This window comes from Cnephaeus nilssonii, assembly GCF_951640355.1.
Source record: "Cnephaeus nilssonii genome assembly, chromosome: 21".
Classification (NCBI taxonomy): Eukaryota; Metazoa; Chordata; class Mammalia; order Chiroptera; family Vespertilionidae; genus Cnephaeus; species Cnephaeus nilssonii.
Window position 1 is genome coordinate 525,008 of NC_137092.1, and position 134,197 is coordinate 659,204.

The 134,197-nt window shown below is 52.9% G+C and overlaps 26 protein-coding genes across 26 annotated transcripts in view; 12 read left to right on the forward strand and 14 right to left on the reverse strand.

Moving 5' to 3' along the window:
• The first annotated feature begins 21,393 nt into the window (after positions 1 to 21,393).
• Positions 21,394 to 22,104, forward strand: LOC307092818 (histone H4). Its single transcript, XM_079760309.1, has one exon. It carries the CDS (start codon positions 21,433 to 21,435, stop codon positions 21,742 to 21,744), a length of 312 nt encoding a protein of 103 aa, XP_079616435.1. The 5' UTR covers positions 21,394 to 21,432; the 3' UTR covers positions 21,745 to 22,104.
• Positions 22,105 to 26,775: 4,671 nt separating this feature from the next.
• On the reverse strand, positions 26,776 to 27,234 carry LOC307092899 (histone H2B type 1-C/E/F/G/I). Its single transcript, XM_079760452.1, has one exon. The coding sequence runs from the start codon at positions 27,199 to 27,201 to the stop codon at positions 26,821 to 26,823; it is 381 nt and encodes a 126-aa protein (XP_079616578.1). The 5' UTR covers positions 27,202 to 27,234; the 3' UTR covers positions 26,776 to 26,820.
• Positions 27,235 to 27,474: 240 nt separating this feature from the next.
• LOC307093516 (histone H2A type 1) lies at positions 27,475 to 27,973 on the forward strand. The gene has a single exon (XM_079761684.1). The coding sequence runs from the start codon at positions 27,526 to 27,528 to the stop codon at positions 27,916 to 27,918; it is 393 nt and encodes a 130-aa protein (XP_079617810.1). The 5' UTR covers positions 27,475 to 27,525; the 3' UTR covers positions 27,919 to 27,973.
• Positions 27,974 to 29,206: 1,233 nt separating this feature from the next.
• LOC307093853 (histone H3.1) lies at positions 29,207 to 29,720 on the forward strand. The gene has a single exon (XM_079762149.1). It carries the CDS (start codon positions 29,259 to 29,261, stop codon positions 29,667 to 29,669), a length of 411 nt encoding a protein of 136 aa, XP_079618275.1. The 5' UTR covers positions 29,207 to 29,258; the 3' UTR covers positions 29,670 to 29,720.
• Positions 29,721 to 34,926: 5,206 nt separating this feature from the next.
• On the reverse strand, positions 34,927 to 35,395 carry LOC307093858 (histone H2B type 1-C/E/F/G/I-like). The gene has a single exon (XM_079762154.1). The coding sequence runs from the start codon at positions 35,347 to 35,349 to the stop codon at positions 34,969 to 34,971; it is 381 nt and encodes a 126-aa protein (XP_079618280.1). The 5' UTR covers positions 35,350 to 35,395; the 3' UTR covers positions 34,927 to 34,968.
• Positions 35,396 to 36,348: 953 nt separating this feature from the next.
• On the forward strand, positions 36,349 to 36,850 carry LOC307093184 (histone H3.1). The gene has a single exon (XM_079761048.1). The coding sequence runs from the start codon at positions 36,393 to 36,395 to the stop codon at positions 36,801 to 36,803; it is 411 nt and encodes a 136-aa protein (XP_079617174.1). The 5' UTR covers positions 36,349 to 36,392; the 3' UTR covers positions 36,804 to 36,850.
• Positions 36,851 to 41,793: 4,943 nt separating this feature from the next.
• Positions 41,794 to 42,365, forward strand: LOC307092857 (histone H4). Its single transcript, XM_079760358.1, has one exon. The coding sequence runs from the start codon at positions 41,809 to 41,811 to the stop codon at positions 42,118 to 42,120; it is 312 nt and encodes a 103-aa protein (XP_079616484.1). The 5' UTR covers positions 41,794 to 41,808; the 3' UTR covers positions 42,121 to 42,365.
• Positions 42,366 to 47,355: 4,990 nt separating this feature from the next.
• On the reverse strand, positions 47,356 to 47,766 carry LOC307092856 (histone H4). Its single transcript, XM_079760357.1, has one exon. It carries the CDS (start codon positions 47,743 to 47,745, stop codon positions 47,434 to 47,436), a length of 312 nt encoding a protein of 103 aa, XP_079616483.1. The 5' UTR covers positions 47,746 to 47,766; the 3' UTR covers positions 47,356 to 47,433.
• Positions 47,767 to 53,113: 5,347 nt separating this feature from the next.
• LOC307093538 (histone H1.3-like) lies at positions 53,114 to 53,959 on the forward strand. The gene has a single exon (XM_079761708.1). It carries the CDS (start codon positions 53,177 to 53,179, stop codon positions 53,840 to 53,842), a length of 666 nt encoding a protein of 221 aa, XP_079617834.1. The 5' UTR covers positions 53,114 to 53,176; the 3' UTR covers positions 53,843 to 53,959.
• Positions 53,960 to 56,927: 2,968 nt separating this feature from the next.
• On the reverse strand, positions 56,928 to 57,381 carry LOC307093697 (histone H3.1). The gene has a single exon (XM_079761984.1). It carries the CDS (start codon positions 57,367 to 57,369, stop codon positions 56,959 to 56,961), a length of 411 nt encoding a protein of 136 aa, XP_079618110.1. The 5' UTR covers positions 57,370 to 57,381; the 3' UTR covers positions 56,928 to 56,958.
• Positions 57,382 to 59,290: 1,909 nt separating this feature from the next.
• Positions 59,291 to 59,679, reverse strand: LOC307093831 (histone H4). The gene has a single exon (XM_079762104.1). The coding sequence runs from the start codon at positions 59,646 to 59,648 to the stop codon at positions 59,337 to 59,339; it is 312 nt and encodes a 103-aa protein (XP_079618230.1). The 5' UTR covers positions 59,649 to 59,679; the 3' UTR covers positions 59,291 to 59,336.
• Positions 59,680 to 63,046: 3,367 nt separating this feature from the next.
• On the reverse strand, positions 63,047 to 66,095 carry LOC307092913 (histone H2A type 1-D). The gene has a single exon (XM_079760468.1). It carries the CDS (start codon positions 66,056 to 66,058, stop codon positions 65,666 to 65,668), a length of 393 nt encoding a protein of 130 aa, XP_079616594.1. The 5' UTR covers positions 66,059 to 66,095; the 3' UTR covers positions 63,047 to 65,665.
• Positions 66,096 to 66,327: 232 nt separating this feature from the next.
• LOC307092952 (histone H2B type 1-C/E/F/G/I) lies at positions 66,328 to 67,073 on the forward strand. Its single transcript, XM_079760548.1, has one exon. It carries the CDS (start codon positions 66,391 to 66,393, stop codon positions 66,769 to 66,771), a length of 381 nt encoding a protein of 126 aa, XP_079616674.1. The 5' UTR covers positions 66,328 to 66,390; the 3' UTR covers positions 66,772 to 67,073.
• A 5,187-nt stretch (positions 67,074 to 72,260) lies between these two features.
• LOC307093859 (histone H2B type 1-C/E/F/G/I) lies at positions 72,261 to 72,746 on the reverse strand. The gene has a single exon (XM_079762155.1). It carries the CDS (start codon positions 72,699 to 72,701, stop codon positions 72,321 to 72,323), a length of 381 nt encoding a protein of 126 aa, XP_079618281.1. The 5' UTR covers positions 72,702 to 72,746; the 3' UTR covers positions 72,261 to 72,320.
• Positions 72,747 to 72,870: 124 nt separating this feature from the next.
• On the forward strand, positions 72,871 to 73,897 carry LOC307093856 (histone H2A type 1). Its single transcript, XM_079762152.1, has one exon. It carries the CDS (start codon positions 72,990 to 72,992, stop codon positions 73,380 to 73,382), a length of 393 nt encoding a protein of 130 aa, XP_079618278.1. The 5' UTR covers positions 72,871 to 72,989; the 3' UTR covers positions 73,383 to 73,897.
• A 637-nt stretch (positions 73,898 to 74,534) lies between these two features.
• On the forward strand, positions 74,535 to 75,385 carry LOC307093855 (histone H3.1). The gene has a single exon (XM_079762151.1). It carries the CDS (start codon positions 74,690 to 74,692, stop codon positions 75,098 to 75,100), a length of 411 nt encoding a protein of 136 aa, XP_079618277.1. The 5' UTR covers positions 74,535 to 74,689; the 3' UTR covers positions 75,101 to 75,385.
• Positions 75,386 to 75,515: 130 nt separating this feature from the next.
• LOC307093852 (histone H1.3-like) lies at positions 75,516 to 76,539 on the reverse strand. The gene has a single exon (XM_079762148.1). It carries the CDS (start codon positions 76,467 to 76,469, stop codon positions 75,828 to 75,830), a length of 642 nt encoding a protein of 213 aa, XP_079618274.1. The 5' UTR covers positions 76,470 to 76,539; the 3' UTR covers positions 75,516 to 75,827.
• Positions 76,540 to 80,880: 4,341 nt separating this feature from the next.
• LOC307093033 (histone H4) lies at positions 80,881 to 81,257 on the forward strand. Its single transcript, XM_079760713.1, has one exon. It carries the CDS (start codon positions 80,901 to 80,903, stop codon positions 81,210 to 81,212), a length of 312 nt encoding a protein of 103 aa, XP_079616839.1. The 5' UTR covers positions 80,881 to 80,900; the 3' UTR covers positions 81,213 to 81,257.
• Positions 81,258 to 82,576: 1,319 nt separating this feature from the next.
• On the reverse strand, positions 82,577 to 83,061 carry LOC307093032 (histone H2B type 1-C/E/F/G/I-like). Its single transcript, XM_079760712.1, has one exon. The coding sequence runs from the start codon at positions 83,002 to 83,004 to the stop codon at positions 82,624 to 82,626; it is 381 nt and encodes a 126-aa protein (XP_079616838.1). The 5' UTR covers positions 83,005 to 83,061; the 3' UTR covers positions 82,577 to 82,623.
• A 12,416-nt stretch (positions 83,062 to 95,477) lies between these two features.
• Positions 95,478 to 95,912, reverse strand: LOC307093381 (histone H2B type 1-M). Its single transcript, XM_079761442.1, has one exon. The coding sequence runs from the start codon at positions 95,895 to 95,897 to the stop codon at positions 95,517 to 95,519; it is 381 nt and encodes a 126-aa protein (XP_079617568.1). The 5' UTR covers positions 95,898 to 95,912; the 3' UTR covers positions 95,478 to 95,516.
• Positions 95,913 to 97,005: 1,093 nt separating this feature from the next.
• Positions 97,006 to 97,784, reverse strand: H1-4 (H1.4 linker histone, cluster member). Its single transcript, XM_079761441.1, has one exon. It carries the CDS (start codon positions 97,736 to 97,738, stop codon positions 97,082 to 97,084), a length of 657 nt encoding a protein of 218 aa, XP_079617567.1. The 5' UTR covers positions 97,739 to 97,784; the 3' UTR covers positions 97,006 to 97,081.
• Positions 97,785 to 114,369: 16,585 nt separating this feature from the next.
• On the reverse strand, positions 114,370 to 115,652 carry LOC307093860 (histone H2A type 1). Its single transcript, XM_079762156.1, has one exon. It carries the CDS (start codon positions 115,545 to 115,547, stop codon positions 115,155 to 115,157), a length of 393 nt encoding a protein of 130 aa, XP_079618282.1. The 5' UTR covers positions 115,548 to 115,652; the 3' UTR covers positions 114,370 to 115,154.
• A 220-nt stretch (positions 115,653 to 115,872) lies between these two features.
• LOC307093496 (histone H2B type 1-C/E/F/G/I-like) lies at positions 115,873 to 116,785 on the forward strand. The gene has a single exon (XM_079761662.1). The coding sequence runs from the start codon at positions 115,886 to 115,888 to the stop codon at positions 116,264 to 116,266; it is 381 nt and encodes a 126-aa protein (XP_079617788.1). The 5' UTR covers positions 115,873 to 115,885; the 3' UTR covers positions 116,267 to 116,785.
• Positions 116,786 to 124,278: 7,493 nt separating this feature from the next.
• Positions 124,279 to 124,911, forward strand: H1-6 (H1.6 linker histone, cluster member; the record flags this gene model as incomplete). Its single annotated transcript, XM_079761834.1, has 1 exon — positions 124,279 to 124,911. One exon carries the CDS (start codon positions 124,279 to 124,281, stop codon positions 124,909 to 124,911), a length of 633 nt encoding a protein of 210 aa, XP_079617960.1.
• A 3,392-nt stretch (positions 124,912 to 128,303) lies between these two features.
• LOC307093832 (histone H4) lies at positions 128,304 to 128,693 on the reverse strand (the record flags this gene model as incomplete). The annotated part of the gene is made up of 1 exon (XM_079762105.1): positions 128,304 to 128,693. The coding sequence occupies one exon, from the start codon at positions 128,691 to 128,693 to the stop codon at positions 128,382 to 128,384; it is 312 nt and encodes a 103-aa protein (XP_079618231.1). The 3' UTR covers positions 128,304 to 128,381.
• A 3,666-nt stretch (positions 128,694 to 132,359) lies between these two features.
• The window catches only part of HFE (homeostatic iron regulator), a 7,165-nt gene continuing 5,327 nt past the window's right edge, over positions 132,360 to 134,197 (reverse strand). The window contains exon 6 of the mRNA XM_079761685.1: positions 132,360 to 134,197. This exon is cut by the window's right edge and continues 621 nt beyond it. The gene's annotated coding sequence lies outside the window, so the exon portion shown is untranslated.

Sequence of the window (134,197 nt, forward strand, 5' to 3'; positions counted from 1 at the left end):
AGCGGGAGCCGGGAGCGGGAGCCGGAGCCGGGAGCGGGAGCCGGGAGCCAGGAGCCGGGAGCGGGAGCCGGGAGCCAGGAGCCGGGAGCCAAGAGCGGGAGCCGGGAGCGGGAGCCGGGAGCGGGAGCGGGAGCGGGAGCCGAGAGCGGGAGCCGGGAGCCGGGAGCCGGGAGCCAAGAGCGGGTGCTGGGAGCCGGGAGCCGGGAGCCGGGAGCCAAGAGCGGGAGCCGGGAGCGGGAGCGGGAGCGGGGAGCCGGGAGCGGGAGCCGGAGCCGGGAGCGGGAGCCGGGAGCCAGGAGCCGGGAGCCAAGAGCGGGAGCCGGGAGCGGGAGCCGGGAGCGGGAGCGGGAGCGGGAGCCGAGAGCGGGAGCCGGGAGCCGGGAGCCGGGAGCCAAGAGCGGGTGCTGGGAGCCGGGAGCCGGGAGCCGGGAGCCAAGAGCGGGAGCCGGGAGCGGGAGCGGGAGCGGGGAGCCGGGAGCGGGAGCGGGAGCCGGGAGCCGGGAGCCAAGAGCGGGAGCCGGGAGCCGGGAGCCAGGAGCCAAGAGCGGGAGCCGGGAGCCGGGAGCCAGGAGCCAAGAGCGGGAGCCGGGAGCGGGAGCGGGAGCCGGGAGCCAAGAGCGGGAGCCGGGAGCGGGAGCGGGAGCGGGAGCCGAGAGCGGGAGCGGGAGCCGGGAGCCGGGAGCGGGAGCGGGAGCCGAGAGCGGGAGCCGAGAGCGGGAACGGGAGCCGGGAGCCGGGAGCCGGGAGCGGGAGCGGGAGCCGAGAGCGGGAGCCGAGAGCGGGAGCGGGAGCCGGTAGCCGGGAGCCGGGAGCCAGAGCCGAGAGCGGGAGCCGAGAGCGGGAGCCGGGAGCCGGGAGCGGGAGCGGGAGCCGGGAGCCGGGAGCTGGAGCCGGGAGCCGGGGGCGGGAGCCGGGAGCGGGAGCCGGGAGCCGGGAGCCGGGAGCGGGAGCCGGGAGCGGGAGCGGGAGCCGGGAGCGGGAGCCGGGAGCCAAGAGCGGGAGCCGAGAGCGGGAGCGGGAGCCGAGAGCGGGAGCCGAGAGCGGGAGCCGGGAGCCGGGAGCCAGGAGCCGGGAGCCAAGAGCGGGAGCCGGGAGCCGGGAGTGGGAGCGGGAGCCGAGAGCGGGAGCGGGAGCCGGGAGCCGGGAGCTGGAGCCGGGAGCCGGGGGCGGGAGCCGGGAGCCGGGAGCGGGAGCGGGAGCCGGGAGCCGGGAGCCAAGAGCGGGAGCCGGGAGCCGGGAGCCAAGAGCGGGAGCCGGGAGCGGGAGCCGGAGCCGGGAGCGGGAGCCGGGAGCCAGGAGCCGGGAGCGGGAGCCGGGAGCCAGGAGCCGGGAGCCAAGAGCGGGAGCCGGGAGCGGGAGCCGGGAGCGGGAGCGGGAGCGGGAGCCGAGAGCGGGAGCCGGGAGCCGGGAGCCGGGAGCCAAGAGCGGGTGCTGGGAGCCGGGAGCCGGGAGCCGGGAGCCAAGAGCGGGAGCCGGGAGCGGGAGCGGGAGCGGGGAGCCGGGAGCGGGAGCCGGAGCCGGGAGCGGGAGCCGGGAGCCAGGAGCCGGGAGCCAAGAGCGGGAGCCGGGAGCGGGAGCCGGGAGCGGGAGCGGGAGCGGGAGCCGAGAGCGGGAGCCGGGAGCCGGGAGCCGGGAGCCAAGAGCGGGTGCTGGGAGCCGGGAGCCGGGAGCCGGGAGCCAAGAGCGGGAGCCGGGAGCGGGAGCGGGAGCGGGGAGCCGGGAGCGGGAGCGGGAGCCGGGAGCCGGGAGCCAAGAGCGGGAGCCGGGAGCCGGGAGCCAGGAGCCAAGAGCGGGAGCCGGGAGCCGGGAGCCAGGAGCCAAGAGCGGGAGCCGGGAGCGGGAGCGGGAGCCGGGAGCCAAGAGCGGGAGCCGGGAGCGGGAGCGGGAGCGGGAGCCGAGAGCGGGAGCGGGAGCCGGGAGCCGGGAGCGGGAGCGGGAGCCGAGAGCGGGAGCCGAGAGCGGGAACGGGAGCCGGGAGCCGGGAGCCGGGAGCGGGAGCGGGAGCCGAGAGCGGGAGCCGAGAGCGGGAGCGGGAGCCGGTAGCCGGGAGCCGGGAGCCAGAGCCGAGAGCGGGAGCCGAGAGCGGGAGCCGGGAGCCGGGAGCGGGAGCGGGAGCCGGGAGCCGGGAGCGGGAGCGGGAGCCGAGAGCGGGAGCCGGGAGCGGGAGCCGGGAGCCGGGAGCGGGAGCGGGAGCCGGGAGCCGGAGCCGGGAGCCGGGGGCGGGAGCCGGGAGCCGGGAGCGGGAGCGGGAGCCGGGAGCCGGGAGCCGGGAGTGGGAGCGGGAGCCAGTAGCCGGGGGCGGGAGCCGGGAGCCGGGAGCGGGAGCGGGAGCCGGGAGCCGGGAGCCGGGAGCCAAGAGCGGGAGCCGGGAGCGGGAGCGGGAGCCGAGAGCGGGAGCGGGAGCCGGGAGCCGGGAGCTGGGAGCCGGGAGCCGGGAGTGGGAGCCGGGAGCCAGGAGCCGGGAGCCAGGAGCCGGGAGCGGGAGCCGGGAGCCGGGAGCGGGAGCGGGAGCCGGGAGCCGGGAGCCAAGAGCGGGAGCCGGGAGCGGGAGCGGGAGCGGGAGCCAAGAGCGGGAGCCGGGAGCCGGGAGCCGGGAGCCGGGAGCCAAGAGCGGGAGCCGGGAGCGGGAGCGGGAGCTGGGAGCCGGGAGCCGGGAGCCAAGAGCGGGAGCCGGGAGCGGGAGCGGGAGCGGGAGCCGAGAGCGGGAGCGGGAGCCGGGAGCCGGGAGCGGGAGCGGGAGCCGAGAGCGGGAGCGGGAGCCGGGAGCCGGGAGCTGGAGCCGGGAGCCGGGGGCGGGAGCCGGGAGCCGGGAGCGGGAGCGGGAGCCGGGAGCCGGGAGCCGGGAGCCAAGATGGGAGCCGGGAGCGGGAGCGGGAGCCGAGAGCCGGGAGCCAAGAGCGGGAGCCGGGAGCCGGGAGCCGGGAGCCAAGAGCGGGAGCCGGGAGCGGGAGCCGGAGCCGGGAGCCGGGAGCGGGAGCCGGGAGCGGGAGCGGGAGCCGGTAGCCGGGAGCCGGGAGCCAGAGCCGAGAGCGGGAGCCGAGAGCGGGAGCCGGGAGCCGGGAGCGGGAGCGGGAGCCGGGAGCCGGGAGCGGGAGCGGGAGCCGAGAGCGGGAGCCGGGAGCGGGAGCCGGGAGCCGGGAGCGGGAGCGGGAGCCGGGAGCCGGAGCCGGGAGCCGGGGGCGGGAGCCGGGAGCCGGGAGCGGGAGCGGGAGCCGGGAGCCGGGAGCCGGGAGTGGGAGCGGGAGCCAGTAGCCGGGGGCGGGAGCCGGGAGCCGGGAGCGGGAGCGGGAGCCGGGAGCCGGGAGCCGGGAGCCAAGAGCGGGAGCCGGGAGCGGGAGCGGGAGCGGGAGCCGAGAGCGGGAGCGGGAGCCGGGAGCCGGGAGCTGGGAGCCGGGAGCCGGGAGTGGGAGCCGGGAGCCAGGAGCCGGGAGCGGGAGCCGGGAGCCGGGAGCGGGAGCGGGAGCCGGGAGCCGGGAGCGGGAGCCGGGAGCCGGGAGCGGGAGCGTGAGCCGGGCGCCGGGAGCCGGGAGCCGGGAGCCGGGAGCCAAGAGCGGGAGCCGGGAGCGGGAGCGGGAGCCGGGAGCCGGGAGCTGGAGCCGGGAGCCGGGGGCGGGAGCCGGGAGCGGGAGCGGGAGCCGGGAGCCGGGAGCCGGGAGCCAAGATGGGAGCCGGGAGCGGGAGCGGGAGCCGGGAGCCGGGAGCCGGGAGCGGGAGCGGGAGCCGGGAGCCGGGAGCCAAGAGCGGGAGCCAAGAGCGGGAGCCGGGAGCGGGAGCGGGAGCGGGAGCCGGTAGCCGGGAGCCGGGAGCCAGAGCCGAGAGCGGGAGCCGAGAGCGGGAGCCGGGAGCCGGGAGCCGGGAGCGGGAGCCGGGAGCCGGGAGCGGCAGCCGGGAGCGGGAGCGGGAGCCGGGAGCGGGAGCCGGGAGCCAAGAGCGGGAGCCGAGAGCGGGAGCGGGAGCCGGGAGCCAGGAGCGGGAGCCAAGAGCGGGAGCCGGGAGCCGGGAGCCGGGAGCCAAGAGCGGGAGCCGGGAGCGGGAGCGGGAGCTGGGAGCCGGGAGCCGGGAGCCAAGAGCGGGAGCCGGGAGCGGGAGCGGGAGCGGGAGCCGAGAGCGGGAGCGGGAGCCGGGAGCCGGGAGCGGGAGCGGGAGCCGAGAGCGGGAGCGGGAGCCGGGAGCCGGGAGCTGGAGCCGGGAGCCGGGGGCGGGAGCCGGGAGCCGGGAGCGGGAGCGGGAGCCGGGAGCCGGGAGCCGGGAGCCAAGATGGGAGCCGGGAGCGGGAGCGGGAGCCGAGAGCCGGGAGCCAAGAGCGGGAGCCGGGAGCCGGGAGCCGGGAGCCAAGAGCGGGAGCCGGGAGCGGGAGCCGGAGCCGGGAGCCGGGAGCGGGAGCCGGGAGCGGGAGCGGGAGCCGGTAGCCGGGAGCCGGGAGCCAGAGCCGAGAGCGGGAGCCGAGAGCGGGAGCCGGGAGCCGGGAGCGGGAGCGGGAGCCGGGAGCCGGGAGCGGGAGCGGGAGCCGAGAGCGGGAGCCGGGAGCGGGAGCCGGGAGCCGGGAGCGGGAGCGGGAGCCGGGAGCCGGAGCCGGGAGCCGGGGGCGGGAGCCGGGAGCCGGGAGCGGGAGCCGGGAGCCGGGAGCCGGGAGTGGGAGCGGGAGCCAGTAGCCGGGGCGGGAGCCGGGAGCCGGGAGCGGGAGCGGGAGCCGGGAGCCGGGAGCCGGGAGCCAAGAGCGGGAGCCGGGAGCGGGAGCGGGAGCGGGAGCCGAGAGCGGGAGCGGGAGCCGGGAGCCGGGAGCTGGGAGCCGGGAGCCGGGAGTGGGAGCCGGGAGCCAGGAGCCGGGAGCGGGAGCCGGGAGCCGGGAGCGGGAGCGGGAGCCGGGAGCCGGGAGCGGGAGCCGGGAGCCGGGAGCGGGAGCGGGAGCCGGGCGCCGGGAGCCGGGAGCCGGGAGCCGGGAGCCAAGAGCGGGAGCCGGGAGCGGGAGCGGGAGCCGGGAGCCGGGAGCTGGAGCCGGGAGCCGGGGGCGGGAGCCGGGAGCGGGAGCGGGAGCCGGGAGCCGGGAGCTGGAGCCGGGAGCCGGGGGCGGGAGCCGGGAGCGGGAGCCGGGAGCCGGGAGCCGGGAGCGGGAGCGGGAGCCGGGAGCGGGAGCCGGGAGCCAAGAGCGGGAGCCGAGAGCGGGAGCGGGAGCCGAGAGCGGGAGCCGAGAGCGGGAGCCGGGAGCCGGGAGCCAGGAGCCGGGAGCCAAGAGCGGGAGCCGGGAGCCGGGAGTGGGAGCGGGAGCCGAGAGCGGGAGCGGGAGCCGGGAGCCGGGAGCTGGAGCCGGGAGCCGGGGGCGGGAGCCGGGAGCCGGGAGCGGGAGCGGGAGCCGGGAGCCGGGAGCCAAGAGCGGGAGCCGGGAGCCGGGAGCCAAGAGCGGGAGCCGGGAGCGGGAGCCGGAGCCGGGAGCGGGAGCCGGGAGCCAGGAGCCGGGAGCGGGAGCCGGGAGCCAGGAGCCGGGAGCCAAGAGCGGGAGCCGGGAGCGGGAGCCGGGAGCGGGAGCAGGAGCGGGAGCCGAGAGCGGGAGCCGGGAGCCGGGAGCCGGGAGCCAAGAGCGGGAGCCGAGAGCGGGAGCGGGAGCCGGGAGCCAGGAGCGGGAGCGGGAGCCGAGAGCGGGAGCCGAGAGCGGGAGCCGGAAGCCGGGAGCCAGGAGCCGGGAGCCAAGAGCGGCAGCCGGGAGCCGGGAGCCGGGAGCGGGAGCGGGAGCCGAGAGCGGGAGCGGGAGCCGGGAGCCGGGAGCTGGAGCCGGGAGCCGGGGGCGGGAGCCGGGAGCCGGGAGCGGGAGCGGGAGCCGGGAGCCGGGAGCCGGGAGCCAAGATGGGAGCCGGGAGCGGGAGCGGGAGCCGAGAGCCGGGAGCCAAGAGCGGGAGCCGGGAGCCGGGAGCCAAGAGCGGGAGCCGGGAGCGGGAGCCGGAGCCGGGAGCGGGAGCCGGGAGCCAGGAGCCGGGAGCCAAGAGCGGGAGCCGGGAGCCAGAGCCGGGAGCCGGGAGCCGGGAGCCGGGAGCCAAGAGCGGGAGCCGGGAGCGGGAGCCGGAGCCGGGAGCGGGAGCCGGGAGCCAGGAGCCGGGAGCCAAGAGCGGGAGCCGGGAGCCGGAGCCGGGAGCGGGAGCCGGAGCCGGGAGCGGGAGCCGGGAGCCAGGAGCCGGGAGCCAAGAGCGGGAGCCGGGAGCGGGAGCGGGAGCCGGGAGCCGGGAGCCAGAGCCGAGAGCGGGAGCCGAGAGCGGGAGCCGGGAGCCGGGAGCGGGAGCGGGAGCCGGGAGCCGGGAGCGGGAGCGGGAGCCGAGAGCGGGAGCCGGGAGCGGGAGCCGGGAGCCGGGAGCGGGAGCGGGAGCCGGGAGCCGGAGCCGGGAGCCGGGGGCGGGAGCCGGGAGCCGGGAGCGGGAGCGGGAGCCGGGAGCCGGGAGCGGGAGCGGGAGCCGGGAGCCGGAGCCGGGAGCCGGGGGCGGGAGCCGGGAGCCGGGAGCCGGAGCCGGGAGCCGGGGGCGGGAGCCGGGAGCCGGGAGCCGGGAGCGGGAGCGGGAGCCGGTAGCCGGGAGCCGGGAGCCAGAGCCGAGAGCGGGAGCCGAGAGCGGGAGCCGGGAGCCGGGAGCGGGAGCGGGAGCCGGGAGCCGGGAGCGGGAGCGGGAGCCGAGAGCGGGAGCCGGGAGCGGGAGCCGGGAGCCGGGAGCGGGAGCGGGAGCCGGGAGCCGGAGCCGGGAGCCGGGGGCGGGAGCCGGGAGCCGGGAGCGGGAGCGGGAGCCGGGAGCCGGGAGCGGGAGCGGGAGCCGGGAGCCGGAGCCGGGAGCCGGGGGCGGGAGCCGGGAGCCGGGAGCGGGAGCGGGAGCCGGGAGCCGGGAGCCGGGAGTGGGAGCGGGAGCCAGTAGCCGGGAGCCGGGAGCCGGAGCCGAGAGCGGGAGCCGGGAGCCGGGAGCTGGAGCCGGGAGCCGGGGGCGGGAGCCGGGAGCCGGGAGCGGGAGCGGGAGCCGGGAGCCGGGAGCCGGGAGCCAAGAGCGGGAGCCGGGAGCGGGAGCGGGAGCGGGAGCCGAGAGCGGGAGCGGGAGCCGGGAGCCGGGAGCCGGGAGTGGGAGCCGGGAGCCGGAGCCGGGAGCCGGAGCCGGGAGCCGGGAGCCAAGAGCGGGAGCCGGGAGCGGGAGCCGGAAGCCGGGAGCCGGGAGCGGGAGCGGGAGCGGGAGCCGGGAGCCGGGAGCGGGAGCGGGAGCCAGTAGCCGGGAGCCGGGAGCCAAGAGCGGGAGCCGGGAGCGGGAGCGGGAGCCGGGAGCCAGGAGCCGGGAGCCGGGAGCCAAGAGCGGGAGCCGGGAGCCGGGAGCCGGGAGCCGGGAGCCAAGAGCGGGAGCCGGGAGCGGGAGCGGGAGCCGGGAGCCGGGAGCCGGGAGCCAAGAGCGGGAGCCGGGAGCGGGAGCGGGAGCGGGAGCCGAGAGCGGGAGCGGGAGCCGGGAGCCGGGAGCGGGAGCGGGAGCCGAGAGCGGGAGCCGAGAGCGGGAGCGGGAGCCGGGAGCCGGGAGCGGGAGCCGGGAGCCGGAGCCGGAAGCGGGAGCCGGGAGCGGGAGCCGGGAGCCGGAGCCGGGAGCGGGAGCGGGAGCCGGGAGCCGGGAGCCGGGAGCGGGAGCGGGAGCCGGGAGCCGGGAGCGGGAGCCGGGAGCCGGGAGCCGGGAGCGGGAGCCGGGAGCCGGAGCCGGGAGCCGGAGCCGGGAGCGGGAGCGGGAGCCGGGAGCCGGGAGCGGGAGCGGGAGCCGGGAGCCGGGAGCCGGGAGCGGGAGCCGGGAGCCGGAGCCGGGAGCCGGAGCCGGAAGCCGGGAGCGGGAGCGGGAGCCGGGAGCCGGGAGCGGGAGCGGGAGCCGGGAGCCCTCCTGCACCCTCCCTCCGCCCCATTTCCCATTCCGGTAGGGGTTCCGCCGAGTTTCGTTCCTAACGTCCCATCGCATGAGGCCCCTTCCGATGACCACGGCCCCTGCATCTCCTGACACCCCCTGTTTGTGACCGAACAGCCCACCGGGCTGGTGACCCTCTGGGGAGGGCCTCCTTCCGCTTCTCCAGTGCAAGTCTCTCCAGCCCTCCCCTTCGTAAGCGATGCTGCCCTCGTCCCAGCTGGATCCAGACCCTCCTCCCCGGGGGCAGCCCCACGGACCCCCCCCCCCAGGCCTTTCTTCCACCTGCAGACCAGGCCCTCGGGGGGCACGCCCCCCAGCGCCACTTCCAGGCACGTCCCGCACCCACACCCACCCCCACACTCCCACCCCCACACCCACCTCCACCTCACACCCACACCTCACCCACCCACCTCCACCCCACACCTCCACCCCACACCCACCTCCACCCCCCACCCACCCCCACCTCCACCCCACACCCACCCCCACACCCACCTCCACCCCCCACCCACCCCCACCTCCACCCCACACCTCTACCCCACACCTCCACCCCACACCCACCTCCACCCCACACCCACCCCCACCTCCACCCCACACCCACCCCCATACCCACCTCCACCCCCCACCCACCCCCACCTCCACCCCACACCTCTACCCCACACCTCCACCCCACACCCACCTCCACCCCCCACCCACCCCCACCTCCACCCCACACCTCTACCCCACACCTCCACCCCACACCCACCTCCACCCCCCACCCACCCCCACCTCCACCCCACACCCACCCCACACCCACCTCCACCCCACATCCACCCCACACCCACCCCCACATCCACCCCCACACCCACACCCACTCCCGCAAAGGCTGCTGGTGAACAAAGTTTACCCATTGATTGGGACCCTCAGAATGGAGGTCTCCCCAGGGCCCGGCCCACATCACAGATCTACACCCAGGTCAGCTTGAACTATCCGGAAACTGGATCTGACAGCAAGTGATAGCTGAAATGAGCTTTTAGTTAAAATGACCCGATTAACCTTCCTAAGAGTCGTAGCTGCATTGTTATGGAGCCACTAGTGACCCGGTGCACGAAATTCGTGCACATTAAAAGGGGATTAATTAGAGGAAATAATTTAATATTGCTATTTGCCCTTTCTCTATAATAGAAGTGTCAGAGATGAAAGAAAATTAGTAAAATGTATATGAAAACCTTCCTCCTGTCAGAGTCTGGGGCTCACCACGGGACCCAGAGTCAAGTCCCTGCCCATCCACATGCACCTAAAAATCGCGTGAGACCCAGATCCTGCTGGCTCCCCGCATTGGGCTAGATCCAGACCCGGCCAGTCCCACCCTTGTCAAGCCCTGCTGGGCAGGGGGCATAGCCTCGGGGGGGGGCATGCCTTGAGGTCCTCCATCAAGCCCCACCAGGTGGGGGACACGGCCTGAGGTCCCCTGTCAAGCCCCACGGGGCGGGGGAGGGCATAGGCTCAGGTCCCTGCTGATTGCTCGTTAAGGCTCCTGATGGGAACTTGGCCTCAGCTGTGGGTGCAGCCATCTTTGTGACGGAGTGATGGTCAATTAGCACATTCCCTCTTTATTAGGTAGGTAGGATGGTCAGCAGCCTGGAGGCCACCTGGAAGGCAAGGTTGAGGGAAGAAAGTAAAGGTGGACTTCGCTGAAGGCACAGACGAAGGAAGACTGTTAAGCACAGGGTGCAGAGCTCTGCTTGGTGCTTGTTTTTCTGTTCTTAAGGCAGCATCCCTGACTCACAATCCTAACATGCCTGGCAGGGAAGGCCGCCTGGCCACAGCCGGGGAGGCCCCTCGGGATGCGGCCAAGAGCTGAGGAAGTCCGATGGAAGCAATGACTGAAGGCTGCACCAGACCTGACAACCAGCCGCCAGGACCGGACCTCTGACTCAGGATTAGCCGTGATGTGTTGCCTTTAACCCCTTCCCCCATTGTCGTTATCAGGGAGCCCCGGTTTTGGGGTGGTAGCTTCCGGTTCTCCTGTCGTGGAGCCCTGCAATAAAGGGGCTCTCAGCCCCCCAGTTCTGCGTGTGCAGCGTTTGGCTCTGCTGTGCGCCGGGCTGCCCAGCTGTGAAGGGAAACTGGCACCAACGGGCATCTTCCCGCTCAGCGCAGCGAGCTCACCCAGCCTGCCCTGCGGGAGAAGAACGCTAAAAGCACCGACCCAGGCAGAAAGGCCCAACTAGTGTTCTGATTAGGAGACAAAAGCTAGGAGCATTGATGAGCAAGGGAAGGTGAACAATTACATCAACAGAAGGAAGGCATTGCTATTGGTGCAGAGGGCATAGCATAACATAACATAACATAACATAACATAACATAACATAACATAACATAACATAACAAACATAACGTAACGTAACGTAACATAACGTAACATAACATAACATTACTAGTATAACAAAGACACTGCTTTTAATTTTCAATCCAGTAGTCATCAGTCCAGTAGTCATAATATCTGCTTTCTTGTTAGCCTTGCAAACAGTTTTTTGGGGTACAAGGTTACTTTAGGCCAAATCCGAAGTTTATTTTACCTTGTTTTAACTCCCAAAGGTTGTTTTTGTGGTTTTTTTTTTTAAAATTGAAAGTCATAAGATTTTTTTTAAACTTTAAATTCTTTATTGTTTAAAGTATTAGATATGTCTTCTTTTTCCCCCATTGACCTCTCCCCCGCAGCTCCCACCCCCCAGCACATGCCCTCACCCCCCCCTCTACAGTCCGTGTCCATTGGTTATGCTGATATGCGTGCATACAAGGCCTTTGGTTGATCTCTTACCCCCCCACCGCTCCCCTGCCTTCCCTCTGAGGTTGGACGGTCTGTTACACCCAAAGGTGTGAGACATAAAACGGGCAAGGCAGTTCCTCTGTGAAGGCAGCTCCAGTTCCATTTTAAAATGCCTACATGTATATCATCATCATCATCATCATCATCATCATCATCACTACAAATGTAAATGTCTCTTACAAAAAGGTAACTTCTACTTGGTTTTTGGATCTTCTTCTGTGTCTGCTGTTTCTAAAAAATAATCAGCCTAAAATAATTATGTCAAAGAGCCATATTTCGGGGTGGTAAGTTCTGCTCCCCTTCATCTGTTACTCTTCCAGAGTTACCTGTCTCCCTGGGCCTCTCCCTTGTGTACATGACATATACATGTTAACAAACTTCTGCTTTAGTTGCAGGGATTCCAACCAAGAATTTAGGGTGAGAAAATTATTTTTTATTTTTCTACACCAACTTCCCTCTCAGAAGGGAAGATGAGAGTTGCTTCAGGGGACAGGATTTATGACAAGTGAATTCTTTTGGAAGGACCTCTGCTCTCAGAGAAGGGATTTTAGAAACTCAAATGTCTTTAGCTCAAAATAATATATATATATTTTTTGCCACAGTGGTGGCTTATTCTGGATCCCTTCAGCATGAGAAATGTACTGATCAAAGTGGATGGGATTTAAGAAAATCCTAAAGGGCGAAAAAACCACGCAATCTTGTTTTAACGTGACAATGTAACTATGTTTACATAAGGATAAAAAAAGGCCAGCTTTCCTGTGCGGCATTGGTGGTTCAGTGGTAGAATTCTCGCCTGCCACGCGGGAGGCCCGGGTTCGATTCCCGGCCAATGCAACTTCCTTTTTTTTCCTTCCCACTGGTGCAGGGCAACATATCACTGAACAGTCAAAAAATATGATGGGTGCGAGATTTATCGGGACTAATATTATAATATATGTCAACTGTGATTAAAAAATAAAAATGATTTTTAAAAATTGAAAAACAAAACCCTAAAGTAGCGATGTTTCTGACATCTGGGAATGGCTGAGCTGAGAAAGACCAGTTAGCCTTCCTTTTGTAATTTCATCTTAAATTATGCCAAGTAGCATGTGCTTGGTTTTCCAATAACCTGAAACGTCATTCTGTCAGAGCCCGAGTAAACGCGGATCTGAGGATTGGCGTCTTTAGGGGTTACTCTAAGCCGCTAGTATTTGGAGTTGGAGTGTAGCCACGTATGGATATCGATGTATGTACTCTTTCTACTCTTATTGGCAGCCAAAATATTCACCGATTACTTAGAAGTCAGGAAAATGCCAGATCTTATTTTTTTAGCAGTAATTGAAAGGGTGCCCCACGTGCCCTAGCAGAGTGGCGCAGCGGAAGCGTGCTGGGCCCATAACCCAGAGGTCGATGGATCGAAACCATCCTCTGCTATCTGCACTTGTGTTTTTGATACAAATTTAAATTTTAGGAAAGGGGATTGAATTCAGTTTATCACGGACTATCAGGTAGGGCCTGGGGACCAGTACTGCAGGTGTTCTGTGTTCCGTCTCCAACTTCGGTAAAAGCTAGTCATTAGTCTGGCAATTCTGGCGATTCAGTATCTCAGGTTGGGGGGTATGCACACCTGGTACAGATCGGAATGTGCATCTCATAGTCAAACTGTTACAATTTGTAATAATTTATGATCGACATCTCGATCTTCCCAGTCTTGTGTTTACCATGATGACAGACATTTCAAAACAGGTGCCGAACAGAAACACCAAGGCAGGACAGGAAAGGTCATATTCCTCTTGGGAATTTATCTAGGCAGCGGTTGGAGTCTTGTAGTCGTGGCCGAGTGGTTAAGGCGATGGACTTGAAATCCATTGGGGTCTCCCCGCGCAGGTTCGAATCCTGCCGACTACGCAGTTGCACTTTTTCTTCCCCAGTACTCCCTTCATCTGCTGGACCAACTGTGGAAATGCAAACACACACTAGGAAAACACGAGACACCGTTTTATTTCCCCGTAACACTGGAAGCAGCTATTACGAGTCTCTTAGTGTAACTGTCGCCAGAGAAAAATCTTTGAAAATGATTGTGGGATTACATAGAGATTTCTCAGCCTACATAGAGATTGCTCAGGCTCCAATTCTCTATGAATTGCTGTCTCCCTATCGGCAGTCCATCTCAGGTCTGAGTTCTGAAACCTCGCCTGCCTAAAACTTCTTCCACTTGATGTTCTCCCCCAAAATGTGGGCACGTCAGTGCATCAGTCTTCTCCTGTGAACATGTTTGATGATTAGGAAACATTTCAAAAAGAATTTTCCAACCGTTCCTCCTTCTGGAGCTCTCTTATCGTTCCACCTCGGAGACCAGAATTAGAGAGGAAGTACCACAAAGGTAATTCTCAAAGCTGCTTTCAGCTAAATCTTATTATTTTTTATGAAAAAATCGTTTTGCTCGCTAACTCTTTCTAATGCATACACTTAATTGTATATGTAACATAGAAAAGAGTAAACATAACAAAAATTATCTTTTATTATACTTGCATTCTATTAGGAAAGGCAGAAAGGAAGTAAAAAGACTTAAAGAGGGAAAAGTTTTTTCGTAATCTCTGAAATTGCCCAGAAATACAGTTTTGATTTTGCAAAGAGCGCTGTTGCAGGAGGAAAATTCCAAGCAAAAGTGAGCTCTGCTTAGCTTCGCTTTTTCTCCCAGGACCCACGGAACGTTCAGGAAAGGAGTCACCCCACTGAAAGGTACAGGACGCACTGCCAACGCCTTTGGAAAAGCTTGCCAGGCAGCTTGTGGCTGTTGGCCCCATGGTGTAATGGTTAGCACTCTGGACTTTGAATCCAGCGATCCGAGTTCAAATCTCGGTGGGACCTGCTGTGTTTTTAGTGCCTTCGTTTACCTTCAGATCACCTTTGCACCTGGAGGGACACCCCTCCCATCTCACTGTTTTGACCAGCATTCTCACGCCTTCTTCTTGGTTCCACACCTGCCTTCTCCTGTCCCTCCGCCTTCATTGGGCCAGAGTCCCCTTCAGAGCTTGGGAAAATACATTTTCTTCAAGGTGTCTAAGTATTCGCGTTTCACATCTGGGACCTCAGTTCTGGGTTCGGGTTCTATCCATTTCTAACACGCACTCCATCTTGAGAAGTTCCTGGTGCTTGTGAGCCCAGGTCTTCCTGTGCATTTTGTAGTCTCTGCTGAGCGTGATATACATATATAGCTGATTTTAAATTTAACAAATATGTTTTAAACTAAAACAATAATTCACAAAATAGTAAGAATGACAAACTCTGCAAGAAATATTTATAGGTATTTCAGGCTTGTCTTGGGAGGCCCCATGGTGTAATGGTTAGCACTCTGGACTTTGAATCCAGTGATCCGAGTTCAAATCTCGGTGGGGCCTTCTGCGGTCCTGTTATCTTTTTCCCCCATCACTGGTGCATCCTGGTCCCAAACCAAGAGTGCACTCTGGCCTGTAAAACACTCCCTCACACTTGAACTTCGCGCCCCCCACCCCCATCAACATTCAGTGCCTCGCTGTTCCCTCTGGCTGCTAAATATTGCTCGGCCAGGGGACTCTTCTGTTGAACAAAAACAGGCTCACAGAACAGGGGCATCAGACAAGGGCGTTCATTCTCTGATCCCAAATGAAAGAAGACAGAAACAGCAAACAAACAACAAAACGTTTTATAATCTCGTCTAAGAACAGACAATAAAAGCTCACTCTGCAAACCACACACCAATACCAAACATCCCCTTTCATCTAATACGAGGGACCACGAGTTTCACAGCTTTGGTTTCATTATGTTCTTACCTTCGTCCCAACCACAGAATTCCTCACAGCATCCAACCCAGAACAAAGCCGGGTTTCCTTGCGCCCCCCTCAATCACCTAACATCAGACAGGTGCTACAAAAAGGACTTTAAAACGAAGAGATATAAATGATATACAACATTGTGTGAGTTTAACGTGTGCAACGTCTTGATTGGATACGTTTGTGTATTACAGTGTGATCATCACAGTAGCATTCCATCACATCCCATAATTATTTCTCTTTTGTGGTGAGAACATTTAAGACACAGTCTCCTAGCAACTTTGAAGTCTGTAACACAGCCCTGCTGCTTATCCTCGGTGTGCTGTGCATCTCCAGAACGGGCTCTCCTTCTAACAGTAAGTTTTGCATTCTTTGACCCACGTCTCCCCAGTTTCCCACCCACAAGCAAATCCCTTATAACCACTCTCTGTTCCTGTGAGTTCTGCTTTTTAGACTCCACATTTCTCTTTGGAAGTGTACTTTGTCATTTTCATTCAAGTTCACATCCTCACCCTACCCCTCCATTTCGGGACTGTAGGCTCTTCTTTATTTTTCTTCCTTTGTCAAAGCAAGAGGGACATCCAGACAAACAAATACATCATGTTCATGAATGAAGACTTGCGATAACGTAAGAGAAAGTACCAAGCAATTCAGTTGAATGAAGAAATACAGTATTTACGAAAGGGCTTTACGTAGCTGACGAGGTGGCCGAGTGGTTAAGGCGATGGACTGCTAATCCATTGTGCTCTGCACGCGTGGGTTCGAATCCCATCCTCGTCGCTCAGGGCTCCACGCTGTGGTGGGCGCTAGGTTTTAGCGCGTGTTAACGACAAGGGGCTGTTTTGGTGCTTCCTGAGCCGTCATTGGTGTGTAAATAAGGCACAGAAACTGCGCGCTGAGCGCTGAGTCAGAATCTCCGGGGCAGGGTCCAGGGCTCCCTGTGCTGCCGTTGGTCCCTGTCTTCCCTCAGTGCCCTGTGGGCAGTGTTTGCCTCATATTCTTTTCCTTTTAAATCTCAGGCACGTTTCCAAGTCCAAGGTTCTCTGTCTGGACACCTTATCAGTACCTGCCCTCCCAACTTCCCCATCAAACTCCACCTTTGCCCCTTAGGGGTAGAAACTGCCCACAGGCTGTGCCTTTGCTCATGTGGTTCCTTCCGCCCGGAGAGTCTCTGCTCCCTTCTGGTAAAATCCATTGTCAAGACCCAGGTCAAGTGTCCCTTTCCCGTGGATCTGCAAAGGAAAGTATGCTTCTCCTCTTTGTATTTTAGTTGAATTAATTTAAATCGAAGATCTTTCTCCAGCCCTCCAGCTTGTATTTATTTCTCCGTTCTTTGATTCTATTCTGCCATGGACATCTTAATTTTAGCACGTTCTCCCATAAAAATCTCACCTGTCGCCTGTTTTCACCTTAGACTAAACTATAGCAAGTGGCCAGGCACACAGGAACACAGTTGGAGGGGAAGGTAGAGAGTAATCTCTCTGAAACTCCCCCCTCTATCCCCTGTCTCTATCCTACAGATGAGGAAAGAGCAGACAAACCCAGTCTTTCCTTTTGAGGTTCATGGAAACCAAGTGGTGTTTTTTGTTTGTTTGTTTGTTTTTGTTTGTTTGTTTTGTGTGTGTGTGTGTGGAGGGGGGTTTGCTTTTTTTTTGTTTTTTGTTTTGTTTTTGTTTTTGTTTTTTTAGATCAAGTGGTTGAGGTGATGAGGTCTTTCCAACAAGTTCAAGTCCCAGGACTGGGATTGCAACTTTTGAGACCTGGAAACTTCTGAAGTACACGTGTCAGAAGTCAGCGGACTCCCAAGGCCTCATGAAGATTGAGACCTAAGAAGCGTGGAGTTTTAAAGCAATACCTGTGCTTGAATTTCACCTAACAATAGATGGCTTAGAGAGACTATGGTTCAAAGATGGCTTACACACTATGACCCATTTAATCTTGGAAATGAAAGCTCAGGAAGTGATGATCCTGATTGCAAGCCGAAGGGGAGTTTTCAGGAATTGGGTCAGACATGATATGCTTTCCGTATATGTTGCTTTTTCTCCAACAAAGAACCAGAGGTAATTATTGACGCGAGGGATGCCTGAGCAGTCTTACCCCTGGTGCCACAACCTCCCCACTTTACCTTCTGCGAGAATAAGGTTTTCAGGGTGTGCCCCAGCCTTTTAAATCCTGTTTCTTTAAGTTCGTAAACATTCAACAGATAGTTGTAAAACAGACACTTAAAGGCATGTTGTGTGTGTGGTGGTGGCAGGGGGAGGGATTGAAACTTCATCCAAGCAGAAGTTAGACCTGGGGTAGGTGTCACTCCTTTTAATTCACATTAAAGGACTGTTTTAAACGTGGCCATCTCTTGTACTGTCCCAAAGTAAGGAGGTAGATCGGGGGCAATTTTGCCTCTGCCCATCACCTTTCTCAAACCCAAAGGCTTTGTTTTTCTCCCTAAGTACTAAAGAGGGAAGGAAAGAAGAATGAATACATTAACACATTAAGTACAAAAGGGGGAAGCCTCTTTGTTCTCTGTACAATCTGGACTTCACAGAGGACTAGTGGAAACCAGTCAGGCAGGAGCTCTAAGAAACAGGCTGGGAAAGAAAGGGCCCATAGCTACCTTGTTGTTGTTTTCTACCTTGTTTTAATTATTCATTGCTTTGGCCTGACAAGAGCACTCATGGCCCCCACGTTTGAACCAATATTTAGATCCAAAACCAAAGACCATGTTTCACCAGAAAATTACCTTCTCTTCATATACATTATTATTAAAATCAGTTATGTAGGCACAAAAATGTCTGCTTGTATATTTTGCACAGCTACCTTCTCTGTCTTTCTGTTGCATGCACCCTTCTGTAAACACCTGGGCTCTTTTAATGACCTTAATATCTCTGCTCTGTAATTTAGGTCGGAATCCAGGCTGTTCTCATCCGTTTGATGAGGATACAACGGAAGGAAGAAAGGAAGGTGGAACAGGAGGGGAAGAGTGAAAAACAGTAACATAGACTCCACAGCAGCCAGGACTTAAAAAAAAAAAAAAAGAGAGAAAGAAAAGAATGTGAAAAAAAAAAATGGTGAGAGTGCTCACTCCTGCCCCTTTTTTATGGTTCAAGGCAGTCTGTTGGCCAAGTAATACGCAGGAGCTAAAGTTAACCACGAAGGGATTCGAACCCTCAATCTTCTGATCCGAAGTCAGACGCCTTATCCGTTAGGCCACGTGGTCGCCGACAACTCAGGGTTGCTAGAATATTTAAAAGCAGAATAAGCTTTCTTCCAGTCCTTCAAGTCACGTCATGATGCAAAGGCTTTGTCGCCTGGGCTTTCTCGCCTTTAAAAAGATGGAAATTCTAGACGCTGTGGGGTCATTTGGGGCCACGGAGTCGGGATTGGGGAAAGGTTGAAACTGACAGTCGTTTAAGTCTTGTGGCATATGGGGGACTCCATGGAAAGAAAGGTCATTTAGTCTACCCCTGCTGAGCAGAAAACTGGAGTTTTGGGCACCTAAGAGATGCCAAAGTATTGCATATTGTCTGCATCAAGGGATATTTTCTAATAAGCGAACTTATTATTTCTTCCTTATCAACTCACCCACATTCACTATGTTCAGTCTCTAGAGACTGGGGTCAGCTGTCTGGAGAGTTGTCATGGTAACCGCACCCGTAAGGGGGACTTACTTTCAGGAAGCATCTGCACGAGTGTCCCTCTAGCCACCCTGCGTGGGCACCTGCCCTTCCCCCTTCCCAGGCTCTTCTGGTCCTTTCTCTGATTTTTTTTTCATTAAAAACATTTTTTAAAATTGTTGTTAGTATTACAGATGTCTCCGATTGTCCGCCCCCCGCTTTCTCTCCCTCCTCCAGCCCCCCCGCCCCCGGTCTTCACTACCCAATTGCCCGTGATTGTTATAATGTGAGATTAGAGCACTTTCACACGATGTCTCTATCCATTTGAAGAAAAGAATGTGTTTCTCAGCGTTTCTCAGGGGTTTAAAGAGGTCCGGGCCGTTACTATTTTTTTTGAGGCGTCCGTATATTAATAAATTAAAGTAACCCACTATGGCAGGAGTACAAAAATTTTGTTAACAACATTTACACTTAATACACACATCTACACAATACACGTGTTTCAATAGCTCATTCGATGGACAAGGTATTTACAGACTTTATAATGTCCCGTGGGGTGTTTGGCCCAATGATATTGATGAAAGATTGTGTTTGGAAGGGCTCCTTTCGCGCTTGTTAGCGCGAGTCGGTGACCTCAGGCACCTCGTTGGAAGGTAAAGTCAGCACTGCACGCAGAAGGCATTTCCTTACTTTTCTTAAATCGCACACCCTGGGAGTATTGGCCCTACTGGCTCCTTTGTTTTGGCTTTTCTTGTTTTCTTTCCTTATTGTGAACATAAACTGCAGAACTTTAAAAGGGGAAAAAAATAATAAAGTAAAAAGATGCTTAGCAGAGGATGGTTTCGATCCATCGACCTCTGGGTTATGGGCCCAGCACGCTTCCGCTGCGCCACTCTGCTCCACGCTCCGCAGCTTCCCTAACTACATACTTAACTCTGTTCCAGAGCGAGTGACGTTCATTTCTAAAAATAGCTCGTGGGAGGGCACCTATTTATTTATTCCAAATACTTTCACTTCCACAAGTTGCCAATTCTGTTTGGAATAATGTCGCTACCAGAATCAAAGAGAAGACAAAACTGGGAACAGAGAAGTAAACATTAACACACACAAGTGACCGGGCGCCGAGGTGAGGGTGGCTAGATAGCGAAATGAGAATCACAGGTTTTATACTCAGGGAAGAAAAAATAACCTCGCCGCGAAGGCACCCGGGCTTCCGCGGCCCCACCTTCGGGCAGAACAGCCTTTTGGTCGGATTTCCCTGGTTTGGGTGTGTTTAGGGGGAGTGCGGGGGGGGGGGGGGAGGGCGAGGGGGAAGTGACAGTTTTTATTATTTTTATTATTTTTTTAATTTTTGTATGGAAGTGACAGTTTTTAGACTCCAGCCCGGGCTGAGGTGGGGGGAGGGTGGGGGTTGGTTGGAAAGGCTTCGCCCCGAGAACAGTGGAAACCTGAACGGTGAGCCGAGGTTTTTCCTCCCGGGGCCGTAGCTCGCGATGCCGAAGACTGAGCACCGTGATCAGAAGATTTAAGTAAAACCGTGGAGATGTTACTACAAGCAGGTTCGGAGCGGGGCCACGAAGCTGGAAGTAACCGGTGCTGCAGGCTGCTCGGTCTCCGTGTCCCCGCCTGGTTGACCCCTCAGGTTCCTGCCCGGCAACCACCTGAGCGCTCCTGCTCCCGGGTGTCAGGTCCCCGGCGGCTACCGGCCTCCCCGTCTCCCGTGCCGCCCACTCGGCGTCCAAACCGTCCTGCTATTTGTCCGGTTGGTCTCGGTGATGCGGCTGCTCTGACCTCCCGGTCTGCCCGCCGGCTCCTCCGGCCTTTGTTTCCCACGGGACCTCCCTGTCGGCCGGCGAGGCCAGCGAACTCCGCTCCACAGGAGTGTCCAGGCGCCAACTCCTGGGGCAGGTGCGACTCTGACGATCTCTAACCGGTGAACGTGGGAAGGGAAAAGGGTCGGTGATAAATTCATGAACGGAAGTAACCTCCCGGGAGATGGGACCACAGACTCCACCTGAGTAGGTCTGGGTGGGGAGCCAAGCCCGGTCTTACAATTCACTGAGGTTATCTTGCCTTAAGCGAGCCCTGCCCTTCGTCCTTGTGCCTCTGGGTTATCACCCCCGAACCCCCTATGGTGCCCACCCCTCCAGGGTGCAGCTCTCCTCGGCACCTCGTTCCCCCGCGTTGGTGTAATCCGCCCGCAGTGCAAGTGCGAGAAAGAAGCTACAAAACTCCTCCTGAGCATTTGCGATCTTGTCCCCTCGCATGTCGTCAGTTTGACTCTAATCCTATCTAACAAAGAGGGAATGTGCTAATTGACCATCACTCTGTCACAAAGATGGCTGCACCCACAGCTGAGGCCAAGCTCCCATCAGGAGCCTTAACAGCAATCAGCAGGGACCTGAGGCTATGCCCTCTCCACCCCCGTAGGGCTTGACAGGAGACCTCAGGCCGTGCCCCCCACCTGGTGGGGCTTGACGGGGAACCTCAAGGTGCACCCCCAGTGCTGGGTCCGGGGAACTCAGGCATTGACCCCGCCCAGCAGGACTTTACAGGGGACCTGAGACTGGGCCCCCTCCCCGCCTGGCAGGGCTTGACGGGGACCTCAGGCCATGCCCTCCACCCAGCTGGGCTTGACGGAGGAACTCAAGGCACACCCCACCCCAGAATGGGCTGGGGGACCTCAGGCCACCCCCCCTCCCATCCTGGCACTGGGCCAGGGGACCTGAGGCTACGTCCCATGCTGGGCAGGGCTTGACAAGGGTGGGACTGGCCTGGTCTGGATCTAGCCCAATGGTGGGGGTGGAGGGCAGCCAGGTCTGGGTCTCCCGCGATTTTGAGGTGCATGTGGGTGGGTGGGGACTTGACTTTGGGTCCCATGGTGTGCCCCAGACTCTGACAGAAGGAAGGTTTTCATATACATTTTACTAATTTTCTTTCATCTCTGACACTTCTATTATAGAGAAAGGATAAATAGCAATATTATTTCCTCTAATTAATTCCCCTTTAATGTGCACCAATTTCGTGCACCGGGTCACTAGTAAATTTATAAAATTCTCTACTGTCTTCTGTGTTTCTACAGGGAAAAATGGTCAGTTTCTTTAGTTTTCAGCAGTCAATTGCAGAAATCCTCATCCGGGGACCCACACTAGCGCGGGAGGCGGGACTCCATTCACGGTGACGTAACCTGGCGCGAGGTCGCGAGGCATGGGCCCTACATCCGGCGGAAGTTCCTGCGTGCCTTCTGTTTTCAATTAGGTCCGCACTCCGCGTATATAAGTGGGCTGCCTTTGTGGCTCAGCCTGTTCAGAGTCTGTCTGAGCGCTATCACCATGTCCGGTCGCGGCAAAGGCGGGAAGGGCCTGGGCAAGGGCGGCGCCAAGCGCCACCGCAAGGTGCTGCGCGACAACATCCAGGGCATCACCAAGCCCGCCATCCGGCGCCTGGCGCGGCGCGGCGGCGTCAAGCGCATCTCCGGGCTCATCTACGAGGAGACGCGCGGGGTGCTCAAGGTGTTCCTGGAGAACGTGATCCGCGACGCCGTCACCTACACGGAGCACGCCAAGCGCAAGACGGTCACGGCCATGGACGTGGTGTACGCGCTCAAGCGCCAGGGCCGCACCCTCTACGGCTTCGGCGGCTGAGCCCCACCGACTGGCTCCCGCCCCAGAACCAAAGGCCCTTTTCAGGGCCGCCCACCCCCTCTCGGAAGAGCTGAGCGCGGATATTCGTGCTTTGTTCCGTGTGTGTGACCTGGGTGAGTGCAAGGCCGGTCTCCGCCACGCCACCCCTAGTGGAGGGTGTTCCCCTGGAATCCGTTCCCTGGCGGGTACCTTGTGCTCCCTTGTTCCCTTCAAATCTCATTGATTGTCGAGGACAACTCACTGGCGGCGCCCGGCGCTCCGCCAAGCTGGTTTTGACTTGTTCGGCGAGAGTTCAAATTAATGTACAAGTTGCGAGAACGTGAGCCTGCAACCTCTCCCCATAAGAACTTGGGTCGATTAAAAAGTTCCCAGTAAAATTGCTTGTGTGTTGGACCTGGGCCGGCGGGTAGATCTGTGTCACTTTCACCCTCAATGGCCGGCGCTCTGGCTCGGGGCCTAACAGCCTGGCGGCCTCGCCGTCTCCCTCCCGGGGCCACCGGTTCTGCCTCCTCCCTCCCCCTCCCCCTCCCTCCTCCCAGCTCCCGGCGGGGACGGGCTGCGCGCTCGGACTCCTGCGGTTTCGGGGCGAAGTCGCCCATTTTCAGCAACTTTCCTCCACAAAAGGCCTGTTTCAGCTCCGCTCCCCCTACATTTCCTTAAACGCGAGCAGCCCCTTCAGCTGTTACACGCGCGTTAAAGCTGCCATCAGCCGCCTTGGGTTTCACGCTCCGGGTTTGATTCAGGCGGAGAGTTTGTTGGCGGCACCGGAGGCCCCGCCCGCCGCCCTCGGAGCCCGGGGGCGCGGGGAGGGACCAGAGAGGCTCAGCGCCCCTCGTGGTGACCCGTCGCTTGGTCGTCCTGGTCGTCACGGACACTGGCTTTTTATATGTTTTACATGCATTATATATAGATGTATTTCAGAATTTCAAAATAGTATCTTTCAGATTAATTCGGGTGCTCCAACTATCATAAGTCCCCCCATCACTTTTAGGTCAGAAAAATCAATGTTATCATTTTAAATCTCATCTATTTTAAAGATATGGACTCCAGTACTTAAATAGGAAAATCATCAGATGTTATTGGAGCTAAGGCACGGGTTTGAGGAGATAAACTTATACGAGAACGTTAATTTAACAAACAAAAAGATTGAGCATATAGCATGAAGCAGACACGAATTACATATACTCCGGGAATTATAACAGTGAGCGAAATGTTCCTGTAGACATAGAGCTAACAGTTTATTGGGGGGAACCAACAAAACAAGACAAAGTGCGTCAGATGTGCTCGGTGCTATGAAGATCACTGAACCACGGACAGGTGATCTTTTTATTTTATTTATTTATTTACTTCTGGATAGGTGACATTTGTAAATGGTATGGCCATGGAAGGCCTTGCCGATAAGGTGATGAGTGGGGAAGAAAATGGAGAAAGTAAAGTGCCAAGTAGAAGGGAGACCAGGACGGAGAGCCGGGAGGGAGGTGGCCAGGAGGTGCCTGGCTCCGCCCGGGGAGCAGAGGGAGCAGAGGGGAGCAGTTCCCTTCGGGGCCTGCAGACCAACGTCTAACTGAACACAGTGGGTTCGCTGTTTGGAGTAACAGAACCAAAGAAACACAAGTCTTTTTAAAGAAAACCGTTTTATTATTTATTATTTATTTATTTATTTATTTATTTATTTATTTATTTTATTGATTTTTCACAGAGAGGAAGGGAGAGGGAGAGAGTTAGAAACATCGACCAGCTGCCTCCTGCACACGCCCTACTGGGGATGTGCCCGCAACCAAGGTACATGCCCTTGACCAGAATCGAACCCGGGACCCTTCAGTCCGCAGGCCGACGCTCTGTCCACTGAGCCACACCGGTCAGGGACCATTTTATTTTTTACTTGTGACAAGTGCAGGGGGCAGGCCAGTCATTTCCAAAGCTGTGCCTCCCGGAAGGGAGGCTTGGCGGGCGCTTGTGTACTCTGTTTTGCCAATTGCATGTTGCTTCCTAAGCCCGGTGAACTAAATGCCGATTTCTTCCTTGTGGTGGGCTAACCTCCTCCACACCATGCGGCATTCTCACGTTTAGCAAGAATGACATGCAGTGAGAGCTGCCCAGACCGAGAGACCCGTGTTCTCTCTGACAGTTTCTCCCTGAGAAGTTTGCAGAACACGCAGAAGAACTATTTATCCTTGTTGGCAGATGGGGAAATGCCCTCCGTAAGGAGTAGGCGATAAAATGGGAACTTCCACCCAAGGAAGGAGTGGAAGTTCGAGCCGTGGGCAGATCGCTCTGGGGACCCGGTGATGGATGCCATGTCCTCCCCAGATGCACCCACGCACCTCCCATGCTTCACGTACGACTCCAGGGGTTCCCAGGCTCCTGGAACCCACGCGGGGAACTCCGCTTCAGAGCCCCGTGTCCCAAGCTGGCTCCCCAGCTTCTGATTTGAGAAGATGGACCCCGAGAACACAGATCACGGCCTAATTCTGTTTTGGAAAAATTTACAAGTGGGCGGCCAACACCATCTCATCCAGGAGGCACCTGCTCTTTACAGCAGCACCCAGCCCGTTATCTGTACTCTGGTCCCGGGTGCCCCCAGGCACCCGCTCTCGGCGACCCCCCCCAGCCCCCACACACATGACTTGTAACCTGTAGTGAGTATCCCAGGCCTGTAATTCCTACTTCCCCACGTAATCTTTGCCCTTCTGCCCGATACGAACAGCTGGCTCATGGTGGGGGCAGAGCAGACTTTTGTGGATGACCAGCTGCGCTCCCAGACGGCCTGCGGGATTGGAATAAGCGCTCAGATAGCATGCAGCCCTCTTCCTGCTGAATGGGCTGACGTGGTGACAGGCAGCTCGGACCCCTTGGTGGTCCGGTTACAGAAGGAAGGGGTTTGCGCTGTTCACGCTGCCAGACAAGGAACCCTAATTGATGTCAAATGTTAGGAGGCTTTTTGGCCTCCTGCCCTGTTCCAGGCCTCGGGGCTCTGAGATCCAGTGGGACCACAGGCTGTAGCCACAGCTAATATCCGGGAGGACTCTGCCCTAAGACACTGTCCCGAGCTTTACCGGAAATCTTTTATTGATCACCCCAGCAAGGCCACGTGGTAGTTACTCATTTTATTCCCATTTTAGACGGAAGGTGATGCTCACAGAGGGTTGAAATAATTTGCCGGAACTTGGCATTCAAAGAGGCAGATGGGGCTGTGTCCTGCCTGGGGCATTTCCCCGTAGTCCATGCTTGTTCTTGTTGAATACTTCTGTTTTATTTACTACTAGTGGCCCGGTGCATGAAATTAATGCACATTAAAAGGGAATTAATTAGAGGAAATAATTTAATATTGCTACTTGCCCTTTCTCTATAATAGAAATGTCAGAAATGAAAGAAAATTAGTAAAACGTATATGAAAATCTTCCTCCTGTCAGAGTCTGTGGCATGCTGTGGGACCCAGAGCCAGCTGTCTGCCCACCTGCGTGCACCTCGAAATCGTGTGAGACCCAGACCCGGCTGGCACCACCCCTGTCAAGTCCCCCCGGGAGGGGGGGCACAGCCTCAGGTCCCCTGGCACACGCCGGGGCCTGAGGTCCCCCATGAAACCCCACCAAGGGGGGGATGTCCCTCCTGATTGCTCATTTCGGCTCATTACGGGATCCCTGCCTCCGCTGTGGGTGCAGCCATCTTGTGATGGTGTGATGGAGTGAGAGTCAATTTGCATATTACCTCTTTCTTACATAGGATTTTTGAAAAAAATTAAAAGCTATCCTGGCTTTTTTTTTTTTTAATAGACTAAAGTAAGAAAGGGATGAGGTCACTCACAACAGGCAAATGTTCTGTGAGCACAAAGTGTTTATCCTGGAAAGAGGCACACAATCAACATGTTGCCTGACAACAAGCATGTTTCCAAGCCTCTCGCTGAAAAGCAAACGCATCTCACAATGTGAACATATTCTCTTTTTACCGTGAATAAAGCAAGGACTCAGTTTTTTGTTTCTTTTTATGAACACCGTTTTTAAAAAATGTATTTTAAACATGCTTTGGAGGGGAAGAAATAAATGCCTTCATAACATGTGGGCCCCAGGGAGCTTTCTTCACAAAGTCCATTACAAACCCGAGTCATTACTGCATGTTCATAGGAATGTGCAATGGAGGCATTTGAAGGAAAGAGACGTGAAGCTCCAAGTTGCTCATAAGTAGAAAGTGAGCTCTTTAAGCTCGAATTCCCTCTGCCGTCGGCCACAATTCCTCCTTCACATCTGAGTTCTGAGGTTCGACTGGCTGCCAGGCGATCCTACATCCCCACCGTGATGTCTACTTTAAAGAAACTTTAGTCGGCCAGGCCACGTCTACTTTCCTTATTCTACCCATGTACTTCCCTTCCACGGTTTCCCCATTCCTGATATCCAGCCTCTTCCCTGAGAAAAAGCCTGACAAACACTGTGGAAACAATCCTCACAACTCGACCGATGAGCAAGGGGCCAGTACTCAACCCGAAATGGGAGATCCCGTCTGTGGTGATTGTAGGACAAGATCAGTGACAGGCTGGAACACACAAATGTTAAATCCTGTGAAACCTTAGAATAAAGTCCTAGGAGATGAAAACTTAAGGGAAAAAAAGCTCTGGACAAGGGTTAGGAACGCTGGGAGCCCTTAGGGCTTGAATGACACTGATCTGATCCAGAGAGGCAATCCAGGCGCCGCCCTGCAGGGGAATTCCAGGTAGTTGGAAAATTTACAAAAAACAGGAACTTCCTCCCCGCCCTCAGCAACTGCCGCGGTTCCTTACACCCTTGGATACTAACAGAATTTAAAACTCTACAGGATGCCAGACAATTCTGGACCTTCCCAAGACGAGCTATTTAGCTGCTAGAAACAACCCAGGAGTATTTTCTGTGAAAAACCAGACCTAGGCCACCTTTCCTTTGCAGTCTGCCACAGTAGCCAACATCCCAGTTGCCTAGATCACTTTTGCCCATAGGACAGGGGAGAAGCAAGTTTCTTGCCTTTGCACCGACTTTGGCGTTACAGATCTTTGAGACTTTGTGGGTGGCTCTGAAAAGAGCCTTTGGGTTCGACAGGGGCCACAGCGCCTCACTTGGAGCTGGTGTACTTGGTGACGGCCTTGGTGCCCTCGGACACGGCGTGCTTGGCCAGCTCGCCGGGCAGCAGCAGGCGCACGGCCGTCTGGATCTCCCGGGACGTGATGGTCGAGCGCTTGTTGTAATGCGCCAGGCGCGACGCCTCGCCCGCGATGCGCTCGAAGATGTCGTTGACGAAGGAGTTCATGATGCCCATGGCCTTGGACGAGATGCCGGTGTCGGGGTGCACCTGCTTGAGCACCTTGTACACGTACACCGAGTAGCTCTCCTTGCGGCTGCGCTTGCGCTTCTTGCCGTCCTTCTTCTGCGCCTTGGTCACCGCCTTCTTGGAGCCCTTCTTCGGGGCGGGGGCGGACTTCGCGGGCTCGGGCATGGTCGGGAGGAAGGACTCCTAAAACACTTAGGAAAGTAGAGAAACAATAAGACTGGGACGCACCGTGTCCCTTTTATATAGAGCCTCGTATGCAAATAAGGTGATACATTACAGTTCTGTGTCTGATTGGTGGCTATTCACAACAACGTCAAAAAAAAATGAGCTCTGTCCAATCAGAACGAAAGAATGCCAAATTTGCATTTTGACTGGTTAGGGTGAGGCCGCAGTCTTGAGCTGTGACACAGATATTTCGCGCCCAACAATGTTTATAAAAAGGGCCGCCCCTACTCTCTCACTACTTCCTGGGAAGTTTGAAAGCGCATCATGTCCGGACGCGGAAAGCAGGGCGGCAAGGCGCGCGCCAAGGCCAAGACGCGGTCGTCGCGGGCCGGGCTGCAGTTCCCCGTGGGCCGCGTGCACCGCCTGCTCCGCAAGGGCAACTACGCCGAGCGGGTCGGGGCGGGCGCGCCCGTGTACCTGGCGGCCGTGCTGGAGTACCTGACGGCCGAGATCCTGGAGCTGGCGGGCAACGCGGCCCGCGACAACAAGAAGACGCGCATCATCCCGCGCCACCTGCAGCTGGCCATCCGCAACGACGAGGAGCTCAACAAGCTGCTGGGCAAGGTGACCATCGCGCAGGGCGGCGTGCTGCCCAACATCCAGGCCGTGCTGCTGCCCAAGAAGACCGAGAGCCACCACAAGGCCAAGGGCAAGTAAACCAAGTGCTCACAACCTACTGCCTTTTGTTTTACCCAAAGGCTCTTTTCAGAGCCACCCACCTTCTCACTGAAAGGGCTTGCATTTGCTTTTTATTTAAAAATCTGCTTGAAAGTGGCTTTTACCGTGTTTCCTCAGTAGATGTCGGCAAACACCCCATAAGAGCGAAATTAACCAACCATTGAAAAGATACATTAAACGGACAAGTTAGCAGCCAAGTGGAAACAAAAGGTGTCAGGTTTCAGGTAATTAAGACAATCGGTGTAGCAATACCTCGAGGTTAAGACAAGAAATACATTGTATACAAAGACAATGTTTGGTGAAAGGTGACTAATTAAGTGCAAATGTAGTTAATGACCCGCCGCAATAAAACCACCTTTTCAGTCTCTTGTTGGGTAGTTTTGCATCTTAATAGGACAAATCACCTGTAGGTCTGTCTGCAACCCCGCTGGGCCTTAACCATTTGCAAATAGGAAAACAATATGTGGCCATAGTCATGCACTTTTCTTTTTAATTTTTCTTGTTTATAATATTACAGATACCCTTTTTCCGTTTCCACCCTCCTCATGTCCTTAGGCAGAACTTAACACAAGCTTCAGCGTTACTTTAAAAAGGCTCTTAGTAATCTTTGCATCATTTATACATTTGAGTATTTTTTAACTTTTATTTTATACAAGCCTTAGGTAAAAGTGTAAAACGTAGTGGAATGCTTTCTGTGAGGATGCTGATTAGTGGGTAATACATATATTAATGTAGTTACAACAGAAAATAAAATCACTTCAATTAATGGTCTTGTCTTGTTGCATTTAGGAAAAGTATATGAAAACAGGAAATGTAAAAATCTCCAAGTTCGGGGGTGGGGGAGGGACAGTCTAAGGTCAAATGTGGAAGTCAAGCAATTTATGTTGAAATCCGACTTCCTAAACTTGAATGAGGCAAAAACATGTCACTTAGCCAATCACATCTAGCGCGCGCCTTTTCAAACGGAACGTAGGAAAGGCAGGCTAAGCGCCAAAATTTACAATTCTTATCAAGCGAACAACATATGTCACTGTTGCCGGGATAACGCCAAAATATTGTGCAAGAGACGGTGTAAAGACGATAGAGGCGAAAGACGGTAGAAAATACTCTACTGAAAGTGTGCTTGGGAGGAAAAAGTTAATGTTCGGTCTTAATCACCGGAAGTCCCACCTATCCGGAAGTGTTTGCCGCTTGCAGTAACTTTAGTCTGAGACTTGATGGACAGATAACTGGTCCAATCAGAGCGGGTCTTGCCTTATATATAGTGTTGAGCTCCAGCTTTCTCACTCTTCCTCCAGGTTAACTTCTCGTCCTTTGCAATGGCTCGTACGAAGCAGACGGCGCGCAAGTCCACGGGCGGGAAGGCGCCCCGCAAGCAGCTGGCCACCAAGGCGGCCCGCAAGAGCGCGCCGGCCACGGGCGGCGTGAAGAAGCCGCACCGCTACCGGCCCGGCACCGTGGCGCTGCGCGAGATCCGGCGCTACCAGAAGTCCACGGAGCTGCTGATCCGCAAGCTGCCGTTCCAGCGCCTGGTGCGCGAGATCGCGCAGGACTTCAAGACCGACCTGCGCTTCCAGAGCTCGGCCGTGATGGCGCTGCAGGAGGCGTGCGAGGCCTACCTGGTGGGGCTGTTCGAGGACACCAACCTGTGCGCCATCCACGCCAAGCGCGTCACCATCATGCCCAAGGACATCCAGCTGGCGCGCCGCATCCGCGGGGAGAGGGCGTGAGCTCCATCCCACCCGCTTACACGGAAACCCAAAGGCTCTTTTCAGAGCCGCCTAGAGTCTCAATTGGAAGCGCTGTGGCCCAGGGGTTGGAATGTTAAGTTAGTTCCTGCCAGTTGTGCAGAACGCGTCTGTAGGCTCCGAATCCCCACCCTGCGCAGGTGAAACACTAATTAGGTGGTAATCTTAACGGGACGGTCAGACAATAGGTCCTCCCACAGAGGCCGGTCCCTAAGTCCCTGGGGCGATGCAGGGTTTGTGGCGTCGGTCCGGTTTCGCTCACATTAGCAATGGGGGCTCCTTGCCCGAGGCAACTGGGGAACAATGGCCTCTTCAGCGGGTAAGTAAGGAGCTTTGCACATCAAGGGAAACCCAGGTTCCAGGCCTCACCACGGAACTGGCTTCCCCGGAACTGACTTCACCCCCGACTCACAGGCTCTTTAGAGCTACCCATTTACTTAATCTTTTAAAACCCATTTCTATATATTAAGTTATATTCTTAATGTGTCTTGAGGTTTTTAAAATTGTTTGATTTGGGACATTGAGGTGATCTGTTTTCATGAGGGACTGGGCACACTTGCTCAGCTTGTCTACTGGGGGTGACGTGGGACTGTGGTTTTAGTTTCCTCTGATGTTTCAGATGCCCCCCCCCCCAGGCCTCTCTGGGGCTGCTTTGTACCCCACAAGTGAGTGGGTTGTGTGCAAAAGTTGTCCCTTGCTGGCTAGCGGGAAAGAGGATGTAAATGTGTTTCAGGTGTCCCAAGGGTGCGTGGCGATGGACCGAGTTGTTTCCTTGTGTTTTAAGATTGGAAGGGGCAGAAATAGTACGTGAAATTCGGATGATAGGGACACACATTGTGAAAGGCGAGGTTCTTGACCCACCAAACGTTGGATGGGGGGGGGGGGGGTGTGCTTTTTCCGTTGACCCCTCCTACAGCTTTGTTCCCATATGTTTGGTCATTGATCATTGGGAAACATGCTATCGGGACACCTTTGATCTTTGCTTTTTTAAAAAATATTTTTATTTCAGAGAGGAAGGGAGAGGGAGAAAGATAGAAACATCAATGATGAGAGAATCATTGCACAGCTACCTCCTGCACGCTCCCTATTGGGGATCAAGCCCACAATCAGGGCATGTGCCCCTGACACGAATTAAACCTGGGACCTTTCCTTCCACAGGCCAATGCTCTATCCACTGAAGAAAACCAGCTAGGGCTGATCTTTGCTTAAAAAAAAATGTTTTTATTGATTTCAGCAAGGCAGGGAGAGGGAGAGATAGAAATATCAACGATGAGAGAGAATCATTGATCCGCTGCCTCCTGCACACCCCACACCAGGGACCAAGCCCACAATCTGGGCATTTGCCCCAACCAGGAATTGAACCGTGACCTCCCGGTTCCCAGGCGGAGGCTCTATCACTGAGCTGCAGCAGCTGGGGTGAACCTTTGCTTTTTTTTTTTTTTTTTTATGTCGTTCCCATCTCAATGTACAGTTAGAAGTGAGGCAGCTTTGGTTTTCCTGTGAAATATTTAATATTTATCCTTTATTTGTCCTTTTTCACACAGAAAAATGAGGTCGTTGTTTATGCCCGTTGACAACCTGGATTTCTAATGAGCCTATTGGTGGCAGAACGGAAGGCTCTGTTGACAGTCTGGGGGAACATAGCAGCTTGGGCAATGCTTGGATCTTGCTAGAAATGTGGTCTCAGACCCACCCAGGCCCCTCAATGAACACGGTCCCCAGTTCTCCTGGGGTGATTCTCATGAATGCGTTTTAGGAACCTGTTCTTTAAATTGGTGCTTTTGGTCTCTTTGAGAAAGGCAGCCTTCTGTGAACTCTCAGCAGGAGTAAGCATTTGCAAATTGTATGTTTATTCCCGGCATAGAATGAGCTATTCTCTAAAGCAGTGACCCACAACAACGTGCACCTAAGGCAGTTTGACTTTATTACAGATCTGAGGTCTCAATGCTGACTGCTCATTAGAACTTGGTTTGTCTTCTTAAATGAGCTGAGGGAAAAAAAAAAGAAAGACAGGCTCGAGGCAGATAGGACTGGAGCTTCTGTATCAGATTGTTATACTTGGAAAGTATGTTAAAACAGTAGCGTGTTTTAATCACTACTTCGACTCCAAACTCAGTCTGACCCTGTCCACAGAAGGCATTGAGTCTGACCTTTCATTCTCATGCTGACTGCACCCAGCTGCGTATGCTCTCTAGCACTATTTACCGCAAAATGATAATTTAATTTTAACAAGAGTTGTATTATCTTACTTCCTCTCCCACAGAAACAAATCTTGTTGGTATTTATAATCCACTAGTGACCCGGTGCATGAAATTCATGCACATTAAGAGATTAATTAGAGGAAATATTTTAATATTGCTATTTGCCCTTTCTTTATAATAGAAGTATCAGAAATGAAAGAAAATTAGTAAAATGTATAGGAAAACCTTCCTCCTGTCAGAGTCTGGGGCTCACCACGGGACCCAAAGTCAAGTCCCTGCCCTCCTGCAGCGCCTCAAAATCTGGGGAGACCCAGACCCGGCCAGGTCCCCCACATTGGGCTAGATCCAGACGGAGCCAGTCCCACCCTTGTCAAGGCCTGACGGCGGGGGATATAGCCTCGGGTCTCCTGATGGGGGGCGTGGCCTGAGGTCCTCCATCAAGCCCCACCAGGTGAGGGGTGCAGCCTCAGGTTCCCCGACCCAGCACTGGGACAGGGGCACAGCCTCAGGTCTCCCATCAAGCCCCGCTGGGCGGGGGCACACCCTGAGTTCCCCTGACCCAGGACTAGGGGTGCACCTTGAGGTCCCCATCAAGCCCCGCTGGGTGTGGGGCACAGCCTAAGGTCAACTGTCAAGCCCCATGGGGGCGGGGCAAGGCATAGCCCAGGTCCCTGCTGATTGCTTGTTAAGGCTCCTTATGGGAATTTCCTGCATGGAATTCCCCCTTGCCGCAGCTGTGGGTGCAGCCATCTTTGTGACTGAGTGATGTTTAATTTGCATATTCCCTCTTTATTATATACTAGTGGCCTGGTGCATGAAATTCGTGCACATTAAAAGGGGATTAATTAGAGGAAATAATTTAATATTGCTATTTGCCCTTTTTCTATAATAGAAGTGTCAGAGATGAAAGAAAATTAGTAAAATGTATATGAAAACCTTCCTCCTGTCAGAGTCTGGGGCTCACTATGGGACCCAGAGTCAAGTGCCCGCCCACCCACATGCACCTCAAAATCACGTGAGACCCAGACCCGGCCGTGCCCTCCCCTCATTGGGCTCGATCCAGACCTGGCCAGTCCCACCCTTGTCCTGTCCCGCTGGGCAGGGGGCGTAGCCTCAGGTCCCCCAGCCTGGTGCCAGGATGGGGGGCATGGCCTGAGGTCCCCCAGCCAGACCAGGGCAGGGGATGTGCCTTGAGGTCCCCCGTCAAACCCTGCTGGGTGGGGGGCATGGCCTGAGGTCCTCCATCAAGCTCCGCCAGGTGGGGGGGGGGCGCAGACTCAGGTCCCCTACCAAGCCCGCTGGGCAGGGGGCGCGGCCTGAGTTCCCCTGACCCAGCACTGGGGGTGTACCTTGAGGTACCCTGTCAAGCTCCATTGGGGGGGGCATGGCCTGAGGTGCCCTGTCAACCCCCACGGGGGCTATGGGTGCAGCCATCTTTGTGACGGAGTGATGGTCAATTAGCATATTCCCTCTTTATTAGATAGGAGGATTTGCGTTGTACTGGAAAGTGTCCTTCTGAAGACTTAAGAATTCCCCAATGTTCCCTTTTGCCTTTAAACATGACCTGTGCTATGTCCCCTGACATTTATTTTATTTTCATTTCTTGTTTAGTAATTAAACCCCCCAACCTTCCTTTGCAGCGCGGTATGGCCATTATTTTTGGTCAATGGTATCTTATACCATCCCTCGGGGTTTCAAAAAAAAAATGGTGGGGGTATTCTCTTGCCCTTTTTTCTTCCTTCAAGACAATCTGAATGTGAGGGAGGGCTGTAGCTGGTGCCAACATCTTGGTCAGGGCAAGTGAAGAATGCCGAGAACCACAGGTGGGAGATCACCTTAATGCAATGGTGGCCTCAGAACCCACTGCCAGGCCGGCCATTTCCAAGGTGACGGAACAGAAAGGGTCACAGATCAATGGAAGTTCCCCGAGTTCCATGACTTAATCGCACTGAATGAATTTTAAAGGGACAGCCATAAAAAAGGGGAAAGAGATTGAGCAAGTTAACACATTTCAGATAAATTATACATTTGCAGCCACACTACTTGAATCCTTGGTTTCATGTTCCACATCTTTCTCCCTCCGTTTCCCTTGGACTGGAGAACCAGAGTTGAGGGAAGGGGCCTAGCTGACGGGAGGCTGTGCACTTGGCCCGGCATCTCTCCCAGAGCCAACATATTGCACCAAATAACCTCCATCTGTCCACTCCAGCCCATGCACTGAAATCTGCACTCTATACACTCTTTTGGTTAATCCCCCTCTCTGACTGTCTTCCTTTGTCATCTCTCTTACTCCATCTCCCAGAACTGCCTCCAGGGAACTAGGAAATGTAAGGTGAAGTCATGTCCGCTTTCGGCAACGCTACCCCCTTGTCTGGTCACCTTAAATGTCCAAATGAGATAGCGAGCCCGTTGAGGACACTGCTCTCTTCCTATTATCTGTCACTTTCTGAAACTGAATAGGGTCTCAAAGAAGTGAACTCAGTTTCCTAGTTTCTCCACGCAGCGCTCCAATGAGGGAAGGATCCCAGGCAGTCAGATCAGCACCAAGCCCACCTCACCCCCGTGACCCTACAGGAGAGCCCAACATTTCGGGTGTCTGTGTACTTGTTAATGGAGACGGGGCTGAAATTCCGCAGCTGAAACAGCATTGATTCTCAGCCCGTTCTACCAACAGGCCTTGTTCTTGGCCTGTTCCAGGTTTCCTTCTCATCTCCTTCCTCTTGTAAAACCTATTTCAACTTCAAAGTGTAAGTGGCCTATCACATAGCTACAGTTTCAAGTCCTCTTTAAAAAGACCTTCCTTTGGTTCCATAGCCCCCAGCCAATTCGTTATATGCCAGAAACTAACCTTAATCTCATCAAGCTGTACAGGATCTTAACAGCACAAACAATGACTTACAGAGTCGAAAAGCACACGACCCCTAAAAGAGGTTGCTTTATAGATGTTAACGTTCAATTTGTCCCATAATCTGTATGGAATTTCCTTAGAGATGAGAACAGTGCCCCGCATTAGAGCTCTTTATGTGAAAGTGTGGGTGGCTCTGAAAAGAGCCTTTGGGTTGGACAGGGGCCGCGGCGCCTCACTTGGAGCTGGTGTACTTGGTGACGGCCTTGGTGCCCTCGGACACGGCGTGCTTGGCCAGCTCGCCGGGCAGCAGCAGGCGCACGGCCGTCTGGATCTCCCGGGACGTGATGGTCGAGCGCTTGTTGTAATGCGCCAGGCGCGACGCCTCGCCCGCGATGCGCTCGAAGATGTCGTTGACGAAGGAGTTCATGATGCCCATGGCCTTGGACGAGATGCCGGTGTCGGGGTGCACCTGCTTGAGCACCTTGTACACGTACACCGAGTAGCTCTCCTTGCGGCTGCGCTTGCGCTTCTTGCCGTCCTTCTTCTGCGCCTTGGTCACCGCCTTCTTGGAGCCCTTCTTGGCGGCGGGCGCGGACTTGGCGGGCTCGGGCATGGTGCGGAGTTCTCAGACAGAAAACCAGCAGAATGAGTGCTGCTCTCAAGGTCGGACTATATTTGTAAGGCTTCTATGCAAATCAGGGCTTAATCCAAGACAGTCTCTGATTGGCTGAAATCATCCAATAGAGACCTTCAACGCAATCAAGGGGATTTCAAATTTTACTGTTAATGAGGAAGCCGCCCTGGGTGTTTTTTTTTCCCTCCTCCCTTAGAAAAGTTTCCTTATTCATAACAATGAAAACAATTAAATAAATGTCTTATCAATCGTATCTATTTGTGAATCTTGTCTCTCCCTCGATCCAGATCTAAACAGACAAAGGGTAATATAAATTCATGACGGTATGGTTTCCAGCCAAATTAGAGTCCGGGTTGCTAACGCTAGAAAAGAGCATCTAGATGTTAGCTGCACATTAAGTCTGCTCCAAATTATGCTGTTGGCATTCCCAGTTCGCTCTGGTCAAAGCCGGCAACGTTAAAGCTTTTTCAATTTTCAAAGAACTGTCTCACTTTCACAGCGGTGGGATTTTTCTGTTTCTTGGGGGGTACAGGAAAGAGATACCAGTGTTTGTTTGAAGGTTAGAAATGATGAAAGAGGGCGCTTGTGCTGCAGAAATCTAACAATTTTCAAGTCAGAAGCTTTTATAAAGGACCAAATTGTGCAAATTCAAACGCCCAGCTTTTGAGAAGGTGGAGAAACCCTGGAACTTTCACTTTCGTCTCCTCCCAAATGTAAATGAGAACAAGGGGATTAAGGAAATTGTCAAAGAGAAACAACAAAGCCAATTAAGGAAAGCGATCAATACCTTAAGTACAGGGTGGGTCTAGGGCGGGGAACTAAGTGAAAAGGTAACTGACCAACTTTCCTTTTTTTTTTTTTTTTTTAAATAGACCCGATAGCCAATCACAAGGCCCGTCACGTTACCAGAATTCGCGGCGCGGAATTTGAATATTCGGACCAATCAGGAGGAGATTGAGGTTATAAATAGGAGCGAGGACAAGAGAGGTTTCAGTTGCGAACTGTGTTTGCGATCAGTCCTCATGGCTCGTACGAAGCAAACAGCCCGCAAGTCCACGGGCGGGAAGGCGCCCCGCAAGCAGCTGGCCACCAAGGCGGCCCGCAAGAGCGCGCCGGCCACGGGCGGCGTGAAGAAGCCGCACCGCTACCGGCCCGGCACCGTGGCGCTGCGCGAGATCCGGCGCTACCAGAAGTCCACGGAGCTGCTGATCCGCAAGCTGCCGTTCCAGCGCCTGGTGCGCGAGATCGCGCAGGACTTCAAGACCGACCTGCGCTTCCAGAGCTCGGCCGTGATGGCGCTGCAGGAGGCGTGCGAGGCCTACCTGGTGGGGCTGTTCGAGGACACCAACCTGTGCGCCATCCACGCCAAGCGCGTCACCATCATGCCCAAGGACATCCAGCTCGCGCGCCGCATCCGCGGGGAGAGGGCGTGAGCTCCACCCCACCCGCTTACACGGACACCCAAAGGCTCTTTTCAGAGCCACCAAGACTTTCAATGGGAGAGCTGTATGCAAAACAGGGAATCTGTCCCTACAACTGTACAGCATCCAGGTGGGATAGGCACTGTGGCTGCCAAACTTGCCATTTACACCTGCGCCCCTCCTTGTCCCTGAGGCCGCCTTCCTGCATCTGTTCCTTCACTTATAGCTGCAGCCCCAGCCTAATGCGCGGCTGTTCTCTGGGTGAAATAGCTGTTTCCGCCCCAAATGAGGCCTGGAATGTTCGCTAAGCCCCAAACCAGAAATTCAGCGTTGCAGCCTGCACCCTCCTTCAGAAATATTGCCACTCATCCTGAAACCATGGTCCTTGCATAATCCTTACTTTGCTGGAATTCCTCAAACCGGGAGCCCACATCTTCCCGTTTTTCCTCCAGATGTAAGTTCTGTAACTCGGCCCATGCAGAGTTTTGGGTTTAGTACGGCTGGGAACATGAACCCATGGGACTTCCCAGCCTTGGGTGATAGATAAGCAATGGAGTCTGATCAGTCAATAGCTCCGCCCTGGAGTAAAACCAAATATCCGGCTGGAACCCAGCAGCTGGCATTCCCTGCAGTTTATCTAACAAGAGGCGCACATTGTTGGAACCAGTCCTCAGCTTCAGAACCCAGGATTCAGATTCAGGATCGTCGAACTGTCCAGTGCCTTCTGTTTCTACCTTGGAACAAACTTCCAAGCGCTACAGCCACACAATGTGATTTTCACGTGAATGTGGAAAGGGTTATTAGGCTATCAGTTATCATAGCGACACGAATACACCTTCAAGAATCGTAATTTTAAGGTGGAAGGCTGGAAATACAAACTTAAAACCAATGGGTTGTGGCGGGGTTAGGGGGAAGACACAACCCCTGTGCTTTTTAAAGTTTAAAAAAAACTTTACCAGTCGTCCTAAAGTGGAAACGGCTGTGTATCTTTCAGGGGAGAATGGTTATTACAGGGTGGAAAACAAAAAAAGAAAAAGGAGCCACAGACTACACCCGACAAGCTTGGGGAAGCGACAAGTTCGGGAAAGCGGGGAGGCCTGCAGAGGTGGAGTGTACCCACACAGGGCAATCTGACATTAAAACTTTGTAACTAAAAGCGATTGGTGGCGGGTAGTCAGGGCCCCAGCTGGGATCTTCCCTGACAAGGGTTAATTTTTACCTTCACTGAATCTGTCTATTGTCATTTTGCATCTAAGATAACCCACCTTTGGAAGTCAGGGTAATCCCCCCCACAGGCAGCGACCACAAATCCCATTATCTTTATTTTTATGGTGTTAATTGTTAACCATCCTATACTCACAAATTTCAAAGAAGTATGTGTCTATTTCTTTTACTTTGTATCCAATTCCAGAGGTTTCCCTGCTTTGCTTTCTCCCACCTCACTGATCTATCGCCAATGAATTTCATGTAACCACCTCACATCTCCCCCTTTGATTCTGTATGAATAAAATAAGTGGTAAAACCACCGTTTTTCCAGCGATTTCCTCAATCTGTTCAGCAGTTGCTTCCTGGCAATTCTCAGTTTGGCTCAAGATGAACATAAAAATTCTGTGCAGGTTTGAAAGTTTCTTACATTGACAGCACACATTCTCATACATCAATACAACTGGGTCCCACTGAGCAATCACAAGGGAAGCTGTTGGCAAATGGCTGGGTTTCAAGGGCATAGTGCTCCGTGGAAGAAAGAGCCCATTTCGCTTTTATATATATATATATATATATATATATATATATATATATATATATATATATATATATATTATTGATTTTTTACAAAGAGGAAGAGAGAGGGATAGAGTGTTAGAAACATCAACCTAGATCATAGGTTGATACTGAGCCACACCAGCCGGGCTGAAGAGACTATTTCAAAGGTTAACATATTGCATGATTCCATTTCACGCAGCATTCTCCAAATGGCAAAGCAGGACATGGATACCAAATTAGTGATTGCTCCAGGGCATGGGCGAGGCGGGTGAATGGGACTACAGAGGGGGAACATAAGGCGTTCCCTGGTGATGGTGGAAGTGTTTCTACATCACGGTGGCGGTTACATGACGATACAGCGCGTAAGATTGCACGGGGCTCTCTACACAATGGCCGAATGAGGGCATGCAAAACCCGTGAGGACTGAATCAGGCCTGTAGTCTAGAGCTGACAGTAATTTGCCAGTAATGTCAATTACTGGTTTTGATATTATAACGATATAGGATGTCTCCATTTGGTGAAACTGGGCTTAGGGACTGTATTTTTAATTAACGTTGTAAAATAAAATAAACCTGTACCATTTTTTGGGGGGGGTGGGGGGCAGTTGCTACTTTGTATTGCTTAGGATTCTATGGCTTGCTCAACAAATAAATGTGTGGGGTGTTTTTTTTCCATATAAACAACAGAGGGTGTTTTTTGTTTGTTTTTCTTCTGGCTGTGCCAGTGGTGACATGTCCATTTGGCTTAGATTTAGTTCATTTATGTTGGTATGTCATTTTGTAGATGTTGCTTCTCCGACCTCTAAAGTAAGCAAAGTTTCAATGTTTGATATTTGTAATGCCAAGTTTTCTGGTGGGGTCTGTTAGGTCAGAGGAATTCCAGAAGCCGATGCATGTAATTGATGGTGACGCAGATGACAGACTAGTGCACCAGGCAGATGGCGACAGAAATGCTGGTCCCTTCCTGGAACCCGTGACCAACCAGTGCTCCAGGCAAATGGTGGAGCAGATATTGGCTCCATTCCTGGAACCCCTGCCCTCGGCGGAAATTCCGCCCGCCCTCAGCTCACGGCCCTCCGCCCTCACCTGTTTAAAAAATTAGTGCCTCAGCTCCCGCCCAGCGCGACTTCCCCGGCCCCGCCCTCAGGACCGGTGAACCCCGCCCGGGAGTTTGAGATTAAACCTCCTTTTGACCGGTCTGGACTCTGTTCTCTGCCCCGCCAACCTCACAGGGTACTGGGCTGAGTTGGTCCATGGTGTTTAGGACAGTGTGCTTGGGACATCCTAGCTGTATGATGTTAAAGGACAAAAAATGCAGTTGTTGCTCAAGCTACACACCGGATTCCAAACCTAGATTTAACACCTGATCTAACTGCAGTTTCAGCCTCTCCTTGAAACATAATTTTAATCAACCAGTGGGGAATTTTCTGTTGAAGCACCAGTAAGGGAAGCAGTCACGTGGGCCTTCTCCACCCGCTTAGAGAAGTGGTTCCCAAAGTGGGGCACCCACCCCACGGAGGGGGCCATTGGAGAATGAGTTATTAAGTGATTTTTTATGGTTCTAGGGACCTCATATATAGTATATAAATATATATTCTGACCTATTTATGCATTTCAGTTGTTTCAAAAATTTATTTGCTATTTTTCATATCACTTCATATTATTATTATTTTTAAAAACAATTTCTTTGTGATTTCTTCCTCAGTACTCCAAACTGTCCTTTCGTTCTTTTATTTTTTTCTCTTTCATGGATGCCATGTTCTTTGGAAGCTTGTTTAGACCAACTTCATGGCCTTTTAGGCTTCCTTCACGTGGATAGAAGTTCACTTTTTGAATAATGAGAAGTATACGTGTGTGGGAGGAGGCCGAGGGCATTAGGATTTTAGAGATGCTTAAGTGGGGCGTGGCCAAGGAAGGGTTGGGAGCCCCTGCCTTGAGGGAGGAGTAATCTGCATGATAACAGTCCTCTCACTCTCTTCCCCCAAACAAAAGGTGAATCCTTGCTTTTCTTTTGTTAATAGCTCTCTTCCCCCATCCTTGTTCCTATAAAAAGTTTCCATTTGGTACCACCCCTCCGAGCACCTTTCGAGTAGTAAGCGGGGTGCTGCCTGACTCATGAATTGAGTAATAAACCAATTAGATTTTCAAATTTACTCTGTGTTTTTTACACAGTAACAACCATCTCTTGCTTTGAACATTCTGTTATATTGTAAGGGCATCATTTATATCCTTTTTTTTTTTTTAATATAGCAAAGGTGGAGATTTATTGAAGAACGAGTACAGACCCCCACATGGGCGGGGAGAGGGAAAGATTCCCACAGAATGGACTCCCACGCAGGGAGGGGGAAAGGGTCCCCATCATTTATATCTGAATGCTCTCATGCATTAGCTCGGCAATTTTTAAAGATGATGCAAACCTCTAGAAACGGCTGCATTTTTATTACTGTCACTTGCATACAATCACTTTCCCTAGCTTCCGCGTGTTTGACAGCTTTCCTGGGAATGGGATGAACCTGCCCCAGGAAAGGGCGAGCACCCCTCCACCGTCTGTCTCACGCGGAACAGGGCGCCAGCCCCTGGCGCCCACATTCTTTCCCTCCGGGACCCCTCCCTGGTTACACGGATGAGCTCCATTTGTTTAAGTGGAAGCGCACGGTCCAAGCTCGTGTTATGCTGGAAATGTCCTGAAATTCTGCATGTGCTTTAGTCCTGCCTGTATCACAAATATTCTGTCTTAAAAACAGAAGTCTGGGGGACATGAGTTTTGTCAGAGAACTATAAGCCAGGCATTGTTTCTTACAATAACTCAACTGCTGACTGACTGTTTTCCTTTGTGTGAAGGCCACCAAGTCCCAGTGTAACCAACAGGCCCATCACCGCCGACAGCGGCCGCCCGTGGATTCTGAGCCCACGCGGGTGGGTTGCTTGGCACCTTTTACCAACTCCTTTGTCTTTTGGGGTTTGAGCTTGTTTCCCTCCAGTGTGGGAATTTTCCCGGAATGCCCGTGGATGGATAAACCTTTAAGCTTATTGATTTCTTTCGTGTGCACGGCAGACACTCCTGTGCAGAATTTACTTTCTAAACATAGAAAACCTCCCCCGCGCTCGCATGAGGCTCCAGCTGCGGGGGCGGGGACTCGCGCGGTTTCCCGCCTCTTCCGGTCTCTCTGCTCCAATGAGGTCCGCCCCCTCGTTACTTAAGGGGCTGCAGCCGCCGGTGGTGGGACAAACGTCTCTGAGTTCACTCAGTCACCATGTCCGGTCGCGGCAAAGGCGGGAAGGGCCTGGGCAAGGGCGGCGCCAAGCGCCACCGCAAGGTGCTGCGCGACAACATCCAGGGCATCACCAAGCCCGCCATCCGGCGCCTGGCGCGGCGCGGCGGCGTCAAGCGCATCTCCGGGCTCATCTACGAGGAGACGCGCGGGGTGCTCAAGGTGTTCCTGGAGAACGTGATCCGCGACGCCGTCACCTACACGGAGCACGCCAAGCGCAAGACGGTCACGGCCATGGACGTGGTGTACGCGCTCAAGCGCCAGGGCCGCACCCTCTACGGCTTCGGCGGCTGAGCCCCACCGACTGGCTCCCGCCCCAAAACCAAAGGCCCTTTTCAGGGCCGCCCACCCCCTCGCGGAAGAGCTGAGCGCGGATTTTCGTGCTTTGTTTCGGGGAAACAGCCGGGCGTTGGGACACACGAGCGCTCCCCCCATCCCTAACCGGGTACAGTTCCCTGGAGCTGCCCTTTGGCCGAGCCCCGCGCTCCAGGCGCTGTTTGGGGAGGAGCGGCGCCCGGAAGCCCTCCGACTGCTTAGCTTGTTGCTGCGAGTCCCAGGGAAGCGCAAATTGTGAGCATGTGAGGCTGCAACCTCCTGCCCACAGGAGCTCCGATCGGATAAAAAAAATTCCAGTAAAATTGCTTGTGTGTTGGACCTGGGCCGGCAGGTAGGTCTGGCACTTTGGGCCCCCCCCGCCCCCCCCGCTTCCTCCCGGGCATCGCGCCGTCACCCCTCCAGCCCCGTGGGCTTCGGTTTCAATGGATCTAAACGGGGCGGTTCTCAGTCCGGACCCTCCCTGAGCCCGGGGCCCAGCAGCTTGTGCGTCACTTTCACCCTCAATGGCCGGCGCTCTGGCTCGGGGCCTAACAGCCTGGAGGCCTCGCTGTGCATCCGGGGAGGAGGGCTCCCCCGCGCGGCCACAGGCTCTGCCTCCCCCTCCCCTCCCCCCTCCCCCCAACTTCCCTCCGCTCAGCCTCCCGCCCTCCTCCCCCCTCCCTCCCTCCCCCCTCCCCCAGCTCCCCGCCGAGCCGCGGCCTGAGCGCGGGGCCAGGAGGGCCAAGTCCCCCGTCTCCACCCGCCGTGTCTTTCCCCACCGAAGGCCCTTCTCAGGGCCGCCCACTCCCTCCCGTGCTCGAGTGGCTGCGGACACGTTCTCTCGTGTTTGGTGTCAGCGGGGCCTTAACCTGTAGCGGGAACTTCAGGCCCAAATGGCGGCCCCTCCGCGAGCGGCCTCCGCCGGTCTGAGCGCAGGGACCCAGGGGCGGCGGCGCCCGCGGCCCATCGGGAGGGAGCGGGGACTCGGGCGGGGGGAGCGGGGACTCGGGCGGGGGGCGCGGGGAGCACGGGGCGCAGGCCGGAAAGAGAAAGTAAACGGGCGGGTGGGGGGGGGGGGCTGCAAGTCCTGAACCCTCCGTGGAGGAGAGTCAGCCGTGGGGTCCCAGCTCTCTCCCTGCAGGGACCCGCCCGCCCGCATCCCCTTGGGAAAGGAGCAGTTACGGGCCGGGGTGGGGGTGGCGAGGGGCTCCGGAGGCGCCGCTGAGCTCGCTTTCACCCGGTGGCGATGGGGGCGGGGGTGATGGAGGTGGAGGTGGGGGTGGTGGGGGCGGGGGTGGCGGGTTAGATGAACGTGTCTGTGAACTAGCAGCCGGGAGGGCGCTGCCGCCGCCCGCGGGAACCCGGACGATTAAAGTAACAATCGCCGGGCGCCGGGGCGTTGGTTCCTGATGTTTCCATGGAACTGGGACCGGCTGACCTCCATTCTCTCCATTCTCAGGCCGCCCGCCCTCAGCCCGAGGCCAGGCGGCTGCTGGGTCACCGCCGAGGAGACGAGGGCCCGGCTTCTAACCCGCGGGTCTAACCTGGCGCCGGGCGCTCGCCGTCCGTCTGTGAGCGCGGGGCGCCCTCCAGCGGCCGCAGGTTCTCGGCCTCCCCGCCCCCCCCCCCCCCCCCCACCCCGCCTCCAGCTCCTCTTCCTGCTGCGACTCTTGCCCGCTTAGGCAGGAAGATTTCTCTCCTCCTTTTTTATTGTGCACCATTCAAACACTACAATACGTTTATATAGATTTATTAAAAGTGTGTTATATTGGTAAGTCAGCCAACTAAATAATTTGTATTTTTATTTAATGCTTGAGAAAAACATATATTTTTAATTTTTATAGACAACTATTTATTTTTGGTTTTAAATCTCAATATCCTTTATTCCATTTAGTTTATTTGGTAAATGATGCCAACATTGACCCTCCAGGTGGAGAAGCCGTAGCAGGTGAGGACGGATAAACAAAGATCCCACAAGCAGGAGGACGAAAAAGAGGCGGAACAAAGGCAGAGACGACTGTTTTTAACAGAGACTGGAGTTTATCATGTGCACAAGTCCTGCCCGCCATCTGGGAAAATTCTGTCTGCATAAAACAGTGTAGACTTTGTTTAGGTCTTCCCGAGAAGAGATAAAACAAAGAACTTACATACTTATAAGCACAGCCCAAGGACTGGGGGAAGTGAAGACGGGGGTGGGGGTGTTAGGGGCTGGGAGGAGAGGGTAAGGGGGGCGATGTGAGATATCTGTAATATTATTAACAATAAAAAATATATTTTAACCGGTTAACTGCCATGCGTCCAAAATGAAAACCATCCCCACATGCCACGGTATTTTAAATTTAAGAAATCAATTTGCAATGAATATTATAAAAATAAATATATTACTCATGATTTGGGTGTTCTTGAATATTTTCAGTTGAAAATTCTCACAGAAAAGGATTGTAAAGTTGGTCTATAGACACTTATGGCAGGCAAATGATTGAAAAACAGTATATATTAAAGAGACAGTTTTTGTATTTTCATATAGAAATGGTGTCCCAGAATTCAAACTAGCAGGTTTGTACTGTATAGTTATTTGCTCTGCCATAAAGAGCTATAGTGGAGGTAAGTTTGGTATATTTCCTGAGAAAAGCATCGACGGCTTAAGAGAAGAACTGCTGCCTGGTCGCTCTGCTGATGGGCCTTTCCCTGACTCTGGAGGAAATACGGAATCGGCAGTTCCACCGACACCGGGTGGACAGGGCCGTGTGGGGACAGACGTCCAGGAGTGTCCTTTCTCCCACGTCTGGTCTCCAGATAAAGGTGGGGAGGGCCTGCCAAGGCCACATAATGTATTTTCCACCCGAAAGGCGAGGAACGGGTAACGAGTCATTCATTGCACGGTGTTCGGCCCTCAGAGAAGATCTCGGATGTTTCCGTCTCCTCTTCTGTATGTGCTACTTGGATAAAAGAGACACAGAGGGACAGTTCTAAGGTACAAGTGTGCACACATTAGGCTCATGTAATACTCCAAGGAGCCCGGAGAGACACATCAGCATTATGACCTCAATGTAAGAAATGGCACGGAGGCCCAGGCTGTATAAACGATGTGTGTGCCCACAGTGGAGCTGAGGTGTGAGGCCAGGGGGTCTGGCCCCAGGGAGCCTGGCCTCTTTTCTGCAAAGACCTCGGGGAACAGGGCTCAGGGCTCTCCGTACTACCTTCTGTGGTTGTGGGGAGGCATTTCTTACATGTTCTGTTGCCTTTGCAGGGAAGGCAGATTTTACCTCTACCCTCCTGGGTCCTTGGCTGGGCCTGAGAATTAAATTGACATGAAACTGAAGGGTTCCCCCCTATGTGGCTCAGAAGTTGAGCATCCACCTATGAACCAGGAGTCAGGATTCGATTTCCGGTCAGGGCACACGCCCAGGTTGCAGGCTAGATCCCTAGTCTGGGTTGTGCAGGAGGCAGCTGATCAATGATTCTCTGTCATCATTGATGTTTCTACCTCTCCCTTCATCTCTGAAATCAATAAGAATATAATTAAAAAATAAAACTGAAGGGGAGCAGAATAGGCTGCTGCAAAATGTGCCATTTGTCATGTGAATTATTTTGGTCTCCAGGCAAAGACCCAGAGGACTCAGGAAAACCTTCTCTGCCTAGAAGAATTTAGACATGGGCAATAGCATGGTGAAGACCTGGGGGTGGGGCTAGGGGCTGGGAGGAGGGGGTCAAGGGAGGGAAAATGGGAGATGTCTGTAATATTATCAACTAGCAAGTTTGTACTGTATAGTTATTTGCTCTGCCATAAAGAACTATAGTGGAGGTAAGTTTGGTGGTATATTTCCTGAGAAAAGTATCGATGGCAGCTTTAATATATTTAATAAAAATATATTAAAAAACATTAAAAAAAAGAATTTAGATAGCGGGCCTGTCCCAGAAAGGGAGCTATGAGCAGAGTTAACTTTGACCTGGATGACCCCTGGGTGACCTTAGTGGAGGACAGGGCAACCCCCTGAGAACCAAACATCTGCTCTTTCCTTCCTGGGAGTCCCCCCTCCCCTTTGCAGCCCCAGCCCCCTCCCCCCTCATCCCTCAGCTCAGGATGGCAGACAATCCTCAACGGCCTTTGGGGCTTGTATTCTTTGGAGCTCTTGTATGTACAACATAAAAGCCGCTTTTCTCCTGTTATTCTGTCTTCTGGGGATTTGATTATGAGATCAGCCAAGAACGCCGAAGGGAAGACGGGAAACTACACACATGGAGGAGGAGGAGCCAGGAGAGGAACCGTGAACCCTGGCTTGTCACTGTAGGCAGAACGGGTTCACCAACTAACAATGTCCAGCCACGTTACCGCCAGTGGAAGGTGCACAGACGGGCGCGGTCCCCATAATGCTGTTTTCACTGTGGGTTTAAGGGGCACAAATGGAAGTCCGCAGGGAGGGAAGGATTTGGGTCGCAGGTGGGAGGGGGCGCAGGGGGTGGCCCAAAGGCTCCTTCTGCCTAGAAAAATGAAGGACACACTCAGGGGAGGAGGCGGTAGGTTGAACACATTAAGGAGCGTTTAATGGTCAAAATTTTGGAAATGAAGCAGCCAGATGAGCAATGACCCACGTCACGCTCGAGTTCACGTCCTCAGGAATGCACTAAGGCAGACATGTCCTTTCGCAGCTGTGATTGTTGCACTCACCAGCCTGGCTCTACCCACAGCTTTGGTGGCGTTTCCTGCAGGCCGGTGAGTGGAGTCCAGGCGCCCCCTACAGGACGCCAGGTGCCAGGTCAGGGGAACCTTCAGGGAAAGTGAATGTTCGTGCTCCCGGATTACAATGAAACAAATTAGTCACATTCAACCCGGGAACGGCTGCCATTCACGGCAATTTGCTCAAGGGGGTAGCCTACCGGGGAGTTCCCTAGCGCGAGGGCCCCAACCCGCTTTGTTCTTTGGGGCCATTTGAGAGGCGCCATTTTAAGCCAGGATCACCCCAAATGGCCCCCAAGACAAAACCGCCCGACTTTTCCAAGAACTCATTAAAAGTTGTGGCCGAATCGACCTATGAGCCAGGGGGTCAGAGTCAGGGCACATCCCGGGTTGGGGGGGCTCTCCGCCCGTGTGGGGAGCGCAGGGGGCAGATCAATGGTTCTCACTGGCGTTTCTATTTCCCCTTCCTCTCTGGATTTAATAAACTATTTTAACTACAGCACAACACTGACAAGTTACCTTGAGGCTCGATGGTGGCTCACAGCCCTTCCGAGAGGGGGTGGGCGGCCCTGAAAAGGGCCTTTGGTTCTGGGGCGGGAGCCAGTCGGTGGGGCTCAGCCGCCGAAGCCGTAGAGGGTGCGGCCCTGGCGCTTGAGCGCGTACACCACGTCCATGGCCGTGACCGTCTTGCGCTTGGCGTGCTCCGTGTAGGTGACGGCGTCGCGGATCACGTTCTCCAGGAACACCTTGAGCACCCCGCGCGTCTCCTCGTAGATGAGCCCGGAGATGCGCTTGACGCCGCCGCGCCGCGCCAGGCGCCGGATGGCGGGCTTGGTGATGCCCTGGATGTTGTCGCGCAGCACCTTGCGGTGGCGCTTGGCGCCGCCCTTGCCCAGGCCCTTCCCGCCTTTGCCGCGTCCGGACATGGTGAGGAGAGAAGACCGATCACAACGCCGTACCCAGCGCCGGCCGCAGCCCCTTATATACCCGGCGGCGGGCGTGTCAGGGAGCGGAGCGCGCAGGGGGCGGGGAAACGCGCGCCGCCGCTGACTCTCCTGCTGCCCCGCGGGGCGCAGAGGCCGGTTCCTGTGGCCTCCAGGCCGGCGCTGTGCGCAGTCGCAGGGACTGGCTTTGCACACGTGTCCTGGCCACTGAGACCCTTTAGGAGAAGGAGGCGATAACGCCGCCCTTTTCTGCAAAAGGGAGCGATACCAGGACAAACTCATTTCTTAAAGGCGAAGCAGTTGGTGTGGATCTGACAACTCTGGCGGTTCTCAGTGGACGTGGCCGCACGTGGGACGGCCGCGTCTGCGGAGCCCAGCGATATGCATTGGCGTGCAGCCGTCCTAAGGGGGAGATCCCGGGAGGGGGCCCACGTTCATGGGATCTCCACTCTTCGCTCCCATTTGTGAAGCACTATTTGCGCCGTGAAAAGGAATAAACCTTGCGGGGAAGGGAGGGTAGTGGAGGAAAAAAAGGCATTGTTACTATTTTTTCTTAAGGGAGAAACCCAGACTTGGAGCGTGCTTTTGGGGTTAGAACAAGTCTGCGACCCCGGCCTTGTGTGACCTCGCTACCGACCACTGGTCTATGCGGCGCCAGTAAAGAACTGGAGGTGCGCCGTGTGGAGTAAAAGTTTGGAAAGTAACAAAATTAACAAAAACGACACTAATGAACACTGCGCAGTCCTGTCCAAGTAAAAAGAAGAACCCACGTGGTGTTCTGTACACAGATGACAGGCCGCCACGTGCGACAGGCAAAGCCAGGCAGTCACAGGAGCGCCTTCCGTGGACCACGGGGCGACGGCAAACACCCCTTCTCCGCGGAGCTTACCACAGACGCAGCCAGAAGGTGAGCCGTTTCCTCCAACCGCAGACTTCCACTGAGATCGCCACCCTCTCCTCGCTGAGAAATCACAAAACAGGACGCGGTGATCGATTGACAGGTGGACAGATTGATTGATTCTGCAAGGAGCAGAGAAAAGGGAGCTCAGGAGCAGGTCAGCCTGAACCAGATCCTCGTGCTCCCGGCCTCCCCGAGCTCCCGGCCTCCCCGAGCTCCCGGCCTCCCCGTGCTCCCGGCCTCCCCGTGCTCCCGGCCTCCCTGTCCTCCCGGCCTCCCCGTGCTCCCGGCCTCCCCGTGCTCCCAGCCTCCCTGTCCTCCCGGCCTCCCCGTGCTCCCGGCCTCCCCGTGCTCCCGGCCTCCCCGTGCTCCCGGCCCGGTGCTCTCGGCCTCGGACTGGTCGTGATGGGTGGAGCAGTTGTGGGATCGCATTAGCTTCACCTGGGAGCTTGTCAGACTTAGAGAATTTCAGGCCCAGGCCCAGCCCTGCATACGGAACAGATAGAGGCCTTTTTAACAAGATCTCCAAGTGGGTGGTAAGAGCATTCAATCCTGAAGAGGTGCTGAAGGCCCTGCTGCCCTACACCAGGCACAGGCCACATGTGCTTATCTAAATTTAAAGTCATTAAACTGCCCTGACTGGGATCAAACCCACAACCTGGGTGTATTGGGATAATGGGCGCTGCTCTTACCACTGAGTTACCCAGCCAGGGCACATTCAGGAAGCAACCAATGAATGAATAAAGGAGTGGAACAACAATTGGTGTTTCCCTGTTCTCTCTCCCTTCCTCTCTCTCTCACAAAATCATTCAATATTTTTTAAATTAATTAAACTTACATAAAACTAAAAATTAACTTCTTCAGTTACTGAGCCACAGGTAAGGCCTACTAACTACATATAGGTAGTGGCCACCTATTAATATAGCTACATCATTGCCATAAGCTATACTGGGCTGTTCTATGATAGATAATTTCTTCTGAACTAGTGCAGACTGGGAAAGGGAAGGTCGTGGGCACCTGAGATTGGAGTATTTTTGAGGTCCGCTAGAAATTAGCCAACTTCTGGGTGTACCAGATACTACAGCTATAGAGACCTGTAAGAAGGAAACTTCAAGTTTGAGAGAGGAGCCCGTTTGAGGAAATAACATTAATAAGACATCGTTGTGCTTGGAGGGGAGTTTCATGTGGGAGAGTGTCCTCAGAGGAGACCATCTGAAAGGGAATGAAAATAGATGTGACTTCTCAGGGCTCCTCCGAACACATTTTATTCTAACGCAGAGCCCTATCTGCTCTACAGCCTTATCTTTCCTTTGCCCTTTTTTGGTATTTATTCAACGCAGCCACTTTTGCCCTCAAGCCTTTGCAGTTCACTGAAATTTGGCACCACCTGTACCTCTCACCATCATTCACTGCGGTGAGAGGGGGTGTCACACTGCAATGGAGAGAACGTGAAGTCACAGGTGAGAGATCCATCACTTACCTGTCGTTCCTCTCAGCGACTTTTTACATCTATAAAGTAAATGGTTCACATCAGGACTGTGGACAATCCACTGTTTTAAGATGTTTGCAGATCTAGGGTTCAAGAGTAAAAGAACCACCTTTTGGTAGGCTACCAAAATAACAGGGGAAAGGTTTCAAGTTGACAGTCCCCTGGGATATAATCCGGCTTTCAAGAACTCCCCACCCCCCAGGGATACAGTCCCAGGGAGGAGAAGAGCCTGGCCTCAAGCAATAGCAGGAACTGTACGCAGTGCGGTCCCACCCTCCTGTACACACCTGGGGAAGCGATCTTCCCGTGAAAGCAATGGTCTCAATGATTGCCCTCCAGGCAGGGATCAGCTACAGTGAAGGAAAAGGCCCTCCGGCCCAGTGTCTTCTCGCTTATTCGTGGCCTAAATAACCACGGGCTCCAGGGAGAGTTGCCCATGAATGAAATGGGGACTTCTGCTGTAGAAAATACTTTTCACTTATCTTATATCAAGCATATGTAGCTTAGAGAACAATTCCAACCATTTTCAACAACTGATAGGATGACTACAATGAAGACCCAAATAGGATACTTTTAAAAATATGAGTTTTAATTGTATCGTTAGGTGTAGATAATATTGAGCTCTAGATTGAACAGGAAAAGAGACTATTTAATGGTTAGGTCTGATCAAATAATCGTATCTAGATCCCCTCCCCTGGGAACTGACCCTTAGGCCACATCACACCCTGCATGCCCTTTCGCTAAGACCAGGTGCCACTTGCTAAGACCATTATCTCTCCCCTCCTGACTTCCCCAAGATTCAGATCCACCCAGGAATTCTCTGCCCAGAACAAGCCTGCCTAGAGTGCTTCACGGTAAAACCTCTGACTCCCCATCCCTGGGTGCTGGCGCCATTTTGGGGCTCAGCTCATCTTGTATCCAGATGACCCAGTACGTTTATCATCCCTTACCACTGTCAGCCTCAGGCATTCCTGCTTTGACAACCCAAATGTTAATGTTTGTGATAATAGCTATTGGCAATGATGCTGTCGAAGGTAACAACCCTTCCTCTAGACACCCTTAAAATTCCTGCCTCGGGAGACTGAGAGTGCCCGGGTCCCAAACCTATAAGCGTCCCTGATTGTACACAGTGTTTGTATAACATGGTTTCAAGTCCCAGAGACTTGGTACCAGTCAGTGCCTGCCAATCAATGACTATATAAAATCAAGCCAAGTGATTTTTATGAAACTAACTGTGGCATCTTTAAAGTGGAATATTTTGTCTTGGATTTATATGAGAAAGCTCTCAAATCACATAGAATCTAGGCCAGAATGACTAGATTTTTGGAGGTAGGGGGATTTCTTAGAAGAAACATAACACCCCAATACTTTTCTTGGTTATTTATTTCATCATGAGGTGGGATGCCAGGCCCTGATTAATAGGTGGGTAATATAAAGCGGTGCATAATTATCTAATATTTGCTGAATTCTATTAGCTTTATGGTGTTGCAAAGAAAGAGTGGGAGCCGGTCGTGCTTGTGATGGAATGTTTGTTCAGCCCCTCAGGTGGGCAGGTTCTGCTCACTGACTCAGGCCGTGACCGTCTGGTTCATACTTGGTTAGTAAAAAGGCCCCGGGTGAAATATGGAAAATTCATGCAGTGATTTCTTAATCCTCACTCCCCCTGCCACCACTGAATTTCAGGAAGGGAGCGGGAGAGACACACAGAAACATCCATGTGAGAGAGACCCATCTATTGGTTGCCTCCCATTCGCGCCCCAGCCAGGCCTGGGATTGAGCCAGCAATTCAGGTACGTGCCCTTGACGGGAATGGAACCCGAGACCCTTCAGTCCGCAGGCAGACGCTCTAACCACCCAGCTAACCTGCTAGGGCTCCTGCAGTGATTTCAATGAGCAACGTTTCTTTCTCATCCTCTGGGTCCCGAGTTGCAATGCTAACAAAGGTCAAATGCATTTTGTGTTTCGAATATCATCTCGGAATATAGGAAATACGTTCAAAGCCCCATGCTCAGTACTGGGGGACCAATCTGGGGGACAGGGTGTCTGTGACGAAGGCCTCTACAATGTTAAGGGGAATTGGATGGAAAACACGTGATGTCCCAGGGCTCTCCTGCTCGCAGCTGGTAACCTGAGGTGGACCTGCCCATCTGCTGCTTTGAGACGCGCCCCCTTTGTGGGTAGGTAGGGTGGGTGACCACCGATGCCGACTCTAGGTCTGAAAAAGCAAGTGGGCTACCTTTTAAGAGAAGATGACTAGTTACTGGTAGAACTGGTTATTTAAAAAACACACATGCACGGAGCAGTCTTGCCCTCGTCCCTCCTAAAAATGGTTAAATCACCAAAAACAGTGGGATCAAACCTAATGTGTGTACTGGTTGCTCCAATACTTAAAAAAAATCAAACCAACATTTTTTTCTCATATAGGTCGTTGTCCATCGTGTACTTTGAATTCTCTCCCCCACTGCCAATTCCCAGGGCTCAGGGCGAACCACTCGCAGGCGAGCTGTGCTATTGCTCTCGCGAAAAATACGATTTTCTGGGCACAGTTGAGTACAGATCCGCTCATGTGCACAAAGTTGCAGAGACAAGAATGTGAAGAACTATGTTCTGCAAGAAATATTTGCAAAGGAAACGGAGGGAAGTAGTATTTTTAAGGAAAATCGGAAAGTTGTCTCCGTTTGACCGAAGTTTTCCAGAGAGTTGGGGGAATCGGGAAAGTTTCAGGGGGCCGGCGGCGGAGCTAGGCGCGCCGGAGAAGGCAGGAAGGAAGCCCGAAGGCTCCCGGACCCGTTTCCCCTAAACCCCTCATGATTTCGTGCACAGATTTCTTCTATTTTCCTCCTTTTTTAAGGGGCAAGAAACACAGCAGCCCGGCGGAGCAGAGGAGCCGGCTGGGAAGCGCGGCGCACGGAGCCGCCAGCCAATCACCACCCAGCGCCTCGCTATATAAACCCCCGCCGCCCGCGCCGGGCCACGCTGCTCTGACAGTTCAAGTCTCCTGTTGTCCTTCCGGGCAAAAGCGAAACATGTCGGAGACCGCTCCCCTGGCTCCTGCCGCTCCCGCCCCCGCGGAGAAGACACCTGTGAAGAAGAAGGCGAAGAAGACGGGCGCAGCCGCCGCCAAGCGCAAGGCGTCCGGGCCGCCCGTGTCCGAGCTCATCACCAAGGCGGTCGCCGCCTCCAAGGAGCGCAGCGGCGTGTCGCTGGCCGCGCTCAAGAAGGCGCTGGCGGCCGCGGGCTACGACGTGGACAAGAACAACAGCCGCATCAAGCTGGGCCTCAAGAGCCTGGTGAGCAAGGGCACCCTGCTGCAGACCAAGGGCACCGGCGCCTCGGGCTCCTTCAAGCTCAACAAGAAGGCGGCCTCCGGCGAGGCCAAGCCCAAGGCCAAGAAGGCGGGCGCGGCCAAGGCCAAGAAGGCTGCGGGGGCGGCCAAGAAGCCCAAGAAGGCCGCGGGCACGGCCACCCCCAAGAAGAGCGCCAAGAAGACCCCGAAGAAGGCCAAGAAGCCGGCGGCGGCCGCGGGGGTCAAGAAGGCGGCCAAGAGCCCCAAGAAGGTGAAGGCCGCCAAGCCCAAGAAGCCGGCGAAGAGCCCGGCCAAGGCCAAAGCCGCCAAGCCCAAGGCGGCCAAGCCGCAGGCTGCCAAGGCCAAGGCTACGAAGGCCAAGAAGGCGGCGCCCAAGAAGAAGTGAAGCTACCGCGGCAGGTCCTGCTTTGAAAATCTCAAAAGGCTCTTTTCAGAGCCACCCACTGATCTCAGGAAAAAGAGCTGAGCTGGCTACATAGCTGGGTGTTTTCCTTTAGGTCAATGACTCCGGTGCGGAGGGGAGGGGAGGGGAGGTGGGGAGCTGGGGAGCTGGGGAGCTGGGGAGCTGGGGAGCTGGGGTGCTGGGCGGGGTGGTGGCATGAGCGCTGTTGGGTTCATAGAAACACATGAGCAGTCGTTTTCGGGAATCTGGGGGCTCTGGGAAGAGCCTTTGGCGCCAGGGGCCTGGGATCGTGGTCTTAGCCTGGTCACTTAACCTTGTGGCGCTCGGTCTGGGGCTGCCGCACAGCCTGGACTGGATGTTGGGCAGGACACCGCCCTGCGCGGTGAACCTGCCCGGGAGCTGGTTGAGCTGGTCGTTGCGGTCCGCCAGCTGTAGGGGGCGCCTTGGAGTCTTGCCGCCCTGCTTCCCGCGCCCAGACGCGCTAGGAGGGGAAAGTGTAATTAATGTAACAAATCGATCTGCGGAAAGGGTTAATGAAGTTTGTTTCCTAAACTTTCCCATTGGCTTGCAGAGGTTAGAGAGCTAATCGGAACGTCCCCGCGCACTCAACGCGCATGGGCTCCAGAGAGAGAAAGTACCCATTAGAGATTGCGATGTTACCTCTTGTATATTCCGTGAGGAAGTTGAAAACCTTGGATTTTTTTTTCTCTTGAGGTCAGTGGAGTTCTTTTTGGGGAAGAGCAGCCACTGTTATTCTGCCCATAATTGAGCTGCCACCCTGAGGCTGAGGGACAGTGAACGAGGAAGTCACCGTCCTGGGGGGTGGTAAGTGGCCCTCAGCCGGATTTCTCCCCCGCAGACGGTGGCGAAGACCTAGGGAGCCATAGTCTCCTGAGCAGGCAATGAATTGGAGGGTAAACAAAACAAAAACGTTTTGGAAGGCAGGGAAGTGTAGGTGGCAGAGAGCTCCTGGGTTAGGGGTGGCCAGGGCACACAACATGGACTCCTGGAAGAAGAGGCTCACTTGTCTCACCATTTCCACTTCATCTCTGGGACTGAGCTTTTATTATTTCAGGGAAGTTCACTTAATTTTACCGGCAAATCTGACAATCTTGAGTTCTACAGAACATTTGGGGGTGTACACCTGGATGGGGGAAACTTTTTCCCCCCAGGAACTCAATGCAATTTAGCATCTCTTTCAATTATGTGTGTAGGCAACTAATCATGGATTTTGCAGTACCTGTGACTTAAACAGGGCAGTCACTGATGCTTTTGTATCACTCTGCAGTGATTTCAAACATCTTGGAAATATAATTTACGCTAAATTTTTGAAAATGATATTCATTATTCTTTGCTGCTCCTTGTTATTTGATGTATTACTAATGAAACGCATGATTTTACAAGCTCAAATACACTCTGGGTACGTTTTAATGTTGCTTTCTAACCTGTATGCATCAAGTACTTAACACCCATAGAGTCTACAGAACGAAAGGAGTCCTGAGTCCCTAAGCCCATCTCCTGGGGGCACAGTATCTTGCTGGAATGTCTCTTCACCTTACTCTTTGTTTATAACACCCCCCATTGGATTATAATTTAATTTGTACTATCTTTTTTTTTTTTTTAAAAAAAAGAATGAAGCCTGTAGCAGGTGTCTTCTAACCAGTTCAAAATTTCCCCAGTGACAGCTGCCTCTCATAATTTCTTCCTACTTTCTACTTGAGACAGAATACCTGGGTAAATGGGAGAATGTGAAGTTGTTACTCAAAAGAATCTTTTTGAAGAGAGACTACATGGAGTAGGGAATATGGGAAAACAGCTGTAAGGTCTTTAATAACCAGAATGAGAGAGGTAGGCTTTTGATGAAGAGGGACGAGGAATAAGAACTATGGAGGGAATTAGTCATTCACTGAGTGGTCAAAGTGACTATACACTACCTCTGTAATCCCTTACAGTTTACAAAGCACATCTAGGACGGCCTCACTAGGGAGCATTGGCATTAGGTGATTGAAATGCTTGTCTTGCAGTTGACACTGGTTTAGAAACACAAACTGAGCAGAATCACCTTACTGGTGCTTGACCAGAAAATTCCACACTAGTTATGTATGTTTCCGGGAGGGGTTGAAACTGCAATTAGAGCAGGTATTAAGTCTGGGTTCGGTGTCTTGGGCTTTTAGCACCAGTAATGCCATTTTGGGTCTTTGGTGTTTGTCCCTTACCATCTACACTTATGACGTGCCAAGCTAAGCACGCTGTCCTAAACAGCATGGGTTAACAGCCAAGAACCCATTAGGAAATTTGAGATTACAAATATCAATTTTTGAAATGCAGTTTACTTTTAAGGTAGAGGCAATACCTACAAATTAATGTACTGACAGAACAAACCTCAGCCAAACGGAGATGCCACCACGAGCACGGCCAGAACAAAGCCAACCCTCCCTGCTGTTTATATGAAAAGCAAACACCGATTTGTTCGTTTCAGATAGTCAATTGACCCAATCTTCCCTAATGGTGACGTCCTACGCAATAACCTGGCGATAGACTTGGACAAAATACTCTAGATCTAGACTGCAGTGCAGGCCTCATTCACTCCTCACCTGTTTAAATGCGCTCCTATGGGTATGTGTGTACTAGTAGATAGCCCTGTGCAATGTTATTCCATGTACATGCTGCCTCAATGGTTGAGGAATTGCAGCAAGAGGGAGCCATTCAACTTCATCGCGTACATATCTGCAGAATGAGTGTGCATGAATTTGCTGCAACAAGACCTTAACTTTAGTGATAATTCCAGGCCCCACTTGGTACAACGGGACCCCAGCTCTATCACTGACAGCAGAGCCACGCACTCTGCTGGGGCTGCTGCTCCGAAGACCTGGCTGTGAATGCTGCTCAAACTGCCTCAGAGACAGCGGCCGTGCCCTCGGGTGGAGAGTAAGGGGCGGGGGGCACAGGACCACTCCTACGTAGCTGCCCCAGCTATTACCCACACTCCTCTAGTGTTACTTGGGGATGTATCGCCTTAGCTTACGGCTCTCCCATTGAAACAGTAGGCGGCTCTGAAAAGAGCCTTTGGGTTTCCGTGAAAGTGGGTGGGGTGGAGCTCACGCCCTCTCCCCGCGGATGCGGCGCGCGAGCTGGATGTCCTTGGGCATGATGGTGACGCGCTTGGCGTGGATGGCGCACAGATTGGTGTCCTCGAACAGCCCCACCAGGTAGGCCTCGCACGCCTCCTGCAGCGCCATCACGGCCGAGCTCTGGAAGCGCAGGTCGGTCTTGAAGTCCTGCGCGATCTCGCGCACCAGGCGCTGGAACGGCAGCTTGCGGATCAGCAGCTCCGTGGACTTCTGGTAGCGCCGGATCTCGCGCAGCGCCACGGTGCCGGGCCGGTAGCGGTGCGGCTTCTTCACGCCGCCCGTGGCCGGCGCGCTCTTGCGGGCCGCCTTGGTGGCCAGCTGCTTGCGGGGCGCCTTCCCGCCCGTGGACTTGCGCGCCGTCTGCTTGGTTCGAGCCATGACTGAGGTGCGGAGTCGGTAGGGTGGAGTGGGAGGCTGGACGCTGTATTTATATGGGAACAGAATCGCTCTGATTGGCTGGTGGGCAGGTCCCGTGACTAGGCCGGAGTTAATTTCAGGAAGTGATTCCGCCGTATTAGGGTGGGATTTCCGTTCCGTTCGAGTCTCTGATTGGTCAATTTGAAGGACGTCTTCCCCGCCCCTCAAATAATTTTTTTTTTTAAGTTATCTGCTCCATCAGTGATGCTCCCAGGCCTACAAGTCTGACCCACAGATTTATTATTCCTGAGCTTTTTTCCTGTTTGGAAAAAAATGTGTTTGAAAGAGAAAGAACTTTATTTTTGTTGAAAGAAACACCGGCATTTTGTGCGGTTAACCCGTTTTCTTCCCGCTCCTGTTACCCGCCCCACCCCCGATCCCGGGATCGATTTCACTGTATTTTCCGTAAATTCCCAGTTCATTGTAGCAGGTGCTTCTAGGATATACTGACTGGGAAGACGTGCAGAATGTTGTGCATCACTCAGGCTTCATGCAAATTTCCGATTGCCTGGGATCCCTGGCGCTTTAATTTTGAGTTGGATTCCAAATGGTCATTTGTCTCAGCTCACCCGTTAGGTTTGGATGCATTTACAATGTCAGCTGGGGTGTGTAAACAGGAACGGATGAAAAAGCATTAACAAAAAAGAAAAGGAAGAAAGGAAGTATTTGCAATGCGGAACCCTGAAATAGATGGCAGCAGTATTTTTTGTAACTGGCTTATTTCCTTCCAGTTTCATCCATGTTGTAGCAGATGTCAGGTTTAAAGAAGGTGACTTTTGAGTTAATTCCCGAAGGAAATGAGGGAGCTAGAGCAATGCCCTGAGGCAGGGAGGGAGCTGGTGTTAGGTACAAAGGCCACTGCAGCTGGAAGATGGGAATGGGGTGGGGTGGGGGCGTAAAAGCCATAAGGCAAATGTTGTAGCATGTTAGGGTTTTGGCTTTGCTAAATGAAAGTTAACAAAATAAAATTTATTTTGAAGAAGAAAAAAGAAATAGATGGCAGTGATCCAGGGTCTTCAGTGAACATTTACTCAAAATGTTTCTGGCGGGAGAGACCCGGATGTCCTGTACGATTTTTGACCAAACCCATGAAGCTCTAGTCAGGGTTGCAACTTGGCTAGATGACAGGATTTCCTGCCTCGGTTTTCACGTCCAAGGCGAAGGGTTCCACTTTTTATAATCCTATTGAAGTGTTCGATTTATTCACAATAATAACAGGCAAAACCCCCTCGGAACTTGCAGCAGGCCGGCTTAAGTGCTGAAAGGCGGAGGGAGGGGGACGAGCAGGAGCCGCAGGGCAGAGGTGTGACCTGGGCGGGAGCCCCTCCTCCCCAAATGCAAGGTGAGGCCTCGGGGCGGGGAGTTAGACACCGAGTTAGAGCCCTGACTCCTGGTCTCGTTACAGTGGATGGTAATTCACAGACTGCTCCGCCTGCGGCTTAGGGCGGGTCCGGCCTGCAAGTGAATGGAAAACAAGGCTCAGTGACTTTGAATCCCGCACCGCCGGGCTGGGGGAGGGGACAGCCCCAGGCCTGGGAGGGGGGCGAGCCCAGTGTGCGAATCCTCCGGCAGATGCAAAGGGACTAAACCAACCTCCGGCTGGCAACTCCTATTTTAATAAACCCGGTTTCCCCTTTCACTTTCTTCCTCTCCCGCCGCCCCAGAAGGCTTCCCATTCCTGCCCGTACCCGTTCCCTCCCGACGGGCCGAAGGCGCTGCCGCCCCTGCGCACAAACGGGCTGAGGCCGGGCGCGGAGGACCCCCATTGGGCCTGAAGCTCCTGCTGAAGGTTAAGGCCCCGCCAGCATCAAACACGGAGGAAACGTGTCCATAGAAACAAGGGCACCACAGCCGCGCTCAGCCCTTCCGCGAGGGGGTGGGCGGCCCTGAAAAGGGCCTTTGGGGGGAGACGGGGCGGGCAGCCGGGCTCAGCCGCCGAAGCCGTAGAGGGTGCGGCCCTGGCGCTTGAGCGCGTACACCACGTCCATGGCCGTGACCGTCTTGCGCTTGGCGTGCTCCGTGTAGGTGACGGCGTCGCGGATCACGTTCTCCAGGAACACCTTGAGCACCCCGCGCGTCTCCTCGTAGATGAGCCCGGAGATGCGCTTGACGCCGCCGCGCCGCGCCAGGCGCCGGATGGCGGGCTTGGTGATGCCCTGGATGTTGTCGCGCAGCACCTTGCGGTGGCGCTTGGCGCCGCCCTTGCCCAGGCCCTTCCCGCCTTTGCCGCGTCCGGACATGGTCGCCGCCGAGAACCAGCAAACCGGCCGCCGAAACCCTATTTATAAGCCGCCAGCGGGGGTGGGCGGGGCCGGCGGGGGTGGGCGGGGCCGGTGGGTGGGTCTCCGCCGACGCGCGTCCTGCGTCTGCGCGCGGGCCCGGGGGCGACAAAGGCGGCTGTGCGAGCCCTGCTCCCTCCCTGGTTCATCCCAAATGCCCTGTTGAAGGTCATTTTAAAAATTGCTGTTTTGTATCCACGTCCTGAAATGGTTGCACCTACGTCAGACACATTAGTCTTTCCGGTTTAAATTGTTGGGAGGCTTACTCACCGCGGACGAGGCAGAGACCATGATGCACCGGGTCTCGTACTTTAAACGCCGACCTGATGTGAAAAGTCCCGGCTCCTCTCTGTCCGGAGAGGCATCTTTGTTCACTTTACACGAGGGCAACATAGAGATGTGGGTACACAGCTTCAGGGGTCCAGGAAAGAGCTGAAATGACCTTGGTGCTTGTCCTTGGGGGCCTGGACCCCACTGCTTGGGCCTCAACCCTCCCTACACCCCACCTTCTGAGGTCCAGGACCCGTGTTCTCTCCTCTGGACTTTGGCTTCCTTTTTAGAATGGAAATGTTGCTGTTGTTTGGCATCGGAAAGGTAACTTTTTGGCTAAGTATTGCACAGTCCGCGAGGAGGAATAAAGGGGTTCCCTGAAAAGTCACCTCGGGGAATCCTAACGTCAGTTTCTAACGGGGCAGGTCTTGGCGGGAGGACACTCCCCAGCCACACAGGTTCGTTAGTAAAAGGTTATCGTTGACTTAAGCCAGCCCCGGGCAGTATTATTATTCTTTTGCACCTAGGTCACCACACCTTTGAAATGCCCAAACGAACCCCTTTTCTTTTCCAGGACCCTGGAGGTTGAACCACCTACCCTCCAGGGAGCACATCATATTTTTAATATTTCGGATGCACGCCTTGTTTTCTCCGATCTTTTAAAAAATATATTTCTATTGATTTCAGAGAGAAACATTGGTGAGAGAGAACCATCAATCTGATCTTTACATAATCTTCCATCTCCTCCTTAATTGTAAATGCATAAAACACACAGACTGCAACCCTGTTATTCTGGAGAGCATTGGAGACTTTGCCTCCCAGCTTATGTCTTGGTGTACAGGTCTCTACAGGTTTGGCGATGTCTTAGGTGGACACCTGTGATTTCCTAGGTAATGTGATCCCCCCCCCCCCCCCCCCGCCGGGGGTTCATTCTCCCCAGTGACCGTGAATCTTTCAATCTCGTATTTTTTGCAATCTGGGCCTACATTCCTTTGCTTTTGTCATGTCCATATCTCTATATCAAAAACAAATGTTTGGTTTCTGAAGTCAATGCTAAACTTACGTGATAGCATTTAAATGTATGTACAGAGTGGCGCAAAAGTAGGTTCACAGTTGTGAGTATGCAGAACACAGTTTATTCTCATATTAGTATTTTTTATTAATGATTGTATCATCATTCATATGAGCAACTGTGAACCTACTTTTACCCCACCCTGTATTTAACCATCAGTCTTCACCATATTTCCATCCCCAGACACAGTTCCCCTAGGACCACATTTTCTGAAAAAGTATTCAGAACCACTTTTGAGCACTTGAAATGTGGCTGAAGGGGAGGAGTCGAAAATTCAATTTTATGCAATTTTAATTGCTGTTTTCAATTTAAAAGCCGATGCTGCACTCCACGCAGTGATTGAAACTGTTTAGCTGCGCTTGAACCACTTGGGCAAGTGAAATTAATTTTTTCGGCAGGACAATTTGTGCAATGTAAACGTATATCAAGTATTTCGAGAAAAAAATTGATATCAGATTGCAAAAAAACATGCACCCAGTTTGGAAGATTTAGACTGAAAAGAAGGAATGTAAAAGATTGCAATAATAATGGTGACATTTTGAAATAAGAGTGTTTTGGATATTTCGGGTTAAATACAACATATTATTAAAATAATTGCATTTTTTCACTTCTTAAATGTGGCTACTGCCCTGGCTGGGTAGCTGAGTTGGTTACAGCAATGTCCCCTCACACCAAGGCTGCAGGTTTGATCCCATACAAGAGTCAACTAATGAATGCGTGAATGCCTGGATCACAAAATGAATTTCTCTCTCTATCTCTCCCTCTCTCCCTTCCTCTGTCTCAAAGTCAACAACAACGTGATTATGGGAATATCTAAAATCACACCTATGGCTGGCGTCACTTGCTCTAGGCATCACCCTCTTTCTCTTCAAATCTCTAGCAAACTTTCCATCATGGGCTTTGGAATACAGTGGCCACTCGAGGCATTTCTAAGAAACCTGGTTACAGAGCCTGGCCTCCATGTAGATTAAAGTATTATTAAAAAACTCATTTTAGCAAACTAAGGGAGGCTTGTCAAATGAAACATTAGTCATCAAAGTGTTGGGGAGGAGAAAAACTTTTTTTTTTTCTTCTATCCTTCTGGGTTCTCTGGCTGGTCTAATACTCAAATTGACGTAAGACAGACTAACAGAAGGAAAACAAATTTTGGCCCTAGCCGGCTTCGCTCAGTGGATAGAGCACTCCCACGGACTGAAGGGTTCCGGGTTCGATACATGCCAAGGACATGTTCTTAGGTTGCAGATTGGATCCTGGGCCCTGGTCAGGGTTCAGGCAGGAGGCAGCCAATTGATGTGTCTCTCTCACATTGATGTTTCTCTCTCTGTGTCTCTTCTCCTCCCTTCCACTCTCTCTAAAAATCAATGGAAAAATATCCTCAGGTGAGGATAAACAAAAAATAAATAAATAAAAATAAAAACAATATATTTTAAAAAAAGACAACCCCTCCCAAAAAAACCCCCACCATTAAAAAAAATTGCACAACAGGAGCCCTATAAAAACATGGGCCAAAGGCAGTCGGGTAACTGAGGCTTATCTGCCACCCTTAGCTCAGGAGTGGAAAGGGGCCCAGGGCTTCAGGGCAGGGGGAGGCACCAGGTGAGGAGCAGGTGTGGGTCATCAGATGTCTCCCTGCCCTAAGGGGTCAACTCCCATGGAAGTTATCTGCCCAGTAGATTGCTTTCCAGGACAGGCCCTATTAATATTCTTTCAGGTAGTTAAGGAAGAGGTATACGGTTTTAGTGCTTCTGCTGGGAGTTGATCCGTGTGGCAAAGTGGCTCATTTTGGGGTCGCATGTTCTGCAAGTAAAGATGGATACTAGAGAGATGTTGACCTTAGAATTCTTCAAGGGCAGCATATCAGGAGTTGGAGGCTACCTGAACATCTGCAGCTAACCTTTTTGTTCCAAATGGGTGTGTTTTTGGAGAGTAAGTATCCAAACCTGATTTTTTAAAAAATATATATATTTTATTGATTTTTTACCAAGAGAAAGGGAGAGGGAGAGAGTTAGAAACATCGATCAGCTGCATCCTGCACACCCCGTACTGGGTATGTGCCCACAACCAAGGTACATGCCCTTGACCGGAATCGAACCTGGGTCCCTTGAGTCCGCAGGCCAATGCTCTATCCACTGAGCCAAACCGGCCAGGGCCAAACCTGATTTTTAAAGCAATTATTGTCTAAGAGAACTTCAGCTTCTGTACAAGAGACTTTGCATTCCAGTAGTGTCAAAAAAAAAAAAAAAAAAAAAAAGAGAGAGAACCAGCCATTCAGTGGAAGTACAAAACCATGTCCATGAAAAAATTATTGTCTCTGGCATTTAGGTTGTTGCAGAAGACCAACGAAAACCAAGGATGCTTCAAAGAAGAGGAGGGACACTGTTAATACGCCGGTGGACTCAGGGAGCAGCCTTCCAAATCCGAGTGAAGGAACACGCAGCGGGCCCTCTCTTATATCTCCCTGTGGTCTTTGTCCTGCAAACATGGATTATGCTTCCGGTCCTTTTCGAGGGCCTTGCAAGAAGGCCTACAGGTGTTGGGGGTCTCCAGGCCATATCTGATGGTCTGGCCTGGCGCCAGCTTTAATAACCCTCCCTCCGGGGCAGTGCACTGTCCACAGCCCCATGGCCTCTGTAACTGGTTCTGCAAGACCAGTATCTGAGAAGGAGGTAGTGACTTACTTATAGGTTATCAAGAATGTACACTGAGCTTGCTGGCATGGATTCAGATCTCTATCCCCCAAATATCAGGGTTACATTGGAATTAGCCCTTTTTTTTAGCCTTCTCAAAGTAAAGACCAAGAGAAATAGAGATGAGCAAGTCAGGTTTATTAACATGTATATTTCATATATACCTGAGAGAGACCCAGGGAAGATTAATTCATAGATGTGGCTTAGAGCTCCCGTTTGTAAAGCGTCTTCAACAAAGTACAGTCATTTTTTTTTTTTTTTCAGAAGGAAAAGGAGAAAGGATGCATCTTCAGGCTTCTAAGGATGGCAAACGGGGGAGGTGAAATATACCTGAGGAAACCAGGAGTCAGCTTCCTTTGCAGATTCCTCTTGTGCCCGTGGGCTGTCACACGTCACTGAGGCATGAGTGGTCTCCACAATTTATATCCTGACTTTAGGCAGGAAAAGGGGGTGGAAGAGCGAGGTCATCCTGCACCTGATGCTTCAGCCCAAAATGATTTTTGTGTCAAAGAGGCATATTTTGGGGTGACTATTCTGGTTTCCTTCACTTTCCTGTATTTAGTCTTCATCATCTCCTCTTGAACTAGGTTTCTCTCCCCGATGGTTCCCTTAACAACTCATCCTCTGTAAGAAACTTTTACTGTATTTTTGAGGCGTGGTATATGATTTTGAATTTTACGTTTGGATGACGGTCACAAGCTCAGTGCACAAAGACCACTTTCTCTCTGTGAAATAAGCCCGGTCTCCATGTGCTCTTGAGGCCGCCACCGCTAGCCGGTGAATGAGAGGCTCCCGACATGCTCATCTCATTTGATTCCCCTACACTTGGACCCCGAGGATTACAAGGACGTTTCTCTCTCACTGCATCAGGGTGTGGGGCTGCATGTTACTTTGATGGGTTTGCAAGGAGCCTGTGTCAGTTCAGGCTCCCCAATAGCCTTGGCCTGAGCCCTGAGTTACAGAGACCAGGAACCTGGCCTAGAGCAATGGTGGTTTGTGGCCTTATTGGCAGGAACAGGTCAGTCTGGTTCTCCACCCCCGCCCCCCTGCTGTGCTGGAATTGGTCTTGTTTGCTTCCTTGAGAAATGCGATTAGCTTCCCACTAAAGGCTGATATGAGATGAAAAATGTCTTGAGTTTATACTCCACTCCAAAATGAGCCCATGAAAGCCGGGTTTCATTGAGTGCTGACTTTACAGGGCTTCGTTCACGGTTTTCTGACGAGACAGATGACCAAGGGACGGTAAAATTTTAAGAATGCCGCCATCAGTAAAATTTAAAAAGCCCGCCCTGACGTGTGATTGGTCAGCTACCCCTCCTTTGTTCTGTCATTTCTTTTATTCAGAGTTGAGGCTGACAGCAGGTTTACTGGAATATGGCAGCACATCCATGATGTGCACACAGCAGACATGTTCACAAAACAACTCCTAGCATGTCCCATAGAGTCCTACCTGAAGTCCGGGCACAGAACTGCAATTGCCTTCGGTACAAGGGGACGCCAGAAATTGGCTTCATCTTTTCTAACATTTTTGTACAGTGACCAACGGCTTAAAAAAACAACTAAGCACTTTGAGGCACTTATATTAAAATCTCAGCAAGCGGCTGTTAATAAAATGTAGATTTAGACACGCATCCTGGCCTGAAAGACTTTACCTTTTCAGGGAAAGTGGGCGGCACCTCCCCTTCATCCTGGGAACTGCAAGACACCAAAGCCTTTCACTTGTAATTAACCCTGAGGCATGTTGCATTGATCGCCTTAATTACAATAGGGAGCAGCTATAGCACTTTCACTTAAGAGAACTTGGCTTTCAAGTGGGTAGGAATTGCTACCAGCATAATCTCAATTAGCTGCTAATGTCGGGAAAATGCCAGCCCTTTCACTGAGGAGGTGGGTGGCTCTGAAAAGAGCCTTTGGTTTAGTTTGCGTTATCGCCCAAGGGACGCAGGCTTCTACTTGCCCTTGGCCTTGTGGTGGCTCTCGGTCTTCTTGGGCAGCAGCACGGCCTGGATGTTGGGCAGCACGCCGCCCTGCGCGATGGTCACCTTGCCCAGCAGCTTGTTGAGCTCCTCGTCGTTGCGGATGGCCAGCTGCAGGTGGCGCGGGATGATGCGCGTCTTCTTGTTGTCGCGGGCCGCGTTGCCCGCCAGTTCCAGGATCTCGGCCGTCAGGTACTCCAGCACGGCCGCCAGGTACACGGGCGCGCCCGCCCCGACCCGCTCGGAGTAGTTGCCCTTGCGGAGCAGGCGGTGAACTCTGCCCACCGGAAATTGCAAGCCGGCCCGCGAGGACCGCGTCTTGGCCTTGGCGCGCGCTTTGCCGCCCTGCTTTCCGCGTCCGGACATGCTGGCCACTGACTGTATCAGAGGAGCCACAGGAAGAGAAAAAGGAGGAATGTTCCGAGGAAGCAACAGGACGCAAGTTATAGTCCTGGGTGGAATGGCTAAACGCGGGATGTGATTGGTTCAAAATTATCTCAGACGCCGCCAACCAATGAGAAAGGTGATGTGGCGCCAGGGAATTTACATGCGCCCGTCACTGACACATCATCAAATCAGATCTGGTGACTCATGAGGACCTCATTTGCATAGAGCCTCTATAAAAGAAGACGCTGTAGACCCAGGCGGACATTTTACACTTTTCCCTTTTCCTTTGCAGGTTTCTCTTTTGCGTTAAAATGCCGGAACCAGCCAAGTCGGCGCCCGCCCCGAAGAAGGGCTCCAAGAAGGCGGTGACCAAGGCGCAGAAGAAGGACGGCAAGAAGCGCAAGCGCAGCCGCAAGGAGAGCTACTCGGTGTACGTGTACAAGGTGCTCAAGCAGGTGCACCCCGACACCGGCATCTCGTCCAAGGCCATGGGCATCATGAACTCCTTCGTCAACGACATCTTCGAGCGCATCGCGGGCGAGGCGTCGCGCCTGGCGCATTACAACAAGCGCTCGACCATCACGTCCCGCGAGATCCAGACGGCCGTGCGCCTGCTGCTGCCCGGCGAGCTGGCCAAGCACGCCGTGTCCGAGGGCACCAAGGCCGTCACCAAGTACACCAGCTCCAAGTGAGGCGCCAAGGCCCCTCTCGAACCCAAAGGCTCTTTTCAGAGCCACCCACCTTGTCAGCATAAGAGTTGTAAGGACCGATCTGGGAACCTAAGGAGGGTCGGGCCTGGATAGTACTTGTATGGGAGACCGCCTGGGAATACCGGCTGCTGTAGGCTTTATATATATATATAAGTTGTAAGGACTTTACTTGCTACTCACTGCTAAACCCGATTCCAAACTTGTTTTGTCTTGGTTATATCTATAAAAGTGTCTTGCTGTCTTGTGCTTGCAATGCGTTTGGTTGAAAATAAGAGAGGTATCTAACCGGTTTAGTCTCAGACTTTTTATTTCTTCCATTGGGCGCTTTGGCTACAAAGGTGGCTAAAGCACTGACATGCTGTTTGAAATGCTGTGAATTCCTGTGTCTACACATCCTTCCCTGGGAAGAAGACTTCGGTTTGTTAATAACCCTTAGTGGTCAGGGAAAGCGCTTCATTCTAGCTCAGTGGGTGTACTTGCTTAAAGCAGCATAACTTCTCAAAACGGGTGCAGGATGGTTAATGAGCATGAAAATTGAAAAGGGACTCGATTGGTTCCAGGTTAGGAGTTCCCTGAAGTTGTTTGCCATAGTGCATCTACCTACATGTTCTCCTCTTTCCCCATTCCCCCACCCTGAGCAGCAAAAGGAACTGGATGTGGCTTTGTTTCCAATTCTAAACAATGTAGTGTAGTGTGCCAGGCAGAATACGCCACCCTGGCTTACCCACCTCCTAAACTTTGGGTTCTGTGATGTTAGATTACCTGACAAAAGGCACTTCCATTTTAGCTGCTAATTCACGGTAATTTACAATGAGATGCTCCAAGTGATCCCAGCGAGGCAATCAGAATGCTGAACTAGACAGGTGGCAGCGTGAGGAGGATTTCGCCCAAGACATGGCTTTGAAAATAAAGGAAAGAGATTATAAGCTCAGGGAGGGGAGAGCCATCCAAGAGCTGGAAAGGGCACCCCACAAGGGACTGCAGCCCCCCCAACACCTTGGTTCCAGCTCAAGGACACCCAGGTGCAAATGCTGATCTACAGAACTATAAAGTTTTAAGTGTATTTCATCACGATTGTGATAATTCATTGGGCCGACAATAGAAAATGAATGCCCTCACATATGTTAAGTATTGCCTAATGTGTTCAGTGATGTTTTTAAGATAATAACTATACCAGTGGCCCGGTGCACGAAATTCGTGCACATTAAAAGGGGATTAATTAGAGGAGATATTTTAATATTGCTATTTGCCCTTTCTCTATAATAGAAGTGTCAGAGATGAAAGAAAATTATTAAAATGTATATGAAAATCTCCCTCCTGTCAGAGTCTGGGACGCACCACAGGCCCAGAGTCAAGTCCCCGCCCACCCACTTGCACCTCAAAATTGTGCAAGACCCAGACCTGGCCGACCCCTCCCAATTTTCTAGATCCAGACCCAGCCAGTCCCACCCTTGTCAAGCCCCACCGGGTGGGGGGCGCAGCCTCAGGTCCCCTGGCCCGGCGCCTGGGTGGGGAGGTGTGCCTTGAGGTCCTCCGTTAAGCCCCACTGGGTGGGGGGTGGGGCCTGAGATCCCCTGTCAAGCCCTGCCAGGGTGGTGGTGGTGGGGTGCAGTCTCAGGTCCCTGCTAATTGCTAGTTAAGGCTCCTTACGGGAACTGGGCCTTCACTGTGGGCGCAGCCATCTTGTGTTACGGAAACCCCTGCCTCTGCTGTGGGCGCCGCCATCATTGCAGTGGAGTGACGGTCAATTTGCATATCCTCTTTATTATATAGGATATCGAATAAATTTGCATGTGTAACTATTATAAAAATCAATATAGGTGCCTGTAAACTTTATAAATATTCCAGGCTCACATGATTTTGAAATTGATCTTATTTGAACAGCAGCAACCTGCGTTTTCTTTTATACAGGTGTCTACAATGTGTGAAGACAGCAGCAGAAAGTTTAATTGTATGGACAAGTAGTTCATCTACTGCAGTATTATTATTCTGATTATACTACTACTTCAAAAGCTGGTCTTCATTATAGGCAAAGTATAGGAGTAATGGTAAAATGTCCATCAATAACTTCATGAACTGTAAATCTCCCTAAATATTTATTATAATGATTTCATGTGTTTTAACACAAGTGTCAATGAAGTAGATTTTAGCAATATTTTCATTTGATAAGGTTAGGGTCGCCAAAGGAGGAACGCACGAGGCCAAAAGTGGTAAGGAATTATAATTTACTGGAGGCTCGGTGCACGAAAATCGTGCATGGGGGATGGGGGAGGTTGTCCCTCAGCCCAGCCTGCACCCTCTCCAATCTGGGACCTAAACGGGCAGTTGGATATCCATCTCACAATACAGGATTGCTGGCTCCAAACTGCTCACGTGCCGCTGCCTGATTCCCCTTAACTGCTTCTGCCTGCCAGCCTGATCGCCCCCTAACCACTACCCTGCCAGCCTGATCGACGCCTAACTGCTCCCTGGCTGGCCCAATTGCCCCTAAATGCCCTCCTCTGCTGGCCTGGTCACCCCTAACTGCCTCCCCTGCAAGCCTGCCCCCCCACACCAACTTTCCTCCCCTGCAGGCCTAGTCCCCCCAACTGCCCTCCCCTGCAGGCCTGGTCCCCCCTCCAACTGCTCTCCTCTGCTGGCCTGGTCCCCCTCAACAGCCCTCCCCTGCAGTCCTGGTCCCCCCTAACATTCCTCCCCTGCAGGCCTAGAACCCCCAACTGCCATCCCCTGCAGGCTTGGTCCCCCCCAACTGCCCTCCTCTGCCAGCCTGGTCACCCCTAACTGCCCACAACTGCCCTCCCCTGCAGGCCATCTTGTGGTGGCCATCTTGTGTCCATATGGGGGCAGCCATCTTGTGTATTGGAGTGATGGTCAATTTACTCTCTTATTAGATAGGATGAGGTCATCTGGGTACCAGAGGGGCTGAGCCCCCAAATGGTGCCAGCAACCAGGTATGGGGTAGGGGGATTGTCAGAGATTTTAATGGACTCTAGGTGGGCTTTTTCTAGGCGGAGAATTCTCTGTAGAGGGGAAAGATAATGGTCTTAGCAAGTGGAATGTGTTGTAAGAGAAAGGGAATGTGGGTTGTGAATTGGTCTAAAGGTTAGTTCCCATGAGAGGGCGTGTGATCAGACCTAACAATAGGTAAAATAACAGAAGGTGTGAGAAACAAAGTTCATGTACCTGGCATAACTCAAGTTCCAACCCCAGTCGTATTATTTCAGAGAGGAAGGGAGAGAGAGAGAAACATCAATGATGAGATTGAGCCTGCAATTCAGGCATGTGTCCTGGGCTGGAATTGAACCCGGGACCCTTCAGTCCACAGGCCAACGCTCTATCCACTGAGCCAAACCATCCAGGGCCCAACCCCAGTCTTCTGATGCTATGGTCTTCCAAAGATGTCTACAGAGAATAAAAACCACTTTTATAGAGAGCTATGGATTTCTTAGCACCTTGGGAAGTACCTTTCCTTAGAGTTCCTCCTTTCCCCAGCACCCCGCTGCCTCTGTTTCCTTGGTGTGCGCCAACTCGTCTGTCATGTTTCCTGAGTCGGCCAACGGGGAAGCTTGGCTGGGCTCAGAGATGGGCCTGTAGCCTGCACTCCCCTCTGGGTCCAGGGAGAGCTGATGCTGACAAACCCTCCCCCCTGAGGTGACCTCCTGGAGAGCAAGGACCATGTCTTCGAGGATGACCCACCTGCCTGGGGCTGAGAGGGGCACCCTAAGCATCTTCTTTAACGTGTAAAACAGAACCAGCCCTTTACAGCCAGGGCGGCGAGCTGCCCTGTTGTCCGGAAAAGAGAACGACGGGTTATTTTTGCAAAGATAATTGAATCAACGTGACACACGTTTTGGGAAACTGAAAAGCAAGAGTAGAATTGGTGTGCCAAGGACAACGGAAGGAAGTGGGAGCCAGAGCAGGGCTCAGAGCGCGCGCGCATACACACACGTTAGTTATTAAAGTCTGGAAATTTGGAGGGGAGTCCCGGTAGAGATAAGGCTCAGATCTTGGGAGGGGGTGCTTATAAAGCTGATGCTGGAAGCCTAGAATCCAGACTGGGGGGTGGGGGTGGAGGGGCAAAGCCAGGAACTGGAACCAGTGGTGGTGACACAGGGGAAGGGCGTGTCATAAGAATGGAGCCACAGTTGTCTAATAACCATCCTCCTTAGTAACTAGAGGTGAGCAGTTCTCTTTCAGACCCGGGAACCTGGAGGAGGAGACAAGGCTGGAGAAAGTAAGACGCCTCCATGGGCCCAGGACTCAGAAAACAAACACATTTGAGAACAGACCAAGGACAGGACACGCGTTGACTTGGTGGCTGCGCTGGGACCCTGGTTCCCTCCGGGAGTTCCTCTCAGGAACGCTGGTCCTTCTCCGGGCCCAGTAACAGGCTGAGCTGTTTGTAACATCACAGAGGAGACACTTTGGTTCTCGGACTTTGAGCTCCTGAAGGCCGGACTGCAGACGCTGCCCTCCCCTTTCCCTGCTGCACCTGCAGCTGCGCATGGCTGTCTTCTCCCTCGTGTGCATCCTGTGCATCCAACCAGCCAACTGGGGGGCGGGGGGGGGTCAGAGTAGATTCTTGTGGGTGACCTGCTGCTCTCCCTTAGGGCCGGCTGGATTGGAATAAACGTTCACATGGGATGCAACCCTGTGTCTGCTCAAGCGGCTGAAGTAGTGACCCGCAGCCCCCCACCCCTTGGTCGTCTGGGTTCACTTGACCCAGAAGGTAAGGCCGGAGCTGACACAAAGCAAACTAGAGCGCCAGCCCCGCCAGCTGTGCCCGGAAGTGACTGCAAAGGAGCGTGGTGTGCAAGGCTCCAGCCTGTTCGCCCTACAAGGTCCCGGGAGGAACAGGCCCCCTTTACCGAGTGCACGGGGCTCCCGCACAGGTCTTCCTAGGACGGACAAAGGCTCAGCAAACTCGGGAGTCCTTGTGCTTGGAACAGAAAGGCATCCAGTTCTTTTGCGGAGACTGTAAGTGGCTCCGAACAGAACCTTGAGTTCGGTGTCCACACCCTTAGATAACACGGTTGGCGAGGACCCTAAAGGCCGCGGGCAAAGGGCGGGGGAGGGGGAAGTCGTTGCAGCCGCACAAAGGAAGGCGGGCGCAGAGCCACAGCGCCACCTAGAGGACGCGCGTTGTGGTTGCCAGTCAGGCGCTTTGGGGCGACGATTTACTTAAAACAGACCAGACATTTCAGGGTCGATTTGGAAGCTTTAGAAAGCATCTCCTCCAGCCCACACAGTCCCTGCGAAAACGTTAAAAATCGGTGACGAGCAGCTTGAAGGTCTTACTTAGTCAGACCTGGGTTTCAGTCCACGTTCACCTACACTCATGGGAGCCGCGTATGGGGCATATTGTCCAGAGAACAGGCCCTGGGCCTACCCCCTGGGGGACTCGGGGAGCCCCTCCGGAATGTTGGCCCTGATGCTCAGGACCTGGACGTGCCAGTGCACACACAGCTCTTTATGGGAAAACGTGGGTGGCTCTGAAAAGAGCCTTTGGGGTGGACAGGGGCCTTGGCGCCTCACTTGGAGCTGGTGTACTTGGTGACGGCCTTGGTGCCCTCGGACACGGCGTGCTTGGCCAGCTCGCCGGGCAGCAGCAGGCGCACGGCCGTCTGGATCTCCCGGGACGTGATGGTCGAGCGCTTGTTGTAATGCGCCAGGCGCGACGCCTCGCCCGCGATGCGCTCGAAGATGTCGTTGACGAAGGAGTTCATGATGCCCATGGCCTTGGACGAGATGCCGGTGTCGGGGTGCACCTGCTTGAGCACCTTGTACACGTACACCGAGTAGCTCTCCTTGCGGCTGCGCTTGCGCTTCTTGCCGTCCTTCTTCTGCGCCTTGGTCACCGCCTTCTTGGAGCCCTTCTTCGGGGCGGGGGCGGACTTGGCGGGCTCGGGCATGGTCGGGAGCTCAACAGACTTGTTCAGCTGGAGAAAGAAATAGGAAGCGAGGAGTGAGAGTTATCTGTCTTATATAACAAGTGGTATGCAAATGAGGTATTAATCTGTTGCATGTGCTTCGTGCATATTCAGAGAACGTCATAAGATCTTCCCAATCAGAATGCCAAATAGCGCTGCAGATTTAGCCAATGACACAGCTTCTTTTTCGCGCCCAGACATTTTTATAAAAAGTGCCAGGGCTGCAGTTTCACTTCGCTGTTTGCTTTGTGTTAATATCTGAAGGTGAACATGTCCGGACGTGGAAAGCAAGGAGGGAAGGCCCGAGCCAAGGCCAAGACGCGGTCCTCGCGGGCCGGGCTGCAGTTCCCCGTGGGCCGCGTGCACCGCCTGCTCCGCAAGGGCAACTACGCCGAGCGGGTCGGGGCGGGCGCGCCCGTGTACCTGGCGGCCGTGCTGGAGTACCTGACGGCCGAGATCCTGGAGCTGGCGGGCAACGCGGCCCGCGACAACAAGAAGACGCGCATCATCCCGCGCCACCTGCAGCTGGCCATCCGCAACGACGAGGAGCTCAACAAGCTGCTGGGCAAGGTGACCATCGCGCAGGGCGGCGTGCTGCCCAACATCCAGGCCGTGCTGCTGCCCAAGAAGACCGAGAGCCACCACAAGGCCAAGGGCAAATAAGGAGCAAGGCGCAGCGTTCAAAACCAAAGGCTCTTTTCAGAGCCACCCACCTTCTCACTGAAAGGGCTTGCATTTGCTTTTTCTTTAAACATCTGCTGGTAAATGGCTTGTAGATGTCAGTAAACACCCCATAAGAGCGAAATTAACCAACCATTGTAAAAGATACATTAAACGGAAAACTTAGCAGCCCAGTGGAAACAAAAGGTGTTAGGTTTCAGGTAATTAAGACAATCAATGTAGCAATACCTCGAGGTTAAGACAAATACATTGTATACAAAGACAATGTTTGGTCAAAGGTGACTAATTAAGTGCAAATGTAGTTAATGACCTGCAGCAATAAAACCACCCTTTCAGTCTCTTGTTGGGTAGTTTTGCATCTTAATAGGACAAATCACCTGTAGGTCTGTCTGCAACCCCGTTGGGCCTTAACCGTTTGCAAATAGGAAAACAATACTTTATGTGCCCATAGTCATGCACTTTTATTTTTAATTTTTCTTGTTTATACTATTAGATACCCTTTTTCCACTTCCACCCTGCTCATGTCCTTAGGCAGAATTTAATAACACAGGCTTCAGCGTTACTTTAAAAAGGCTCTTAATAATCTTTGCATCATTTATACATTTGAGTATTTTTTAAACTTCATTTTACACAAGCCTCAGGTAAAAGTGTAAAACGTGGTGGAATGCTTTCTGTGACGATGCTGATTAGTGGGTAATACATATATTAATGTAGTTACGACAGAAAATAAAATCACTTCAATTAATGGTCTTTTTGCATTTAGGAAAAGTACATGAAAACAGGAAATGTAAAATCCTCCAAGTTCGGAGGTGGGGGGCAAGATAGTCTAAGGTCAAATGTGGAAATTAAGCAATTTATGTTGAAATCCATCTTCCTAAACTTAAAACATGTCACTTTCACTTAGCCAATCACATCTAGCGCGCGCTTTTTCAAACGAAACATAGGAAAGGCAGGCTAAGCGCCAAAATTTACAATTCTTATCAAGCGAACAACATATGTCACTGTTGCCGGGATAACGCCAAAATATTGTGCAAGAGACGGTGTAAAGACGATAGAGGCGAAAGACGGTAGAAAACACTCTACTGAAAGTGTGCTTGGGAGGAAAAAGTTAATGTTCGGTCTTAACCACCGGAAGTCCCACCTATCCGGAAGTGATTGCCGCTTGCATAACTTTAGTCTGAGCCTTGATCGACAGATAACTGGTCCAATCAGAGCGGGTCTTGCCTTATATATAGTGTTGAGCTCCAGCTTTCTCACTCTTCCTCCAGGTTAACTTCTCGTCCTTTGCAATGGCTCGTACGAAGCAGACGGCGCGCAAGTCCACGGGCGGGAAGGCGCCCCGCAAGCAGCTGGCCACCAAGGCGGCCCGCAAGAGCGCGCCGGCCACGGGCGGCGTGAAGAAGCCGCACCGCTACCGGCCCGGCACCGTGGCGCTGCGCGAGATCCGGCGCTACCAGAAGTCCACGGAGCTGCTGATCCGCAAGCTGCCGTTCCAGCGCCTGGTGCGCGAGATCGCGCAGGACTTCAAGACCGACCTGCGCTTCCAGAGCTCGGCCGTGATGGCGCTGCAGGAGGCGTGCGAGGCCTACCTGGTGGGGCTGTTCGAGGACACCAACCTGTGCGCCATCCACGCCAAGCGCGTCACCATCATGCCCAAGGACATCCAGCTGGCGCGCCGCATCCGCGGGGAGAGGGCGTAGACATTATTGCACAAGATTCAGCAAAAACCCAAAGGCTCTTTTCAGAGCCACCCACAACTTCAATTAGAAGGCGCTGTACGCTTAAGTGGGACTTCTCTCAGTAATTTCAAGGAAACTTGCGCAGCATGTCTATTTATCAAATGTTACCGAAATCCTAAGTGCTCTAAGTCCTCAGTCCTTAGGACAACACTTGCATCAGAGCCCCTTTGGGCGATGCAGGAGTGGATTAAGTCTGTTTTGCATAATTATCAATGGTACCTCCTAGCTTCGGGCAGTTGGTAAACCGTAGCTGGAGTGAAAGTAGCTTACTGCATTGTTTTTACCCTGAAGGAAACTTGTCAGAATAATGACTATGTGACTATGATCTTTCATGCAGGAAATACAGGACGAAAAAACACGCGGAAAGCTGCAGTGGGAAGTTTAACAGGTTTATTATTTGCCTATCGAGTTGGGTCTTAAGGGCACAATAGTGGAACCCTAGAAAAGCGAGCGCTAGGGAACCTTAACCCCAAAAGCTCCCTGGTGCGCCGAACCCCTTTTCCTGGGAAAGTAAACGTGTACTTACTCTTTTATGGCTACAGACCACCACGCACCAGGTGTAACGTACAAAAACAGCCTCACGTCCGCCCCTCCCACCCCCGCCAGGGAATGTGGTGTCACCAGCTCCGTCAGAGGACTTGGGTGGCTCTGAAAAGAGCCTTTGTAGTCAAGGGGTCCGTGGGCGTCCTCACTTCTTGGGCGCCGCCTTCTTGGCCTTGGCAGCCTTGGGCTTGGCCGCCTTGGGCTTGGCGGCTTTGGCCTTGGCCGGGCTCTTGGCCGGCTTCTTGGGCTTGGCGGCCTTCACCTTCTTGGGGCTCTTGGCCGCCTTCTTGACCCCCGCGGCCGCCGCCGGCTTCTTGGCCTTCTTCGGGGTCTTCTTGGCGCTCTTCTTGGGGGTGGCGGTGCCCGCGGCCTTCTTGGGCTTCTTGGCCGCCCCCGCAGCCTTCTTGGCCTTGGCCGCGCCCGCCTTCTTGGCCTTGGGCTTGGCCTCGCCGGAGGCCGCCTTCTTGTTGAGCTTGAAGGAGCCCGAGGCGCCGGTGCCCTTGGTCTGCAGCAGGGTGCCCTTGCTCACCAGGCTCTTGAGGCCCAGCTTGATGCGGCTGTTGTTCTTGTCCACGTCGTAGCCCGCGGCCGCCAGCGCCTTCTTGAGCGCGGCCAGCGACACGCCGCTGCGCTCCTTGGAGGCGGCGACCGCCTTGGTGATGAGCTCGGACACGGGCGGCCCGGACGCCTTGCGCTTGGCGGCGCCGGCGGGCTTGCGCGCCTTCTTCTTCACGGGCGTCTTCTCCGCAGACGGAGCCGGAGGCGCGGCCGGTGCGGTCTCGGACATGGTCGTCGGTTCGGATTCCGGGCAGAAAAAAAACAACAACAAATGAGTCTGCGAGCGGTGCGGCCGACTGCGCGGAGCGTCTATATAAACACACAGCCACGCTGCGCGCTGATTGGCTCCCAGCTCCCTCTTCCGCCCGAGAGCAACTCGGTCTCAGCTCCGTCTCGGAATTGTGTTTGTTCCATTTCAGGAAAGCCAAAATATTAAGATTTCCTATGGAAGGACCGCAGCAATTTTACTCTCCAACTCACCGGGAGAGCTCAAGCTTTGAGACCGTCATCGTGTTGCCTTTCGATTGGCATCCCTTCGGCCTCAGCCTTTGTCAAAAGCCCCCGACACCCTGAGAGATTCACAGGTCGGAGAGTCCACTTGTTGATTTTCGTTTAAAATAGAAAGGTTCCCCTTTGTGTCTCCAATATCTTGCCCCCCACTGATGTTCTATACCTTCTTGGCTTGCCTTCCATGTCAGCATCTGCTGTGTTCTCCTCGAGATTTACCCAGAAAATCGCTTTCATCGGAGAAGAAATAGCACAGGCTCTTCCAGGATTTCTCTACAAGAGCGATCCGAAAGGATGCTTGGAATACCAGTAATTTTTCATAGGAAAAGCCTTTGTTTTGTCTCAAAAAGCTTTAGCGTAGCTTTTGGTGACTATTTTTGGCTGTAAGGAGTCCATATTAATTTAAGAAAATGGGAATGTAATATTCAATGCTTGTCGGGGCAGTTGGGCCTGTTAGAGTAGCTGGTGGCTGAGTAGATTCAGATAAAGGCATAAAGAGAGGTGGTTCCTTTTACAGGTTAAAAAAATTCTTTTTGTTTTTTTTTAAAGAGGGGAATGCTATTCATATGTTCATGAGCTTTTGGGCACAGAAGTCTGTCATGCTTGGGGAAGATACATTTGGCAAAATATTCAAGTAACAGCAGCCTTAAGGAACATACACAGCACACACACTCACACTTATGTAGGATTCCTTTAGGATAGGGAAACTTAAAAGCAAGAATGTCCTATAGTTACTACTCAAATTCTCATTTAAGAAAGAGTATAGGTTTATAGGAAGCACATTACAGCTTTTGCTTTATGTTCAGTAAGATGCAGATTGATGGTAGAGTTGTCAGGACAAGACTCTCGCTGAATGCTGAAATGGAGCGCAGTGTTTTGTAGACACAGATACAGACGAGGAGCTTGACAGGAAGCAAATCTGGTAAATGAACAGCAAAGGAGAAACCAACATGTAATTAACCGAATAGAGTCTATGGGCTCTGGCTCAGCCTCCTTCCCGCGGACAGAGCTTTGGCTGTGAAACCCCTGTCTCCTTTACCTGCTGCAAATAAATAAACGTGCAGGCCAACAGCCCAAGCGGCGACCTCCTTGAGTTTGATAACAGTGATTTGATTTTCCTTTTTGCTCCTCGAGCTTTATGCTTGTCTCCAACAACCTGAAGGCTGTTTCACTAGGAAAGGCCAGCGCTGGGATACCACACGGCAAAGCTCAGGAAGTTAAGCTTTCTCCTTGACCATCAATGTTTCTCTCCACTCTCTCTCTCAAATCAATAAAAAAACCTATCCCCGGGTAGGATTAAAAAATATGTTTGTAAATCAATAAATAAAATTAAAAAAATATTAAAATATACATAGGATTACAAAAATACATACTAAACTACTGTTATTAAATTTATAAAATATACAAATCGGTGAAGTATTAACATATGTGCTTCTTTATCAATGCATTAAACAAGATTACCCCTATGACCAAGAATTAGAGTTTGAAGGAGTGATATATTTAAATGATGTTTTGAGATATCACCAGCTGTAGATGTATTGTGATATGACTAGAGGGCTGGTCCAGCCAATTACACTGTTAACTGTTTTCATAAAAAGAGGAAATGCTACCATTCTGTTGAGGGATACTAAGAATAAAGATCAAGTTGTTTTTTGTTTTTTTCACAAGTTCCCAGACCCTCTGAATCCTGTCTGAATTCCCAGGTTAAGAACTCCACTCTGGAATTTGTTTCCATACACTGTGTTTGTTGTTGTTGTTGCTTTCTTTATTGATTTTTTTAGAGAGAGGGAAACACAGAGAGAAATATTGCCTAGGCCAGGGAGGAGGCCACAACCAAGACATATACCCTTCACCAGAATCGAACCCAGGGCCCAGGCGCCTTCTGTCCACAGGCCCATGCTCTATCCACTGAACCAAACCAGCTAGAGCTCCACATACTGTGAATGCAAGGAGCAGCTTTGACGTGAGCTTGGTCCTCCTTGCAAACTGTGGAGAACAAGCCAGGTCTACCCAATGTCAGCTGGAACTTCTCAACGAAATGAGTGATGGATAAATATATAAGTATTTATTGTTGTGAATTATTCTCAAAAGAATGGCAGGGTTTGGGAAGAGCACTCCCCTCAATGTACCCCCTTGGCATATAGATACTCCTATCTAATAAAGAGGGAATATGCTAATTGACCATCACTCCATCACAAAGATGGCTGCACCCACAGCTGAGGCCAAGTTCCCTTAAGGAGCCTTAATGAGCAATCAGCAGGGACCTGAGGCTACACCCTCTCCACCCAGGTGGGGCTTGACAGGGGACCTCAAGGTGCACCCCCAGTGCTGTCTCGGGGGAACTCAGACCGTGCCCCTCATCCCAGCACCAGGCTGGAGGACCTCAGATGGAAACCCCCACCCACTGGGGCTTGATGGGGGACCTCAGGCCACACCCCCGCTCCAGCACTGGGCCAGGGGACCTGAGGCTGTGCCTCCCCACCCAGCCGGGCTTGACAGGGACCTCAAGGCATGCCCCCACCCCAGTCTGGGCTGGGGGACCTCAGGCTATGCCCCATCCATCCTGGCACCAGGCCAAGAGACCTGAGGCTATGTCCCCTGCCGGGCAGGGCTTGACTAGGGTGGGACTGGCCAGGTCTGGATCCAGCCCAATTGGGGGGAGGGGGAGCAGCCGGATCTGGGTCTCACTCGATTTTGAGGTGCATGTGTGTGGGTGGGGACTTGACTCTGGGTCCTGTGGTGTGCCCCAAACTCTGACAGGAGGAAGGTTTTCATATACATTTTACTAATTTTCTTTCATCTCTGACACTTCTATCATAGAGAAAGGCAAATAGCAATATTAAATTATTTCCTGTAATTAATTCCCTTTTAATGTGCACGAATTTCGTGCACCAGGCCACTAGTTTGGAACTAAAATAAATTGAAGCCCAACACAAGCAGGAAAAGTGTCTCCTTTAATTTTTTTATTTTATGTTTTTTTTACTGATTTCAGAGAGGAAGGGAGAGGGAGAGAGAGATCGAAACATCAACGATGAGAGAGAATCATTGATCCGCTGCCTCCTGCACGCCTCCAACCAGGGATCGAGCTGGCAACCCAGGTGTGTGCCCTTCACCGGAATTGAACCCAGGACCCTTCAATCTGCAGGCCCACACTCTATCCACTGAGCAAGACCGGCTAGGGCAAGTGTCTCCTTAATGAGATTCAGATAGAGAAGCCTGCTTTAGGAAGGGAATTGGAGCATAATCATTTTAGAAAACACATTTTAGCACAAAACAATTAAGTATGGTAGTCAGGAAGGATCAAAGAAAAAAAATCTGTTCATTAGATTTCCCTTTTTCCCATTGTTTCTGAGTTATCTAGCAAGAAATTTGGTTTTCCACTTTTGTTACCAGTAAATTGCCTATTTCGCCTTTGAAATCCCAAAGCCCTTTTCCCCTTTGTTCAAAATGACATTTATACTTCATTTTGCCCATCTTTGGGATTTTCATGTTAATTCCCCATGAAAATGCATTACATTCTGGCTTTCTCCCTTTGACCTGTGCTGTTAATTTATTAGCCCACCTAGAACTTTGAAGATGGGAGGGAATTTTTTTTTTCATAGCCCCACAGAAAGTTTCAGCAACTTAGGACACTATCTCAGTACTCATCATTTTAGAGGAGTGCATATTGAGAGGGATAATTAATGATGCGGCTGTTTTATTTTTGTGTGTGGTGTTTGTTTTTGGTGTGTGTTTTTTTGCAGATGTTAAACAATTGGCATAGATTAGCTCCTATAAGTATCTTTATGGGGAACAACATGCATTAGCTCATTATTTCATATTTTAGGGAACCTGAAGGACAGGGTCAGGCTTCCTTGTGGAAAGTGAATGAGACGTCCCACTTAGAGGCTTCAAGTACCGTGTGCAAACCTACCATTATCCACATATCATATCCGCATCGCCTTTAAAGATTCCCCCTCGGACTCTGCGTGGCTTCCGGCGCCACACCGGGTTTCCGCAGCCCGGAGCGGGGACAAAGGTGCAAAGGGCGGGAACTGAGTGGGTTGCCACGCCTGCTATTTAGGTTTCAATCAGGTCCGTCCCACGACTATAAATAGGCTGAGCAGCGCTCGCCACATCATTCCGCTGCAGGGTTAGCAGCTCCACATCCACCATGTCCGGTCGCGGCAAAGGCGGGAAGGGCCTGGGCAAGGGCGGCGCCAAGCGCCACCGCAAGGTGCTGCGCGACAACATCCAGGGCATCACCAAGCCCGCCATCCGGCGCCTGGCGCGGCGCGGCGGCGTCAAGCGCATCTCCGGGCTCATCTACGAGGAGACGCGCGGGGTGCTCAAGGTGTTCCTGGAGAACGTGATCCGCGACGCCGTCACCTACACGGAGCACGCCAAGCGCAAGACGGTCACGGCCATGGACGTGGTGTACGCGCTCAAGCGCCAGGGCCGCACCCTCTACGGCTTCGGCGGCTGAGCCCGGCTCCCCGCCCCGTCTCCCCCCAAAGGCCCTTTTCAGGGCCGCCCACCCCCTCACTTAAAAGGGCTGTTGCTTTCTTTCTATCTGCAGGTTATCGTCCTGGCAGCGGGTCAGTTACGGGTTTGTAAGTTGTCTCACCTGAGAAGTCTGTCCACTGAGTTTTAGGGGGAGGAGGGCTGGTTAGGGAGAAACTGATGTGAAAAAGCCTGCAACCGAGGCAGGTGCCCTTCCCAGACCCTAAGTCTGATGGTTGAAACCCTGCCCACTGAGCTGATGGGCGGATGCTAACTGCCATTTTGGTAATAAATTGGTGGCTGGGAATCGTGCATAGGAGCGTTTCCAAAGGACTGTGATGGCAATTTTTGCTGCGTTAACATGGGTGTCCTGCCCCTAGCCCAGCCTTTGTCACCCAGAAGCCAGCCTCTGCCCGTTTCCAGGTAAATGAGGGAAGTTCTGGGGTCTATTCTTAGGGGTTCGGTCCGCTCAGCATTGCTGGTTCACAGACCAGAGGCTTCCACACCTGCGTTGGAGTCCAGCGCATGGACGTGGAAAAGCATCTGGAGCATTTGAGATCTTGCTCCCCGTCATATGCTCGGTTTGGCTTAAATTATGTATTTTTTACAAAGAAAAGCATTTTCTATTCCCACATTAGTACTTGCCCTCCACGTCCACACTGGCCCGGGTCCCTCTCCTCCTGACCAGGACCACCCCCCTCACCCCCCAGTTGCTGACCGGAGCCTGGGGAGACGGGGAGGCCGGATGGGAACAGACTGGAGGAGACTGAGTCCTGGGAATGGCGGGTGCGGGTCTAGTTTGTGAAACGAGTTACAAGTGTGGAGAGGATTGTGTGCTTGGCCATTAACAAACCACAAACCCAATTCTAAATGCCGTCCTAAAAGACCAAGATGAAAGCAGTTGTAACCATTTTTCTCCCAGGAGCGCTGCGGGCGCCCGACAAATGTCCCTAAAGACCCGGAGATACAGCGCCGAGCGAGGTCCCTAACGGCCCCGGGCGGGGCGGGGCGGGGCGGTCATTAGAGCCCGAAGCCCCGCGGGGGGAGGGGAGCCGCAGCGACACCTACAGGCCGTCCCGCGCCTGGAGCGGAACATTCAAACGCTGGCGAGGCCTTAGGCGCCCAGTGATGGCGTTTTATCTCCGAGACCCGGCGCGCCAGGGCCCAGACGGGAGCCCCATGGAGAGCCGCGTCTCCCGCCGACGAGGAACGTGAAGGTGAGCGAGCGCTGCGGGGCACGATTTCCAAGGGGGATGGAGAGTGTACACGCGGGGACGCCCTCCCGGAGGTTGGCCCTGATGCTCAGGACCTGGACGTGCCAATGCTCAGCTCTTTATGGGAAAAGGTGGGTGGCTCTGAAAAGAGCCTTTGGGTTCGAGAGGGGCCTTGGCGCCTCACTTGGAGCTGGTGTACTTGGTGACGGCCTTGGTGCCCTCGGACACGGCGTGCTTGGCCAGCTCGCCGGGCAGCAGCAGGCGCACGGCCGTCTGGATCTCCCGGGACGTGATGGTCGAGCGCTTGTTGTAATGCGCCAGGCGCGACGCCTCGCCCGCGATGCGCTCGAAGATGTCGTTGACGAAGGAGTTCATGATGCCCATGGCCTTGGACGAGATGCCGGTGTCGGGGTGCACCTGCTTGAGCACCTTGTACACGTACACCGAGTAGCTCTCCTTGCGGCTGCGCTTGCGCTTCTTGCCGTCCTTCTTCTGCGCCTTGGTCACCGCCTTCTTGGAGCCCTTCTTGGCGGCGGGCGCGGACTTTCCGGGCTCGGGCATGGTCGGGAGCTCAGCAGATGCAGTAGGCGAGAGGAGAGAAGAGAGAAGGGGACGTCTCCCTTTTATGTAGAACTTGGTATGCAAATATGGTGTTACAGCAAAGTGTGGTGTCTGATTGGTAGATATTCAGAGCGACGTCAAAACATTATCTCTGTCCAATCTGAACGCGAGTCCCACATTTGAATTTTCACTGGTTTTAAGAGACGCTGCAACCTTTTCCCCAACTGATAAAATCAAGGTATTTAGATGAACCATCACTATTTCTCTTCTTTACTTTTCGACTACCCTATCTTTTTTTTCAATTTTAAATATATATATATTTTTTTATCGTGGACAGCATTACAGATATCTCCCACTTCCCCCTCTCCTCTATCTCCCCCTCCTCCCAGCCCCTACCCACCCCCAAGGCCCACGTCCATGGCCTGTGCATATAAGTATATAAGTTCTTTCGTTTTCTCTTCTCTCCTTCCCCCCACCCTACATCGAGGTATGTCAACCTCTTCCATCCCTCCCTGTTTTGAGACTCATTTTGTTGTTCAATTCATTTGTTCTCTAGATTCCACAAATAAGTGAGATCATGTGATATTGGTCTTTCTCAGTTTGGCTGCAGTCTTAAGCAATGACACCATTCTTTTCCAAGCCCAAACAGGCTTATAACATGTGCCGCCCAAACAGGTTTATAAAAATAACGCCCCTGCCTTTTCCTACTGTTTCCGTGTTCGGGGGTGGGAGCCAGTACTGCACGGCGCCAAGGGTCCTGTTCCTTTGAATTTCTTAAGCTACAGGGGCAAGCGGAGGAAGGACAGACAGGGAAAAAAATGGGTGGTTCGCCATCATCCAGAGGCGCCTGAGGGCAGTGTTGTTTCACAATGCAGAGAGGTAAAGTGAAATGAAAGGCCAGGGGGTAAATCCTCCTAGAGAAAGCACAATAATGTTACTTGAAGGGAGATTAGGGAGGAATTTGTTGGCCAATATGGTTACAATGTTTCATCCTGAAAAGGGTCAAATCATTCCCAGTCTAGTCACAGAGGAGGATCAAATAGTTCTTCAGTGTAACTTGTGAAGTGATTTAAAAAATCAAGTAAAGGAAACTGGTGTTTAACAGCTAAAAGAAATTATCCTCATTTGGCTGAAATCGACTTCTTTGCTAGTTCTTTAATTCCCATCTTTTTGCAGGGAGATGCATCCTTTCGGATTTTGGCTTTCTCTCCTCCCCCTCCCCCCAACAGCAAAGCCCGGGTGGCAGTCTGGCACCCAAGGAGACCACACTCCTGGACTCAATACCTTTGTTTTGTAAGATAGTTGACTTGCTTTCTCACTTCAGCGTGCAGGAGGAAACCTCCGGGAGAGAGACCTATTCAGCTTCCTCGTGTCTCCCTCGTTGCTGTTGTAACCAAGGCAGCCACGTCCAAATCACAGCGAATGGGCTTTATTTGTATTTGCTTAATCCTAAACCCCTACCTGATTGAATTTTACTTTTTCTGAAAAGGAGACAAGACATATACGTAACGTAGCAGAAACCGAGCTTTTATGTGATTAGCAAAGCGTTTACCTCACCTTCCCAACTGCCTCCATAGCTGCTGCTGTTTTACTCAGACCCCGGAGTCGGTTCATAAGCACTTGTCTGTAGAGCCGCCAATCTGTGACCTGCTGCCCCTGCCCCTGCCTCTCGTCCCACTTCTCTGCCACGACTCCTCCTGGGAGACATCCTCTTTCCTTCATCGGGGCCTCCTGCATCCCCAGTTTCCGTACTGGCCTGGGTCCTGGAGGAATGGGATTGATTCCCCCTGACCCTTGCTTCCCAGTTGATTTTATAGTTTCCTTTCTGTTAGGGTCGCCGAAGGAGGAGCACACGAGGCCGAAAGGGGTAAAAATTACGAAGTAGTTAGGTCATCTGGAAAACCATATGGGCTGAGCCCCACCTGGCGGCAGCACCCAGGACGGGGAGTCGGGAGATTTTAAAGGACTCCAGGCGGGTTTTTTCTGGGTGCAGAGTTCTCTGGGCCGGTGGGTACCCAGGGGGACAATACTGGTCTTAGCAAGTGGAATGTGGTCTCAGCAAAAGGGAATGTCGGTTGTGAATTGGCCTAAAGGTCAGTTCCCAGGGAGGAGGTATCGAGTCGATGATTTGGATGCGATTATTTGGTCTAACACTTTCTTCTAGGGCCTGACTACTCAAATTGGGGTCCCGGGGCCACCAGCAGCAAGTCTCCCAGGAACTGGTTGGAAATGCAGAGCCTTGGGCTCCACCCTTGACCTACAAACCAGACTCAGCACCTTAAGGAGACCCCCACTCCCTTGGTGCAGGTGGAAGCCAAGTGCTGAGGGGTCTTTGCTCTTCACGGCAGGGAAGGGTGGCTGGGGGATACACAAAGGGCGCGAAGGAGCACATTCCCCCGGAATCCCTTCTGTTTCCCACACATATTTTTAAACACTCCCCCTCCACCCCCCCTTTTTTTTTTACTTTTCCTCAAGGAAATATTTATTGCATATTAGTGATCATATTTTACAGAAAAATTAAGTGTATGCACTTTTCAAAAACATAACATTGGAATCAAGGCATCTATCACATTTATATGCTGAAGCCAACTCGCCCTGGTTTTCAGAACTCAGCCATCCACCCTGATTCTGGTCCAGGGCCACCCGTCCATGGTTTCCAATGGCTGAGGATCTTGTCAGTCTTTGGAACAAAATCTTCTTTACGGATGACAATCGTTTCCACAGGAAACCCTTCCGGGGGCTCAGTTATTTCAGTCCTTAGCTCTAACTCATCACTTGGCTCAGGGCTTTCATATGCTGACACATCTTTCTGTTCTACATCATCACCTAATTGTTTGTGCTCCTCCCCTCCCTCCGCCCCCACCGGAGGGAAAATCAAGGAGCCCAGCAGGGCCCAGGTGCCCGATGTCTAGGCAGCCTGGTCCAGACGCGTGGCCTGTGGAGCAAGGACCTAAACACTCTCCCTTTTCCATTCTTTGTCCAGGATTATTTGTTGTCAGTTATCATTAGCATTGCCATTAGCTTTTTAATTGTTCTTATTTATTTATTTATTTATTTATTTATTTATTTATTTATTTATTATTTATTTAACTAGTTGAGAATGTTAGTGTATTTCCATTTGGGGTAAAATTGAAAGCCACCATCGGTGAGACAAAGCTCTGAAGTTAAATCAACATGAATCCCTTCAGCTGTGGGAATTCCCTTCCTCAGTTCCATCCTCCCCAGGAGATTCACCAGGAGAAGGGCACTTGTTTGTGCAAATACGTGGGACTGTTCCGTGACTGATGCACGTTGCCCGGAAACACAAGACCTTTGTGGTCTGATTCACGTCCAATGAAGGAAAAAGGTGAATCATAAAGTAAGAGCATCGGGTCAGTAACCCTTGACCATTTGCCCAAGTGTAACCACTGGGTTTACAGGGTTTAAATAATGGGTATGAGGACCAAGCAACTAATTTTGAGTGTGTGGATCGTGAATAGATTCATAAGGAAAAGCCACAGGCCCAAAATGGCACAACTGGTGGTAAAAGCTCAAGAGAACAAACTTAGATTTAATAACTGATGTAATTACAGCTCCAACCTCTCCCAGACAAGTAATCACCCCTCCCCCCACTTTTTTAAAGCGAAGGGAGAAATGTAATCTTCATCAACTACTCTGGAATTTTCCAGTCAAGTACCAGTAAGGTAATCAGCCTAAAGAATCCTCTCCTTAGAAAGAAGAGGCCATCTGCATGATAAACATCCTCTCACCCTCTTCCCCCACAGAAAAGACACCTCGGCCCAAGAATGCGCCTTTCTTTTCTGTTGTAAATCACCCTCGCCCCGCCCTTCTTCCTATGAAAACTGCAGGTTGTTCGACCCCCAAGAGCCCCCTGTAGTAGCTAAAAGCCACGCTGCCTGCAGCCTGATGCACGAAACGCTAGAAGACAATCAGGCCTAATTTATTCGGCTGCATTTTGTGTGGCCACAAGATGAACCTGGCCTCTCTATAACACTGAAGAGTGGTGAGGATTGACCCAAAGTGGAGTATTCATTCCACGTGCACATGAATTCAGTGCGTTACACAGGATACAGGGCAGATAAAATAGTCCCAAGAATTGTGTTAAATAAAAAAGAGGTTCAGACTTGGTAAGAAGACACCTCTTTGGAAAGGATTATGGACAGGAGGAAAGCGATTATTGCAGTAGGCCCCGGGGACTGGCATAAGGTCTGCACGCGTCCCAAGGTTAGGCAGAAGGGATTTTCTTCAGAGGGAAGCGTTAGCAAGATTAGGAACAAAAGTATAGGAAAGTGAGAGAAAGTGACTTGATTGGGTAGCAGATCAGGAAATATTTTACCCTGAGGTCTTTCAATTCTCCGGAGGGACCTTCAAGAAGGTGGAGGGTGGGTCAAGGTTCAGGAGCCTGGGGGCATGGAGAAAATGTAAAGTTTGGCTGACAAGCCTGTTATTCTGATTGATTAGTGGGGACTAGCAGCTCAACTAATCATCTATGAATTAAAGAGCGGGGATTGGGAGAACCTGTGACTGAGGTCAACAGAGTTCACCCTTGAGGCCTCAGGCTTTGGGGGAAAGGTGGCTCCCTGCGGTAAGCCACTTCTGGAATTCAGAGGAGGGGTGGGGTTTCTCTAACCTTCCCAGTGTTCTAGGATCTCAAGTCGCAGATAAAAGTCAATATTGTCAGTTACATTCAACGATATCTCATTGAGATCTTGCAGGACCTGATGTTTAAGTACAGTAACCCTGTAAAGGATTGAACACACTTGGTTTTACTTTAATCTGAAATGAAATTTAACTGAACAATTATCAATAAAAAGGCAAGTTGGTTGCCGTGGAAATGGCCTCTCCAGGTAGTTTCTGGATCCAGTTATGACCGATCCTTTGATGATGAGCTGAAGAGTGTTACTTGGACCACAGGATTCATTGAAAAACAAAATTGAGTACTTTGCTTTAAATAAGGAGATTTTTTTTGATGGACTTTTCCCCATAAAAATTCTCTCCAGATCCAAGAAGTGATTGATATTTTAAGTTCTAGAGAAAATATAACTCTACACAATGGTAGGTATTAACTTAAATGTAATATGTAGTTAATTGATATATGATTGTGGTCTCATGGATGTTTTATGTTTTCATTTGCTTTCTCAGAAAAGTATTGTTAAAGTTTTGGAATATGTACAATATTTTATATTTTTATGATGTTTACTTTTAAAGCAAAAGAACGTGTGTAATAAAAGTGTGCATTAGAAAGTGCTACATTTATTTGAGTCTGAAAATAAGATGCATAGATTTAAAAAATAATAAAGAAAATAATAATGAGGGGGAAATATGGCTTGGACATGTTCACCAAGGGACAGCAAGTACAGTGATGTTGATGTCAGACACATCTCCAAGCTGGAAGGACCCGTAAGGCTGCAGAGACACTGAGGGAGTTTTATTTCCAATGTGGCGGTTACTATTCTGGGAAGCAAATGCCTAAGGACTAGATAAAGCACAAAGCCAGATAACAAGAAACCAGGGAAAAGGCTGGAGATTTCCTGGAATGAGAACCTAGGAGCTGAAACCATAGTGATGAGCACAACAAACGGGGTTCCCTGGGCCACATTCCATGATCAGGACTGTGAGCTTTGTTACCTACAGTCTGCCCCGGGGGAAGACACCGAGCATAAAGCCAAGGTCCGTTGAGAAAGCGTAGGGTAGAGGGAACAAATTATATTTTGAAAGATTCCTAAGAAGATCTGGGCAGGGCTGGGTGGAGGACTGGACACCTGCCACACGGGTTTAGAGGGGAGAGCTTCAGTGACAGCGCCTTGAAATGAAAAACTGCCGCGGGCTTTGGGCGCCACCTAGTGTCGGGTGAAGGCAAAGATTAACCCCTTATGGACACAGTTTCCCAAAGGGAGAGAGTAAGAACCTTGAAAATGAGATGGACAACTTTTACAAAAGTTAAACTTAACATTAAGGGATAATTTTCAAGAAAAATAAATAAACAAGTTGTGATTACAAGGAAATGGGGTGGTGTAAAGCCATCTCTCCTATACCCTTCAACCCAAATGATACCAAGCACAGCTGGCTTTGCAGGTTTTAGTGAAGTGTGAGGAACTGATCATCCCTATTGAACAAGGCGTTTCCAGGGGAAAATAATAGGGCTCTTCCCCTTTTCCCCTTTGAAAATGCATGACCTCATTATGTACCTACCCTACATAGAAACAAAGGACGAGACAGGAGAGAAAACTATAGTCTTGTCTTATGGACATTCATTTAAAAAGTGCTAAAACACAAACAAATGAAAAGCAAGAGGATATATTATTTTAAAAAATAATCGTATACATGTAGGGCTTATTCCAAGAATGGAAGAAAAGTTTGACATCATAAACCTTCCAGTGAGAGATATTAGAGAAAAACTATGTGGTCATCACCATTGATACAGTGGAAGTATCTACTAGATTTAAGATAACACTCTTCCATCTTATACTTTTTTTAATTTAAATTTTTATCAGACATTTTCAATATACTGAGAATGAAAAGGAATAGCTATTTCATGAGGAGTACCTACAGAGCGCATAATATTTAATGAGCAATTTTGGAAGGATTCCCAAAAAGCCAAAAAGGAAGGCAAAAGTCCTACTTTTGTGGTACTACTATTCAACATGGCACCAAGGGCCCAGCCAATATTTTTAGACCAAGACAGGAAGTACTAATAACAGCGATTCAATAAGAAGTTATCCTTCTTGTTTGAAAATAATATGTCATTGCAAAAGTCCATGAGTATGTATAAACGCTTAGATTTCACAGAGCGCTACCGGGTGGGTGGGCATAGGACATCACGGCCTTCCTATAACATCAGCAGTGACCTATCTGGAATGGAAATAAAACCCTCACACCATTTACAATGGTACAACAGGCAAAGGATTCTAAGGCCAAGAAAAAAACACTCCATATCCATATAAATAAAACTGTGAAATGACACTAAGGGAGACACACCAAGATTCACGTGTATTGATAGCTAGCTATGCAACGTTTATGTCTTGTGATGATTTAATGTGCTAAAATGCTCATAAATTCCAAAATAAGCTAAACAGGTAATGTTATGCCACAAAGCCCTGATGGATTTTTGGTGAAGCATTGTAAAAGTCATGTTGATGAGCAAGAATAATCCAGATGCCCCCCCCCCCCCCCCCAAACACACACACACACACACACAGAGGCAGACATAAAGAATGGTGGATTCCGACTCGGGGCTGGCGCTTTAAGAGGGGCTGGGGTGATCCTGAGACACAACCTTCAGGAGTCAGGAGCGACGCCCATGTTTGCTCAAGTCTTTCTGGCCAAGCTGACCAGAGGGTGCTGAGCCTGGCTGGAGTGGGTCTAAATGTTTCCTGCCGTGATCTGGAATGATCGCTTAGAGTCACACACAGAACATGTCCTTCCGTGCAATGGCTGAGAGCAGGGACCCCGGAGCTGAAACTCCTGTGTCAGCGTCCCGTCTGCCGGGAGTGACTAGGACGTTGGGCACATTAAGCTTTGGGTGAATCGGTAATTCCGTGGGTAAGATCGGGATGACGAGAGCTCACAGATGTGTTAGGAGAATGACGAGTGAACATCTGCAAAGCACTGGAAACGCCTGGGCGTTTGCAAAATAATCTATACAAATAGGGTTATATGCAAATTGGTCGGGACGCTGTCACAGTTACGAATGATCAGCAGGCTTCCTACACAGCAGGCGCGGGCGGGCAGGGCCGTGGCGGGGGTCTCTGTGTGCCTGTATCGGGGTCCACAGTCCTCTGCCACCGCCCAGCCCGAGGGTCTGCAGGCTACCCCCAGCTCCGGCCTACCTCTCTGGGGCGATCCATCGAGGACCCCCGGGTGGGTGGGCGGGCGGGGCTCCCGCACTGTGACAGGGCACAGGCCTGGCTGGGGGACCCCCCCTCCAGTGAATGATTTCACGCACCGGGCCACTAGTAACTAAATAAAATGCAGCTGCACAGGGAAGGGCGTGTGCCGCCTGCACTCAAGTCTGAACTGTCTTTTGTGGCTCAGGCCCCTTCCTTTATGACAATAACAACAACAAAAAGAACACTGAAGTTATGCAAAGCTTACTACTTTCACATGTGGGTCGAGCTGAACGTTTATTTTTCCTCCTGATTTCAGGAGTTTCAACATCTTCGTGAGCCTCTGAAAGTACTGTGGGCCCTGGGCCTCCTGGCCGAATGCGCCGACGGCCCTGAAGATGACACTTAAAAACAACTTATTTAAGTAGGAAAACATACTCCCCATTCACTCGCGCACGTACACCCCTGGCCCCACACCAAGTGCCCTGTGGTGACGGTAAAAGGGGTGCTGCCGGCAAGGCGTTTGGGAAGTTTGAGGGGTGCCCTCAGCCTTCAGCTCAGAAGCAGTCGGGGGAGAACACAGACCACGGAGGGCGGTGCCTGCTTCTCGGTCACCAAACTGCTCGGTTTTCTGCTTTTCTCTATGAATGGCCCGCAGGACGGCTCGCCCCAAAAAGAGGCCAGGACCCCAGGGTCTGCGGACCAGCGAGCCTCAGGCGACAGGCGGAAGTACGCGCCGGAGACCCCGTGGGGGGCGGGGGCAGCGTGGGGAACAGAGTGCGTAACGTGGCGGGCGCGTAACGTGCGTCCCTCTCAGGCTGTGGAGGGACCGGAAGCCAGCGTGTAGGGAGGTGGGTGCGTAGAGTCCGCGGAGGAGTGTGGGGACGTAGAAAGGACGGAAGAACTGGCGGATAGCATTAGGAGGACGCATGCGCGACGGGGCCGGGGGGGGGGTGAGTCCAGGAGGACGCATGCGCGGGGGCGTGGTTAGGGAAGACCCCGGAAATGGGGCGTGAGGTTGAATACTGGAGGACGCATGCGCGGGGGGCGTGGTTAGGGAGAGGCACCGGAAGTTAGGCGTGAGGTTGAGTTCAAGAGGACGCATGCGCGGGGGGCGTGGTTAGGGGGCGGGAAGACACCGGTAGGGGGTGTGGGGTTGAGTCCAGGATGATCCAGGCGGGAGCGGTCTGGGATGGGGAGAGCGGGGCGGGCGGGCCTCATGGCCCCAGAAAGAAGACCTAGAGCAAGTTCCTGAGAATGGAGACTTGGTGGAAGGGCGTGATTGATGGCAGGAGGAGGAAGCCCGTGCCGAAGGCCTTGGAATGGGGAGATGGCGGAAGCGGGGCGTGGCGCGATTTCCTTTCCACCCCTTCGTGCCCGCATTGGCAGGATGGCCTCACTTCCAGTTTAAACCTCAGTGGTGTTTCCGGCTGGTGTGGCTGTTTGCTGTTAGCATTTCGGAGAGGGGCAGTTCTCCAAGTGTGGTCTCCGGACCAGCTGCTGGGGCGTCCCCTGGGCAACAGGAGAGGGCAAATGGCCGGGCTCTGCCTTCCCTCTGACTCGGTGCGCACTCAGGGTTGAGACGCTTTAAACTGTGTTGTTTCCCTTAGTCCAGGCGCCGGATGTGAACTCGCCCGCGTCCGCTGCATGACCGTGCTCCCCTTCAAGGCCGTCACCGCAGCCAAGACAGTGAGTGCTTAGGCCTCACCTACTCAGACCTTAATTCCAGAAAATGCGTGAGAAATAAATTGTATGTTTACAAAGGGGGTATGTTAGGAGAAAGGTTTGAATTAAAAGTAAATGCAGAATTCCAGTACTTACTCCACACATTTTATTAATCACATCATGGATGTGTTGCCAATCCTCTCATTCAGACTTCTCTAGGCAAAGGTGGTCCATGGGAAATAATGAATTCCCAGTAAGTAGGCTTGTGACCGAAGTAAATTCTATTTTTATGATTGAAACAAGTAATAAAATGAAGCTAAAATAAAACACCGTGTTTGGGCTCCTCCACTCAGGGAACGACCTTTTGATGAATCGATGTGCAGGAGCCAGGAGGGGTTGGATTTGTATGGGAGAAACAGTCATTCTCAGGCAGATCAGACTTGTCGTACTTCATAACTTCTGTGGGATGATTCACATTTTCAGTTACTGTTTGCATTCATTTCTTCTCTGCATTCATCTCTGCCCTAACTGAAAAAAAATAAAAGGTGTTTATTTGTTAGGCGCCATTTTTCCACCTTCATTAGTATTTGCTACACAATGAAGTAGATCCTTTTTACATTTGCTTGTATCCTGTGCTATGAAGTATCTCTGCAGGGTCACCTACACTTTAGTCATTATTAGCGTGAACAGATAATGACTCAATTCATACTTAGGAGATGTTCCTGAAAAATATAGGCTCCGTGCTCCACATCCCACAACTACCCATCTTGGGGTGGTATTCAAACAGTTCAAACGTTCATATTCTCTCCCCCCAGTTTTTGAGTTGCAGAGAATTGGCTACTCTGATTTACATTTTAAGTCAGCGACTAAGGAAAATATAACTGGTAACAATTGCTAGGTCCATAACAGATTGTCAGAACTGTTTTTAAGAGTTTTACATGAGCCCGGCTGTGGTGGCTCAGTGGTTGAGCATTAACCTATGAACCAGGAGGTCATGGTTCGACTCCATGGTTAGGGCACATCCCCAGTGGGGGGGTGTGCAGGAGGCAGCTCATCATTTCCATTTGGTTATTTTATTTTTTATTGTGGTGTTCTGGAACCAAATTTTAAATATCTCTGAGTTCCATTTTCTTCTTTTTCAAATCTGTGTAGGCAAAAGGTGTTTTTTGTTGTGTGTGTGTGTGTTTTTTACAGCTATTACAGTTAGTCACTGAAAGTCTTTTAATTGCCTTTTTACTCATTTTGAAATGAGCAAGAATAATCCAGATGACCCCCCAGCCCCAAAACACACACGTGTTTTGGCCAGCTCACCTGGCAACTGTCTGTTGCTCTTGTTCTTGCCATAGTTTCCTGGTTCATGGTGTATTTGGTTTATTTTGGTTGTGATTGGATCTTGTGTCACGGGAGATTTCCCAAGGCCTAAAACATAGCTTTTTCCTTCAGGGAGGATTTGTATTTGCCTTTACCAGGTGGCTCCAGGGCTCAGAACCAGTGTGGGGTATCCCTACACTCAGTTCTCAGCCTGGGTGAATCCCTGTGGCATTACTGCCAGGAACAAGTCAGCTGGGCTTTTGGTCCAAATCCTCCATGGTGAAACCTGCCCTGCTGGGCCCCGGGGTTCAGGGCAGACTCTTCCTTGCAACCATCAGTGTGATTGATTTGTGTGTGTGTTTATTTCTAGTTCATCCTTCCACCCTGAGGACGTAGCTTTTGCTCTGGTGCCCAGCTTCACCGAGAAAGATTTTTTTTTATCAGGTTCCCCATCATGGAGAGGCTTCATAACCCCCCAAAGCAAAGCTCAGCTTTGGTTAAAAGCCAGCCGGGGTGTTTGGGGTGTCACAGGGGTCAGGCCCCTGGACTGGAGAGGTCCTTGCTTTCTTAGTGGCTCTCTTCCTGGCTTTTAAGAATATTAAAAGTATTATTCTGGATTTCAATGGCACCCACTGGCCATTGTGTGGAAGGGGGGAAATTCTCCCTTCCCTCCTCTGGTTCTTTTGCTTCGCAAATAATCTTATCGACAGAAAATAGATTAACACGAGAAATGCACATGTAATGTCGTGCACACAGGGACCCCACATACGTAAGTCAGACAGCGGCATCTGTGAGAGGTTTGGAGATAGAAAGGGCAACAAGGATACAAGACGTTCTGAGCTAGGGATGCTGCCTCGCACTTTGGGGGCCCTCGCACTTTGGGGGCCTCAAAGCCTTGGTCATTGCAGCCTAGGAAGAGCAGGTCCATAGAAGTTTGTCCCGCCCTAAAAACAGGCCAAACAGGTTCTTCGGGAAGCTCTTATGGGCGAGGTCCCTAATTCAAGTTGCAGGTAATGGAGGGGTAGAGCCCTCTCTTGTGCCCAAGGCTAACACTGCCTTTCGCCCCCAAACAACCTGCTTGTCAGGCTCTGAAGGGGCCTCTAAACCTGGCCCCACTTCCTCTCCCTCTGCCCTTGGGATGCAGCACAGGCCACGCCCTCTCCCTCCCTCCCTCGCTGCTCAGAGCCTCAAGCAGAAAGAGGACCAGGCGCAGCAACCAAACAAGAAAAACCTCGGTATACTTCATGAAAACATTGTTTTCAACCTTTCCTCAGCGACAGTTATGTCGTGTTTTGTTTTTCTTTTTAAAGATTACCTCTAAAGAGAACTTGTCACAAAATATTGCACTGTGCTTTCCTGAGGGGTCTTCATCAAATCCCTGATCAATTCTGTCTGCACACGGGGATGGGAGCTGTACACTTGCAATGGCACTTTCAGGACCAATTAGTATTTCCTTGTGGTTCCGAATGGCTAATGGTTCTACAGAGCTGTGCTCGTCTGACATCTACACAACTGGTGGCAGCTATTCTTACTGCTGGATAATTCCCAGGTATTCCCCACACCTCTCCGTTAATAACAAAATGATGTAGCTTTCAACTCACTGAGAAACCAGAGAACAGATTCTGAGTGAATGAATGGATTACAACTCATTTGTTGAAGGACTGGGTGGCTCTGAAAAGAGCCTTTGGGTTGGACAGGGGCCTTGGCGCCTCACTTGGAGCTGGTGTACTTGGTGACGGCCTTGGTGCCCTCGGACACGGCGTGCTTGGCCAGCTCGCCGGGCAGCAGCAGGCGCACGGCCGTCTGGATCTCCCGGGACGTGATGGTCGAGCGCTTGTTGTAATGCGCCAGGCGCGACGCCTCGCCCGCGATGCGCTCGAAGATGTCGTTGACGAAGGAGTTCATGATGCCCATGGCCTTGGACGAGATGCCGGTGTCGGGGTGCACCTGCTTGAGCACCTTGTACACGTACACCGAGTAGCTCTCCTTGCGGCTGCGCTTGCGCTTCTTGCCGTCCTTCTTCTGCGCCTTGGTCACCGCCTTCTTGGAGCCCTTCTTCGGGGCGGGCGCCGACTTGGTTGGCTCGGGCATAACGGCGACGGATGTCTCACTGGCTAACACTGGGAAAACAATGATCCCTCTACAGTGGCACGATTATTTATAGACGAAGCATTCAAATGAGGCTAGTAAGATTGCGATCCTGATTGGGCCATTCGTAGGTTGTCGTCACAAATGAGCATGTAAATAAACCTTTCGTAGTACCTTCTCATTGGCTGTTTGATTACTTGGGCCCAATCAGATGTTACCCAGAGCTGCTGGAGCCCTGGGCCAGCACTGTGCCGTGTACTTCAGAGCCTGTGAAACTTCCTGACGACGCGCCAGCCGCAGGGTTGTGGGCGGAGGCCCCCTGCTGGCCGGTACACCTCCTGGCAGCAAGTGGGGCGCGCGCCAGTGGACACCGAGCGACCCAGCTTCTGTCCCGGACGCGGGAGCTGGCGCAAGGGCTGCGGCTGAAAAACGCAGTGTCGCGCGCCCGCGGCACTTTTAACCAAACCACGAGGCCCTCAGCAAGGTGTTGTGCGACACTGAAATCGAGCATCCTCAATTCTATCCGAGCTCCCATGTTTGGCCCTAGCCGGTGTGGCTCTGTGGATAGAGCGTGGGCCTCCAGGGTTCAGGGTTCGATACCTACCTCGGCTGCAGGCTCCTCTCCCACACAGGCCCTGGTCGGGGCACTTGCAGCAGGCAACCAATTCATGTTTCACTGTTTTTTCCCTTTCAACACTCTCCAAAAAATAAAGTCCTTTATTATTTGAACTACTTGGGCGTATCTTCCCCTTTGTAACCACCCAGTTGTCAATTCTAACTTAATGTCCCAAGAGGTTAAATACGTCTTAGGGATTTGGGCGCCTGTAGAGGTCGCCAAATACCTACAGTAATGGAAATGCAACACTTCGCCAGTGAGTGTCAGTGTGGGGCAACTTGTTTCAAAGTATCTTTGCGCTCTGCACATCAGACAAACCAGAATTAGGCCCAAAGCAGCCTCCCAGTCCTGCTAAACCCAACCCCTCCTGAAACTGTAACAAGTACCCAGTCCCGATACCGCCCCATCCCCGGAAACCTCCCTTCCCTTGAGCCACACCCATCTCCGCTGCTCCAGCCCAACAGGCACGACCACGAAAAAGTGCAACAGCTCTTTCCTGGAGACCGTGGGTGGCTCTGAAAAGAGCCTTTGGGGTTGTGTTGTGGTGCTAACAGTTGGCCAAAGGGACTTCCTACTTCTTCTTGGCCGCCTTCTTGGGCTTGGCTGCCTTGGCCTTGGCGGCCTTCGGCTTGGCCGTCTTGGGTTTCACCGCTTTGGCCTTGGCTGGGCTCTTGGGCACCTTCCTGGGCTTGGCTGCTTTCGCCTTCTTCGGGCTTTTTGCCTTTTTGGCCCCCACAGCCGCCGCCGGCTTCTTGGCCTTCTTCGGGGTCTTCTTGGCGCTCTTCTTGGGGGTGGCGGTGCCCGCGGCCTTCTTGGGCTTCTTGGCCGCCCCCGCAGCCTTCTTGGCCTTGGCCGCGCCCGCCTTCTTGGCCTTGGGCTTGGCCTCGCCGGAGGCCGCCTTCTTGTTGAGCTTGAAGGAGCCCGAGGCGCCGGTGCCCTTGGTCTGCAGCAGGGTGCCCTTGCTCACCAGGCTCTTGAGGCCCAGCTTGATGCGGCTGTTGTTCTTGTCCACGTCGTAGCCCGCGGCCGCCAGCGCCTTCTTGAGCGCCGCCAGCGACACGCCGCTGCGCTCCTTGGAGGCGGCGACCGCCTTGGTGATGAGCTCGGACACGGGCGGCCCGGACGCCTTGCGCTTGGCGGCGCCGGCGGACTTGCGCGCCTTCTTCTTCACGGGAACCTTCTCGGCGGGGGCCGGCGCGGCGGGGGCGGCGGGCGCGGTCTCGGACATGCTGCGGGCGGGCGTGGGAGCGAACTCGAGCCGGAAGAGCGACACTGGCCGGGACTCAGGCCGCGCCGCCGCGCCCGCGCGCTTATATAGGGCGGAGCTGCGCCGTGATTGGTGCGCTGTCCAGCCCGCCTCGCTGGCAGCTGCAGAGTGTCCTGTCGGATCCCGAGTTGTGTTTGTTACACCTCGAAAAATGCTCAAAATATCAAAATCCCCTGCACCGAATTGCCCGGTTTTGCTCCGAAAGGGATCCCTGAAGTCTCAGGCTTCTCCCAGGGGTCCCGTTACGCGGGAACGACACACCTTTAGGCGAAAAACTAGCAATATTTCCCACCGTGCGCGTCAGATTTCAACTCTGAGAAACAAAACTTTCTATTTTCTGCGTAAATTATGCACCGATCTTTAACGGTGGAGTTTTCTGACCTCTCACATAGGATTCTCCAAGTGGTTAGGTTCTCACACATCCAAAAACCATGCCCCTGGGATGAAGATTTTTATTACAAATCTGCCCTTAAGTGAGGGAAGTAACACAGGCTCCTCGGAGAGTCCTGCCTATGGAGCCGAGGGCATTTGAGTTCATCGAGCTGGATTCCTTTAATGCCAAACGAATTATTGCCCATGAGGGGTCCCCTTCGGGAGCCCCGAGACATCAGTCTATGCGCCCACGGTTTTCTTGCTGCGGGCAGCACCCGCGATTTTAAACAATTCCTTCCAATAATTCGTTCACCGTCTGCTCCCAAGGGTTGGGGGCGGGGCTGCTGGTTCCCTTCCCCTGGACAACTGCTCCAGGAGCTCAGAGGCCTTCGATTCAGGGACTTGGGAGGGAAGGGGAGGCGAGACACAGGGTGCACAGAAATGGGAAAAGGTTTATTTGCACGGAACCCACAGGGGATGTCCACAGAGTCCCTGGCAGGGGAGGGGCACCTTGAGGGAGGTCTGCGGTCTTGCTGAGTTCTCTCAGCCCATACCTTAGGGTCCCATTGCAATACCCTATAGGTAGACTGGAAATTCAAAAGTTGGCCATAAAGGGACGTAAATCAGAAGTGGAGCTTATAAGGCAGCGACTCCTATTGTTAGAGGAACCCAGGCCCCCTGATTTACTGAATAGCGGATCAAGAACGAGTCCACCCCCCAGATAGGCTGAGGTCATGAGGCTCGGGGCCCGGTGCGTCCCCGGCGTTGCATAAAGAAGAAAACACGTTACACGGAGGATGGAATGACCGGCTTCATTTCCCATCCCAGGAGCAGAGTTTCCAGGGGCTCTGGAATGGAGCCGCTCCCTCTGAAGACGTGGTTGGTTGTCTTTGCACGGTGATGTCCTTTGGGTAGCTGTCCAACGCGGAAGTACAGTGGGCAGTGAACACCCAACCAAAGGAATTTTTCCAGAGAAATGAACTGGGTGGACTTGTCTCTAGAAACTGCAAGCCATGCCCTTGAGCGAAAAAAAAACCACCATTTTGGCCAGGGCCTGCATTGATATGATATTATTTCGTCGGTGTGACGGCTGGTTGTAACATGGGTTTGGGGCGATCACATTGATTTTTAGTTTTATTGCCCCATAGTTTCACACACAACAGACCCTACAGAGGATGTCCATAAAGTCCCGGGAAGTGCAGGTGCACGTTGAGAAACCTGCCTGTGTTCTTGCTGATTTCTTTTGGCGGATGCTGGCGGATCACATTGCAATACACCAGTCCTACTGAAATAAAAACGAGAAGACAAATCTACATGATGAAACATTCGTGAGATGTTGAAAAATCGCCTTATTTAAATTAATGCTGAATGTGGTTCAAAAGTGATGTAAAATAGCAAAGGTTTAAAGCCTTCATGTCTAAGCAGTTTCAATGGAACCGGCTCATGCTCTTGAACAATAAGTATGCCCTGTGCCACATCCTATCTAATAAAGAGGGAATATGCTAATTGACCATCACTCCATCACAAAGATGGCTGCACCCACAACTGAGGCCAAGTTTCCTTAAGAAGAGCTTAACGAGCAATCAGCAGGGACCTGAGGCTATGTCCTCCCCGCCCCCGGGGGGCTTAACAGGGGACCTCAGGCTGCTTCCCCCTCCCCAGTGCCAGGCGGGTGGACCTCAGGCTGTGCCCCCAACCAGGTGGGGCTTGACAGGGGACTTCAGGCCAGGCCCCCCACCCTGGCACCAGGCCGGGGGACCTGAGGCTACACCTCCCTCCCTGGCTGGGCTTGACAGGGGACCTCAAGGTGCACCCCCAGTGCTGGGTCGGGGGAACTCAGGCCGCATCCCCGCCCAGCGGGGCTTGATGGGGGACCTGAGGCTGCGCCCCCTGCCCCGGTCTGGGCTGGGGGACCTCAGGCCACGCCCCCATCCTGGCGCCGGGTCAGGGTGCCTGAGGCTACTCCCCCTGCCCGGGAAGGGCTTGACAAGGGTGGGACTGGCTGGGTCTGGGTCTAGCCCAATGGGGTGGAGGGCCGGCCGGGTCTGGGTCTCACGCGATTTTTAGGTGCATGTGGGTGGGTGGGGACTTGACTCTGGGTCCCGTGGTGAGCCCCAGACTCTGACAGGAGGAAGGTTTTCATATACATTTTACTAATTTTCTTTCATCTCTGACACTTATATTTAGAGAAAGGGCAAATAGCAATATTAAATTATTTCCTCTAATTAATCCCCTTTTAATGTGCACAAATTTCGTGCACCGGGCCACTAGTCTATCTATAGAAAAGACTAAATATGCTAAGTGTCCTTCCCTCTGTCCTACCACTTGTTGTGACGTGCACTGACCACCAGAGGGCAGTTGCTCAATGCAGGAGCTGCCGGGACCACACAGAGAAATGCCACTGCGGACGGACCTGGTGCCCACTAAGCAGCACTCGGCTTCCCCAAGTGGGACACAGGCCCCACCACTATCCCAGAGTGACACCCACCAAGTCGCAGCCAACGCTGCGGGGACCCCATGGCAAATTCGTGCACATTGAAAGGAAATTAATTAGAAGAAATATTTTAATGTCACTATTTGCCCTTTCTCTATAATAGAGTGTCAACCAAATTCATGATTGACAATGACAGATGGAAACATGCATGGGATTGGCGCCAGCGAGAGCTTTATATGTGTCGTGCATGCGCGAATCAACTTAGCCTTTTATAGAAATAGAACATGATTGCTTAATTAGACCTGCTTTCTGATGTAGTTAAACTTTTTCCAGCCCAGTGAGGCACCCCAACTTCTCTTCCAGGTAATTGTCAGCAACACAGCAGTAAATATCAACACGAAGCAGATTGTTATTGTAGATCACGCAGGGAGAACAAAGGGTAAGATATTTAACTGCAGCAGTGTTTGACTATATTCTGCACAGTGAGAAAACCTGAAGTCATTTTCAAGGTCCACCATTTCTTACTTCTTTTCAGTCGGGTCAAGTTTCTAAGCTTTCTAAATCTCCGTTTTCTGACTAATGAAAAGAAAATAGGATTCCACCGAATCTCCTATCTACCTACTCCAGGACTTCTGTGAGGATCATATGAGATGAGGCACGGGAAAATGCTTCACAGACATTTGGTTAAAGTGCGAAATGTTTGCACCTGGCTCTAAAGCAAGTCGCTTTCCTGGGCTGAAGAAACTCCAAGGAGGCTATTCGTTGCTATCGTTGCTAGAGAGAGGAAGCCAGGCTTTGCTACATGACGTCATTACCCGGGAGGTCGAAAGCTTAGCATATTAGCCTTTTACAGATATAGATATTTTTATTAATTTCAGAGAGGAAGGGAGAGGGAGACAGAAACATCAATGATGAGAGAGAAACATGGAGCGGGTGCCCTCTCCTGCACACCCCACCCTGGGGATGGAGCCCACAACCCGGGCATGTGCCCTGACCGGGAATCGAACCCTGACCTCCTGGTTCCTAGGCCAATGCTCAGCCCCTGAGCCAAGCCGAACGGGCCAGATTGCCTCTTCTCTCTGTGGAGAGGACCCAGGTGCCGATGATCTTACTGGTGTTTGACCAGAAAATTCCATCCTGGTTGATGGAGAGGTTTTACCTGCAGTCACCTTGGGTATGAAGTGTAGGCTTTGTATGTCGGGCTTTTAGTGTTGCAGAAGCCCAAAGAAACACCAAGCACGCTTCCTAGAGAAAGGGAGGGACCCCGCTTATTAACACCAGTGGACCCCGGGAATCATTTCCAAATCAGAGTGAAGAAACACGCAGAGGGCTTCCCTTTGTATAACCTTCTGGGGCCTTTGTCTTGCAGATGTAGTTCCGCCCCCTTTCGTGGGCTTACAGGAAGCCCCAGGTGTTGGGGGTCCCCAGGCCACATCCAATGATGATCGTCCTGGGGCCAGCGATAACGACCCCCCCAGGGCAGTGCATTGTTCACGTTTTTTATGGCCCCACACGCCTTGCAAGACCAGTTTCCTCCTCATTAGCACGAGGGCACCATTGGGCCTGTGTGTTTGTGTGTGTTTTAACAATCGGATGTGCAGATTTCAGGTGATTCTGAACCAGTAACTCCAGTGGGTCTCAGAATCTCAATATTTATCAAGTTCCTCAGGGGCCCACCCAGCTCGGGGAAGGACTACGGTGGCCACAGGCCGTGGGGTGAGCGTGTGGATTTCCGGACCTGCTTGTGAGACCTCCCCAACGACGTGGACACCGGATATGACCACACGGTGGGCGGATGGGGGCGGCAGCAACCGAATCCTCACGTCCACAGGTTCCTACCCGGCCGGGCTCCATCGGGCTACGGAGGAGTACGGGACCAAGCGGCCACAGGCGGAGGACTGGGCCCTGGCTGCCCGTCGACAACCGGAATCCCTAGCGCAGCGTCTCCACTCCTGGTCCTAGGTGGTCACGCTTAACAAAAACCACCCTTTCCCACTGTGGCCGGTGTGGCTCAGTGGATAGAGCTTCAGCCCATGGACCGAATTCGATTCTGGTCAAGGACACATACCTCGGTGGCAGGCTTGATCCCGGGCCCTGGTCGGGGCGTGTGCAGGGGGCAATGGATGTGTCTCTCTCGCACTGAGGTTTCTCTCTCTGTCTTTCCCCCCGCCCAGTCTCTCTAAAATCAATAAATAATGAATGAATGGGAAACACGTCCTCTGGGGAGAATTAACAACAACAAATCACAACTGCACTGCGAGCTCGCTGCCTCGTTACTGAGTCGATGGACAGCCCCTGCTTTGCACCTTCCCCCTCCTTCCTCAGGAGGCCGGGGGCTCACGCAGGTGAGGAGGCTGCACTAGGAGTTGCCTCCAGGATCCCAGGTCGCATCCGTCTGACCTCGAAGCTCGGGCTGTCATGACCAGTGTTTTTCGGATTGGAGGTCCGAACAATCATTCAGGTTGGGAAGTCAGATTAGTGGCAGCAGGACGGAAAGAGCTAGAAGAGGGTCTAACATATGGACCTGTTAACGAAAAAAACCCACAAAAACCATTGAAACCTGTAAAGAATTTTTGTGAGTTTATTTGAGCCAAACTGTCGACATATGCCGGGAAGCAGAACCTCAACAAATTGAGATGATGCTCCGGAGAATGGAGGGTTACATCTGTATTTATACATTGCAATGAAAGGAAAGGGACCTAGGGGAGTTACATGAAATCCATTGGTGACAGATTAGGGAGGTGGGACAAAGCAAAGCGGGGAAACCTCTGGGGTAGGGTGAAAAGTGAAATGATGATGGATACAGGATACTTTAACGTAATTAACAGCTGACAATTAACTTGATAACAATAACAATGAGGGAATGTCCTGGTGCCATTTGTTGTGCCCTGAGGGGTCCGGAGTAAAAAGGAAGTTACAAGTTACCCAGACAGCTCACAGATGTGTTATCTTAGAGGCAAAAAGGCAAATGGCTCAGTAAAGATCTAAGCTGATCTTTGTCAGGGAAAATATTGGCCTAGGACATGACTGCCCACTCACTATAACCTGTTTGTAGTTAAATATTTAATTTTCAAACCATCCTTTGTGGTTATTTTACATCTGAGACTGCAAGACTGCCACGCAGGCCTCCCCTGAGCTTGTCAGGACAGCATGTGGCTCCTTTTGTCCACAGACTTTAGCCCGGCCGGCCTGGCTCCGTGGTTGAGGGTTGACCTTTGAGGCAGCTGATCAGTGATTCTCTCTCATCATGGATGTTTCTCTTTCTCTCTCCGATCCTCTCTGAAATCAATAATATATAAAATAAAGTGAAGGACGGTGCTTACATGTATTTAAAAATAAAATGAAATGTCAGTGACCTGCGCAGCTTGAGTGGGAGGTGGGAGCTCTGTAGAGTGCAGCCGTCACTGCACTGGCTCAACGCAGGGGGCGCTGTCTAGGGTCTCGGTCTCCAGCATCAAAGGGCTGTCCTGCCGGGACTCCGTCCTCAGTCCCCCGGGGGTGGAAGCCTGGGGGGGAGCCCGGGGTGGCCCTCGCCTGGGGACAGGCGCCTCCTCGGGACCTTTTCGGGAGGCGTGCTCGCTCTCCTGGCTTTTGGCGTGGGCCTGGGACACTCTTTTTAAAAGCAGGGATATCTGTGAATGTAAAAACTGTCTCCTTTTTATTTAACTCAACAACCAAAACTGTGAGTTGCCACTCATGTATGGAGCCCAATTAACTGATGAACGGGGTGGATCCAGAGACAGGAAGCATGGAACAGAGTGTGGGTGGGTGGGAGGTAAGACCTTGTGTGCAGAGACACATCACCCATGGACACAGACAGTGGGGTGGTGAGGGTCTGGGGCAGGTGGTGAGGGTCTGGGGCAGGAGGTGGGGGCCTGGGGCAGGTGGGGGCCTGGGGCAGGAGGTGGGGGCCTGGGGCAGGTGGGGGCCTGGGGCAGGTGGGGGCCTGGGGCAGGTGGTGAGGGTCTGGGGCAGGAGGTGAGGGCCTGGGGCAGGAGGTGAGGGCCTGGGGCAGGAGGTGGGGGCCTGGGGCAGGAGGTGAGGGCCTGGGGCAGGAGGTGGGGGCCTGGGGCAGGAGGTGAGGGCCTGGGGCAGGAGGTGGGGGCCTGGGGCAGGAGGTGAGGGCCTGGGGCAGGAGGTGGGGGCCTGGGGCAGGAGGTGAGGGCCTGGGGCAGGAGGTGGGGGCCTGGGGCAGGAGGTGAGGGCCTGGGGCAGGAGGTGGGGGCCTGGGGCAGGAGGTGAGGGCCTGGGGCAGGAGGTGGGGGCCTGGGGCAGGAAGTGGGGGCCTGGGGCAGGAGGTGAGGGCCTGGGGCAGGAGGTGGGGGCCTGGGGCAGGAGGTGGGGGCCTGGGGCAGGAGGTGGGGGCCTGGGAGCTTGGGCGGGTCCTCCCTGGGGGAGAAAAGCAGCTTTCCTCCGGGCTCATCGCCAGGCAACCCGACTAAGTCCCTGGTGCCGTGGTCCTGGGCTCGGGGTGGGAAGAGGGTCGGGGAGGGCCTCCCGGGCAGAGGACACGGCAGCAGCAGTGTGGGGCACGTGGGGGCGGAGGGACAGGGGCGTATCTGCTCCAAGTGTGTCCTAGGCTTCCTCACACACACGTGGGAACGCAGCAGCTGGGAACCAAGGCAGACATGTCTGTAGCGGCTGCAGGTAGGAGCGTGGGACTTACATCCCTGGGAGCTGAGAGAGGACCCTCCCAGGTGGGTAAAAAGGCACAATAGTGTCACCCAACATGTGTGCAGGAGAGAGACCCTGCCCCCCACAGTCCCACTCACAGAGGGAGAGGGAGAGAGAGAGAAAGAGAGAGAGAGAGAGAGAGAGACCCTATGCTGGGCAGGAGTGTGGAAAGCAGTCATGTGCTGGTAAATATGTAACTGGCTCCCTGGGGCGGGCGGGGGATCCTGCTCTGTAGCATTGCGATTCCCATGGTACAGACGAGGCCACGGGGCCCATTTCTGGCTCCCAGCGAGACCCCGCGCACAGTAGAAGGAAAGGAGTGGGGGGTCACGTAGATTTTCCCTGGAGGCCCCAGAGGACGACGGTGTGCACACGCACAAACCACGCATGTGTTTGCGACCTCACACAAGACCCACGGATGGGGCCGTCTCTTGCTCCACACGGGCAGGGACTGAGCTAAGGAAGTGGGAGCTACTTCCCGAGCTCCGCCCGCCCTCACTCTCTCACCCCACAGGGCCTGTTCCCCGGGCGCTTCTCCATGGCCTTCTTCCGCTTTCGTCTCCCTGCCAACGTGGCTCAGGACCTGGCGGGGCAATTCCACGTCCAGGGAGTCACGCTGAGCAGAACCCAGAGTGGGCAGCTGGGGGGCACCTGTCCTGGGGTCACTGCTCTCGGGAAGGAGGCTCAGCCTGGCCGGCGGGGCTCAGTGGTTGAGCATCGACCTACGAACCAGGAGGTCAAGGTTCCATTCCAGGTCAAGGGCACATGCCCGGGCTCGATCCCCAGTGTGGGGCGTGCAGGAGGCAGCCAATGAGTGATTGTCATCATTGATGTTTCTCTCTCTCTCTCTCTCTCTCTCTCTCTCTCTCTCTCTCTCCTCCAACTCCTCCCTGAAATCAATAAAAAATATATTAAAAATAGTTTAAGAGGAGAAAGAAAGGAAGGAGGCTCCAATGAGTTTGAAACACTCCACGGGGCGGCTGCGTCTGCACTGGGCACCTGGGCACCTGGTGGAGGTGGGCGGCTGCGTCCAGGGCCCTTCCCACCCGGCCTGCCAGGCCGTGCTGCAGGCGCTGCCGCCCACATGGGGGCCGCTGACCCAGAAGCAGGTCGAGCTCTGGTTTAGCACAAACGGTTCCTTCAGTCTCCGTGGGTGGCCAGATCTGTGAAATCCCACCGTCCTCTCCTCTCACGTCTCCTCCTGTTTGCTCTCCCTCCCCCGGGGCACCACCTCCTTTGCCCACGACAGGCTGGTGTTGGAAAGTCACCACTTTCATTCCCGCTGCTCTTCAGAGTTCCACACAGTTCCTACGCGGGACCCTTGTTCGTTCGGTGACGGTGTTACCGCATCTCACGGAGCTGGGAGGAGACTCAACGTGACCCGCTGGGCCAAACCACGGCGCTCTGAACCGGGAGGATCTTGAGCCCAACCCAACGGTGACTTGAACTTCTCCGTTCACTTTCCATCATCCCAGCAGAATAAAGAACAATGTTCCACTTCCTGTAAGTCAGGCTCATCATTCCAGAATGGTCTTAGGTGCCGACCCCGGGGAACAGGCCCCGTGAACTCTGACCCACACAGCTCAGCACCGGGCGACGTTCTGTGCGGGAAGCTCCGTCTCCACGTCTGGAAAGGTCTCCGGGATAAACTGTTACCAACAAGGGCAAGAGCAGAGCAGGGTGCACAGTCCACTCTCTTTTTCTGAATTTATTTTATTCGTCGTCCACTCTCTTTTAAGAATGAAGAGGGGAGGGGAATACATATCCATTCATTCTTGACGCACCTCTGCATGAATTAACAATGGGCAGATAGGCAAGAAAAATGATGACGTGGGGAACAGTGGAATAGTCCAGTGGAAATAGGTTCTCTCTCTGTTTTTAAATGTATGTTTCATTGATTTCAAAGAGGAAAGGAGAGGAAGAGACAGAAACATCCATGTGAGAGAGAAGCATGGATCGGCTGCCTCCTGCACGCCCCACACTGGGGATGGAGCCCGCAACCCAGGCATGTGCCCTGACCGGGAATATGAACCGGTGACCTCCTGGTTTCTAGGTCGACACTCAATCCCTGAGTCGTGTCGGCCGGGCTAGATTCACAATATTTACCTTGCTATCTGATTTGTGTGCACCCTCTGAAAGTGTTACTCATTCGATAAATGAGACACATTTTTGCACCAAGAGAGCTTCCCCTCAACAAGTTTCTCCCGACCTTCCTCTCCGCATCCACACGGCACACGAATGCACACGAAGAAATGCACCCAGAGCAAGTTTTTCAGAGGAAACATTCGCAGGTGCAGAGTCAGTCAGTGATGTCGGGATGGCGATGCCATCCCTCCAGGTGATCCCGGGACCTGATGCGGGTGACTGACACTCCAGATGCAGGCCTCTGCGAGTGAGAAGCTCGGAACCCGAAGGGGAGAAAGGAGACCAAAGTCCGCGTCCTTGAGCCCGAGTCCCTCAGCCGTCCCGGACATGAGCAGAACACGCACAGACCTCTCGCCTCAGTTCCGTACGTAAACACAACACTCCCCGCGGAGAGAGGCCCGGTCTCCTGGGAAGATGCTCCGAGTTTGCTCTTCGGAGAATCTTGCCAGGAAAAGAAAAAGAAAACAAAAGAATAAATACAATAAAAAACAAAAGATAAGGTTGCCAGATGTGGCTAGCAAATACAAACACAAGATGTATTTCAAATAAAGAACAATTTTTGTTTTGAAGAGTTTTTCAAAAATACATATTTTTATTGATTTCAGAGAGGAAGGAAGAGGGAGAGAGAGAGAGAGAGAAACATCAGTGATGAGAGAGAATATGGATCGGCTGCCTCTTGCATACCCCCCACTGGGGATGGAGACCTCAACCTGGGCATGTGCCCTGGGCGGAAATCGAACCCTGACCTCTTGGTTCATAGGTCGACGCTCCCCCCCCCTGGGCCATGCCGGCTGGCAATAGTTGTTTTTTTTTTAGTGTAGAAGGTCTCATGCAATGTTTCAGGGCTATATTTATAATACAACAATGACTGGTTGCTTCTCTGACATTTAAATGTAACTGAGCATCCTGTACCTTATCTGGCAACTGTATTCTCCGGTGCCACCTGGAGGAAGCTGGTTACGAGCCTTTGAACACGTCAGTACTGGGCTCCGAGCTGCCAGTGGGACTTCCTGAGATGACAGACATGTTCTGTGCCCTTGTTGTCCAACACAGTAGCCACAGACAACTTGACACGTGGTTAGTGCAACTGAGGACTCAGCTTTTTAATCACTTTATTGAGGTTTAAAATGCCACAGGGGGACCCTACCTGGTTTGGCTCAGTGGCTAGAGCGTCGGCCTGTGGACTGAAGGGTCCCGGGTTCCATTCTGGTCAAGGACACATGCCTGGGTTGTGGGCTCAATCCCCTGTCGGGGGCATGCAGGAGGCAGCCAATAAATGATTCTCCCTGATCACCGATGTTTCTATCTCTCTCTCCCTCTCCCTTCCTCTCTGAAATCAATAAAAATATATTTAAAAAATAAATAAAATGCCACAGGTGGGTAGTGGCTACTGTATTGGGCAAAACAGCTCTAGAAACAACCAAATTTAGCAACTAGGACTTAAGATTGAGTGGTGACTAGAACGGTACAGGCCCCAGGAACAAAAGCATAAATCCCTGAAACTGAGTGATTACCCCATTTATTTTTATTTATGCTTTATTTTTAAATAATTCCTTGTTGTCGAAAGTATTACATATTCCCTCTTCCCCCCCGCATTGACCCCCTCCAGCCTGCCCCCCACCCCGAGTGATCATTCCATTTCTGTGCAGAAATAAACGTTGACAACAGAGTCGATCTGAGTACGTGTCCCGCATACCGTACATGAAGATCCAGTCTCCAGGATGGGCAAGAAGAGCCAGCGTCCAGATGAGTCTGATAGAACTCCCCCTGCAGGTGAATGTCACTGGCCAATCCCAGCCTTCGACCGAGACGCCGCGGGCGAGGTGCCCTCAGGGGCAGAGCTGACAGGCGATGAGGGTGGCACAGCGTTGGTTTTGTCACGCCCACCAGCGTGTGACCCATTGCTAGTGGGGCTTTTGTTTCTGGATGGTAGACGCCCCCTCTCCCCAAGCGTCTATTGTTTACCCTTCTTGTTTACCTATTTGCCCAACGCTACCTGTTGGACAAAAGGCCAAGCGTCTATTTTTATTTTTTTATTTTTTTTATTTTTTAAGTAATTTTTTTTTATTGGTTTCAGAGAGGAAGGAAGAGGGAGAGATAGACACATCAGTGATGAGAGAGAATCATGGATCGGCTGCCTCCTGCACGCCCCCCACTGGGGATCAAGCCCACAACCCGGGCATGTGCCCTTGACCGGAATCGAACCTGGGACCTTCCAGTTCGCAGGTCGATGCTCTATCCACTGAGCCAAACCGGGTAGGGCAAGTGTCTATTTTTAAAATACATATTTTTATTGATTTCAGAGAGAAAGGGAGAGGGAGAGGGAGGTACCGAGCTATGTCGGCCGGGCCATGTGTCTGATAACAATCTGTAATCAGCATTGCCAGGACATTGGCTCCACGGTTCATAGGACAGTGGCTATTCCTCCCCCTCGGCGGTCCTGAGTCCTCGTCGGTGTGAGGGGTGAGAAACGGTGTCCCTTCTGTGCATACCTGAACCGCTCCGAAGGTTAGTGGTTGTTGGTTTTGTTTGTTTTCCCTCTGCCCCTGCCTGGTGTCCCCGAGTGAAGAGCACAGTGAGGTTTAAGCTCCAACTGGCAGCAAGCAGGTAACAGGATCGGTGGCTGACTCAGCACACTTACTTTTTTCAGAAACGGCCTCACCCCTAAGGAAGGTGCTCCCGTCCTCAGTCCCAAGAAATGTGGGTGTTCTCCTTCCGCCCAAGCTCCACCCCAAGCAACTGCCAAGTGAGAAGTCCAGTGGAGTCCTGGCATGTTGTCAATATGGCGACATGAATTCCCTGCCTGGGATTCACCTCCTGTTGAAGTGTACATGGGGTATTCTAATTTCTTTTGGAGTAACAACGATCCTACTGACCCCCCGACCCTCATAGGTTTGTCTACTTATTAACCCTTTGCGCTCGCTTGCTTTTTTCTCGATTCCTTTATTCTAGTCGGGATTTAATTTTTTAAATACCCCAGATTTTACAAAGCACGGCAGGAGAATAAAAAACTGGAGTTCCTTTTCATACAAACTTATTTATTTGGATTTTTTTATATTTCAAATTATTGATACATTCAAAGAGTAATTTTAATCTCGACATCCGAGTGCAAAAGGTTAATGGTGCCATTTTTAGTCTCAATGCAGGAGGTGGCTGTCTTTCGGTAGCTCTCCGGTGATGCTAACCCGTCTGGTACAATATTCAGGTTTTGGAGTAAAACAGAGGGAAGAATTCCTGGGCTAGGTCTGACCCCTTATTGTCAATTTCAGTATGCACGAGGGGTCCTCCAATGAACTCCTAATATCTCCCAGTAATACTCATACATGATACTTGACAGGAATATTTCTTTGCACTTGTAATTCTAAGTTAGGATCAACAGATGAAAAACCCTTACATGTTAACCTAATTCTAACCTTAAAATACATGTAATTGTTTACAACTCATAATAAAACTTACCATTCTTGTAAAAAAAGAGTTTAAATGATACATTAAAAACAAAAAAACAGGGAGTGAGGGGTGGATGAAGGAAAGGATATTGCTGCACAGATTAATTGAAAATATAAAAAGAGGTTTAGCCCGCCAGGGTAGCTCAGTGCTTGAGCACCGACCTATGAACCAGGAGGTCACGGCTCCATGCCCAGGTTTCAGGCTTGATTCCCAGTAGAGAGGTGTGCAGGAGGCAGCCTAATCAGCGATTCTCTGTCACCGTTGATATTTCTCTTTCTCCCTTCCTCTGAAATCAATAAAAATATATATATTTTTTTAAATAGAAAGAAGTCTAACACACGGTGATGGTGTGTCAAGCCGATGTGCTGTGTCTGGGACGCCCCAGATACCCAGCTGATGATTCGGCCTCAGCCTGGCTTCTCAGTAAACCCCTTACGTAGACCAAGTGTGTCAAACTCAAAGGCTACCACGGGCCAAATAAACAAGGTTTAAGTGTATGTGGGCCTCGAAAAAACAAGAGCTTCAATTTTCATAGAAACGTAGGTTTGTTTAGAAAAGTATTAAAAAATAAGCACAAGAACAATAACATTCATGTTTTCTTCCCGGCACTTGGCATCTCTGCTCTGCCACTCACTCTCTTTCCTGCTTCGGGGGAAATCTTGTTCGCAGTGATCACTTTCAAAGCTGACCCCAGGTGAATGTCAGTGGTTCTGGGTCTGACAGGAGACTTATTTCCTTTCATAATCTATATGTATATATATAAAGGCCCAGCATCCGGAACGACCAGAACAACCAGAACGGCTGGTGGCTGTGACGCGCACTGCAGCACCCAACCAGCCTGATCTGGGCCCCAATCAGTGCCCCCTCCCCCGACTCGGCCCCCAATCGGCCTCCAACACCCCGATCAGGGTCAAGGCCAACTGGCCAACCGCCTGCAGCCTCTCCCAGCCGCTGGTTGGCCCGATGGACCCCCATTGGGGCAGGCCGGCTGGACCCCACCCGTGCACAAATTCCTGCACTGGGCCTCTAGTCCTATAAAATAAAAGCCTAATGTGCTAAGTGTCCCTGTCATCTGATCAGCCATTCAACCAATCAAAGTGTAATATGCTAATGATATGCTAAGCCCGATCAACTGCTTGCTAGGACGTGCACTGACCACCAGGGGGAAGATGCTTCAACCTGTAGGATAGCTTACTGCTGGGGTCCAGCTGATCTGGACTGAGCTAGACGGGCTGGACACGCCCTGGAGCCCTCCCGCAGTCCCTCCCTGGCTGGCCAACTTCCTGCCCAGATCAGGCACTGGTGGGGTCCCTTGGCCTGGTCTGTGCCCTCTCGCAATCTGGGCTGAGGGAACCGCCCCCCCTCCCGCCCCGAGTGCACAAATTTCATGCACCGGGCCTCTAGTTGTAAATAACTGCTCACACCCTTATACTGGCTGGGCCACAAAAGTATTCAGTGTGGGCCGTATGCAGCCCGGGGGGCGGGGGGGTGAGTTTGACATGCTTGCCTTGGATCAACTTCGTCCCTGGTTCCTGGTGGTCTTCAGGGATTGGAGGTCCTGGGTTTTTCACTCTCATCCATTTAAATGGTCACCCCCCGCCTCGGCCCCTGAGGACATGGTAGAGACCTGCTCCAGGGAAGCCACTAAGTTTATCGCTCACCAGCAAACTTTCTCACGTGTCGATTTTATGCCAGGGCCTCTATGTTATCAACCAACCTTTTTTTTTTTCCACATTGATTTCAGAGAGGAAGGGAGAGGAGAGATAGAAGCATCAATGATGAGAGAGAATCATTGGTCGGCTGCCTCCTGCACGCCCCACACTGAGGATTGAGCCCGCAATCTGGGCTGATGCCCTGACCAGGAGCCCGGGACCCTTCAGTCCTCAGGCTGATGCTCTAGCCACGGAGCCGAACCAGCTAGGGTGTGCTATCAACGTTTTAACAGGATGAGGTCCTTGACAGTAAGGTCTTGCTGCCGACGTAAGAAACAAAGGAAACGAACACGGCCTATCATTCCCGACTAAGTGATCACATAGGAAGTTTGGTTTTTGGTGCCCAGAGGAGAGAATTCAAATTCAAGCATCCGCTGACCCCTTTCACTGCTCACCACAGCAGTTCGTCGAGTCCGTTCCCAAGCCATTTCCCACCTGTCCCCTGGCTTCCCTCTCACACACTGACCCACGCGTGTGGCTTCCTGCTGGGTGTGCACTGCGCACCGGCCATCTGTGACGGTCCCAGGGACATCTCGCCTCCTTCCCTTCACTTCTGGCCCGAGTTTAGGATGCCATGAGTGACATTATGGCACGTTGGCAAAGTTGACCTATTATGTGTAGAGTTTTTAGCCGTTTTATTGTTCTGGCAATATGTCTTAGGGGCGGGAGCTATAGACTAGCCAGGGGTTAGACGTACTGGCTTCCTGACCTTGGGACACAGACGTTGTTCACGCTCCATCCCGGTTTCCTCAGCTTGAAAGTCAGGACAGGGGCTCAGCTGGTGTGGCTCAGTGGATGGAGCATTGTCCCATGGACCGAGAGGTCCTGCGTTTGATTCCCGGTCAGGGCACATGCCCAAGTTGTGGGCTTGATCCCTGGTAGAGGGTGTGCAGGAGGCAGCCGATCAACGTTTCTCTCTCGTCGATGTTTTTCTCCCTCTCTCTCTGAAATCAGTACGAAAAATATTTAAAATAAAATAAAACCGGGATAGGAGAGGATCTACCTCGAAGGGGGCTGGGAAAACGAGCTCATAGAATGGGAGCAGGCACAAGTGTGTTTGACACAGGGAGGGCTTAGTGCCCCGATCTCGGACCCACACTGCTGAGCCGCTCCAGCCACAGGTGAGCCAAGACGCGGGGGTGGCGAGAGCGCCAACACCTGGTCCCGCTCACACACCTGGTCAGTGTAGGGGCTGGGTCCAAAGGCAACCTGGACAGTGAGGGCAGAGGGTCCTGAGGCCCAGGTGAGGCAATTCCGACCCGAGGATCCCAGTTCAACCTACAGGGAACGCTGGGCGGACAGAACCTGGTCTCCGTGGGCCTGGGCCTTGAGCAAAAGCCCAGTTTGATGATTCTCAGTCCAGCTGCCCATTAGAATCGACCCCCCCATCCCCCGGCCCCCCCACCAGGTGCTCAGTGGGGGCCATCAAGGCGCTGACTTCTTTGCCTTCAGCACAGCTCCTGCCACTTCTTTGGCTGGTGGTTGCATGGCGAGGGGGGAAGAGAGGGAGGTTGGGGTGTAGGGGTTGGGCCACCCAGAAAACTTGGTGACCTTCAACCCTGGAAAACAGTGTCCTAATACTCTTTAAAAATATTTATTGATCTCAGAGAGGAAGGGAGAGGGAGAGATATCAATGATGAGAATCACTGATCGGCTGCCTCCTGCACGCCCCACACTGGGGATGGAACCTGCAACCTGGGCCTGTGCCCTGACCAGGAATCGAACCCGGACCCCCTGGTTCATAGATTGACGCTCAACCCCTGAGCCACGCCGGCCTGGGAATCCTAAGGATTTTTTCCCCCTCCGTCCAGATCGGCACTTGTTGGGGTTGATGCAGCTAAATAATCGGACCCCTGGCAACGGTTGTGGGGGAAGCAAAAGGCCCTGTTGTATTTATTCCTTTTCCAGCTGCGCTGGGAACACAGGCGTTACAGCTTCCTAAATCCCAGCACGTAGTAGCTGTATAAAATATAGTTTGTTAGGGGCGTTAAATGGTTAACTGACCCAAGAAGCGAAAGACACCATCCCCTTAACCCCGATTTGCAGAGGGCAGAGCCGAGTCCCGGAGGGTTATGCAGCGGCCAGTCTCCCCACGGTCAGGGACCCGGGTCTGGATTCAGGGTGTCTTCTCAGCCCGGGAACCGGCCTCAGGGCCCCGCCCGCCTCCCTCGGAAGCTTCTAAGATGGTGCCCGATTGTTATTTACCCGGAGCCCAGACTAACGCCCTCGGGGGACAGGGCGGGGCGGCTACACACCCGCTTGCATTTGCCTCCCCGGCCTCAGCCATCTGCGAGGCGACCCGAAGTTTAGAGACCTCAACCCAGGGCTGCAGCTCACCGGTTCCGGCCCTGCGGCTGTTTGAGACGCGCGGTCATGTTGAGAGCACTCTGCAGGCTGCCCCATTTTTAGCAACACTCCAGGCCTTTTCTTAAGCCCTAAGAGGAAGGTGTGCACCGCCACAGGTTTGGAGAAACACCAAGCTTACCTTTCTGCGTCCTTTCCCTCTTTAACCTACAGTGACCTCAGCTCTTCCCGGGAGGTGGGTGGGGGGCTCTGAAAAGAGCCTTTGGTTTTGAACGCCGCGACTTGCTCCTTATTTGCCCTTGGCCTTGTGGTGGCTCTCGGTCTTCTTGGGCAGCAGCACGGCCTGGATGTTGGGCAGCACGCCGCCCTGCGCGATGGTCACCTTGCCCAGCAGCTTGTTGAGCTCCTCGTCGTTGCGGATGGCCAGCTGCAGGTGGCGCGGGATGATGCGCGTCTTCTTGTTGTCGCGGGCCGCGTTGCCCGCCAGCTCCAGGATCTCGGCCGTCAGGTACTCCAGCACGGCCGCCAGGTACACGGGCGCGCCCGCCCCGACCCGCTCCGCGTAGTTGCCCTTGCGCAGCAGGCGGTGCACGCGGCCCACGGGGAACTGCAGCCCGGCCCGCGAGGAGCGAGACTTGGCCTTGGCGCGCGCCTTGCCGCCCTGCTTCCCGCGTCCCGACATGGAAAGATAAAAATAAGAGGTTTTTGCAAAAAGAAAGCTGGGTCCTCGGCTAATCAGACCAATTCTGGGAGTAGGTCGAACATGGCCGGTTTTATAGGCAGGTCCCTGGGAGCAGGCCGGGGTGTCTGATTAGCCAGGGACAGACTCAGTCACACAACCAATAGGACATTCTAATTTCCATGCCTCATTTGCATAGGCCGGCCCAAGGATGACATCCTTGGCGTTTGCCGGCCAATGAACTAAGAGGTTCTCTGCATCCCTCATTAGCATAAAGTTCCTATAAGTAGCAGAGATTTCGCCCGAGCTGCATTTTCCTGCCGGTGTCCTGAGGTCTTAAGATGCCGGAACCAGCCAAGTCCGCCCCAGCCGCCAAGAAGGGCTCCAAGAAGGCGGTGACCAAGGCGCAGAAGAAGGACGGCAAGAAGCGCAAGCGCAGCCGCAAGGAGAGCTACTCGGTGTACGTGTACAAGGTGCTCAAGCAGGTGCACCCCGACACCGGCATCTCGTCCAAGGCCATGGGCATCATGAACTCCTTCGTCAACGACATCTTCGAGCGCATCGCGGGCGAGGCGTCGCGCCTGGCGCATTACAACAAGCGCTCGACCATTACGTCCCGCGAGATCCAGACGGCCGTGCGCCTGCTGCTGCCCGGCGAGCTGGCCAAGCACGCCGTGTCCGAGGGCACCAAGGCCGTCACCAAGTACACCAGCTCCAAGTGAGGCGCCAAGGCCCCTGTCCGACCCAAAGGCTCTTTTCAGAGCCACCCACGTTTTCCCGAAGAGCGCTGTAGTCAGGAACTTGAAAAACTGCGTGATCGAGTTGGGACAAAGCGCTGGAGTTGGTTAAAGCCGGTCAAACAGGTCTAACCACAAGCAGCCTGTGGGTTGGGTGTTTGTTTCCAGATCTAGGGCGTGTTCTCGCCCCTGGGGTTTGAGTGGTTCTCTCTGTTAGAAACCTGGGGGATGTCCGGCTGGTGTGGTTCAGTGATTTGAGCGTCGTCCTATGGACCAAGAGGTCCCGGTTCCATTCCCGGTCTGGGCACATGTCTGGGTTTTGGGTTTGAGCCCCAGTAGGCAGCCTGTGTGTGTATCTGATATTTTTCTCTCTTCCTCTCCCTGTCTATTGAAAAATCAAAACATGTAAAAAGAAAAATGTAACTACATCACAAGTACTAAAAAAAATGGAAATGATGTTTATAGGAAATAAAGTTTACGATTACAAAACTGGCTTTTACAATCCTACCTAATAAAGAGGGAATATGCTAATTGACCATCGCTCCGTCACAAAGGTGGCTGCACCCACAGCTGAGGCCAAGTTCCCATCAGGAGCCTTAATGAGCAATCAGCAGGGACCTGAGGCTACGCCCTCTCCCACTCCCGTAGGGCTTGACAGAGGACCTCAGGCCATGCCCCCACCCAGCAGGGCTTGACAGGGGATCTCAAGGTGCACCCCCAGTGCTGGGTCAGGGGAACTCAGCCTGCGCCCCCGCCCAGTGGGGCTTGACAGGGGACCTGAGGCTGCGCCCCCCGCCTGGCAGGGCTTGACTGGGGACCTCAAGGCACGGCCCCCGCTCCGATCTGGGCTGGGGGAACCTCAGGCCATGCACCCCATCTTGACTCAGGGCCAGGGGACCTGAGGCTATGCCCCCTGCCCAGCAGGGCTTGACAAGAGTGGGACTGGCCGGGTCTGGATCTAGCCCAATGGGGGGGAGAGCAGCTGGGTCTGGGTCTCACACGATTTTGAGGTGCATGTGGGTGGGTGGGGACTTGACTCTGGGCCCCATGGTGTGTCCCAGATTCTGACAGGAGGAAGGTTTTCATATACATTTTACTAATTTCTTTCATCTCTGACACTTCTATTATAGAGAAAGGGCAAATAGCAATATTAAATTATTTCCTCTAATTAATCCCCTTTCAATGTGCACGAATTTCGTGCACCGGGTCACGAGTCTAGGATAAGATGCTGTGTTGTTTAGAAGGATCATGTGTTTTTTTCCAAGTTCCTGGCACTAGGCGGGGCCTCCGTCTGAAAGCGTGTGTCCGGTCACGCTGCCCGGGGAACGGTGTCACCGGGCCTCGTTAGGGCGGGGGCGCATGTGCAAGGCCCTGGCCGAGGCCCCATAAACCCCGCTGATCACTTTAAGGTCCATGACCTCCCAGGTTAGAGAGGAGAGAGAAGGAAAATGTCATTGTAAACAGGACTAAAGAGGCAGGAAAGAGACGGCTTGTAATGCGGGGATAAAACACATGTTGTTCCCGAACCTTAACTTATTGTAAAGGACGTGGCCCTAGAAACCAGGAATTCCTACCAGTCATAGAAGGGCATCAGAACTGACCCATTTTCTCAGCAGTGGCGCTCATGAGGGGTCTCTGATCTTAAATGCACGTCTGCTTCGTTACCTGACCAACATAATTATGTGGTTCTGTTCTTACCTAACTTCAAATTTTGTCCCAAATTCACAGTTAGCTCCTCTAACTGGCCCGATTGAGAATATTTTCTGTTTTTTTTTGAGTCCACATTAATTTTGAGCCAGTTGTTTACCTCTGCTGGAAATTAATCAGTTCCAAATGTAAATTTCAATGTTAAATGGCTTATCTAAAGACTAAAAAACATTTAAAAATAAACTCAAATAAAAATCAGAATTCTGATGCTTTCTATGTGTTAACTTTTTAAATTGTGACAGAAAAAAAGCCCACTAGTTAAAAGGTGAGTTTAATTAGTGATCTTATCTAACAGGTTACAGATATTAGAAGGTAAGAGGTTAATAACAAAACCAAACTATTCCACTCTTTTAAATAACTTAAATATTTAAATGTGTGGTATATAACTTTCTAGGGGGAAAGTCACATTTCTAATCAAGATAACCTTTTGGACCATCTCACTGGCTTAATTTTGCTTTAAAAATGCCTCTATGAAAAACCAAACCAAAACAAAACACAACAAAAAACCCAATGAAAAGAAAGAAAACAACAACAACAACAAAAAATGCCTCTATGCTTTTTTTTTTTTTTTTTTGCCATGATGGGAAATGTTAGCACACTATTCTAGTGTATGCAAGTGTAGAATTTATTTTCTAAAAAAGAAAAAACCAATTTGAGTTTATTAAAGTTCTTCCATTAGGTTTACTGGTTAGATAAGTTAATATGTCTTCACTTAAAAATTTACCATTGTAAATTAGACATTGAACTAAATTCACCTTTAATAGATCGTATCATTTAAAAAAAGGAAGTTGAAAGGATTGAATGTGTTATAAGGATTCAGAGTGTCAGCTCAAATACTGAATTGGCAATCTGTACATAAGTTTAAGAATTTAGATGAGTAGTAAATTGAGTAACTGCAGGCCGAGTCTGTGGGAGCCTGGACCGTTTCTGCTCCGGAGGCTACAAAATATGCATCACTATAACAATTTGACTTCTGCAGGTCTCTTATTTTCACGCAGCTTACCATGACCATCGGTTATGGGTGAGAGGACATATGCTCGCACCGTGGGAATGGGAAGTAGATGTGCTTGTTTTCACCACGTCCAATGTGCAAGGGGGACCTGTCATGTGCACTTGGGGCCCCGCCCCCGCGTTCACAGGGGTCGCCCCCTCGCTCCTGTGCCCACTCCCTCCTTCTGGCGCAGCCACACTGTGTTCACAGGACGGTGCGAACGTCAGAACCATCCCAACCTGGAAAGAACTTTTGTGAGTTTATTTGCGCCAAACTGTCGACACTTGCCGTGGCAGGATCTCAATGTATTGGGACAGTGGCGGGTTTTCACCTCCTTTTGTACATTGTAATCAAAGGAGGGGACGTCAGTGGGTCACAGGAAATCCACTGGTGATGATTAGGGAGGCGGGAGACAGCAAAGCGGGGGGAGGTGAGAACCCCTTTCACGTCCTGAGGGGTTCAGGGTTCCGGTTCAGGGGTCGGGTTCTGGAGAAGGCCGCATACAAATACTTTTAAATACTTTAAAAGTATTAATTTGGGAATATTGGGGGCCAGGCGGGAGCCCCCCCTCTAGTGGGAGGATTACACACTGCTCTGGCCCTGCCATCCCTTTTATTGAGACTTTGGGATCCACCCACAGCCCTCGGGCAGGAAACTCCAGTAACAGAAATTTACATAAGACAAACAGGTGGAGGCTGCTTCAGCTAACAGTGTTTCAACTAAACAGTGAGTGATTAGAGCAATTAAGGTGGTTGACCCGCCTTCCGGGTTTCCTGTCCACATCTCTCTATTAGTGAGACAATGATCGGTTTCCGCAGGGGAACCCCTGGGGTTGGATAGAAAGTGAATTGATGGCCACGTGCTGCCTTACACAGGTGGGTGCAGGTAGTCAGCCATTAACAGATAACAGTGACAATGAGGGGATCCTGGTCATTTGTTTGCCATTTGTTGTGCCCTGAGGGGTTGGGAAAAGGGAAGTTACTAGTTAAGCTGACATTTCACAGGGATGTTAACTTAGATCAAAAGGACAGCAGGCTCAGTAAAGACGGAAGTTGGTCTTCCACAGGAAGGACACTGGCCTGGGACGTGACTACCCACCATAGACGGCTTTTAATGAAAGGTTTCTAACGTCAAACCATCCTTTGTGGTCACTTTACGTCTCTGGAGTTGGCAAGGCCGACACCCAAGCCTTCCCGGGGGTGGTCAGGTCAGCATGTGGCCCTTTCTTCGTCCACAGTAGGAATGTCTTACTATTTGTTAAAATAGTGCATTCAGTGTCTTCTGTGTTGTCTTGTTTATGCTGAGAAGGTAAATATACTTTGGAACTGAACTTATATGAATTCACCGCTATATTCTAAGTTTTATTCTGGAACTGGATAAAAGACACAAAACACTAACAGGAAGAGGGAAACTTTCGAACTCAAGCGACTTTCAACATGTTGTGCCTTTGGTCGAGCTTTAAATCATTTTTAAGAAACACTGATTTAAGTGAATTGAATCCAACTCATCTTTGAAACTGATTCCTCTCATTGCGAAAAACCAGTTGCATATTTGGAGACAATACGGAGCTCAAATATTTCTTATTTGTGATCGCCCTCGCAGCTTTTTTGCCCTCCTCCTCTACTAGACAGATGACTAACTGTGATGGAGACTGAAATCCACATGGGCACTCCCTTTATGAAACCAAAGTGTGTGTGTGGAGCAGGGGGGGGGGGGGGCGCTGAGACAGTCTGATGCCGGAAATGGTACAACTGGGGCTGAGCCCCATCGCTGGTCACCCGGAGGCCGGCAGCTGCCCCCGACGCTCCCCAGCAGTTGGAAACTTTCTAGAAAAGCACGAATTGTTTCCTTTGACACGTCTTGGTTCCTGCAAGAACAGATGGCTCCTCTTCAGCTCTTTTCTACAGAAAATAATGTTCGGCCGTCTCTTGTTCCTAGACAGTCTGCAGATTTTTTTTCCTCCCCTCTTTCTATTTTATAAGTTATCTTTTAAAAATTATTTTTATTTTTAACTCTCACCCGAGGATATTCATCCATTCATTTTTTATTTTATTTTTTTTAGAGAGAGAGGGAAAGACAGAGAGAGACATCGATGTGAGAAACACATTGATTGGTTGCCCTGCACACACCCTGACCAGGGCCCGGGCTGGGAGGAGGCTGCAACCGAGGTACGAGCCCTTGACTGGAATCGAAGCCCAGACCCTTTCAGTCCACAGGCTGATGCAGTATCCACTGAGCCACACCAGCAAGGGCTGTAAATTATCTTTTTGACTTTGTTGGATGAAATGAATCTATTGCTCTCACACCTTGTTCGCAGCACAGGATGTGTTAACAATTAGCTAAATGCCTGAGTTACTATGACAACCGCACCACTGAGCCCGGGGGGTGGTAACCATTACCGCCTCTAGGAGATGGGCTGAGGGTGGCATGAGATGGCAGTTGTGAGACACAGACCAGAAGCGGATCCTGCTAGTGCGGTGGCTGCACAACATTGCTCCACCCCGAGGAAGTGCAGGCTCTGGGATGGGCCTGAACTTGCTGTTGGGATTTTCCAAATACCTGACCCACAGTGTGACGGGGCCTTGCCCAGCGCACTGCCTGTGGCCTCATTCGTTCCTCTCTCTCCCTCCCTTCCTCCCTCTCTCCTTCCCTCCCTCCCTCTCTCTCTTTCTGTTTCTCTCCTCCCCCACCCCATCTTTTTGTTTGTTTGTTATTTTCTCTTCTTTTTCTTCTTCTTGTTCCTCTCTCTCTTGTTCTGCAGCCTCATTTGCCCACACCCTGCTTTGCCCAGTCTCCTGCCTCCACGTATGCTGGACCTCTGTTAGACTCCCCCTCTCCCTCCTTCCTGCCTTGAACACTCCTCCTCACCCTGCAGGCACCTGCCTGGTCGGGCCTTCCTGGGAGGTTCCGTGACCAGCTGCTCCCGTGGCTCTGGGTAACGGCCAGTTCCCACTGGATTGTCTAGTTGTCACCCCACAGGGGCTGAGCTCGCCCACCCACGGTGGCTCAGAGGTTGGGTGGTGACCTATGAACAAGGAGGTCGTGGACTGAAGGGTCCTGAGTTCAATTCCAGTCAAGGGCACACTCCTGGGTTGTGGGCATTGGATCCCCAGGAGGGGGCATGTGGGAGGCAGCCCATCAATGATTCTCTTATCATTGATGTTTCTTTTTAAAAAATATACATTTTATTGATTTTTTACAGAGAGGAAGGGAGAGGGATAGAGAGTTAGAAACATCGATGAGAGAGAAACATTGATCAGCTGCTTCCTGCACACCTCCCACTGGGGATGTGCCCGCAACCAAGGTACATGCCCTTGACCGGAATCAAACCTGGGACCCTTCAGTCCGCAGGCCGACGCTCTATCCACTGAGCCAAATTGGCCAGGGTTATCATTGATGCTTCTATCTCCCTCTCCCTTCCTCTTTGAAATCAATAAAAAAATTAAAAAAGTAAATAGGTTAAAAAAAAAGGTTAAATGTAAGTACAGGACACTGACTAGATCAGTGGTCGGCAAACTCATTAGTCAACAGAGCCAAATATCAACAGTACAACGATTGAAATTTCTTTTGAGAGCCAAATTTCTTAAACTTCTTCTAATGCCATTTCTTCAAAAGAGACTCGCCCAGGCCGTGGTATTTTGTGGAAGAGCCACACTCAAGGGGCTAAAGAGCCGCATGTGGCTCTCAAGCCGCAGTTTGCCGACCACTGGACTAGATCATATTCGTCCTTTATTTAAGCGTGTACATAGACTCAGATGCTAGGGGTTGTGGGTTAACTCCCAATAGCTGTGTCCCCTGGGAAACTCTACCTCTCCTAGCCCTCCTCTCCTCATCCCCCAAATCAGAGAGAATGATGGGAGGTTGTCACAGATTGAATGCACTGGTAGATCGACAAAGTGCCTAGAACAGTGCCTGGCACTGAACAAACCCCAATGAATGTTGCCCATCACCATTATGACGGCCATTCTCAGAGTCGAGAACACTATCAGGTATCTGATGAATTACAGAAGTGAATTAACCGATCTCTCCCTTTTCACAGGAGGAGCAAATGGGCTTTAGACACGTCTTTCCCCATCACTGGTCACTGCTGGACACTGTGACATCTCACTAACCGATGAAAATGAGAGGTACTAGGAAATAAAGGCATATTTCTAACAATTGTGGAAGGATAATTAAGAACCTGGCTAAAACGTCATTTTCTTTCCTCTGAGTATAAAAATATTAAATGTACATTGCAGAAATTTGGGCGGGGAGGGGGATAAAAAGGGATGGGGGTGGGGTGGGGATTTGAATGAATGAAGCCAGAAGCAACTCTCAGTTGAGGACACCAGCCGTGAAGGTGACCTGACTTATTTAGTTTTAATATGTTTTTATTGATGTCAGAGAGGAAGGGAGAGAGAGAGAGAAACATCAATGATGAGAGAGAATCACGGATTGGCTGCCTCCTGCGTGCCCCCTACCCGGGATCACGTCCACAACCTGGGCATGTGCCCTGACGGGGAATCGAACCACAGCCTCCTGGTTCACAGGTCGACGCTCAACCCCTGAGCCACGCCGGCCGGGCTGGGTGACCTGGTTTGGACCAGGCAGACACCATGCGTGAGACCAGTGCTCCTTGCTCCACCCTCGAGGCTCTCTCATCAGGCTGCGGGGACCCAGGGCTGGTTTTACTCAGAAGCAACCCACACACCTTGCAGATTATGGCTGATCAGGTTGTGTTTGCCCAAATCAGGGCAGACCCTGCAGTTTTTAGACGATTCTAGAAGCATCCAATTCTGCAGCGAGGCCTCTAAGAGGTCTGTGTTAGTTCCTTCATATACATGCACAATTGTCCATGAACTTTGGGGCAGGACTAACGCCTCTTCTCCACTCAACCATTTGGAAGGTCACTGAGAAAAGGTGGGATAAGTCTCCCGCTAAAAAGCAATGTTACATTGACAAGGGGAAGAGGAAATGTGGTGCTTCTCCTTGAATTTGCTGAGAATCGAGGGGTTTGTGGAATCGTTTGGGCATCTTGGGCCATTTTCCACGGAAAGGTTGACAGGCGTGTGAAGTCCAGATCTCCAAGCTTCCTCCCGCAGGGGAACTGGGCCCCTCCGTGCGGACGATTTTTGTGGGCTTCAAGTTTTGGGGGGAAAACAAACACAAACGCTCCTCCCCGCGAGGGGCGGGGCGAGGCCTAGGCGACGCACCAATCAGAGCACGCCCTGCCCTATATAAGGCGTGAGGGGCCCCCCCCACCCCCTCAAGGCGCTTGACCCTCCTCCCCGGCTCTCCTCTGTGGACCCTCTGCCCTGGGATGTCCGAGACGGCCCCTGTGGACCCGGCAGAGCCTGGCCCGGCTTTCATGGCGAAGCCGAACATCAAGAAGCGAGGGAAGAAGCAGGTGGGCCTGGCGGGCGTGAGTCGCAAGACTCCAAGCCCGTCGGTGTCCAAGGTGATCACGGAGGCCTTGTCGCTGTCCCAGGAGCGGGCGGGCATGTCGCTGGCCGCGCTCAAGAAGGCGCTGGCGGCCGCGGGCTACGACGTGGACAAGAACAACAGCCGCATCAAGCTGGTGCTCAAGAGCCTGGTGAGCAAGGGCACCCTGGTGCAGACCAAGGGCACCGGCGCCTCGGGCTCCTTCCGGCTCAGCAAGAAGGCGGCTCCCGAGCTGGTCAAGGTCAAGAAGGCCGCCTCCGCCAAGAGCAAGAAGCTGGTCTTGTCCCGGGAGTCCAAGTCGCCCAAGAGCGCCACCGCCAACAAGAGAGCTCAGAAGCCCAGGGCATCGGCGTCCCCAAAAGCCGCCCGCGGCGTCAGGAAGGCGGCCGGGCCCAAGGGCAGGCCCCCGCGCAAGAGCCCGGCCAAGGCCAAGGCCGACAAGCCCACGGCCGGGAGGCCCAAGGGGACCCAGCAGAAGGCCAAGCCCAGGAAGGCAGCATCTAAGAAGTAAAAGGCCCATCTTCAAAACAGGAGAAAACGACACAAAATAAACCCAAAGGCTCTTTTAAGAGCCACCCAAGTCGTGGTAAAACGGCGTAGCACTGGGGGCTGCCGGGAGCTCGTGACTTCCTGGTCAACCTCGTTGCAAACTTGCTGTTTGGTTAGACGTGGACAGGTCGGCTAGGATCCACATGTGCACAGGTCTGCCTGGACGGACTCGTGTTGCCCGGCTCCACGATGCCGGGTTGTACTCCGCTGCAACGCCTCCTGCCTTGTGCAAGCTTATCCTTTACAGGGAATGCCAGCGTTGTGTAGAGAGGAGTGGAGAGCTGCTCACAGCCCCAACATACCTTCATTTTCCTTTAACAAGTGCCACATTGCCTCTTACACTTTCGTATGGTGTCATCCTAATGAGTTTTTTTAAATTATTGATTGCAAAGAGGGAGAGGGAAGCATCAAGGAGGACAATTGGCTGCTTCCTGCACACCCTCCTCTGGGGATCGAGCCCACCACCCCGGAATGTGCCCTGACCACCTGGTTCATAGGTTGATGCTCAACCACTGAGCCATGCCAGCTGGGCAAAAGGTTGGTTTTGTTTTTACTTTTTGAGGGATCACGAATTTATTTGACCATCCGCACACCAGGTGGCTGAGCCTGGATGGCTCCAGCCCCCAGTGTAAAAGGTTGTGTCTTAAGTCTGCTGTCCACGGGCATTGTAGGGTCATACACAGACATCAAAGTGTCAGAATTTGGATTACAAAGATTTTTTACATTTTTAATGTTAAACTGGTTTTGTTTACATTATGAGTGTGATTAGCCAGTAAGTCAAATATTTACAGTTGTCACAAGAATATTGAAATGCTATATATCCTCATTTCCATAGTATGTAGTTACTATATACTATTGTTATTGTCACATTTTAAAAAAGTTGGCTTGATAAATGATTGCTCTGTTTAATATGAGTGTGATTCCATGTATTTTATTTAGGAAGAGTGTATAGATGGTGTCCCACAGGCAGGAAAATGCTAACCCTAGTCTTTAGGGAAATGTTGGAGGCTGCACAGTTAGGGTCTGAATCAAACGTTTATAAAAAACTGCTTGTATTAATGCATGTTTCTCATTTTAAAATTAGCTTGTTTTCACTTAATTTGGCATTTACTAGAGGCCTGGTGCATGAAATTCATGCATGGGTAGGGTCCCCAGGCCTGGCCAGTGATCAGAGCTGATCTGTGGGGCAACCAGCAGGGCGATTGGGACCCCTGCTCACATCCACCTTGGCCTGGTGCTGCCTGCTCACCTGCTCCACCATCCCGACATGGTCCCGTTCTCATCAGGCCCATTGGGGCCAGCAGTGCCTCCACTGCCACCCACTGCCAACGCCTTGTTGCTGATGCCTACCATGTTCCTCGCCGCCCCCTGGTGGTCAATGCCCTTCTAACTCCCAGTCAGTCTAACTTCCACCATGGGTACAATTTGCATATTAACCTTTTATTATATAGGACCATCGTAAATATGAAATTCATACTGTTAACCCTATTTGGGGCCTTGGTATTTGAGTGCAAAAGGATGTACCGCATCCTTTCAATTGGAGCATCTTCTCCAGGTGGCTCCCTGGCACCTCGCCTTTCAGAACTCCTTTGTATAATTGGGCCTCGGAGGGAAGAACTTAAACTGCATCTCACACGGAAAACGACTTGACACCATGGCTTCCGTCTGTGCAGAATCAGCCCGAGTCCGAGCCTTGCTGGATATGATGCCCAGTCTCCTTGGAGGCTGGACATTTTCTGCTCTGGGGATAGGCTTTGGTTACCTGACAAGCGGTGGACTGACCTCGGGCCCGCAGACCCTCACATCGCGGAGGAACAAGGACCAACAACGGGCCTCCTCCCGCCCTGCAGCCACCGTCTCCCAGCATCACTCAGATCATCGTCTGTAACCCGTTCCACACCCGATGGGCACCCGTGCTCCTCCGGCCTTTGAGCGCCCGGCACACCGCGGGTTAGGAACAGCCTGAGCGTGTGGCTCAGGGGCCGAGCGTCGACCTAGGAACCCGGAGGTCACAGTTCGATTCCCGGTCAGGGCACAGGCCCAGGTTATGGGCTCCATCCCCAGCAGGGGGCGTGCAGGAGGCAGCCGGTCCATGCTCTTTCTCACCATGGATGTTTCTCTCTCTCCCTTCTCTGAAATCAATAAAACAACAAAAAACCCACCAAGGTTTCCCCTACCGTTCTGGGAGCAGCAATTAACCCCTCCCTTGAGCCACAGGAAAATGGCCCTGCAGTCCCAGCCCCGAAATTTAACGGTTTTCCGCCCGCACCGGGCATCGTCCCTGGGAGCTTGTCCCCAGGAGGCTCATGGACAGACCGCGTGGGTCAGGCCAGAGGAGAGCTTTCCCGAACGCCCAGCAGCCCAGCAGCCCATCGTGAGATGTTTCTGGAAATCCTCAAAAGGCCTTTGGTTTTGTAACAGAAAGCGAGTCTGTGGATTCAACCTGAGGACAGACATAACACTTTTTATAACCATATGGTAATATTTGAATGGTCCATATTAACAACAAAAAATTTTCCACCGCTTATAGCTGGCACATTTAAAATGAAAAATGAAAAAATAAAAGTAAAAATAAATAATAAAAAGGAAGATGAAAAAAGGAAAATCAGCTGGGAGTCCTGGGAGCGGGGTGGGGTAGGCGCCGGAGAGCTGGAGCCGCAGGGCCGTCCGGGCGGAGGGGGTTAGAGACCGGAGTTCAAGCCCCGACGCCCTCGGTCAAAGGTAATTTGCAAACAGCTTGGCCTCGGGCTTAGGGCGGGGCCCAGCCTGACAACAGAAACCAGCAAAAGTAATTAATTACATTTACACCCAAATCCGGAACAAGGGGGGGGGGGGGGGTTCACAAAGTGTGAAGAGCTTTCCCTTCCCGACATCGCCCGGGGCAAGTAGGTTAGGACACCGAGCCTGGGTGCCTCGGTCGGATTCTAACCCCGGGGGTTCCTGTGGTCGTCTCCCCGCACCGCACACACCTGGTTTGTAATGTCTGTTCAGCCCCCTCCCTCCCTCCCTGCCTTTCCCACTGGGAACCACGTGGGCCGCCACCCCACCCCCCGCCAGGGCTCCGCGCCGCAGGGAGCTTCTCCCCAACCTCGGCCTGTGGTTGAGCCTTTCGTGGGGGGCGGGGAACATGAAGTGTGGAGCCAGAAAAACAAGGAGGGGCCTCCAGAGGTTCATATTCTCCGATGGAAGTCCGAGCCTGGCGAGGACCTCCCCCCTCTGCTCACTCCTGCGGGTCACCCCGGGAGCCCCCGCCCCTCCCGATGGGCCCAGGGCGCCAGCGCCCCTGCGAACTGAAGGTTAGGGCCGCGCCGGCATCAAACAAGGAAATGTCCACAGTAACACGAGCACGACAGCGCGCTCAGCCCTTCCGCGAGGGGGTGGGCGGCCCTGAAAAGGGCCTTTGGTTTTGGGGCGGGAGCCAGTCGGTGGGGCTCAGCCGCCGAAGCCGTAGAGGGTGCGGCCCTGGCGCTTGAGCGCGTACACCACGTCCATGGCCGTAACCGTCTTGCGCTTGGCGTGCTCCGTGTAGGTGACGGCGTCGCGGATCACGTTCTCCAGGAACACCTTGAGCACCCCGCGCGTCTCCTCGTAGATGAGCCCGGAGATGCGCTTGACGCCGCCGCGCCGCGCCAGGCGCCGGATGGCGGGCTTGGTGATGCCCTGGATGTTGTCGCGCAGCACCTTGCGGTGGCGCTTGGCGCCGCCCTTGCCCAGGCCCTTCCCGCCTTTGCCGCGACCGGACATGGCTGCAGTTACAGTGAAGATTCGGGCTGCACCCAGCCCTTTAAATAGAATGTCTGCGGACCTGATTGAGAACCAAAGGCGCTGCGTGTGTGGGTTGTTTTTTTTACACGTTAGGTCATCGCGGGGGAGGAGCGCGGGGAAGAGGAACATCTCAACGTTGTGATTGGCCAGTGAACCTGATTTCATTTCCTTGAAAAGCTTCCCTTTCTTTTCTGTCTGAATTTTTTTTCGTGCTAGTTGGTAAATGGGGTGCATTTTCCTGTTGTTTGACGCTGAAAAAGAGGTTCGCTCAATCTTTCTTTTTATTCCCACGGAGAAACGAGGACATTACGTAATGGTTCCTGGGGGAATGTGGACGTAGTAAGGATGGTGGACTTGTCGGTGGAGGGACTTTTCCTTTCAATCCCTTTAATATTCCTGTTTTAAAAGACGTATTTTGACGGCCTTTTCTGTTTTGGAGAAAGTGTAAGCCTGGCCATGAAGAAGCTCTGACCCTAAGGGTCTATCTAGTGTTTGGAAAGATGGAAAGGCTGACAAAGAACTGAAAATTAAAACCTCTTTTTTCAACATTGGAACCTTTACCAGTTGACGCCTTTGTATGTAAAGCCTGAGTCGGGGAGCATAACGCTGAACTCCAACAAGCAGTGGCCTGGACCCTCACTCCGGCCTGCACTTCCTCACCAGCTCCCTTCCTCCTTTTTCCTAGAATTGGGGATTAAGCCTCTGGTAGGGCTAATCCGTGATTAAGGTCATCACAAAGCCCTCGGGGCCTTCCCCGGAGCGGCCTTTGATGAGGTTATCGGTTTGTAAACAAGGTAAGCCATTTGTGAAATTTTCCACTGAGTCACTCTCGTTGAAAGAAAAAACAACAACACCTCTCCCCATTCTGGTTAATAAATAAATGCCTATTTTGGAAACTTAGGATGAAACTGTTAATGTAAAAACAAACAAACATGCAAACCTGTGGGGAATTTTTGTGAGTTTATTGGAGCCAAACGGCCGACAATGGCGGGAGCAGGCTCTCCGGGGACTGGGAGAGGAACGGAGAATCGCCCCTGTTTTATCCGCTATGATCAGCGGAGCAGGGGTCAGGGGCACAGAAACCCATGGGGACGGGTTAGGGAGGGGCTGGATGAAAGCGAGAGGACAGACACCCACGGGTGGGGGCAGGGGGGTTAACAGCCAACAATTAACTCGTTAACAGTAACAATGAGGGGATTTGTGGCTCCGGTCCCAGCGCTATTTGTTAGGCCCCGAGGGGTCCAGAAAGGGGGAAGTTACCAGTGACCCTGACTTTCCGCAGGTGCCTTATCTTAGATGCAAAAAGACCACAGGCGCAGTCAAGACAGAAGAGGATCTTTGTCCGAGAAGATACTGGCCCGGACTTGCCCGCCCACCATACACCTCCCTTTAAAAAATTTTATTTTCAGACCACCCTTGGGGGTGACGCAGGCCTTCCCTGAGTCAGGTGAGCATGTGGGCCTTGTACACAGTCTGGCCTGAGCAGGACCATGATCATCGGACGCCCGTCAGGAGAGGGGACCCGGGAGACCCGGGGGGGGGGGACAGAATGACTGGGGAGGGACAGAATGACCGGGGGGGACAGAATGATGGGGGGGAGGGACAGAATGACTGGGGGGAGGGACAGAATGACCGGGGGGGAGGGACAGAATGATGGGGGGGGCAGAATGACTGGGGGGAGGGACAGAATGACCGGGGGGGGACAGAATGACGGGGGGGGGGGGAGGGACAGAATGACTGGGGGGAGGGACAGAAAGCCCTGCGTGGCACCTGGTTTTGTAGCTTCAGAGCTGCCCCAAAGGTTCCCTTCTTCGGCCCCAGCTGAGAGATGTCAGGCCGGACTTCCCCTCCCTCCTGCCGCCCGCACACGCATTGCACCCGCAGAGCCGCTCAGGGGACCCCCCCCCCCCCCGCAGGAGGTTTCAGACCCGAACCGGAAGCCGGCAGCCGCGCATGCGCAGAGGAGAGAGCTTGGCCCACCCGCCGCGCAGACACCGCGGCCTCCGGACGTGCGGGAGCTCAAACCGGGCCCTTTAGAAGCCGAGGTCCGCTGTCCAGGCCTCTGACCACAAACAGCCAGGCTCCCAGGTCCTCCCATTAAAACGTGCCCGCCAGGGTGAGGCCGTGCGCCCCTGGATCCGGGTGAGGCTGGGTCCCAGGTCCGGGTGAGGCCGTGCGCCCATGGGTCTGGGAGAGGCCACGCGCCCCTGGGTCCAGGTGAGGCCACGCGCCCCTGGGTCCGGGTGAGGCTGGATCCTGGGACCGGGTGAGGCCACGCACCCTGGGGCCTGGGTGATGCTGGGTCCCAGGTCCGGGTGAGGCCGTGCCCCTGGGTCCGGCCGAGACCAAACCAGAGGGAGTTGGACCTGCATTACCACCATTTGTCCACCATCCATTGCTGAGGGGTCAGTGCTGACATGTACACATAAGGAACTGGTGGACACTGAAATTGGGTCTCAAAAGAACTGTTGGTCCAGAAAGAAACTCACTACAGACTGATTCATTTGCCTGTCAGCATAACTATTATTGCTCGTCTCACATTCGGTTCTTATAAGTATATTTCTAGTGACACATGATCTCACTCATCTAGGGGAAATGATGAACAACGTAGACTGATGAACAAGAACAGACCCAGAAACAAGGAGGCATCGATCGGACTGTTGGGCCTCAGAGAGGGGGGGGGGGTAGTGGGGAGAGATCAACCAAAGGACTTGTGTGCAAGCATACGAGCCTAACCAATGGTTAAGGACAACAGGGGGATGGGGGCATCCGTGAGGAGGGGTGTGGGATGGGAATGGGGGGATGAGGACAAATATGTGACACCTTAATCAATAAAGAAATTTAAAATTAAAAAAAAAAAGTGCCCGCCAGGCTCCCGCATCCCTGTCCCCCCGAACCCTGAACAACCCTAACACAGAGGCCGGCGTTGAGGCCCATGAGGCCTCGGGCCTCCTAGGCTGGAGGCTTCCAGATCAATAAACCTTTCCTACTTCACACTCTGACGTTTTGAATTTTGCCCCCCCTCCCACACACAGACACACACAAACAAACAGACAGACAACTAACTGGAAGAATTCTGGCTTTTTAAAAAAATGGTTTTCTCCTTTAATATAAAGACATAACCATTTTTATCTTTATGTATGTGTGTATATATACATAGATTGATTTCAGAGAGGAAGGGAGAAGGAGAGAAAGATAGAAACGTCAGTGATGAGAGAGAATCATTGATCGGGGCCTGCAACCCGGGCCTGAGCTGCGATGGGAAATCGACCCTCGACCTCCTGGTTTATAGGTCAACGCTGAGCCACACGGTGCGGGCAGGTGTCTTGTTTTTAAGCGTGTGTGTGTGTGTGTGTGTGTGTGTGAGTGTGTGTGTGTGAGTGTGTGTGTGTGAGTGTGTGTAAAGAATGCCTGCAGTACATGCTGTTATTATATAACAACTTTTTGCTTATACCTCCCAGCAGCCCTTCACCAACTGCGCAAAGATGACGGGTCCTGTTTGCCTTCTGTCTGTGAGTCCAGCGACTTGGCATTTCTTCTCATTTCCTCCCATTTCCAGGTGCTTTTCTTCACCAGGGGTGACACCCCCCCCCCCCCCCCCCCCGGGCCCCCAGCCCCAGCTCCCGGGTCTCAGGGCCATTGTGGTGTTTGACTGTGGCCACCAGAGGGCGCCCCTCTCCGCAATACCGGGCCTAGTGGGCGGTTTTGCCAGAAGCTAAACAAGAGAACAGCATTCAGCCTGGCAGGCCTGGCCCAGAGGGTGAGCTTTGACCTATGAACCAGGAGGTCACGGTCACCGCACAGGCCTGGGTTGCGGGCTGGATCCCTACTGGGAGGCGTGCAGGAGGCAGCTGATCAATGGTTCTCCTCATGGATGTTTCTATCTCCCTCTCCCTTCCTCTCTGGGAAAAAAAAAAAAAAAGATTTTAAAATGTAAAGTTTTGGTTTTTCAAATGCAGTTGACTTGATGAACGAGGCCAGGAAAATTAAGCTAAGAAAGACTGAAAGACAACGGAGATTTATAATGTCAGCTGTGAAAAAGGAACATGAGCAGGTCCCAGTTGCCGATGGTTCATAGCTGTGTTACTGTAAAGACTAGGTAGGGTGTTTCTAGGAATCGCCGCCTGTGAAATAAAACCAACAGAAGACAAACTGTTGCCTAGTTAATTGTAGCATATCCTTAAGGGGTAGGAGGATGCTTTTGGCCGCTGCTTTGACAGGGTGACATATATGTGTGTACAGCGAAAGCATGTGTCCGTGTGCTTCCAGCGTGGATGGGAGGGGAAATCGTCACTGAACTCTGGGCGTTCCCCGCGTGGGGCGCTCTGCTCCGGAGGGAGACACCGTCCTTGGGTAGTTTCCGTTCCTTGCAGCAAGTAAAGGAGGCAGGGACTCACACCCAATGCCGAGTCTCACAGAAGGGAGGCCGAGCCAAGGCTTATGCACACGGTTTGGTCAGTTACACGCTGATTTCCAGTTCTGCAGTTGGCTGAACCTACCTGGTTCAGGTCAGACAAGCTCATCTGGTTGGAGCTGTGCCTGCAAAACACTGTTGGGCGTTTTAACATTGAGCAAGAGCTGCCCAGACCTGAGACCCGTGTGGGAGTGAACAAAATAACCAAGGTGTTGCAATTTAGATGGTAATATTTCTAGAGCAAAGAACAGCAGTGAAGTCATCTATTCCAGTTTGATGAAAATAGTCCATGAAACAAATTTTAAGAGACTTAGAAGCAGTACAAAGTTCCCCCAAACAACATAATCCTATGTAATAGAAGGGTAATAGGCAAATTCACTGAACCGCGGAATGACCAGTCGCTATGATGTGCACTGACCACCAGGGGGCAGTCGCTCAATGCAGGAGCTCCCCCCTCGGTGGTCAGTGCGCTCCCACGGGGGTGGGGGGGGGGAGCTCAGCTCAGCCAGAAGCGGGGCAGCTGCGGGGGCGGGAGCGCTAAGGGCCAGCGAGCAGGTGGGTGGTAGGAGGGGAGAGGGCGCAGGCGGGGCTGAGGGCCTCCCCGCACCGAGTGCACGGGTTTTCACGCTCCGGGCCTCTCGTGAGCATATATATGTACGGCGGACAAACACCGCGGAAAAACCACGCAGTACTCCACACAATTCCTCATGCGTTTATGAAAATTCGTGCATTGGATGCTTTTTACGTTTTCATACCGCAGTGAGGCTGAGAGGAGCACGCGTTGTTGATGGCGTTTATCACGGGCTACTGGGATGATAGTTTCAGGTTAACTCCTTTTCCACGTTTCTACGGCGAGCACGTATGACATGTATCTTTATCCAATTGAAAGGTGTTTTTTTTTTTTTTTTTTTTAAATAGTACTTGAGATCTCTTTGCCCAGGTTCAGTACCTGCCAGCAAACTTTTGAGCTATATTTGGTCTCTTGAGGCACCTGCCCTCCGAGGCAGAAGGCCTCGTGCCACCGCTTTGCAACCAAATATATGCAGCGGCAGCAGCAGCAAGAAAGCAC

Excerpts from the sequence above, each read along its gene's own strand:
- LOC307092857 (XM_079760358.1), top strand. The coding sequence starts at position 41,809 with ATGTCCGGTCGCGGCAAAGGCGGGAAGGGCCTGGGCAAGGGCGGCGCC.
- LOC307093697 (XM_079761984.1), bottom strand. The coding sequence starts at position 57,369 with ATGGCTCGAACCAAGCAGACGGCGCGCAAGTCCACGGGCGGGAAGGCG.
- LOC307093516 (XM_079761684.1), top strand. The coding sequence starts at position 27,526 with ATGTCCGGACGCGGAAAGCAGGGCGGCAAGGCGCGCGCCAAGGCCAAG.
- H1-4 (XM_079761441.1), bottom strand. The coding sequence starts at position 97,738 with ATGTCCGAGACCGCGCCCGCCGCCCCCGCCGCGCCGGCCCCCGCCGAG.
- LOC307092952 (XM_079760548.1), top strand. The coding sequence starts at position 66,391 with ATGCCGGAACCAGCCAAGTCGGCGCCCGCCCCGAAGAAGGGCTCCAAG.
- LOC307093831 (XM_079762104.1), bottom strand. The coding sequence starts at position 59,648 with ATGTCCGGACGCGGCAAAGGCGGGAAGGGCCTGGGCAAGGGCGGCGCC.
- LOC307092913 (XM_079760468.1), bottom strand. The coding sequence starts at position 66,058 with ATGTCCGGACGCGGAAAGCAGGGCGGCAAAGCGCGCGCCAAGGCCAAG.
- LOC307092818 (XM_079760309.1), top strand. The coding sequence starts at position 21,433 with ATGTCCGGTCGCGGCAAAGGCGGGAAGGGCCTGGGCAAGGGCGGCGCC.
- LOC307093496 (XM_079761662.1), top strand. The coding sequence starts at position 115,886 with ATGCCGGAACCAGCCAAGTCCGCCCCAGCCGCCAAGAAGGGCTCCAAG.
- LOC307093852 (XM_079762148.1), bottom strand. The coding sequence starts at position 76,469 with ATGTCCGAGACCGCACCGGCCGCGCCTCCGGCTCCGTCTGCGGAGAAG.
- LOC307093381 (XM_079761442.1), bottom strand. The coding sequence starts at position 95,897 with ATGCCCGAGCCAACCAAGTCGGCGCCCGCCCCGAAGAAGGGCTCCAAG.
- LOC307093860 (XM_079762156.1), bottom strand. The coding sequence starts at position 115,547 with ATGTCGGGACGCGGGAAGCAGGGCGGCAAGGCGCGCGCCAAGGCCAAG.
- LOC307093859 (XM_079762155.1), bottom strand. The coding sequence starts at position 72,701 with ATGCCCGAGCCCGCCAAGTCCGCCCCCGCCCCGAAGAAGGGCTCCAAG.
- LOC307092899 (XM_079760452.1), bottom strand. The coding sequence starts at position 27,201 with ATGCCCGAGCCCGCGAAGTCCGCCCCCGCCCCGAAGAAGGGCTCCAAG.
- LOC307093853 (XM_079762149.1), top strand. The coding sequence starts at position 29,259 with ATGGCTCGTACGAAGCAGACGGCGCGCAAGTCCACGGGCGGGAAGGCG.
- LOC307093032 (XM_079760712.1), bottom strand. The coding sequence starts at position 83,004 with ATGCCCGAGCCCGGAAAGTCCGCGCCCGCCGCCAAGAAGGGCTCCAAG.
- LOC307093855 (XM_079762151.1), top strand. The coding sequence starts at position 74,690 with ATGGCTCGTACGAAGCAGACGGCGCGCAAGTCCACGGGCGGGAAGGCG.
- LOC307093538 (XM_079761708.1), top strand. The coding sequence starts at position 53,177 with ATGTCGGAGACCGCTCCCCTGGCTCCTGCCGCTCCCGCCCCCGCGGAG.
- LOC307093033 (XM_079760713.1), top strand. The coding sequence starts at position 80,901 with ATGTCCGGTCGCGGCAAAGGCGGGAAGGGCCTGGGCAAGGGCGGCGCC.
- LOC307092856 (XM_079760357.1), bottom strand. The coding sequence starts at position 47,745 with ATGTCCGGACGCGGCAAAGGCGGGAAGGGCCTGGGCAAGGGCGGCGCC.
- LOC307093856 (XM_079762152.1), top strand. The coding sequence starts at position 72,990 with ATGTCCGGACGTGGAAAGCAAGGAGGGAAGGCCCGAGCCAAGGCCAAG.
- LOC307093858 (XM_079762154.1), bottom strand. The coding sequence starts at position 35,349 with ATGCCCGAGCCCGCCAAGTCCGCGCCCGCCGCCAAGAAGGGCTCCAAG.
- LOC307093184 (XM_079761048.1), top strand. The coding sequence starts at position 36,393 with ATGGCTCGTACGAAGCAAACAGCCCGCAAGTCCACGGGCGGGAAGGCG.